This window comes from Oreochromis niloticus, linkage group LG23 (genome assembly GCF_001858045.2).
Source record: "Oreochromis niloticus isolate F11D_XX linkage group LG23, O_niloticus_UMD_NMBU, whole genome shotgun sequence".
NCBI lineage: Eukaryota > Metazoa > Chordata > Actinopteri > Cichliformes > Cichlidae > Oreochromis > Oreochromis niloticus.
In genome coordinates, this window is record NC_031986.2 from 13,249,062 (window position 1) to 13,354,014 (window position 104,953).

Here is a 104,953-nt window from a genome sequence, read left to right on the forward strand (position 1 = left end):
AGGTTCAGGCAATGTGCAGATGCCTGCTGTGATTAAAAAGTGCACGGGGAAGTAATAAGGCACATTTATAGTAGTAGAACATGTGGGCCGTCTCCCAGAACCTCTCCAGTGATTCCCTTTAAAAATGTCAAACTCCAGGTGTGATATAAGTTGTAAAATGTCACAACTGTATATTTCTGGATTTATAATTCATTCATTATTACAGAGAGCTCTGCTGTCAGCACAGTCTGACAATGTGTCCAATCAAAGGCTCCGGACCCTCATGAGGCTATATATGAATCTCCAGTAAGTTTTCCTCAACCTCACCAGTACCTCAGGCTCCTTCCTCATCAGAGAGGTGATGATCTGGGTATGTAAAGCCAGTGTTACCAGCCAGAGATTGGATCAGAGCCTCCACCCCAAACTGCACAGTCCACATCACACCAAACACCTACACAGCTCCTGTCAGTGATCGGTTCATCGGAGATTAATTTTAATAATAATTTCTAATTTTAACAGTCAGTTTATTGTTATGATACAAATTTTTGAATATGATGGTACATAAAGGTCTTTAAATGTGTGAAATGTGTGATGTATGTTTATAAATGAAAAAGTGACTTGTAGTTACTGACAGTGAGTGATTTTAAGACATTGGTTTTAATTTTAATTGTAATTTTAATGAAGTTAAATCATTGTTACTGCTTTAAACACAAGCAAAAGAATAATAAAACACATATTTAGATTTTTCTTTTTCATGCAAAAATTTGGATTTGGATAATTGTAATTACAAGTGTGCCTAATTTTGCTGTTTTTGTCTATTTTAAAATGTAAACTGTGACCTGTATATAAAAATGATTATATTTTAGTCTCATATTTAGTTTGAAATATGACACAGAAACAACCACACACTGGCCCAAAGTGACAACATGAGACTGAAGTTTCTCATTTACTTCAGTTCACATGCACCTCATTTACATAAACTGAAATTTTATTCAGTATTACAGTTAAATGATTATTTGTAGCAGCCTATTTCATTTCCTGCTATTGAAGTTAATACGACTGAAAATGGGTACACACAAAGCCCAAATAAGATTTTGAAATCCATAACAATAAATAACAAGTTCATGTTTCAACTCATAGTATGGTGTCCTTCTCTCTTGTACTCACATTTATTAGAACTGTTAGCACAGGACACATAGGACAGTCTTGACAGCCTCAAAAAGGCTGTTTCTTAGCAAACCACTTTCTTACGGTCATACCACCCTGAACACGCCTCATCGTATCTGATCTCAGAAGCTAAGCAGGGTCGGGCCTGCAGTACTTGGATGGGAGACCGCCTGGGAATACCAGGTGCTGTAAGCTTTTTCACTTCTACACACAGACTGCAAAGGGCGCTGCTGCTCACTCACTCTCTCAATAATAATCAATACTACTCAGTCAGTATTCTTTACAATAACATTGTCTGCATGAACATCCAAACAGGAGACTTACAATTTTCAGTGACAACATGATGCAGAGTTTGACTCAGGTTCAGCTTATATCAATAACCCATTAATCTTGCTTCATGGCACACCCCGATCTCCTTAAATTAAGAATACACAACTTTATTTGCCACATTACACTCACAGAAGTGTTTATTCTCACCTATGTAAAATAAAAAGCACTTTTAATTTTACAAAATAATAATGGGATATTCATTTTCTCATGCAATTTAACTTAATTTTCTTTCCTTTGACAGTGAAAGGAAAAACACCAACAAAAAGGAGACTGTAGCAGTAACAAGAAAAATCTGTTTGTATTATCAGATTTTAAGAGGAAGTCATTTCAGATAAGCATCCATGTATATTTTATGTCTAAATTACGAATTATCACCCAAATTAGGACAGTTTGTATTTGAGTTTTTGGTTACCTCTTCAACATCTCTTTAACTGGAGATCACAGATTATTTTTATATATATTTCATATATATTTGCTGAAGCAAGAAAACTAAAAAAGCACTTTGTTCTAAGTGTCACATTTGCTTGCTTTGTTTTTTATCTATGAAAGCAGACGAGGCCTCTTGGATCACTTCCCTTCAAAACCATACATGCGCACGCACATAAACATGTGATGATACCGTGCACTGACAGGAAATAACCTCTAAAATGAAAAGTGGCTGTTAGCTGAATGTGATGAGAACGGTGAAGAAGATGGCTTCTGCTGCCACCATCGCTGTGTTTCTGCTCTGCTGCTTCATCACTGCCTCCACAGGTACGCTACACTTCATCTCTTTATGCTGTCAGGTGTAGTTTGGTAGTTTTTGGTGCACTGTATGAGCAATTAGCTTTAAAATCCAAATTTAATGGCTTTGATTTCAAGTGTTAAATGTCAAAGTTCAAATGTTTTTTTGAAACACAAAATCATTTATAAGTGTGTAGCTGCAGACTGAATAATTGTTAACATATCACAGACACTTGATCTGCTGTTATGTGGCATGCAGTCCTCTTTTTCTGTATGAAGCTCCCACTAAAAAGCTCCCACGCAAAAACACCTTCCTTTAGTTGTAGTTGATGAACTAAAGCATAAATATGATCATTTTATTTAAAAACCTAGATTCCATTTAATCTCTCTAATCGTTTGTCTTTCTGTCCTGTCATTTAACTTCACTAACGGTTTGTTCCGTGCTTATAAACTGCAAATCTGGCTTTAATTCTCAATAGAAAACTCTGAAACTGAACACCGTTGGCTGAAAAAAAACTATATACATATAAAGAGAAGTTTTTCTTCACTGGACTGGACTTATCATATCACTGTCTTTACATAAAGACTTTCAAATTCATAAAAAATACATTTAACTGATGAGTAACAAAATCCACGTAGGTTAGAGTCAACCACACACAGAGTGGGGTGTAGCGTTGCGGCGCTTCACCTCCATCTGTGGAATCTATAAGTCACAAACTGCATCACTTCACTTCTTAGTTTTACTTTGAAGGTTTTGATTATTTCAGCACTATTTATAAACAGGAATAAGTGATCTTCACACGATGTCAGTGATGCCTTTTGACAGTTTTCTTTGCAGATCATGCATCATGTTGACTTGGTTGTTTGAATTTTTACATTTTTTTTTAAAAGAACATTCTCACATGACAGTTATAAAGATAAATGCCTTTCTGTCTTTTCTGCAGCTGTAAAGTTGTGAAAGGCATTTTTTAGGTAAGACTTTTACATGCAGGAGTCACAGGGAAGTGGTAACGGTCACGGGCAGACGTTCAGAGCTCTCTGTTAGAGTCTTGAGAACCGCTTGTGGTTAAGATGGAGAGAAACAGAAAACATATGGTTAAAATTTTAAAAGATAATGGGGTTTTTTCTTCCGTTTTTGCTACATGAAAGGTGTGGGGCAATTACCCACGAGTCAGTTTGTGAGTGCCTCTGAACAAAGGCACTCAACCAGCTTCGACTAGTGTCTCAAAAGTAGCGTCGACAAGAAGCTTTTTTTCTTGTTATCACTTTGGAAAATATTAATGTTTTGACTCTTGAGCAGATGACTGATATAACCTCTGATTTCCTGTGGGTTCCCTTAATAGAAAATGAAACTGTCAAGTTGTTCAGTGATTGCAAAATTCATGTTACTGAGTACGTGTTTGTAGATTTAGTCTAATTGTCTTCTCAGTGTCTCATAATCACGAAAAAAGGCCACTTGGTTTAAAAAAAACATTATGTTGTGCTCACAACTGATGACAAACTGAAGTTAGGTTTAGTTCACGTTTAACCCTTGTATGGTGTTCGGGTCTGTGAGACCCATGCCATTTAGAGGCCGTTGCCCCTTTAGGCAGTATATACCATCAAAACCTGCAAAATATGGTATAAGGATATGTACACTTGATTAGAACTGATTTTATTTTTTTTATAACATTTTATTGACAAAAAATGAGAAGCACATTAATTCATAAATGTGATTGAACAAAGGTAAAAGGAAAAAATTAACCATGTTTGCTGTTCACATGGCTCGTAATTGGGATAAAGTAAACATCTGTTGAGTAATTTAACATAAAATTGTTTGATAGTGTTAATTGGAAAGCCAAAACTCTAGCGGGTCCACCAGACCCATGAACACTGGCTGAGTAACAAAAATACGAACACCATACAAGGGTTAAATGTGCACAGTGGTCTGGAGAGAAACAACAGGATATAAGATAACAATCATTGAGCTCAGTGATCTGTCCCATCATAGACATTTGTCAGCTACACGGTGAGTGTATAAACTGGTTGTAGCGCACGCACAGATGTAGCAGATTAAAGGAACTCAGCCTACACAGAGTTCAATCTAAAAACGTAATCATCTTCTACAGTAGTCGACTTTTATTGAGAAGACCAAAAAGGTAAACCTTATTCTGAAATATCAGCTGATAGTCAATGATTTATCAAATTAAAACACTGTATCGAACATCTCCTGATGGATTTTAGTAATTTCTCACAAAAAAAGTCACCCAGAGACATTTGGACATGCAGGAAATGTGTTTAATGCTATTTACAAACTCATTAGTATTGCTCATGGTATATTTATGTTTACAGCCTGCTAACATCCCCCTGTATAACAGTTGCACACAGAATGTGAATGTTAGTACATTAAATTTTTTTATCTGCATCGTGATCTCTTTACAGCTACTTTGAAAATTTGTAATGTCCTTCAAATTTTATAAATTGACATGCAGTCGTGCAGAGCCTTTCTAACAAGGCTAATCTATTTCTTCATCTTTCTGTTTCAAAGGCTCTCAGGCTGATTGTGATGTGTACGCTGCAACAGGCTCAAGCTTTACTGTGCCACTTACACATGTGTTAAAAGACTCGGATAACCTGAGATGGTTCCAGGATGAAAACCTAATCTTTTATCGCAGACAGAAACAGGTGATCACAGGGAAAAATTATGATGTTGATTCAACTGGATCACTAAAGTTGACACAACTGACCAAAAACAAGTCAGGACGTTACAGCCCACAGATTCACAGAGCAGATGGAACCAGTGCAGGAGATTTACCAAGTGTGCGTTTGTGTGTATTAGGTAAGTAACAACACATTATACATATATTTCTGGTAATACAGTACGTTATAGCAAATGTTTTCATCTGTTTCTATTTTAGTCACACACTTTATGATAAATGGTAAATGGCCTGTATTTGTATAGCACTTTACATAGTCCCTAAGGACCCCAAAGCGCTTTACACGTTCAGTCATCTACCCATTCACACCCACATTCACACACTGGTGACGGTAAGCTACATTGTAGCCACAGCCACGCTGGGGCGCACTGACAGAGGCGAGGATGTCAGACACTGGCGCCTTTAAACCACAGAAAACTGCTAGCTCATTAATAAACTAAAGTTGCTGTCTAATTTTGTCATACAGCATTATCATTACTTTTTTATAATGTATTGTCAGCAGTACGTCATATAATTTTGATATAATCAATAAAATAATAAATTTCTTTACTCAGACCGTGTGCAGAAGCCCACTGTGATGATGAACTGTACAGGCGATAAGGCAAAAGTCAGTTTTACTTGCAACGTTGGTCAGGTGAGGACAATATTTCATGTTTTATCGATATTTCATTTAGAGAGTTCTTCAAATAACTACTGATAATAAAGCTGCTGAAGAATCTGTGAACAAAGGCCTCATTTCACATCCACTGAAAGCAAGCAGGAGTTGAACTCTGTTGACTGTAAGATGCTGCTAAAACAGCAAGGTTTGGGTTTGTGTGTATTCATTATTTTATTATGTAAGATGGGAAATATAGATTGAGTTGTAATTTTAGCTGCATTCGGTTTGTGTTGGGAATCATTCTCTTTGCCTCATGTTTTAAAGTTTGATTAATTAAGTCGATAATGAGATCTTTACAAAAGACTCAAAGACTAACTAAATAGCCTCGTCCCACTGATTAAAATATTGAAATGCATTTCAGAATTTGTCTGTCAAATTATTAATTGTGCAGTTAATTGCACAGGGTCACCTCTCTGAACCTCGCACTGAAAAAAACCCAAAACAAAGCAAAGAAATGCAACAAAAAAACTGCACACACACACACACACACACACACACACACACACACACACACACACACACACACACACACACACACACACACACACACACACGCACAAAAGCATTGGATAATTAAGCAATCAAACCCTGGGACAAGTGTTTGTTCTTTAGAGGGCTTTTGTTTAGATTTTTGATGTTGAACCCTAAGCCTTCAACTAATACATAAATTGTGTTTTCTTCTACAGAATGAGAAGGTCAAATGGTTTGTGGATGGTAAACAGGTGGCAGAAAAAGGGAAGACGCTGATGAGAGTAGCCAAAGACGTGGTAAACGCCCATTTCTCTTGCAATATTTCTAACCATGTCAGCTCTGAGATCAGTCTGCCTGTTAAACAAGACTGCTATAAGCCCGGTAAGTATTACTTACTTGCTATCAGCTGTACAAATGTTCAAATGTGCCTTTTTCCAAATGTTCATGAACTAAAGTAGTATTGAGCTCATGTCATAATAAGATTGTTTTCTTCTTTTCTTGTTTCATTCCTGAAGTTTTCCCTGAAACAATATTTGGAATTAGCATCTGGGTTTTAGTGAGTGGTGGAACAGGTATGTTGTGTCTTCTGTGTAAAATCTTTACAGTTTAATTGCTGAAATGGATAATAATTAAGCTTAACGCAATGAATCAAATACTTAACTCTTTACTTTTATATGTCTAATACAATTATTTTCATCCTTATCAGGTATTGTTTTGATGCTGATCCTTATTGTCATCATTTATATTATCAAGCTCAGACGAAAAAAGCATGTGCGACTAAACGGTGAGCATTTATTTGTTTATTTTTAGTTATTTTAAAACCACTGCATATAATCTGTTAGTTACTTAAAAAGCTTCAGTTAAGTTCAGTTCAGTTCATTTTTATTTCAAACATATACATTCACCAACATTTCATAAAATCTTTCCATGCAGTTGTTTGAAAAGGAGTAGGCAGAAGTATATAGTTATTTAGCCCTACCCCCTCAGGTTTACATCCTCATCATCTAAATTCGAACAACAAAAACGTATACAATGCCTTCAACTTAGAACATAACATCACAAAAAATATTTTCTCATGTTCATCTAAAACTATATTTAGATTTGTTAATTTGCAGGAGACAATAAACATCACTTTGACTGCTGTCTTGGGTTAATTGCATTTTCTTCATTCTTATATGTCTTATAAGTCTACAGTTCTTAAAGGTTACTTGTGGAGCTCCCCAAGGTGCAGTGCTAGGACCACTATATTTATATTTAGAGTTAAGTTACTTATAATGGTAGCGGGTTAATGACATTTCACACTGTTTTAAAATTGCAGATGATTCAAATATGTTTTGAAAATACTGATAATACTTGAAAATTATGGACGAGGCATCTTAACCTTATCTTTCAAAAAATCCATGCTGCAAATGCAAGCAATGCTCTTACTTATTTAAAATTATGGCACTTAACTGGAGCATTTTTTAAATTTTACTGACATAATGATTGAGCAGCCTAAAACTGCAGCCTATGTGACACCTCTGTGGCGTCACATAGGGTGGGTGGGATTGCCAGGGTCCCATTTCTGTTAGATATGAGTCACACTTACCTGATTTGCTGACTTCTTTCTGAACCATGTAAACTCCAGCACACCACAACATTGTTTTAGTTGTGTATGTTTACTGCAAAGGAGATCAAATTATTTTTATTTATCTTTTTTCATCCTTCCGTGTTTAGTTGACACAACCTCATCAAAGCCATTTTCTCAGTAATAGCAGGCTTTACCTTTTTTCTTACCAACACTTTAACAGATGATGGTGTTTCTCCAGGTCTGATTTGTCATCTATGCTTATTTTAACAGATGAGAGGGAGCTTTACTTGCAGTGGAGCAATCAAGAACAGGAACAGCCTGATTATTATGAGCACCGCTACCAGCAGGAGCTACCTGGCAACACCAGAAATATGGCTGAAAACAGCAACTCGCCGAGCAACATCCCGAAACCTGGCATCTGTACACACTGTGGTCTGAAGAAAGACGACTTGAAATAATATAAGCACCAGTGATAAAGTCATGTGATCTGTGCGGGATTCCCACATTTCATTTACATTAGGGTTTTCAGCTTTGTGCTAAATGGATAAAGTAGTTGCACACAAAAATGAGGGACATTAAAGGAAATGACCCCAAATAGACACTCAGTCTGAATAAATAATAATCAGCATGTGGTTGGCTTTAAGTGACTAGACCACATGTACAAACCTTACTCTGAAATACCAGCTGATTATCAATAAATTTTTTTAATCTACTTACAAAACTACAAAGTTACCCAGAGAAAGTGGGACAGACAGGAGGTCAGACTGTTTACGTCTTCTGTAGTAACTCAAGCTGTGCAGTGTGGTCACCTTTGTAAAGAATCATTGCTTAATCGTCATATCAATACATTTAGAGCTTTCTGCTGTCTTTGCTCTTTGCAGACGCTTGTAGTGATAAAAAAGTGCACAAGTCACATTTATAGTAGTAGAACATGTGGGCCGACTTCTAAAACCTCTCCAGTGATTCTCTTCACTGTAAAACATCAAACTCCAGGGGTTATGTGAATTGTAAAATGTCACAATTGTATATTTCTGGATTTATAATTCATTCATTATTACAGAGAGCTCTGCTGTTTGGAACACAGTCTGACATTGTGTCCAGTCAAAGACCTTCATGAGGCTATATATGAATCTCCAGTAAGGTTTCCTCAACCTGATGCTCTCGGTATTTAAATCCAGAAAATCTAAATTACTCAGCATTTTGTTCAATAATTGTGCCTATCGTAGGGATCAATTCTGCAGTTTCTATTTTAAAATGTAAACTGTGACCTGTATATAAATAAAATTAATTATTATGTTTCAGTCTCATATTTAGTTTGAAATATGACACCGAAACAACCACACACTGTACATGTGCATGTGTAATGTAATGATGCCACCTTGTGGACATCTGCATATACTGACACAGTATCACTGTTTATGTCTTGATGCATGTTCAATCATCTCGGTAAGGAAATCCCAAAAAGTTGATTCTGTTCATCTGGACGTAGCGTTGTCAGTGGGAGAAACGTTACGTCACTCATCCAAGAGACTTTTTAGGTTTCAAAACATCAGCATAACCAACCAATTGCCATAAATTAAAAATGCCGGGACTTTGAACAAGCAGTACACACAGAGTCCCACTTCTGTCTGATATCCATGCAGTTTGACTAAGATATGAGACAGAAAAACAAATTATGACTTTTAGCAAAGACTAAGTTTTACTTTTACTAAAACCTGTTTGTAAAGACATGCTGAGATTTTGCTGCACATAGAGAGAGGATGAGTGCTACGCTTAAAGGATGAAATGATGTGGATGGAGTAGGTGGTCAGTCAGGGAACAGAGTACAGTCACACTTATTAGATTTCAGTTAGAGCTGCAAGTCGAAGTGTTTAGGAAGCATCGGCACATAATGAGACTGACTTTCTGTCCTACAATACACAGGAAAATAAGTGCAAATGTCTCTTAGATTGCCAGGTCAAAATACATCATGCATCTGTATTTATTCTGAATACATCATGATTAAACACTACGTTTAATAGCATTCATACTTATTTAAATAGACAGTTGTACAAGCTGATATTTTGGGTTTTCAATACCAAAATATTAGAGTACATTATAGACAGACTCTGTGCCCTCGGCCTCTGTGACTCTGTCCTGTAATAAATTATAATCTGTTATTCATTATACATTTACTGTGTAAAAAATTACTTCATCACATCTAAGTGCTGAAACTACTAACTACTAAATAACTTTTCTTTTTGTACTTTCACACCAAACTTATATCAATAATATTAAAGACTAAATGATTATTTCAGATAACTTTATCATTTATGGTCTGACTTCTTTCCGTGGATATTGTTACCGATAAAATAACTATTTCACTGGTTTCTCTTGCCTTACACTAAAGCACTTAGACAAATGTTAGAAATTTGATTATTTATATTGTCAGACCGTTTATCATGAAGAATACAAATATAATAGCATTGAGTATTGTTGGTGAGTGAGTGAGCATCAGCGCCCTCTGCAGTTTGTGTGTCGAAGTGCAAAAGCTTACAGCACCTGGTATTCCCAGGCGGTCTCCCATCCAAGTACTGACCAGGCCCGACCCTGCTTAGCTTCCGAGATCAGACGAGATCGGGCGTGTTCAGGGTGGTATGGCCGTAAGCGACAGAACGCTGTGGGAACAGCCTTTTTATACATGCTGTAACGATACACACATGCTTACATTTTTATGTTCTGTATATAAGTGAAAGTCTCCAAACGACAAAAATGTTTGACCTACAAATCGGCCTAACACACTGTGTGTTCTCTGTCACTCATAAGCTGTCATGTGTTATCATGGAGATGTTACTACGGGAAAAGCATTTTTGCAGCTTAATGATGAAGCTGCAGTTCATAGCCAAGGTTTGCATGTTTATACCGTAACATATAAAGTTTAGAACAATAATATATATCAAACTGTGTGACATTTGCCAGCTATAAAATGTCTTTTACATAGCTGTTCTTTCGCTTACGGCCATACCACCCTGAACACGCCCGATCTCGTCTGATCTCGGAAGCTAAGCAGGGTCGGGCCTGGTCAGTACTTGGATGGGAGACCGCCTGGGAATACCAGGTGCTGTAAGCTTTTGCACTTCGACACACAAACTGCAGAGGGCGCTGCTGCGCACTCCCTCGACAATACTACTCACTTGGTATTCTTAATGATAAACGGTCTGATAATAAAAACGCTGATTGTTTAGTTTGAGCTCAAACAATGTTAAAGAAAGGCCTGTCAGCAGATTAGGGCTGTAATTGAAAAAACAAAAAACATTTTCTGCATCAACATCCAAACAGGAGTATTTACAAATTTCAGTGACAACATGATGCAGAGTCTGAGCTCTGACTCAGGTTCAGCTTATATCAATAACCCATTAATCTTGCTTCATGGCACACCCCGATCTCCTTAAATTAAGAATAAATAACTTTATTTGCCACATTACACTCACAGAAGTGTTTATTCTCACATATCTGAAATAAAATACACTTTTAATTTTATAAAATCATGAAGGGACATTCTAGTTCTTCTTCAGCTTCATTTCATTTACTTTCCCTAGAAAGCGATGAGTAAAAAAACAATGACAACAAGAAAACCTCAGCAATGTTTAATGTTGACTGTTAATTTAATGTTGAACAGTCAGGGAACAGAGGACAGGACGCTGTAGTATCAAGAATAATCAGTTTGTATTGTCAGGTTTTAATAGGAAATCCTTTCAGAAAAAACACACATTTATATTTTTTGTCTAAATTATTAGTAATCACCCAAATTAGGACAGTTTGTATTTGAGTTTTTGGTTACCTCTTTAACATCTCTAACTGGTGATCACATATTATATTTATATTTATTTGTGAAGTAAGAAAACTTAAAAAGCAAAGTCTTTGTTCTAAGTGTCACATTTGCTCTGTTCCTTATCTATGAAAGCAGACGAGGCCTCTTCTCTTCAAAACCGTACCTGCACACTGACATAAACATGTGATGATAATGTGCTCCGACAGGAAATAACCTCTAAAAGGAAAGCGGCTGTTAGCTGAATGTGATGAGAACGGTGAAGAAGAAGATGGCTTCTGCTGCCACCATCACTCTGCTGTTTCAAATGAGTGATCAGGTTGACATTTCAAAGTTCATGTAGATGTAGTAAATGAAATTAAACATCAAAAACTTCGCTTCTTTAAAAATAATAATAATTATATTTAAAAAAGTATCATTCACACTAAAGGGATCCAACAAATAAACAGTAATCCTGTACTATACAAAGAATGAAAGTCAGAGTTGTTGGACTAAATGAGTAATTCTACTTATTCAAAAGATCACACTGCCTTATCATAGTTCTTGTGATTACAGTCCCTCGTCTCCGTGTCAAGCGAAAACATTGATGAACGTTTATATGCGATCTTTACATGATGCAGTGTTGTCTGTCATCGCTGATGCTTTTTTGACTGTTTTCTTTGTTAGACCATGCATTACTTTGGCTTCAATAAATAAAGCACATTCCCGCATGACAGTTATGAGGATAAATACTTTAAATCTTTTCTGCAGATGTAAAGTTATGAAAGTGATTTTCAGAAAATAAAATTTCATGTTAAATGAAAGGTTTAGAGCAAGTGGCTCTGAAAAAGACACCCGACCAGTTTTGAGTAGTGTGTCAAAATGAACGTTGGCTAGAAGCTTAATTTCTTGTTATTACTGAGGAAAATAATCATAAGATGATTGATTTCCTGTTTCCTTGACAGAAAGTTAAACTGTAATAAAGCGGGTTAGTGATTACAAAATTCCTTTTACTGAGAAATGTTTTTGCACATTTGGTGTATTTGTTTTCTTAGCAATGTCATGATGATTATCGTGATCTGAAAAAGTTCCAGTCAATCTAAAAAAAGCAGTCAACTTCTACAGTAGTCGACATTTAGTGAGAAGGGCGAACTTTATTTTGAAATATCAGCTGATTGTCAATAATTTATAAAATTAAAACACTGTATATAACATCTCCATAGCGATTTTGAAAATTAAGATATTTGGACATGCAGGAAATGTGTTTACATGCTGTGGACTAACTCAAACTACTGTATTTAACAGGCTGTAAACATACTCTATACTTACTCTATAATAGACTAAATGTAAAAAATATTTTACAAGTTGCACACAGAATGTAAATGTTGGTGCCTGACACTTTTTATCTGCCTGATAAAAAATGGTTTCTTGGCAGCTACTTTAGAAATTTGTCTCTAACTGTAACAAAGTTTAGGTACAGCCCTGAATTTAGTATAAAAGTCTACTCTGCGTTTATTAAGGCTGTTGTGTTTTTAACATGTTTTAATGTGTTGTATCTTGTTCTATTTAATCTGAACAAGCCCCTAAACAAAGTGAGTGATCACTGTTGGCCTCCCTCTATTTTTTATTATCACTGTTCATCTTAAAACTCAGTTTTTAAAACCTTACCATGTAACTACAGCCCAGCCCATGCAGCAGTATAATAATGACCAGCCTCGTATGGTGGATGGATTATCTCAGTTGTTCTCCTGACTGAAGTTTGGTTCGTTTACAGCATCCTGCCATTAGATTCCATTTGTCCCTTACCATCGGGAACCCTCACATTAACTTTTATCGAGTGGAAAAAGGTTAGCAATGCAAAGCGTAAGGCAACTTTTCTTTTTTGCAAAGGGCAGAAGAGCAATATTATTTTTTTTGCAAGAGACTCATTCAGTAGAGGCGGATAAAATTTTTTGGAAAGATCAATGGGGAGATTATGTTTTCTTCAGCCATAGGACTTCACATTCAGCTGGACCAATGATCCTGTTCAACAGGTTTTTGGAAATTGTAATTAACCATAGTACTGACAATAATGGACACTTAATTTGGTCCCTGACCTCTTTATGGATCGCCTTCCTCCAAGAAGACATAGCCACTATTATGAGGAGATTATAGCTGAATTACTATTACTAAAGTAAATGTAATTGACTTTTGGAGAATAAGAAATCCCAATGCCAAACAATACACACGGTACAATTTGGCCAATAATGGTCAGTGTTCAAGGACAGACTTTTGGTTAATCACCTGATAAATGAGGTCCTTAAATGTGAAATATCAGCATAACCTCTGACTGACCAGGTGCAGTTAAGCATATCCCTGACTATTTATGGAAGTTTATTAGTAGCCTTCTAGACAATGAGAAGTTTTGTAATGAAACAAAAAATTAATTAATCTATTGGAAATGTCACCCTTGAGTAAATGGGAGTGGTTTAAATTTAAAATCAAAGAAGTTGCCATAAAAATAAGTAAAGACATCTCTAAAGTTAAAGAAAGAAACAACATGATATTATTAATGACATGAATAGATTATGTCAAAAAGCAGACCCATCTTTAGAAGAACAAGTAAAATTAAATAATCTTCAAAGTCAATTGGATAGCTTATATCTGGAAAGGAGCAAAAGGAGAGAAAGATGATTGGGAAGAAAAACAAAAGCAAACAAAAAAGAAAACTAATAAACTACTTCTTAATAATCTTAGCATTGACAGCCAAGAACAAATAAATGAGGAAATAGAACATTTCTATAACAAATTATATGAATCTAACTTTTCAATCGATGATTGTCAAACATTTTTGAAATAATTAGGCCATGTAGTACAATAATTGACGAGTCTTTTAGGCAAAACATGGAAGATAAGCTTAGAATTGAAGAGCTAGATATACCAATTGGGTGTATGTCAAAAGGAAAGTCACCAAGACTGAATGGATTAACAGTGGAATATTCATTTTTGGAATGATGTCAGAGTTCTGCTTTATAATGCCTTTTTGGAATGCATGTCATGTGGTCATCTTTCCCCTAAAGGGGTGTTATCACACTAAGGACAAACTATTGCTGCATAATTGAAGATCAATTACATTATTATGCAATGACTACAAGTTGCTAGCTCACAATCCAATAGATTGGATTTGGGGTTATCCAAAATAGTGGATGAGTGCCAGTCAGCCTTTGTGAAGGGTAGAAGCATACATAACCACACTAGACTGATTCTTGACCTGTTAGACTACAGAGAATTTATCACAACAGGCAGTTATGTGTTGTTTCTGGACTTTTTCAAGGCTTTTGGCACGATCAAACATCCCTTTTTGTTAAGAGCGTTTGAATTTTTGGGCTTTGAAAGTAAATTCTGAAACATGCTTTACACTGACATCAGTAGCACGGTCTCCTTGAATCCAGGAATGACTCCTGGTTTCAAGGTGCAACGAGGAATCCGACAAGGATGCCCTATTTCACCGAAGCTTTTTAAATTGGCAACTCAACTGTTAACACTATTAATCAAAAATTCTAACAACATACAAGGAATATCAATTTTTAATAAAGAGTTCAAAATAAGTCAATTCACAGATGATACATCTATCTTTTTGAAAGAGAAATCAATGGTAGAAAAAACTTTAAGTATAATCTCTACCTATCTCTAAGCATCTGGTTTATCTCTTAATATCAAAAAATGTGAACTACTCCCGATTCATACAAGCTGTGACTCCTCAATTGTTTCAATTAATTATTCAGCCGGAAGTCAAATATTTAGGCTGACGACATCTGAAAACTTAATTAGAAGAGAAGACATTAATATTTCTAACCGTTAATCTAGAAAAACAACAACAACAAAAAAAACCCTAATTTCCCAGAGGAACCCACCCGAGGGATTAATAAAGTTTTATTTAATCTAATCTAATCTAATCGTATCATGGATATGAAGAAATGACTTAGCCACTGGCTAACCAGAGACCTCACTATTTTTGGCAGAAACATCCTTTCTAAAGCTGAAGGCATCTCCAAACTGATTTATCCTTGTCACTCTATATATCTCCTCTAAAAAAATAATGCTAACATAGTTATTTTGCAATTCTTGTGGAGGAATAAAACCCACTGCATTAGAAGATCTCAGCTTGTGAAGGAATACAATAAAGGTGGTATCAAAGCTCCAGAATTCGAATTTATGGTTGACACCCTTAGAATTAAATGGTTAAAATCTCGTCTGTCACAGCCAGACTCTACGTGGCTCCAGATTCCAATATCATTGTTTAATAAAATAGGAGGATTAGATTTTATTTTGAAATGTGATTGTGAGGTAAATAAAATCCCAATCAAGATATCGAACTTTCACAAACAGATTTTATATTTGTAGAAGATGATATTTACCCATAACTTCTCTCCTCATAACTCAACCTTAACTTAACACTTAAAAACACTTAATCAAAAATCAATTTTCAAGAGCGACTGGTTTCACAAAAATATTATATTTATAACAGATTTGTTGGATGAAAACGGATTCATTCTAAGTTACACAAACTTCTCCGAAAAATATTGTCTAAACTGTTCTCAAAGTGAATATGACAGATTTCATAAACTGATCCCACCGCCTCTGCTTCGTTTGGTTAAAAACTTTATCATGTACAATAATTTATCATCAGTGCTTCCAAATTTATTGTTAGGACATTGTCATCTGTTTGATAAAAAATGCAATAATAAATGTATTAGTAGTTTCTTCAAAGACAAAATATTCCATAGTTATGACAGAATGGTTATTCGGCATGGTTCTAGTTTAGTTACTATAGCATATTATTTTTTATATGGACCATCTAGCTTTGGGTGTCGTCATCATACTATTGGGTAAATATCATATCCATTGTACTAAATGGCGGAACTCTAATCTTTCCTTGGTTTTATTAATGATTTTAAGTTATTTTTTTCTTTGCTTAAAAAGACTAAGAGCAAATATGCCAAAAAAAAAAAGAAAAAAAAAAGAATATTCCCGTCTCCTGCGATTCTAAATTTTGACTTATTTTATTATATTGTTTCACTGCTCTCCTTTATGCAAAATTTAAATGCCTGCCATATGTATTTTTTCTGGGTTTAATTGTATTTTTTTTTTTTTTTGTATTGTTATCACTGTTATCCTCTTTGAGAGTTTGTATTTTCAATTGCTCAATTTAAAAAAATACAAAAAATACAAAAAACGCCACTGGGTAGGAGACACCCACGTCATGTGACCACTACTTTTCTGTATTTTACGATAGTCACTTTGTGATTTTTATCTTGAAAGGTGCTATATAAATAAAGTTTTACTTACTTACTTAGTGTCGACAAGTGACTGCAGCTGCCTGGACTGAAACAAACCTGATGGCAAGCAAAATTTGCTGAAATCATCTATTCACAAGTCCAATCATGTGACTGTTATTCACTTACTTCCGTTTTTGTTCATTTTAACCAGCATGTTTTGTGCTTTTGTCTGAAGACGACATGTATGACATAACCTGCTGCCAGGTTAATGAACTGCAGTCAGTGGAAAACGAGGAATCCGCGGTGGAATATGTAATCAATGGTTACTAGGATCACACCGCTTCTTTCATAAGAAATATCCCAACTTTTATACAGCTGTTTTTTTTGGATACTTCAGCATGATTATGATTATTTTGAAAACACGCCACCATGATGATCCCAAACAGATCCAAGAAATGATACGTTCCGGGGGCGGATCGGGTCCGCAGTCGCTTCTGCTTTCATTATCACTCTTCCCAGGATCACACCACCTCTACCCTGAGTCAGAAGACACCATCAGATTGGTATGTATATATAACAATGTATATATGTTTATCATAATCATCTTTTTAATTTATGGCTTTTTATGGATCACATGGACTTTGTTAATCTTCAGCTGCTGTCTGATAGTCTTACTTTAGAACTCCCCCACATCCACACCGCTTTGGGTGGGTCTAAAATCACAGCGTTGTTGTTTTCAACACTTTATTTATTACGTGCGAGCACACGCGCGTGCAAGAAAACGATACCCATCAATCACCATTATGTGTGCTGTGGATCGTGAAGACGAACAAAGTCTGTATCTATTATTGCTGTCATATAGAGCCGATAAAGAGAAAAAGAGAGTGTGCTGGGTGAGCCAGGGTCGCTTATATCAGCAGAAAGAGAGAGAGCGAGAGAGCTGCGCAGTAAATTCCTCTGCTTTAAATAATAAATAAATAAATAATATTAAATAAAACAGACATTTCCAGTCTGGTCTATTGTTCTCTATGTTTTTTGGGTTTTTTTTTTACTTTTTTACTTTCACTTTCTATTTGCTGTATTTGGTGAGTACATTGATAATCAAAAGCAAAACCTAAGAATAAGCTACACACCAAAAAAATGCTGGTTTAAAAATGATCCAATTTGTAACCCAACGCTGGGTCAAATATGGACCAGCCCAAGGCTGGGTTGTTTCAACTTAACAGGGTTGGGTTATTGGTTTGACCCAGCACACTGCGTTAGGATAACTATCCAAAAATTGGGTTAAATCGACCAATGGTTAAAGTTGAGGTTACCAAAACTTGGGTCGAAACTCAGAACCCATCACAAGGGTTATATTACCATTAACATTTGGGTTAAGATTTCTACTTATTATAAAATTCAGCATATAAAAACTAGATTCAAAACATATTTTCTCAAAAAAATCTTTTTATTGCCATATGATACATAGAATATAGACAGCAAAATTCATAAAAAAATATATCAATGAAAGTAAAATGCAAGTAACAAAAAAGTATATAATTCATTATGTTATATCCATTACTTCAAATCGGTCTTTGGTTACAGCACATGTGCATGTTAACACACATGAAGACATGCTATGTAAAGTCATCTCTGTTTTTAGAACAGAGTACATGTAAAAACTCTTAACTTTAAAAAAAAATGATGAATTGATGATGATCTCAGTATTTAACATACATCACCACTTTGGAAAAGTGGCAAGAGGGAATCTCCCTCTCGGATCATTTCATGCACCTTTGTGAGCAACATTTTACGCTTCCATCATAGCTAAACGAGTCCTGGGATTCATCTATTCCTGGGATAGATGACAGTGTGAAGGAATTCCCGAACCCGGGCACATGACTTTGGGTAACTTGCATCAAAAACAAAAAATGCTTTGAAGCAGCCATCAACAGACCTTAGATTGCTGCAAAAAGCAGAAACAAATCTATCTTCTAGTACCAGGCAAGATGAACATTTTCTTGGGGTTCCTTTGGTGCTGAATTCTTCGTCCTCACAGAACGAAGCCTTTTCCTGATATTACGTAGACATTCCTTCAGAAATCCAGTTGCTGGCCTATGAGTTCTGCAAGGGCTAACCATGTGTCCTGTAATTTTTAAACAAAAGAAAAGGGTCAGTAAAGTAAGATTTAGAAGATTATTTGCAGTTGTTTGGTTAATGTCAAGTTGTCTGTAATCCTGGAGCGGTGAGCTCCAACACTATGCCTGACATTTGCTCAGAGAGGACAAAACAACAATGAAGCAGACCCGTCTGTGGTCGTGAATGCTTGCAATTAATGGTTAGGAGATGGACTAAGCCAAGATCAAGTATCATGTTTCACACACTTTATACTGTCACAAGGTTGTACAAACCTTTTTGCCAACTTCGTAATAGATTTAAACAAATATATAATGTGCATACATGTTTTAAAGATATGGAAATTGAGTACATACAAACTGTATATTTATTTTTATAATCACAATGACACTCAGTATACTGATTGAAAAACTGACCAGTATTCAGGTTTTTTAATTGTTGTTGTGTGTATCCATTGAAGTGTAGATACTTATATATCCTGTGCCACGGCACTCCTTTAAACATGGAAACTGATCCACTATTGATGATGCCAAAATTGACTTTATTCCTGAAGTTAGGCTGCAAGCAACAACAGTTTCATTTAATAAAATCGGATAAACAAAAATTTTACTTTTCAGTAGATTTCTTGTAAAATAAACAAATACAAAGAGCAGAAGCTTTGGAAAAAAAAGAAAGTCATTTTACTTGGGCCAGCACAGCGCAGTGTCCCTGATGTTCTGGCCAAGAAGCCCCAATGTACCCACAGTGAAAATGCCACACACTACCACCACCACCACCAACAACAAAAAAAATGTACAAGAAATACTCACTTTTCTCCATAGCGCTCCATTAAGTGTAAAATAAGTATCCAGACCCTCTACCTTTCATACCTTTGTATGGATATGTGCTGGTGTTCTTCAAGACTGGCAACCAAAGATCTCCCCCTCAGGTGAACCTCACGGATGTTCTAAAGTTAAAACATTTTTAATGTTAATTTCAGAATAATTGAATATACTTGTGCAGTTTAGAATTAGTGTACTTATACAATCACGTAATACTGTATTCTAAAATAAGTGTGCACATTTTAGTTTATTGTAGTTTACTGTAATTTATGTATGATTTAATCTTTCTTTGTTTTCTGAGTTACCTCAGTCGCCGCTGCTCCCAGTCCCTTGGTTGATGAGCTAAAAGGCGGAAAAAGGGCGGAGCAAGCCTATGTGGAGACCTGCAAATTGGGTCATACCACAATTCTGGATCATGGGGGAAATGGAATTTGTTATGTTAGTTTTAGTTGGGCTTGTGTGTTCTACGCCTTTCTGTGTGTTGTTTTTGTTTTTGTTGGCTGATCAGCCAAGTTTCCCCTTTGTCTCGTTTAGGTAGGTTAGTTTGTTTGAGTTAGTAGTAGGGTTTGTTGCCAGCTTTTCTGGCAACAAAGAGGTCTGTTACTTTGACCTCTGTTATGGGCCCAAGATTTTGAATTCTCTGTATTATTTAAGTTTGTTTTGGGGTCAAATAAAAAAACTTTTTTTGCACTTTAACCTGTGCCTGACGTTCCTTCACTGCTCGGTCCATCACAATACTCTAGCAAGGATAACATTTCTCATTTTTAATTTTCATTAAAGTGAATGTACATAGATATAAGTTAAAAAGAAATATAAGCAAGTGTGATTGCACAGCTTGTGTACCCAGGATTGATCAATCGGTCAATTAAGTCTGCGACTTTCGTCTGTGAAGTAATGACAGGCGGATTCACCCAGTGTTATAGAGTAGCTAGCACTGCCTCGGTCTAAGTGAAGAGCAGAGTAGCTGTATACTGAGCAGGGTCTGAATGCAGCCAACATTCTCAGCCCCGCCAGGTTAACCCTTTAACAACTTAGCCTTGTGTGTTGACTAAGAACCAAAAAGCTTAATACAAACGATATTTAGAAAGCAGTAAATTAGTGTTTTTTATTTTACTTTCATTATACATAAACTTTGGAGACCTTAAAGCTACCGAGGTCTTCGAGTGAGGATCGAAGATGGTGGCTAAATATTGGTGGTGGCAGTATAAATACTCACGTATGTTGCTGTTGCCATCACGTTATCATTAGTAGCAAGCGAGCTAAGTGCAGGGATGCGCGTGCCCTTTGTGCGGTCTATAGTGAACGAGGGAAAAAAGGGGGTGAGAGTATTGGTGCAATCTATCTTTAAAAAATATAATTTCCTTTAAATTTTAAAATAAAAAGATGTTGTTATCAACATAGAGGTAATTTAGGCTAAATTAAATAATTGAATTAAATAAAATAGTTTACTTACCATGGTTTATTTCATAGTAGTGGAGAAGTCCAGTGATATCTGATCAGGTCACAGTCTAGTTGAAAAATGCAGTTTGTGAACAATGATGTGGCTTCTTCTGAAGCTTATCTTCAACCCTAACAATTGGGTAAACTTTTGACCCAATATTTTATCAAAGCTGCCCAACCTGTGACCCAACAGAATTAGTCAAGCTGTGGAGGGAATTGAAGAACCCGGCACATTACAAACCCAACTCCTGAGTCATGACTTTTGAAACAATATTTGGTCACAATAACCCAACTTACGAACCTACAGCTTTTAACCAGAAGTTGAGTTATGAAAATAACCCAGCATTTTTAAGAGCATAGGCAGTCAGGATTGCATCAGTTGGCTGGATATTTGCCAGCAACATATCTGCTTTCTGCTTTTTTTGCAGCTGTTTTTGTTTGTGTTTCATATATTTTGTTCATTTTTGCTCACTTTTTTTTCCCACACCGTTGGAAGGTCTTTTGTGTGCTTTGGATATTCGTGGATCCCTGGTTTGGACTGAGTATCCGCTTGGACATGAATGTGACCTGAAGAGTAAGAAGATGGCTTTTTCTTCCATCATCATCGCTGTGCTTCTGCTCTGCCTCTTAGCCAGTGGCTCCATAGGTACAGCACAGTTGATCTCATTATAAATTCCGCAAGGTTTATTAAAGGAAAAGTTCATTTTAACTTGTCAACTAAATCATTCTTTAAGATACCACTTCTGATTGGCCAGATGTTATACTGATTGTGCAGTTTTATTTCTGCTTCTCTGCGTCTGTATGACGCTCTTGTTGGAAATGTGTTTTACCATCATAAAAATCTAGAATACCTTCATTTAGCTATAATTACTGAACTAAAACATCCCAAAAAGTATTACTGCTCCTTCACTGAGGGAAAAACGCCACAAAAATGTTGTAATTTACAGTGAATTTAAAGGCAGATTTTGGCAGTGGCACTAAAATGCAAGCAGCAAATGAACTCAAGGAGTGGGAATGATGCATGAAATATGGAGATATAAAAATATCAGTCATTTTTTCTGTTGTATTGTATTCTGTTATGATATATTGATATGTTAAATAATTTATTGTTAATAGTTATACTTGTGACATGCTCATATGTGCTGAATGGGGATAAGAGATTCATTCAAGTGTTTTGTTGTTTGTTACTGAGACTTGGTTGTTTCTATAATCTGTTTTTTATCCATGAAAATAATAACATGGTGTCTCAGTGTAGGATGAGTGATATAGGTGCTGACGTCCTTTGATTTCCCTTCCCAGAAAATGAAACTGTTAAAGTTGTTCAGCAACTGAAAAATAGTTTTGCAAATTTGTTTCTTCTTGACACCAGGTTGTTGTTCACCCTTTTAAAAATAATTTTAAAAAATCAAAAATAATAATTTCCTTCACATTTGATGAATTGACATATGATCGTTGAAAGCTTTTCTAGCATGACTATTATTATTTTTTCATGCAATTCCTCTTTATTTCTTTATCTTTCAGGCCCTCAGGCTGATTGTGATGTGTACGCTGCAACAGGCTCAAACTTTACTGTGCGACTTCAACATGTGTTAAAAGACTCGGATAGCCTGAGATGGTTCCAGGATGAAAACCAAATCTTTTATCGCAGAAGTAAACAGGTGATCAGAGGGAAAAATTATGATGTTGATTCAACTGGATCACTAAAGCTGACACAACTGACCAAAGACAAGTCAGGACGATACACCCCACAGGTTCACAGAGCAGATGGAACCAGTGCAGGAGATTTACCAAGTGTGCGTTTGTGTGTATTAGGTAAGTAACAACACATTATACATATATTTATTGTGCTTGTACTAAATATATCACAACAAGCAAGTGTGCTAATCCATCAGAAGCTGTTTTAGTCATACTTTGTAATTAAGATTAAAGTGTTTGGTTTTATTAAAGTCACTGCTGAGTTTTATCAATCAACAATCTTGGTAAATGCAGAAAATCATTATCAGCAGTAGTTTATATAACATTGATATAATTACATTTTCTTTCCTCAGACCCTGTGCAGAAGCCCAAAGTAACAGTGACGTGTGATAAGACAAAAGTCACTTTTACTTGCGATGCTGGTCAGGTGAGAACAATATTTATTTTCAGTTACAAATAAGTTAAAGTACAAATAACTGACTCATAATTAAGCTGTTGAAGAATCTGTAGACAAAGGCTTCATTTCTCCTCCACTGAAACTAAGAATGATTTGAAGTGTGCTGTCTATAAGCATTTACTCACAGATGTTGTTTCAGTGAGGCTTGGGTCTCTATGTATGTATTATTTAATTATATAGGCTGAGAAATTACTGAAAGTGTATGAAAAGATGAATATATTTCCAATTTTAGCCAGGTTGAGCTTTTTATTTTAGACTTAAAATCTAAACCTTCAACTAATTTATAAATTGTGTTTTCTCCTACAGGATGAGAAGATCGAATGGTTTATGGATGGTGAAACGGTGGCAGAAAAAGAGAAGACGCTGACAAGACCAGCCGAAGACGTGCTAAATGCTCGTTTCTCTTGCAATGTTTCTAACCCCGTCAGCTCTGAGATCAGTCAGCCTGTTCAACAAGACTGCATTAAGCCCTGTAAGTATTCAAGTCAATGCCAGTGGGTTGTGGAAAAGACTGATCATTGTGCAAAAAGTAAGTGGGTATATGAAGTTGTGTGTGTGTGTGTGTGTGTGTGTTATCATTTGTCCATTGTCCATTTTTATTCCATTCATCTCCAAATAAATACATTTCTACTCCTGTTGTTTTATTCTGAAGCTGATCACAGTGGGATCTGGATTGCTGTGGGTATGTTTCACATCTGATATGAAATACGGAGGAATTAAACTTCACACGATGAACTCATCATTTGTCTATTTCTAGTCTCACTTTAACATGTCAAACACAATTTGCTGTTATTCTTCACCATCAGGTATTTGTATTTGTTTGGTGGTAATCCTTGTCATCATTTGCTGTGTCCAGTCCAGATGGAAAAAGTGTACGTTTTCTTTTTAAAAAGGTCTTCTTTTTGTTTTTGTTGTTTTTTGGGTGGTGTTTGGTGGCAGGGCGTATACTTCACTAAAAGCTTTATAACTTTTCCTCCTTGATTATTGAGACAATAAGTTCAATCTTTTTTTTTTTTTAAGTTTAGCCACTGTATTGACTTTCACAGTGCAGTATTGACATTAGGGTTAAACAAACCAGGCTGAACACGTGATGCTAGATTAGGCTACAGACGACACATAAAATCACTCTATCAAAGAAGGAAATGAGGTTTCTAATATTTTGAGCAGTTTGTTTAAAATATATTACTTACAATATTAAAATGTATTTAAGTAAACAAAATTAAACAGCCTTAGAGCAGGGGCCAGCAACCTTCAACACCCAAAGAGCCATTTGGACCCGGTTTCCACGCAAAAGAAAACACTGGGAGCCGCTAATACTTTTTGACATCTAAAATGAAGATAACATTGTATATATTGTTTTTTACCTTTATGCTTTGTGTGAACAACTAAGGTGTGTTGCTTATGAAATCCACCAAGTGCTACAGAGAAAATTACATTTTATTTATGTAATTAACACATTTTGAACTCCTAAAGAAATACAGTGGCTTGCAAAAGTACTCAGCCCCCTTGAACTTTTCCACATTTTGTCACATTACAGCCACAAACATGAATCAATTTTATTGGAATTCCACGTGAAAGACCAACACAAAGTGGTGTACACGTGAGAAGTGGAACGAAAATCATACATGATTCCAAACATTTTTTACAAATAAATAACTGCAAAGTGGGGTGTGCGTAATTACGTGTGCGTAATTACGCCAAAGCCAGGTTCTTAGTATTAGCAGGTTTAGCCAGAAATGATGAGAGATGATTGTGATGTGAAGACACAGGATGTCTTTTGTCCTTTTTTTCTCACCTCACCCCAACCGGTCGCAGCAGATGGCTGCTTCTCCCTGAGCTGGAGGTTTCTTCTTGTTAAAAAGGGGCTTTTCCTTCCCACTATCGCCAAAGCTCTTACTCAAAGGGGATCACATGATTGTTGGGTTTTTCTCTGTTTCTTTGGATTGCTGTAGGGTCTTTAGAATAGGTAACTCTTGTTGTGATTTGGTGCTGTATTGATAAAACTGAATTGAGCTGATTCTCCAGGTCTGACACGTCATCTATGCTTATTTTAACAGAGGAGAAGGAGCTTCGTTTGCAGATCACTCAAGAACAGCAGCAGCTGTAGTGAGAGCCTGCAACACTCAAATAACTGAGCTAAACACCATTTTGGCCAGCAGCCTCCCAGAACCTCTGAGGGAGACAACAGGAAGAAATACAATCATTATCCAGCCTCAGTGATGAGGTGAAAGACTGTGTTTAGGACCCCTCATTTGTTTACACTGACTGTATAAACCGGGTTAAATATTTTTTGTAGGTTTTGGGTTTCCCTTGTATAAACATACTCCAATTTTATCTTTAAACAGTTGGAATTTTCTTTGTAGCATGGCCATCTCTGTAGTCCTCTCGGTTGTGGACTCTGGGATTTATATTACAAGCAAAAAGTATCTCAAAGCCATGCATTCATTTACTGTTTCTGTTTTAAACTGCTTGAAAGGGACTGACTTGTATTTTCAGACCCATGAATTTTCCTATAAACATCAGTTTGAAATGTTTTGTATACCTCTTCTTGTTTTCAAAGCTGATATTTTTGGCTTTTTATTTATATAGCACCTTTCTAGACAAAATATCACAAAGTGCTTGACACAAAATAACAAGGTATGAAACAAAAACAAACAAAAAGTTAACCAAATGCAACTTTAAAAAGATTAGTTTTTAGTTTTTGTTTGTTTGTTTGTCTTTTTTAAAGAGACTACTGAGTCCACAGATCCTAAGCTCAGAGGGAGAGAGTTCCACAGTCTGGGGGCGAATGCTCTGTCTCCCTTAGTTCTCAGCCTTATATGCTGAATAACAAGTAGGCCCTGATCATAGGGACCTTAGGGAGTTGCTAGGGACATAGGGCTGTAGAAGTTCAATGATGTAAGCTGGTGCTTGTCCATGAAGAGCTCTAAAGGTCAGAACCAGAATCTTAAAATGGACTCTGAGTTCAATGGGGAGCCAGTGCTGTATTAGCAACGGTGTCACATTTGAGTACTTAGATCATTTGGTTAGAAGCCAAATCATCATCATGGTCTGCAAACTACACATGAAAAGCGGATTATCAGCGTTTTGAACAACCTGGAGATGTTCCAGGTTTTTTTTTTACTTAGACATGTAAACAGTAAATTACAACAGCGAGTAAACAGTCAGGACTGGAGTTGGACACCCCTGCATTACAGCATCAACAAGAGGCCTGTTCCTTACAGCCACACTGACCTGAACACGCCTGTCAAACATTAGATAATAATTACAACTTCAAAATGACTTTTTTCATAGTAATTCAAATAAAATGATACATTTTTGTTTGTTTGTTTTTAACAGCTCAGTGTTGAATTAAGAGAGAGCAAACAGTCTGTTAAGATGATTTTCAGTAAAAAATCCATTCCATTTATAATCTTCAACTAACACATACAAGATACAAATACAAGACTACATATTTTGAGTGTAAATCTCCACATATCAGCAGATTTTCTTGTGTAACCTCCACTTTGTCCAGAAAGTAAAGTCAGGATTATTGGTGGTGTATTTTCGTCATCATGAAGCATTCAGACACATGACGTCACGCTGAGCTGAACCTCTGCTCTACAACAGAAACATGAGAGTGTTTACAGGGGGCTGCAGGGATGATTGTAGTTTTCATTTATTAACTCTGCACAAGCAAAGAATTACAAGCGTGGTTATGAGGTTTTTCCTGAAGCTTTATCTCCACTGAGTGAAAAGCAGCGCCCTCCGCAGTTTGCGTGTAGAAAGTGCAAAAGCTTACAGCACCTGCTATTTCCAGGCGGTCTCCCAGGCAAGTACTGACCAGGCCCGACCCTGCTTAAGCTGGGCATACACTGTGCGATTTTTTCAGTCGCGTTATTCAGCTTCAGCTCAAACTGCACGATTGACTCGCAGGGGTTAGAAGTTCGTAGGTCACGATGCTCTGATGCGACCTGAGTGCTCACACTGTGCGTTCATAAAAATGAAGGTTATAACAGAAAATCTGTCGCTCGCTCTCCCTCTCTGTCTCTCACTCACACAGACACGCACACCACCACCAACAACTTTGCTAAATTGCTAATGAAAAACATTGATCAGGCAGCTGTGATTGAGCAGCAGTGTAAATCCAACTATTTTCACGGTTGTTGTGGTCGTGATAATTTTGTGAGGCCACATCGAAAAGACTCAGATGAGCTTTCCAAAGTTCTACAAGTGCCTCCATCGCTTGTGTCCAGATCACACGCTGCACTGCTGTCCTACTCCGTCTTTTTCACCGACGTTTATGTGTTTGCGTGTGCGCAGTGTGAGCGGCTGCGGTGACACCCTCACGACGGTCGGGAGGATTTCAAACCAAGCGATTGATGATCAGGAGCTGGTCGTGAGGTGTTAATCGCTTCTCGTTACCCCATGTATACTACACGATGCACGACGCACGATGAAGGCCAAACTCGGGCCGATCAACAAAACGACTGAAAAATCGGCTCAAAATGGGCCAAAAATCGCACAGTGTAAGCCCAGCATTAGCTTCCGAGATCAGACGAGATCGGGCGTGTTCAGGGTGGTATGTATTGGCCGCAAGCGACAGAGAACTGTAGGAACAGCCTTTTTATACATGCTGTAACGACACATACATGCTTACATTTTTATCTTCTGTATATGAGTTAAAGTCTCCAAACGACAAAAATGTTTGAATTACAAAACACACTGTGTGCTCTCTGTCACTTTAACACTGTGCTTTAATAAACTAACATGTGTTCTTATCGTCATGTTACTGCGGGAAAAGCATTTTTGCAGCTCAATGTTGAAGCTGCAGTTAATAACGAATAGCTGCATGTTCATACTGTAACACATAAAGTTTAACACAATAATATATATCAAAGTGTGTGATATTTGCCAACTATAAAACGTCTTTTACATATCTGTCCTTTCGCTTACGGCCATACCACCCTGAACACGCCCGATCTCGTCTGATCTCGGAAGCTAAGCAGAGTCGAGCCTGGTCAGTACTTGGATGGGAGACCGCCTGGGAATACCAGGTGCTGTAAGCTTTTGCACTTCGACACACAAACTGCAGAGGGCGCTGCTGCTCATGTTTGTGGAGACCACGGTACAAATGGCATCAACCATTAAAACTGGTTCTCTTTTCTTCGTTGTTCTCATTGAGCGAACGTGTTGGCAGGTTTCCCTGCAGCTTATAGGCTGTTTGCCACATGATGCAGGGATTATTTTGACTACATCAATGATGCTGAAAGACCACTACCAAGACCACAGGGAAGATTATATAGAGATGCAGCGCCACAGCACTGTAATACACGAACATATTTTTTTTCAATAATGCCTCTGTTCAAATCTGTCCCCAAAGGTAAATTGTTGATGCATCACAAAAGTTCTTCCGTAATCAGTTTTTATTCAATTATCAGCAGTACCTATATAGTATTTACAGTGGCTTGCAAAAGTATTCGGCCCCCTTGAACTTTTCCACATTTTGTAACATCACAGCCACAAACATGAACCAATTTTACTGGAATTCCACATGAAAGACCAATACAAAGTGGTGTACACGTGAGAAGTGGAACGAAAATCATACATGATTCCAAACATTTTTTACAAATAAATAACTGCAAAGTGGGGTGTGCGTAATTATTCAGACCCCTTTGGTCTGAGTGCAGTCAGTTGCCCATAGACATTGCCTGATGAGTGCTAATGACTAAATAGAGTGCACCTGTGTGTAATCTAATGTCAGTACAAATACAGCTGCTCTGTGATGGCCTCAGAGGTTGTCTAAGAGAATATTGGGAGCAACAACACCATGAAGTCCAAAGAACACACCAGACAGGTCAGGGATAAAGTTATTGAGAAATTTAAAGCAGGCTTAGGCTACAAAAAGATTTCCCAAGCCTTGAACATCCCACGGAGCACTGTTCAAGCCATCATTCAGAAATGGAAGGAGTATGGCACAACTGTAAACCTACCAAGACAAGGCCGTCCACCTAAACTCACAGGCCAAACAAGGAGAGCGCTGATCAGAAATGCAGCCAAGAGGCCCATGGTGACTGTGGACGAGCTGCAGAGATCTACAGCTCAGGTGGGGGAATCTGTCCATAGGACAACTATTAGTCGTGCACTGCACAAAGTTGGCCTTTATGGAAGAGTGGCAAGAAGAAAGCCACTGTTAACAGAAAACCATAAGAAGTCCCGTTTGCAGTTTGCCACAAGCCATGTGGGGGACACAGCAAACATGTGGAAGAAGGTGCTCTGGTCAGATGAGACCAAAATGGAACTTTTTGGCCAAAATGCAAAACGCTATGTGTGGTGGAAAACTAACACTGCACATCACTCTGAACACACCATCCCCACTGTCAAATATGGTGGTGGCAGCATCATCCTCTGGGGGTGCTTCTCTTCAGCAGGGACAGGGAAGCTGGTCAGAGTTGATGGGAAGATGGATGGAGCCAAATACAGGGCAATCTTGGAAGAAAACCTCTTGGAGTCTGCAAAAGACTTGAGACTGGGGCGGAGGTTCACCTTCCAGCAGGACAACGACCCTAAACATAAAGCCAGGGCAACAATGCAATGGTTTAAAACAAAACATATCCATGTGTTAGAATGGCCCAGTCAAAGTCCAGATCTAAATCCAATCGAGAATCTGTGGCAAGATCTGAAAACTGCTTTTCACAAACGCTGTCCATCTAACCTGACTGAGCTGGAGCTGTTTTGCAAAGAAGAATGGGCAAGGATTTCAGTCTCTAGATGTGCAAAGCTGGTAGAGACATACCTTAAAAGACTGGCAGCTGTAATTGCAGCAAAAGGTGGTTCTACAAAGTATTGACTCAGGGGGCTGAATAATTACGCACACCCCACTTTGCAGTTATTTATTTGTAAAAAATGTTTGGAATGATGTATGATTTTCGTTCCATTTCTCACGTGTACACCACTTTGTATTGGTCTTTCACGTGGAATTCCAATAAAATTGATTCATGTTTGTGGCTGTAATGTGACATAATGTGGAAAAGTTCAAGGGGGCCGAATACTTTTGCAAGCCACTGTATGTAGCAGTGTGCTGATTGTTTTTTTGGGGGGATTTGAAATCAATAACAAAAGTATGTAGGTAAGTAAAAGGTGTGCTACTGTGTGTAACTGAATTGTTTTCTGGCTATAGCACCACCCCAGAAAATGTCAGTTCACGGCTATGGTCTGCAAACTACACATGAAAAGCGGCATATTATTGCCGAGATAAACCTTTTTTCTATAAATCAAACATCTACAGTACTCACACAGTCTTATGAAGCTTTTCTTGTTTTAGACATGCATAAAAAAGTGTCTGCATTCACAAATCTCCATTTTTTTCTCTGGTGCAATTCATGTAAATCAGACCTGTGTGGTGCCCCATTGTGACAATGGAGCAGCTCAAAGTATCTTTTGTAGGAAAAGATGAATTTCAGGAGCAGGACTACAGCTTGACACCTCCCCTTCCTGTTCTGTCTACATATGATCCCCCCAAAACAAGCTGTCCATGTTCTTTTGAGCATCATGAACAGCTTCCCTTCTTGACATAATCAATATCAAATGGCAACATCTTCTATGATCAGCTGTCCTGCTTGATGATATTCAGATCCACAGCTGCTAGTTTTGGAGGTTTTCATTGTGGAAGGTGATGCTCCTTTAAGTGCCCTTCTTAATTCAACCACTACCTCCAAACCTGATAATGTCGCCTTTATTCATTATGGAATCTACCCAGTAGTCACTGTACCTTATTTAAATGAAGCAAACTAGCCAGCCTGGTAATCCCTCTCCATCTTCCAGTTTAAGTTAAACTCAAGCCTTTAGCTGTCAGCAATTATCTCCAGCCTAAAAATTCCCAGCATGCTTTACCGCCAGAGCCTCTGTTCAGACTCCGACCATGTCGCTACCTGATTCAGGTTCCCTCACTCTTTCATCAACTTTTCTCATCAGTTGCAATTTCTCCTGATCTCTTCTCCTGCCATTCCTTTTTCATGTTTTCTGGCACATTCAATAATGCTGGTACTTCATTTAATAAAATCCCTGACAACCTGATTGAGGTCATGAGCCGCTCGTCATTGTAAGCCCGCCTACCAAATAGAGTCTTTGACCTTTTTAACGGACAGTCATCAGTGCTTCTTGGGGATGAGCCATCAGTCTCCTCTGAGGCCTTCTCCAAACTGCAGTCTCAGTTCCTGCTCAGGCATCTGCCATTACCAACTAGAAACGCTGTCAAACCTAAATGAGGATGTGGTGTCAGCTGGTGAATTCTAATGTTAGCCACATTGAGCTGCTGTGGGCAACAAGTCTCTTTTTCTCATATTTTTAATTCATAGAGTTGTGTTATCATGAGGAGGATGTAATAAAGTCAAAGTATGCTTTTTTTCCAGAGATGGTTGTCATAGTGCTGCAGCTGCACAAACCAGGATGTCAAATTGTCACTTACTGTCTCATTAATATGATTATAAACATTTTGGCTAAAAAAGGTTTGAATCCTGCATTTTGAGATGTCAATACAAACCAGATTGTTGATGTTTGTGTTCCCACACCACCATGCAAACAGGTATAGATGAAACCAATTTTAGGCACTGAAACAACAAAAAAGGAATACTGCTGTAAAACCATACAGAGGAGTTTTCTTTAGCACAAACAACTTCTGTTTATTTCCCCCTTCTTATCAGGCGTTCAGTATCTGCAGTGAGTGTCAAACCACATACGAGAAGTGGCATATTATAGATCATGTGAACTTTTTTAAATCTAACACCTGCAGGTACACACACAGTCCCAGAGAGCCTTTTTTTGTCTCAAATGCACATAGAACATTTGGTTGCACTCACACATATGTATATTTTACTCCAGTGAAATTCATTTACCGGTCTTAATCTCTTCATGTTCAACAGCAATTTTTCATCTTGGTCCTCTACCATCACTGCTTACAGCAGGACAAAACCGTTCTTTGCGCTTGTGTTTGTGTTGTGTTAGTTTTGGTATTTTTATCAGGTTTGAACTCCAACATCAGAGTGAAACCGAGATGCCGCCTATTAGGCAGAAAGTTCCATTACTGTTAGAGAGTGCGGTAAAATGTACAAACCAAAAGTGTTTTTTCCTGCCTTTCATCGTGCCAAACCTTGAGAGGGAAGATATATTTAAATCTTCTCATCATTAGAGTTTTGGCCTTTTTAACTGCAGGTGTTTTATTGTACAGAAATGCTGATGTAATAAAAATTACATAGCTTTTTCATGTAATACTCATAGAAGTTTTCATTCTTGCTCATTTCTTTTTAATATCTAAAGCCTCTAAGGTACAAAATCCAGTAGTGCTGGTCTGTTATCTGCTCCTTTGTGTAAAGAGTAACAGGATGAGCAGTGCCAGAGCTAATATGACCTCCAGCAGGACGCTGGTGTGAATGTCTGTGACCAAATGATCAGAAACAGACTTCATGAGGGGTGGTCTGAGGGTCTGCTGTCCTCTTGTGGGTCCTGTGGTCACTGCTCAACACCATTGACCTCAAATGGAATTTGGCATTGAATACCAGAGCAGCTTCAGAGCACATGTGATGGACGTGAAAGGGGTCTGGAGAAGCCGTGAAGAACGTTATGCTGCCTGTAACATCGTTCACCATGACCGGTTTGGTGGTGGGTCAAAGATGGTCTGGGGAGCCATATCCATAGAGAGACTGACCTCTACAGTTGCTGTGCATACAGTGGGTGGAATAAGTCTTAAACAAGTTACCAGTTTTCTAAGTAAATACATTTCTAACAGTGCTATTTATATGAAATCAACTAAAATATTTATTTAAAAAACTTATTACATTAAAATTGAATAAAATAACCATTTAAGATGGTTTTTAGTGACACCTACAAACCAAACTGTAAACAAGACATCACAGCGGTGTCCTGTTTCAATTGAAAACAATGAGGAAACAACAAATATTATTCTGTGGCAGCAACAAGAAAACATTCCAGTATGTAAAAAATAATTTAATTCAAAACAACATTAGTTTATATTTCATAGTAGTTTAGAATAGTTTGTTCCTTGTTGAATAGCTTTCGGTTATATTTATGTATGTTTTCTGAAGCAAAAAGCTAAAACAAGGTGCACAGTCTGTGTTCTGGGTGTGACATCTGCTAGCCTGGTTTATGAAAGCAGATGAGGCCTCTTGGGTCACTTCCTTTTAAAACCATTCATGCACATGCATCCACTTGTACGATGCCACAGACACATAAAACATTTAACATTGTTGTTGATCTTTTTGGCTCAAAGTGATGCGAATAGTGAAGAAGATGGCTTCTGCTGCCACCATCGCTGTGTTTTTGCTCTGCTGCTACTTCATTGTGTCCTCAGGTACGGTACAATTTACAATCTTATTCTTTTTGGTTTATATTTTAGCTTTAAATTCCAAACTAACTGATTATGATTTTTTTTAAGGGAAAATTAATTTTACATGTCATCTGCCGACTTAATAATTCTTCAAGACTTGACAGAGACAAGATCTGTTGCCATATTTCTAGATTTATATTCTGTATTTCCATGTTTCAGTATGTGATATGTATATATATTTATACATGTATATGTATATGTATCCTCTTCCCTCTTGTTCTAATTTTTTCATCTGATTTTTTACCTTCTTTTCTATTTCAAAGGCTCTCAGGCTGATTGTAATGTGTACGCTGCAACAGGCTCAAACTTTACTGTGCAACTTAAACATGTGTTAAAAGACTCGGATAGCCTGAGATGGTTCAAGAATAAAAAAGTAATCTTTCTTCGCAAAAGTAAACTGGTGATCAGAGGGAAAAATGATGATGTTGATTCAAATGGAAAACTAAAGCTGACACAACTGACCAAAGACAAGTCAGGACGATACAGACCAGAGGTTCACAGAGCAGATGGAACCAGTGCAGTAGATTTACCAAGTGTGCGTTTGTGTGTATTAGGTAAGTAACAACACATTATACATATATTTATTGTGTTTGTACTAAATATATCACAACAAGCAAGTGTGCTAATCCATCAGAAGCTGTTTTAGTCATACTTTGTAATTAAGATTAAAGTGTTTGGTTTTATTAAAGTCACTGCTGAGTTTTATCAATCAACAATCTTGGTAAATGCAGAAAATCATTATCAGCAGTAGTTTATATAACATTGATATAATTACATTTTCTTTCCTCAGACCCTGTGCAGAAGCCCAAAGTAACAGTGACGTGTGATAAGACAAAAGTCACTTTTACTTGCGATGCTGGTCAGGTGAGAACAATATTTATTTTCAGTTACAAATAAGTTAAAGTACAAATAACTGACTCATAATTAAGCTGTTGAAGAATCTGTAGACAAAGGCTTCATTTCTCCTCCACTGAAACTAAGCATGATTTGAAGTGTGCTGTGTATAAGCATTTACTCACAGATGTTGTTTCAGTGAGGCTTGGGTCTCTGTGTATGTATTATTTAATTATATAGGCTGAGAAATTACCGAAAATGTATGAAAAGATTATTATATTTCTAATTTTGGTGAGGTTGGACTTTTTATGTTAGACTTCAAATATGAACCTTCCACTAATCCACTAATTGTCTTTTTGTCTACAGAGTGAAAAGAATTTTCCTATCAAATGGTTTATGGACAATAAAAATGGGCCAGAAAACGAGACTGGCAAGGAGCTGAAAAGGCCAGTCAAAGACGTGCTAAATGCTCGTTTCTCTTGCAATGTTTCTAACCCCGTCAGCTCTGAAATCAGTCAGCCTGTTCAACAAGACTGCATTAAGTCCTGTACGTATTATGTGCTATCAAGTGTACAAATGTTCAAATGTCCCTTTTTCCAAATGTTCATGAACTGAAGTCGTCATTTTATTGAGTTCATATGCTAATGAGATACTTTTCTTCTCCTTTTATTTTAAAGCTTTTCCTGAAACACTATTTGGAGTTATAAAAATATCTGCTGATTGTCAATGTTTTTTTCAGTTTAGAAATTGTATCATATTGTACATTATATTTTTCTTTGGATAGAGAGTTTCAAGTACATTTTCACAAAATGGTCTCTCAGATAAACTGGGACACAAAAGTAAAAAACCAAACAAAAAATACCCAAAACAACTTACAAGTTTCAGGGAGATGTATGGTGGCCCTGAAAGGTCAAATCCACAGCAACTTAAGAAAATGCCAGCAAATAGGAAAAAATGCTTGAAAAGGACAAAAACAGAACAAAGGTTGAATAAAACACAATTTTCTACTTGTACTATACCTTTTCTATTTCCAGTGTGCTTTATTGAACTGTGATTGAACTCCTTTTTTTCTTAAGTTTTTGTAGCATTTTCTATTTAATCAGAATCAGAATACTTTATTAATCCTAAGGTAACTATGTGGTTACAATTGCTGCAAAACAATGAGAACAGTAAATTACTGAACTAAATTAAATAATACAATGTATTACAAAATTAAAAAATATAAAAAATAGCTCTAATACATACAAATGGCTCATTTATAAATATCCAGAATATAGCAGAGATTAAATATATATGACTGACATTTTACTTTTACCTGTAAAACTTTATTTTCACTGTACAACACATGTAAAAGAGTATAACTATTGCACTGTGTACTGTGTATTAGATGGAGGAGTTGTACAGGGAGATATCAGGAATGATTTCCTGTGTCGTTAAGCGGTGCATTCAGCTAATCTCAGTCTCTTTTTGAACGTGGCCTTGTGACTGGCCAGCAGGTAATGCAGTGCATCCAGCGTTGTCCTTATCTTGGACAACATCTGCCTCTCCGACACCACCTTAAGGGAGTCCAGCCAATGCCACAACAATACTGGGCTTCCAGATCAGTTTATTGAGTCATTTTGCATTTGCAACCCTCAACCTGCTGCCCCAGCCGGCAACAGCATAGAGGATTGCTTGATGGGGCAGCAGGTTGAGGGTTGCAAATGCAAAATGACTCAATAAACTGATTCACAAGCCCAGTAATGTTGTGGTTTACTGGTGTTTTCAGAAGTTGCAGTGTGTTTGACCCCTCAGGGCCACCATAGCAATAACTTCCTAAGGTCTAAGTAATTCGTTTTTATCCTGCATAGATAAAAATAAATTGTGCAGTTTTATTATTCTTTATTTTTAAATCAGAAATCAACACAAAACAATATCATTATATTACATCAAATCGTTATGTGAATACCCAAGGTACACTACCAAGGAAAGATAGATAAGATTAAAAAAAAATAATAATAATGATAATTTTAAAACTTTTTTTCCCATTTTAACTATAACATTTAAATTTAACTAAAATCTACTAAACTAACTAACTAAAAATATCAAAACATTTTTTCTGAGTCTCAGGTGGATAAGCATTAATCTGAACTCCTAAGCAGGTTTATACTGTCAGGGTAGGTGTGGAAAACAGGACTGGTATGCAGGACTCCTCTGAAGAAGACAGTGGATTTATTTACAGTGAGGCAAAGCTGCAACAGTTCAATATATATATACACACACACATATATATATACATATATATATATATATATATGTGTGTATATGTGTGTGTATATGTATAGATATATATCTATATATCTATTTATCTATAGATATATAGATAGATAGATATACCCTCTCCTGTCTGATCATTTCCTGATAACATTTAAATTTACAATAAATTTTCTAATAAATTTTCTAAATTTCTCTCAAATGTAGTTTTTCCCTTCATCTGCTATTTTCAACAAATTGCCATTTTATTCACATACAGCCTCCGAAAAACTTCTGTCCATCTGACAGAACATTCATCATCCAAATTAAGGGTTGGCTTATTCAATCAGTTTATTCTTGAGCATCTGTATCTTGGTCAAGAGTCTGCTGACATACAGATGAAGGAAGAGCTTCTGAAGTACTTCAAAGAAAGCTTTCAGTCTCGAGGTTAACTGAGATTCAGTGCATATATCCCACCCATTAAGAGTGCACATGCAGAGTCCATGTCTTCCAGGTCATGCAGAACACCCTCGATGGTTATACCCACATCAGCTGGAGGAGTGCTGGCATCAGCTCTTTCAATGGTAAAGATACCAAGGGTAATTTGGTCCAGCTCCCTCTGAACAGCTGTAGCATCAGAATCCTTAACAACGGAGAGTACAAAAACCAAACCCATTGGTCAATTAGACAGAAAAACAGAAAAATGGCGTCCAGTTAAAAAAAAAAAAAAAAAGAAGAGCCAAAGCTACCTTTTAATGAAGTAAACACAATATTGGGAACATGCACCCCAGTGCGCCACATTAGTTATTAAAGATTTGGTTTGATACAGATAAAAACTACACTCAAATTACCAACCAGGTATTCTTTGAAGAGGATGCTTGGGTCTTCATTTAGGTAAAGAGGTAGTGCACTGAGGACACACTCCCTCCCCTTTTCAATAGTTTGCTTCTGTAGAGAGTGGCAGAGATACAGGAAGACAAAACAGAAATACTTTAGGATGACACAAACTCACATTATATGCAAAATGAATGACATATTTACTGCAGAGATAGACATGTACACAAGACCAACTAATCATTACATGGACATGAATAGTTAACCTGTTGGGCAGGGTTTCCACCACATTATATATGTCCATAATAGAGGTAAAGAAAAAAAATTATATCATCTTTTTTTGCATTCAAAAATTGATCTTTAACTTAAAACCATTCACTTATGGTTTAACCCGTAATTGAGGGATAAAATTTTACTTATGATTAGGTAATTTTAATTTTCCAAAGTTTTGAGTACCAAACTTTGTCTTGCTTAATATAAATGTAACTACAATGAACACTGTGCAGCTACCATACACTAGCTGTTTAAATTTGAAAGTGATCTTATTAGCCATAATATTTTGCTACCAATACCAGAATAACGCACCTGTGTGGCTGGGGCCAAAGTTTGTCTAATCTTCCTCCCTGCAGCGCCTCCTTTTTTCTTGAAGGCTTTTATGAGCTGGTCATTGGTGTATTGGTCAAGTTGTGCAAAAAGCCTTGGAACAAGTGGAGCAGTAGTAATCCTCACAAATTCTGCTTCCACCTGAAAACATGTCAACAAACACAACATACTGTACTGTAAATATACATACTATATGTACACATATACATACTTTACAACTAAAACTAATGTAGAAAGACCTCATTAAAGCTATAATTTCACACAAACATTTACACAAAATGCTAATGGAGCCATCACAGCTTTTATTGTTATTTATCAAGATCCAAAAAATATTGATCACAGCTGATCTGAAAAGAATTTCATACCTCAGGCCCTTGAACTGCAACCTTTACAATGGTTCAGATCTGGAGAAGAAATAAAAGGGGCATGGGATGGGTCACTAAAGAAAAATTAACTTATAAAACAGTTTTCTTTGGAAAACTATAACCGTTCACATACCACATACAAGCTCAGCAGTACCACATACACCACATCAGTATAGGAGGGAGCAGGTAAAGGCAGGATCTGAAATTTATAAAGTAAAACAAGAAATTCATTATTTAATATCAAGAAGCAAATTATTGATTGAATAACAACTAGATAAAATACTACTCAGAAGAAAAGCAAGAGATCGACACTGCCATGTGCTAACTTTCTATAGTGTGTGATTTAACAAAATGTAATTTATAACTATGTTGATTTGTATAACTCCGCTAGGAAACATGCTGTATTTACAGACCATTTTTACATAATACAGATTACTGACAGAGCATAACAATGGTGTCAGAGTGGCTTTTGCCCTCGACTTTTTGGATTTTAAATGTCACAACTTCATGCTATCCTTTCTATCCTATTCGATATTTGTGACTCTCGGATTACAGTAAAGGAATTCCAAGAAAGTAAATGAAAAAATAACCCCTTGAACCCCTACAGCAAATCCCTTAATAAAACCAAAAACAATAAAAATGTCACATTCCACAAAATAAGCATGTTAACAGGTAAGCAGTTAATATAGTTGTTTGCAATAGCCTGAGATAAACAGGCACACTAAATGTCATCCCTTGTAATATTATATTTCATCTTAAGCCCAGGTTTGCTCTGTGAGGGGCATACTTCATCTGTTACCAAAAACCTTGCACACCATGTATACCTATACCCAACAAATGTCCAATGGTCTCACGGTTCCCGTGTTACGATGGCAGGGTTTGGCAGGATAAAAACAGACATATCTAACTTGTCCAGGACCCAGTAAAACTAATGTAGCACAGGCGTATACAAACTATATAACATGTCTTGTAAGACAAACGCAAAATATCATCATGCTCGACATGTAGATACTAAACAACATAGTCAAAGAAAAAAGTGGTCTTACCTCTCAAAAAAGAAACAGCAGCTTGGCGCCAAAAACAACGTTTCTAAGTTAAATTTGAAGTCTTGCACATGAGCAGGCCCAAGCCGTGAAACCTTGTTGTTCTTTGCGGTTTTATTACAACTGTTATGGCCACCTTGTGGATATACGAAGTATATCGATCCTAATTAACTTAACTTAAATGTTATGCCATCAAGTAACACATTAGTATTCTGTACAGACAATAATAGACACAATTATGTAGACTTTATTAGAAAAACATATTTTAACTTACCAAAAACATACATTTTAAGTAAAATGAAAATAAATAATTAATATACACTGAGCAATCCACCTCATTCACTTTTTTGAGTGTAGTTAGGGCTGGATCACGTCACCCTGAGTCCTCCCTTAGTTATGCTGTAGGTGTAGGCTGCTGGGGGATTCCCATGATGCATTGAGTATTTCCTTTTCAGTAAATGGCCTGTATTTGTATAGTGTTTTCCTTAGTCCCTAAGGGACCCAAAGCACTTTACACTACATTCACCCATTGGTGACGGCAAGCTACATTGTAGCCACAGCTGCCCTGGGGCGCACTGACAGAGGCGAGGCTGCCGGACACTGGTGCCACCGGGCCCTCTGACCACGCCCTCTAGGCAACGGGTGAAGTGCCTTGCCCAAGGACTCAATGACCGAGCCTGTCGGAGCCGGGGCTCGAACCGGCAACCTTCTGATTATAAGACAAACTGCAAACTCTTGAGCCACCATCGCCCACAGTCACCTTTCTCACTCACTATGTATTAAGAAACCTCTCTGCACTGAATCACACTTGTTATTAATCTCTGTCTCTCTTCCACAGCATGTCTTTTATCCTGTCTTCCTTCTCTCACCCCAACCAGTCGCAGCAGAGGTTTCTTCCTGTTAAAAGGGAGTTTTTCCTTCCCACTGTCGCCAAAGTGCTTGCTCATAGGGGGTCATATGACTGTTGTTTTTTTTTCTGTATGTATTATTGTAGGGTCTACCTTACAATATAAAGCACCTTGAGGCGACTGTTGTTGTGATTTGGTGCTATATAAATAAAATTTAATTCAATTCAAGCTACAAAAAAACCTAAACTTGTGAACTCTGCTTAACAAGGATGAAGAGTTGAAAGAAAATCTGAAGGACAAGACAACATAAAAGCTGAAGCTGTGGTAAACACGCCCATTGCTTCCAGTGTTTCTAACTCCATCAGCTCTGCAATCAGGCAGTTAATCACAAATGCTTCAAGCCTTATGAATATTATGTGCTATCAACTGCCTGTTGATGGCTGAAATGACCATTTTATTATACATATCTAATAAAATACATTTTTCTTCTTGTATTATTTTGAAGCTTTCCCTGATATATGTGGAATTGATGTCTGTATTCCAGTGCGCACTGGAGCAGGTATGTTATGTTACAGTTCCGCTGAAATAAAACTAACATTCACTATTTTTCACATGCATAATAAAATTTTGTTCTTATCTTTTACTATCAGGTATTCTTCTGTTGGTGATCCTCATTGTCATTGTTTGCTGTATCCAGAGAAAAGCAAACTTAATAAAGGGTATTATTATTATTATTATTATTATTATTATTATTATTATTATTATCACAAGAAAACTCCAGCTTGTGGCACTTATATGTCTGTGAAAACACAGACATATATGTCAGTTGATCGTGTTATTGTATACTCCATGATTACACTGCACATAGTGAGATGGCAAAAAAAAGGCTGTTTATAAACAACAAACAAATCACTAATAAAAACTTATTTATTGTTATTCTTCATGCCACTGCACAAAAATTGTTATTAACATTTATTTGCAAACAACAATGCTGACTTTAAGATTATACTCATAATCACAAAGCAGGTTGAACATTTGGTGTTAGATTTTACCAGCGGACGCTGTACCGGGCCATCGTGGTGAAGAGAGAGCTGAGCATAAAAGCTAAGCTCTCAATTTACCAGTTGATGTCCCTTAGTCCCTACCCTCACCTATGGTCACAAGCTTTGGGTAGTGACCGAAAGAATGAGATCTGGTGAGGAGTTTAGCCAGCCAGGAGGTGCTCTGAGTAGAGCCGCTACTCCTCCACATCAAAAGGAGCCAACTGAGATGGTTCGCGAATCTGTCCCAATATGTCCCAATACTATCAAACCGGGAGGAGGACAGGGGCAGATCCAGAACACGCTGGAGAGATCATATCTCTCCCCTGATCTGGGAATGCCTTGTTGTTCCCTTGGATAAGCAGGAGGAGGTGGCTGGGGAGAGGGAGGTCTGGGCTGCTTTGCTTAGGCTGCTGCCCCCCAGGATAAGCTAAGAAAGACAGATGAATGGATAATTTACTATGTGGAAATATATAAACACAACAATGAAGACAAAAACTATTAATGACCATTTAATCTAACATCTATTAAACAATTGTTTTATTTTAAACCCTCAGCTCTGTCTATCTTTGTTTTTGTCTATCTTTGTTTTTAAACAGTGACACTCATGTGAACTATTGAATGAATGAGTGTAAGCGTCTTTCTATTATCTAATTCAGATGACATGTTTTTGCATGTGTCCTTGTTTAGCTGACCCAATACTATCAAACCTATGATGCTATTCATAGCAGGCTTTGCTTTTTACCTAAAATAGTGAGAGATGGTTTTAATTCTGCAAGTCTGATGTGTAATTTTGTGTTAACAGATAAAGTTGAGCTTCCATTAAGGAAGCATCACCATCATCATCAGAAGCAGCTGGTTGGTAGCGTCCTGGAGCCTGACATCTGTGCAGACTGTGATCTGGAAGGAGACAACAGGATATAATATAATCATTATTCAGCATTCAGACTGTTTTGTTATTTTCCATCTTTCATTTTGAAAGAAAATATCTCAACTTTTTTCTTCTAGACAGATTCATTGTGGCTGTTAGAGCAACTGTTCAAGACTCATGTAGAGTGACTGATGTAATTTTTCCCTGATTTTTTTCTTTCTTTCTGATTCAAAGATTCCCAGGATATTTTTGACCTGTATGGTACAACAGGCAGCATCTTTATTGTTTCTCTGAAACCAAACTGGGCAAATAATTGACCTTAAAATGGAAATACAATGATGGGAAAGTTTTTTCACAAAGAAAAGTAAAGGACAAACCTAAAGACAAACAACTTGGGAAACTTTGCTTCAATGAATATGGAAAATTAGAAGAAAAAAAAAGATGACCATATGTTTATTTGTTGTGGGTAGCTAACAACAGAGTAGATTTATTGTAGTTTTATGACTACATTACATTTCTATTTGAATCGCTCTTCATGCCACTCTGGACCACAGATTAAAGTGTGCAGTCACCTAAACACTTTTCAACGTGTAACCTTATCAGCTTACTGTTTTCACATATATTGCATCGATGTGAACTATGTATATTAAGGTGATAAAAAGTGCAATTGATGATTACTATTACTAGAAAAAACCCAAAAACTATAATAATGTCTCGTTGGCGTGTATAAAAAGCCTATTTTTTAGCTAAACCTTCACTTATGGCCATACCACCCTGAACACGCCCGATCTTGTCTGATCTCAGAAGCTAAGCAGGGTTGGGCCTGGTCAGTACTTGGCTGGGAGACTGCCTGGGAATACCAGGTGCTGTAAGCTTTTTCACTTTTACACACAGACTACAGAGGGCGCTGCTGACCAGTTTTCGGGTTTGGGAGATAGGCGCTAAAATGTGTGAGATTACAAGTAAATAGTCGAACTCTCTTTTTGTTCTTAGTTTATGGCTTTAAAAAAATATCGAGATATATATCTTATATCGCCATCCAGCTAAAAAATATCGAGATATGAATTTTGGGTCATATCGCCCAGCTCTAGAACAAATCGTGGCAGGATCAGCCTGATATTATTTGTATCCCGCTGTAACTTTACTGCATAATGAGTTAACATGTCCAAAATTTCAGGAGTAGTTAGTTATTACAAGAAGTGTTTGTCAACTAAAAATCAACATTGTTGGATACTGTTTGGCCGTGATTTGGAGAGCCCAGCGCTGCTCCCGACGCAGGGAAAACTAATTTTGCAGGGGAGACCTACCTTGGCACTTGTGCAGGTGAAGCCAAAGGGAAGATATGCTTCACCATATTTTCTAGTCTTTGGCTTGGAAGGAAGTTGGTTTGGAAACATATTTGGCGATGCTTCATCTCCTGCTTTGTGTTTGTGTGGGAGCCCCGTCAAAAACCTGTCCATTATGCTAGCAGTGTCCAAGCATTCTTTTTTTTTTTTCTTTTCATACCGCGCCCCCCGTGCAATGGCTCTGCACCCCCCCTAGGGGGCGGGCCCCACACTTTGGGAACCTCTGGTCTAGATAGTCATAAAGCAAATAGCTACGTACAGTTAATTATTAATGGCCTTATGTACATAAGTCCGTTTTAACATATTAGAATTGTACATAATTGGGAATTATTCTGCACATTAAACACACCTAACAAAGAGTCAGCCCAATTAAATTACCGGAGATGAATCAACTGTATGGTTATTTTGGAGTTTATAGTTTGTGCTGCTGTTAAACTTTACAGTATTGACTTCAGTATTTCTGCTGTTGGTGTAGCTAGACTACTATGTTGATCAGTAATATGTCATGTGAAATTTGATATTGTTACCTTGCTGGGTTCACTGAGACACATGTCCAACAACCTTGGTTTATAAAGGAAATTACAGAAATTTGAGCTAACAAAACAGAGACTGGATACCTGTGTCCACGAAAAGCTCCTGTGCCAAATTTTAATATGGTCTAATCAGCTCTATTTCATAAATGACTTCTTACCAAGCATAATCAGCCTTGGGGTGCTTGGCAGGTTGCTCTCTGCTTCAAGGGACATCCTGGTAGATGTTTCCTGCCAGAAAAAAGACCAAGACATTTTATGTAACAAAAAACAAAACAAAAAAAGGACAGCAAGCAACAGCATTAAACATAGAGCTGTATGTAAGAGGCTTACATCTGCTAAGACAAAGAGGGAGTCTTCATCTTCCTTGTAATACTTCATCATGAGAAGTATGGTTGCTGTGCCAACCTTGTTGTTGGTCAAAACTCCCTCACTTTCTATCTGTTGGATGAGTGTCCTTATACCGAGTGTCCTTATTGAGCTTCTGGCTGGAGAAATAGTTAATAATCCTTCTGCCTTTGGTTATGAGGGCCTGAACTAAGCGCTCACTGATATCGATGCCTGTGAGTTTGTAAAAGTGGTTCGAAAGACCTTTCCGAGTAAACAAGAATGGCCACTGCTCCTGAATTTCAGCTACTGAAAGTGAGGGACAACTGTTGATAAGCTGCCGCTGAGAAATATATGTGAGGCACATGAAGTCATCCACATCAGGTCTCTCCACAGCTCCAGGTCCTTCTGAATTAAAAATTGTTAACAAGATGTGCTTCTTTTCCTCTAAAGAAGCTGGCGTTTCCCCCTCAGTAAGTTCAACTGGTTGCCAATTTATACAACCATAGCTATCAACAAGAGTAGTAATATACCTACAGCTTTTTTGCCCCCCCCCTCCCCCCCACACCCCCACCCCACCCACCCCCTCCCCTATCCCCCTCCGCGTTCAGGTGTGCGCGTGAACGGACCTTGCGCGTGAACGGACTTGTGAGTTCAGAGATCATATGTTTACATGTGTTTAATAGCGTTTTATCGCTGTTAATCCAGACCCCACCACCTCCTCCCCCCTCTCCTCAGCTGCTGCAGGATCCTACAGGATCAGGGCTGTTTGAGGAAACAGCCCTGATCCTACAGGATCAGGGCTGTTTGAGGAAACCATTATCGACATCAAGCTTGCAACCCACCATCTGCTGATGTTGGCGCTAAACGAGTTTCTACAGGATACATGCTACGGATGTCAAACAGCTCATCCCAGTCAGGTGCAACACAGCTGCTTGCTCGAATTGCCTGAGTATTTCTTTGACATCTACTATGACGATGTGATGATAAGGCTCAAGACAGACCGATTCATCCCCGCCATACGCCTGTTTGTGCGCTCGTACACAGTCGATGGGACTGGAACACAATTCAGCAGAATTGCAGAACACACCATGACCGAACTGAGATCATCAGAACATATAGTATGCGCAATTAACGACAACATTGTGCAGTTGCTAGAAGCAAGTCGTTATGACCGACGTGTTAAACCAGCCATGCTTCGCATGATTGGTAACTACTGGGCTGGGAGACATCTGGTTTAATGTATGCTGTTCAGTATTCATTGTCTGTGTGAATGAAATAAAAAGACATGTCAACACCGACATCTTTATCATTTGTGTCTTGCATGCATCATGGAAAACACCTTGTATAAAATTTATCATGATCCGGCCCATCCGGCTGGCTTGTCCAGTTTAAATAAGCTCCGTATAGCTACCGCTGAGGCAATAGGTGTAAAACCCTCATTATCACAGGTTAAACATTATTTAGAACGAGACGACACTTACACACTCCATAAACCAGCTAGGATCCGCTTTCCCAGAAATAGAGTATTGGTTAATGGAATCGACAAACAGTTTCAAGCCGATCTGGTTGATATGTCTGAATACATGACAGATAATGATAATGTTAGATACCTACTAACATGTATAGATGTACTCTCAAAATATGCGTGGGTTAGATGTCTCACAACCAAGACGGGCCCAGCCGTAGCAGCCGCTTTCGAGGATATACTTTCTGAGGGAAGGATCCCTATGAAACTACAAACAGATGAAGGCAAAGAGTTTTATAATACAACCTTTAAACAGTTAATGAAGCGATATAACATCAAACATTTCTCAACAGCTAGTGAGGTTAAATCTAGTATTGTTGAAAGATTCAACCGCAGCTTCAAGGGTAGAATGTGGAAGTACTTAACATCCGTCAACTCAAGGAGATATGTACACGTCATCCCCGAGCTCACACAGGCATATAACAATGCTTATCACAGATCTATCCAAATGGCTCCAGCAGAGGTAAATAAGGATAATGAGAAGCTGGTCTTTAACACTCTGTACAAAACCAAGCCTCAGAGGAAAGTGTGTTTTAAATTTAATGTTGGCGACACAGTACGAATATCAAAACTGAGAGGAGTGTTTCGAAAAGGATACGAACAAACCTACACCGATGAGATTTTCACAGTCAAAGAACGTATAGTGAGACAGCCCCCAGTGTACAGACTAGCCGATCTAGCAGGAGAGGTGTTGAAAGGCACATTTTATGAGCCTGAAATACAACGTGTGATTGTTGATAAAAACAAAACATTTAAAATTGAAAGCATATTGGCTAGAAAAAAGGTGGGCCGAAAAAAGATGGCTCTAGTAAAATGGTTAGGATGGCCAACAAGTTTTAATTCATGGATTCCAGAAAAAGACATCATCGAGGTGTGATTAACCCTGATGACACAGCTCTGCAGTCATTCATTCACCACCGTGCAGAGACAGAGTAAAGAAGGATGGATAAAAAGAACAACAAGGCAGGTTTTTATGTGACCCTCTTCTCAAATGCGTCAGCTCATGTTTACCCAGGCAATAAGATATCTAATTTTAGAACAAAGTTAGCAAAACCTATTGTTTTGAATCATCAGTATGAGGTAGCTGTTATAGAGATACAGTACCCGCGCACTTGGCTGTCTTTTCCACAAGCAGATTCGCGAGTAGAAATTTATAACCCTGTCAAAGATGACACCCTATCCGTAACAACGATTGAGCTGTCTGTGGGTCATTATACCTCTGTGGAGCAGATAATAAAAGAATTTAATTTGAAATGCCAACAGCAGCCAGGCACGGCGGACATTAAAACACAATACAACACCGTTAGTAACTATGTAGGTGTTATGGGGCCTAGAGGCAGCGTTCTCACATTTAGAGGGAGACTGGCAGAAATCCTAGGATTCAAAACAGAAGAACCATTTGTACTTCATTATAAAACCACATACGCACCGCATCCTGCTGACATATACGGGGGAAAATACAACATGTTTATTTATGCAGACATCGCCGATTATCAACTTGTGGGTGACGCCCACGCGCGGCTATTAAGGGCTATAAATATCACAGACGATGTCCGGCGCGTAGCCATTTTGCAATTTGACACTCCACACTACACACCTGTGTCAAAGACGTTAATCGACGACATAGAAATTGATTTGAAAGACGATCAGAATCAACATATACCCTTTTTATACGGTAAGGTGTTTGTCAAGCTACACTTCCGTCCGATAAGACAACAATTTTAAAAAAAGAAAGGATGGTTGTCTACAACACAGACGAGACAAGATATCTAAAATATTACATCGGGCAAGCTGGGGGTGATTTGGGAGGGTATATAGGGACCAGCACGCAATATGGCGCAGGTCTGGGCGGATTGTTCCGCAGCTTATTTAGATTTGCAGTACTGCTGTTTAAAAAAGGAGTCGGTATACTCAAACCCCACCTTAAAACCGCAGCGTCGGGAATAGTGTCTGATGTCATATCCAACATAACTAAGCCCACAACCACTAAGCAGGACGGTAACAGAGTGTATGTATATACGCCCAATACTTCAAAAACCCCACCCACAGCACGCACACCATCTAGAAAGCGTAAAACCACAAAATCAGCCAGAAGATCCAACAAACGGACACCGTCACGTGGAGTGAAAAGACCCAGAACCAAGCGTTCAAAAACTACAGCATTTGACATATTCTAAATGGCGCTGTTACACAGTCAATCTGGAGAATGTGTAAAAACAGAGCTGGACCTGTTTACTGTTCCCTACACACAGACCAGCATTGAGAAAAGTACGTTTATTGAAATACCTCCTGTTTCGGCAATCACTGATGGAGGCCCGATCGAGTTTTACATCTCATCGTCCGGCGAAGATTACCTGGATCTAAATGACACATATATCTACACACGTGTGAGAATCACAAACGCTGATGGCTCAAACCTGGCTAGAGATGCTAACGTGGGATTTATTAATTATCCCGGATGCAGCTTATTTAGTCAAGTCGATGTTAATTTGGGACACACGCTCATTAGTCAATCATCCAACACATATCCATACAGAGGTGTGATAGAATGTCTTATCAATTATAATAAGGACACTTTAGACACACAGTTCAGCACAGGGTTATTCTGTAAGGATACAGCGTCACACATGAATGACACATCCATAGAAGGGGACAACCAGGGCCTTGCGACCAGAGGCGAATATACAGCGAATAGCAGCATTGTTGAATTGATAGCTCCCGTACACGCAGATCTGTTTTTTCAAGAAAAACTGTTACTTAATGGAATCGACCTGTCACTGAAATTTGTGCGTTCTAAAGACGAATTTGCTCTCATGACAGCGGATGCCAATGCGTACAGAGTTAAAATTGTCTCAGCCAGTCTCTTTGTCAAGAAAGTTAGTATATCACCGAGCGTCAGACTTGCACACAGCAAGGCATTGCACCATGCAAACGCAAAATATGCTATAGACAGAGTATCTTTAAAGACTTTCTCCATACCAGCAGGGTCTCGAATATCAACTAATGACAATTTATTTATGGGCAGGATACCTAAATTTGTCATCATTGCATTCATTGATAATGAAGCTTTTACAGGAAGTCCCACCGGTAACCCATTTAATTTCGAAAACTGTGATGTAGAATTCATTTCTTTATACGCTGATGGTCAGGCTTATCCTGCTAAACCGTTCCAGCCAAATTTTCAGAGAAAACAGTATACCAGAGAATTCTATCAGCTGATACAAACCACTGGAAGACATTTAAAGGACAGGGCACTTGCCATATCGCGTAACGACTTTGGTAACGGGTATACATTATTCTGTTTCAATCTGGAAGCTGACGAAGGACATTCAGGCAATGTATCGTTAATTAAAACTAGGAACGTGAGGCTTGAAGCCCGTTTCAGAAACCCGCTACCCCGCACAATGAACATCTTGTGTTATTCGGTATTTGATTCAGTCATTGAAATATCTAATATGAGACAGGTGCTCTTGGATTACTATTGAGACAGCAAACACGGTCATGAACACTATAGAGCTAACATCTGTGATCGGCAGGATTATCAATAAAAACACACATTTTCTAGGGGTGTTAGCCAGCGATCAGCTACCCAATGCACAGCTTCAAAGACTGCCTGCTATGGCTATTGTAAACACTCACCCTTCTACAATGCCCGGGGAACACTGGCTTGCTGTTTATATTTCGAGAGACAAACGCTGTTATTTTTTTGATAGTTTTGGAAACTCACTAGACCGTTTTCCACCAGAGATAAAGGTGTTTGTTCTAAAAAACTGTTCCACTATTTTATATTCAGGAAAACAAGTGCAGAATGACTTCTCCATCACATGCGGTCAACATTGTGTATTTTTTTAATTTCATATACAAAATGGTGTATCTTATTCACGTCTGCTTAACATGTATTCTACTAATTTAACTTGTAACGATGCTATGGTGTGTCGCTTTGTCAACAACATAGAGCCTGTGGCAGGATGTAGTGATTATGTATGTGTGCAACAAGGATACTGATGTGTACTAGTGGTTATAATAAAAGACGATATGAGAGCATGATTTAATCGAGTCAATTGTATTTATTATCAAAAATGTTGCATATATTATACAGCCACAGCATACAGACTTCAAGAGTAATAAAAACAATGATAGAAAAAACTGTAATAAAAGAAAACAATGTAGTAATAAAGAAATCAAACATTATACAATAATAAAAACAATAATAGAAAAACTGTAATAAAAGAAAACAATCTAACAGTTAGTGAAAAATTACGGTAGAAAAAAACAAACAGTCAATATTTTAGGCAGAAAAAACAACAACAACATTACAGCTGTGATAAGAAATAGTCTGAATTCAAAAATCCAACCACTCGACAGGACCACCCTTTAATTTATTTTTTTTATTCTTTATTTTTTTCTTTAATGTACTATCACGCAGTGAGACGCCCGGGGTGTTCTTTCTAGGCGTATGTTTTAAAAAAACAGTGTCTTCAGGCAGTGTGTGATCTGTTTTATACAACGCAAGGGTCTTACGTACGCCGGCATTGGATATGGCTGATAACGGTATGTTTAAATCTGAAACAGCCTTTAAAAACTCTGTCCAGCCTATAGGTCTGAAACCTTCAGAAGGTGTGTGTGTGGATGTGACGGCTTTAATCAGATCATAAATGTGTGAGCCCGGTATAGTGTGTTTATCGACAACAATTTCGCCTTTGTCATTGTAAGAAATAGTGTTTGGCGAACGGTTCAGAGCTGATAGAATGAGTTCTGCATTCCTCCTACTCCTTTTAGCTATGTGTGTCAAAACATTCTCTGCAATAAAATCCTTCACACCTTCGGCGCCATAAGCAAGAGGGGTGTCCGCAGGAGGGGTTTGCACCTCTGTGTTATGCTGCTCCGGTAGGGATAAAGACAATACGCTCTTTTCACGGGCCCCTTGTCTCACAAGTGCTAGGTATCTTTGGAGAATATCGCTGTATTTTTTAGCTTTCTCATACACATCTATGTCTGATTCTTGCAACACCTGAAGCATTTCCTTGTCCAAGTCATTCTGAGCCTGTTGTCTGATGTTGCCTGTGTGCTGTGGCTGTTGCTTCAATAAGTCCAACTGATGTTGGGGCACCAAAAACATCTTTTGCACATGTTCCATTTTCACCTGTTTGCTATCAGACTGGTGATGAAAGGGATTGCAGCCCCTAATAACGGCAGTAAAAACCCTCCAGATTGGTTGATTGTCTTTCTCTTTTTCAAAGTTTTTATTTTTTTGTCGGCAATCAGTCTGATTAGAGATTTTTTCTTTTTTAGCTGTTTGTACTGTTGATTGGTCAGTGGAATGTTACCTTGCAATACGTTAAAGGCTATCTCACACAAAGCATTGATGAAATCCAAGTTTGCATTGCTAATAATAACTCTGCGTAGAGCCGGTGGAGACTTGTATATCAACTCCAACAGAGACAGATTCCTCCGCATGCGTGATGACGTCCTTTCACCTCTTCACAGTTTTTTGTTTTGGGATATAAACAACCGGACGGTCTGACAGTAAATTTGTTCTGAGTCTTAAATAGTCCGGGGTCTTGGCTTTATAGTCTATTAAAAGATACCCGTATGTTGCGGATGTAGCATCATTAAACGCTTCTAAAAAATATTTAGTATTGCCGGGAAACATTTGTCTACCTAAAAGCATGATTTGATATTTATCTCTAGGATTTTTAAACAATATTAGGTAGTTAGTGTTCAAGGAAATAGTTCTACTGGATTTTCCTTGAATAAACAAATTCTGAACCAGATATATACAATTCAAATTCCTATGATGCACATACTTTGTGAACACGTTTTGTACTTCTAAATTGTTAGCGGCATCGTTCATTACATCGTCTATAATTAACAAATTGTTCTTGTCTATAGGCAGAAGGGTGTCATCAGCCAGAGATTCGGGTATACCGTTAACAAAGTTTATGTCTCTTATCTTAAGAAGTTGGTCATATAAAGGCTGCCAGCATGAGTATATATACACAATGTTATCAATGTTGTGCGAAATAATCCCGGATGCATTTTCAATGACATTTTTGACAAAAAAAGTCTTGCCGCAGTTACTGGGACCACTGACCACCATGCTGAATGGGTGCTGCAACCTAGCGTCAAACCCCTGATCTAATTTAAAATCCATAAGGCAGGGTTGTGTAGTCTGGGAGCACGCGGCGCTTGTTGTAGACAACTTTAAGCTTCTTCACAACGGATACATTCTTCAAATGAAGCTTCTTTTTATCGCGTTTGATATTATCAGACACAGCCACTAGGTGTGTGTCTGAAACCTGATTGGATACAAACTTGCGGACTAAACCTTTCAAGGATTCGTGGGTGACAACTTTGGTGTTTTGTGCGTTCAGTGTTACACCTTTACATTTGACCTGGGTTTTGCCCAGCGATGTGTGATACGCGTAGCATTTTGGCCCTCCGGAAACAAATTCTACTATGTGATCCTCCACACCTCCCTGTCCAGAAGCTAATTCACTGGTGAGATCACCCAGAAAAGGGCCTAGAGGAGGCATCCAGTCGCCAGGGCGTGCTGTGAAAATGACGCTGTCTGTATCACAATACAGCACGCGCTGTTGCAAGTTGTTTAACAAGTCATACAACATGAGTCTGGCGTGTGCAGTGGTCATGGCACCCACAAAGACATTAATGACGCGGGATGCTCTACCATCGGCGTGGCGCCACTGCACCATGGCGACGTCGTCAGAAATGAAACAAAACTGCCGCACGTCGTACTGATCGCTGAACATTAGCTGACTAAACCTGGACGGGTCTGTGATGAGCTCAGACGACGCCATGTTTGACCTCATACTGAAACGACCCCATAACGAGTTTAGCAACAGCTTGTTGCAGTTTCGAACAGCTTTATTTACACATATTTTGGACGGATCCAGCATTATTCCCTCCTTTTCATAATACTCTGCTATGTACTTTTGCTGTTCGTCAGGGGTTTTCACATGTTCTGGATACCCCGAGGCCTCCTGTTTAAGCTTTAGGAAGGCTTTCACATAGTCTTTAAACAATGTGTCGGTCTTGTTGGGGAAATGCCACACCTCATCGATAGAAACAAGCTTGTATCCTAGCTCTACAGTCTCATTTGAGCTTTTTCAAGCTCAAATGAGACCCATGTACCTTTCAACAACCGTTCACTGTCACTGTGCCCGCATGCAGTGTGCTGGTTCTGGTCTTCAGCGCACATGCTGCAGAGTGGAAACATCAGTTTGCCGTGGCACCTGTAGGGAAGGACGGGGTGAAAAAGCCCTCTTGGTGGCAGTACTGTGCATTTAACAAAGCCGAAATAATTTTCTAGCTTGTCAAAGTTGCTGTAAATGATTTGAGGATGTCCTACAGGATAATCTTTTTTAGATTGCACCGTGGGATAGAGACTGGTGAAGTCGTAGTAAAATATTTTTTCATCACACGCTGCCTTGTGGTACAGTTTTATAGCGTTTGTGCGACCGCCAAAGAGGGCGTCTCGGGGGTTCAGGCGTTCTGGCTTTCTGTATGTATGCATGAAAGCCACAACTGCAGGGTCTGTCTGCTTCAAGGCAGCCCATTCGCACTCCCACATCACAACAACGCTCAAACTGTATTGTGATTTCAGTGCATCCACTTTGTCACAAAACATACGATGCAGCAGTCCGTAGGACGCTTTGCTGACAGGATTTACTTCACTCTCGGGATAGCATTTAACACAGCCGTGGTGAAAACGTCCTGCAAATTCGTAAGCCGTGTGAGCTGCGGGGTCAAAGCCATCCAGAGAATACGGCGCAACCCTCTGTTCACCTCCTCTGAGAGCGTGTTTTATCACTGTGCTGGTGGTGTGGGACACATATTGAAGCCATTCAATAGAGACGTTTGAAAACGTCTTATTCTGCTCAATGTATGCACCATCATACGTGAGAGCGAGCGTGTCTCTAGGCAGAAACAGTGTTTTATACACACCCATACTGAATGCAGCCAGGGTTGTGTGCATGAATGGATCAACTTGTGTACAACCCAACAGAGTGTCACGATATATGGTACATGCTTTACGCAGGACATCAACATCGTTAACACAGTAGCGCCTGAGTTCAGCCTGAAAATCAAAGGTGTTCTGTGAGGCAGTCTGGTACCATTCCATGAAGCTCGCCTTACCACTTTCAGACATGCGCTCATAACCATAGAAGGAGGGATCCGGGTATGGACCGACATAATACTCATTATCCCTAGTGTTGAATCTGTGTGGGAAATGGCCCTTCTGCAGGTCTTGAAAACCTAAAGCAGAGGGTATTTTGGCAAGACCCATGGGCAAAAAGCTGAACGAATCAATCCACCGCTGGTCATACTCCTTGTCATGCATCAAAATCACACGGCTCCCTCTCATTGTGACGGTAGGTGTTATACATTGCTTGACCATGTACTCCAAAAGTATATAGTTGTCAAAGCCGGAGGCATTATGGGCTATGAATGTGTACCCACGAAACCTCGGGCATCTGTAATGCTGCACAAACGCAGCCACACATTTTAATGTATTAAATGAGAACTTGTTGCCCTTCAGATCAGACGCACACACAAAGTTGGCCTCATGTTTACCGTTGTGATACCGTGTCTCAAAATCATATAAAATATATTTATCACAAGGCTTCTGTTGTTCAACAGGCTGTATGAAACACTGATGCTCAGAGTCCCCGGCTAATTTAGGCTCGCGGCAGTGCTCGCATTTAGGTTGGACACATCTGTGTGGTGATTTCTTTGATTCTTTATATGTGACACCACAACTCATGCAATGCTTCATATTGTCACACGGGACCATGTTGTGTTTTATTTCTGGTAATTTGTGTTGTTGGTAGCAGTGTTGTGATTTGCAGATGCGGTTACAGTCACTGCATTTCACGGTGGGACCTCTGTGGTGGTGACAGAGTGTGAAACATACGTTGCATCTATGTTTACAGCTGTGATAGAGCGGTGAATCATATGTATTGTAACAAAAATTACACACATAGCCTGCCCCTAGAAAAGCTGTGGGTTTTTCAATCAGGTGATAGTGTTCATTGTGTAGGTACAGCATTACAGTGTTTGGATTTGGCTCATCATGTGTGAAAAAAGTATGCAGACGTTTACGCCCTGCTGCGTGATAATAGATTACTATCTTAATATTTAGGTGTTTCTCAAATTTGCAGACATCAGAGAATGATACTGTCTGTGTGTCGCATAGACCAACTTGAGCATGTAACTGTTTAGCAGTAGCATATTTTTCATGCTCTGGGACTGTTGGGTTTAATGAATGTGCTATGCAAAGGGAGAAGCACAGATTGTTGTGCGTATTGTTTGGTGTATACAAATGTTTACCCTTCTTTGAGAGAATCTCATCATAAGGGATGTTTGCCAGTTTTAAGCGAGCACCTCCGCCACCGCTACTGTTTTGTGCAACTGTGACAATAAACTCTAATTCATCATCACTGATAGATTCGTCGTTACTTTGCATAACTTGTGCTATTTGGTCGAGAAACAGGTCAGGGTCATACTGATCATCAGGATTTAAAACAGCTTGAACATCAGAAGCCAGCGAGGGCCCACGCAGGACCACATTTAGAACACAACCCTGCTGAGATCCAGCCACTGCTCTATCTATCACATTAGCTAGGCAGCTTCTAACTCTTTCTGGCACTTGTTCTGGATCATCAAGACTTATGTCCCTAAAATCAAGGCGCTCGCGCAATTCTCGTGCGTTGAAATTAGGTATCTCTCTGATGCTAAGCTGACTGTGACTGCCAGACCCAGACTGAACAATGGGTTCAACTACTGCAGCATGTGTTTGTGTATGGTTAACACTTGAGGAATTTCCATTGTTTGAGGGGCTGTGTGGTGATGAGTCAGCAACAGCAGCAGCAACAGATACAGTAGCATCAGCCCCCTGATAAGCATGTGCTCTGGGTGCACCCACCCGTTCAGGGGTGAAAGAAGACTCAGTAATAAGACATTCATCGGTATCCTGAGTAACAATAGTCCCTACAACAGTAACATTCGTGGCTGCAGGAAAATCCGGCTGTGTTTCGGATGCATCATCAGCAATAGGTTCAGAATGAGTTGGACAAGGACGCTCATTAGACACACCGCTGCGTGCTGCAGCAAGACTACTAAGTGTTGCATGCAAAACTTGACAATTGCTTACTAATTGCGCAGCCGCGTGGTTAAAAGCCTCAAAGTTGAACCATTTAGCCTTAGCGGAGGTACCATCATTGTGCTTGAATAATTTACAGGGTGGGTCCATGATGTGGATTTTAAAAGTCACCTATTTAGAATGGTGGTATTAATGAGACGTAATAAACCTGAGGTCTCGTTTATTGCCTGCTGGCTACTTGTTACAACCCGTGCTATTTCTTGCAAGTTGCCCTGTGCTGCTTCTCGATCTTGGTTAACTTTAGCTACTATTTCTTGCAAGTTCAGCTGTATTGCTTGTTGTTGCTGGTTAAGTTTAGTCTCTATTTCTCGTTGATGTTGACTAAGTTTAGCATCGATCAAAGGTAATATATCATTTTTTGAAGCATAATGGCTCTGTTCAAAAGTAGAGGGTTTTGCTGCAATTAAGTATGCATCATATGCCTGCGATATTTGTGAGTCTGTTATGCAACCTTCTTCAAAACCTATGTCTGAATCACTGTTGTTACTGAGACATTCTGGAGTGGCGGGTATGTCATTTATGTTGAAATCTGATAGGCTGTACTCGAAAACATCGCTGAAATCACTAGGCAGACACTCACTCGCTGGTATGTGTGGTCCGGTGATGAAGAATTCTTCCGATTCTCCGATGTTGCCCAAAGGTTGTGGTTTTTCTTGTTGTTCTGGGAGTTCAATATCACGTAAATATTCCAAAAACGTCAAGGGGTCTTCAAGGGATCCGTAGTGGTAAGGGGTTGTGTGATCGCTGTGGAGATAGACGGGTGTTAGAAATATATATGATGTATCATTTCAAAAGCAGAATGTGTTTGACTCTTTTGATTTATTTATGCCTATACTCACACTTTGTTCTGTGTTATTCCGGATGGCCCCGCTTCTTGACACGCTGTGTACTCTGTCTCAGGCCTGGTGTATTAGAACATTTGTAAATATTTAAAACCTTTTTTCCTTTAAATTGAGTGTCATGTATAGAGACATGTATACATACCTAACGTAAGGCTTGGTCTTATTGCCCCCGCTTCTGTAGGTTTTTCTGGACAACTTATTGAACCTGTACCCGGGGGATAAGCACTGTTAATACAAGGTTTAAACAGTACACATACACACACACACACACACACACACGCGCACGCACACACACACTTAAAACATGTGTAACACTATATTTACCTTGTGTTTTTTAGAGGTGTTGTTTGCCCAATATAGCTTTGTGATCCTGTAGAAAGAATGAGAAATACCCATTTTAATGTTACTATGTGTGAACCAGGTAAGATTGCTTCTAAACAATGAGGCACAAGCTGTTTTGTGTGAGAAGAAGAAGCACAAAGCTTGTGTAAGTGACCCCTGGGGTGTCCCTGTGTGCCATGTTCCTAAAAATCAGGCTTTTGTTTAGAAGAGAAAGCAGTTTGAATATTTTTTGATATACAGTCGTATAAATTTAAGAATCCGTTATAGTCTTGTTTTACCTACCATATAGGCTGTCCATGTTGAAAAGAAGGCTCTTAGGTTTGTTGTCCGTGCTGTGAACAAAGTGTTATGCTCTCAAGGACCGATGTAAAGGGTTAGTGTGGCTGATTAGTGCATTTTTATATAGGTGGGGCTTGTTTCAGCTGGCCTCTGAGATGCAGAGAAAACACAACAATAACCTTTAACAGCAAATTAGACAAGAGGGGCAAAAGGAAAGACTTCTTAGTTGATTCAACTGGATCACTAAAGCTTACAAAACTGATGAAAGACAAGTCGGGACAATACACGCCTATAGTTTATGATGAAGAAGGAAGAAATGTAGCACATTTACTGAGCTTGAGTTTGTGTGCATTAGGTAGGTAACAACACATTGTAAATATGCTTCTTCTGGTAAAACAAATATACTTAGAAAAAGGCATTTATGTTTTTACTTGTTATCAAAATCATTTGTAACAGTGTTTGTTTGTTTTTAATAAATACATTATCAAGGCTACTTCATATAAAGTGAAGTGCAGACCCGTCTACATACCTCGCGACTTTACTGTTGTCATGGTAACGGCCGTGTATGTACCACCCGATGCTAATGCTAACTCGGCCATGGAGGAGCTGCACAAGACAATAAGCAACCAGCAGAACTCCCATCCAAACGCAGTGCACATTATAGCTGGGGACTTCAACCATGCTGATTTAAGGTCAGTATTCCCCAGATTTGAACAGCATATTAAATGTGCAACCAGGGGGAAAAACACATTGGATAAAGCCTACAGCAACATCCAAAAAGGCTACAGAGCAACCCCTCTACCACATCTAGGTTTGTCAGACCACATGTCCGTGCTGCTGATCCCTGCATACACTCCCATTAGGAGAAGAGCCCCCCCAGTCACAAAAACTGTGAAAACCTGGCCAGAAGGTGCATCACATCAGCTGCAGGACTGTTTTGAAAACACGGACTGGAGCGTGTTTGAACATCAGGACCTCGAAGAGCACACAACATCAGTGCTCTCATATATTAACTTCTGTGTCAACAGTGTCACTGTGGACAAACGTCTCCGGGTGTATTCCAACCAGAAACCCTGGATGACTAAAGAGGTCCAGGTCCTGCTGAAGCAACGTGACGCCGCTTTTAGATCCGGTGATGGTGTGCAGTACAGTGCAGCCAGATCTGAGTTGAAAAGAGGCATCAGAGAAGCCAAGGCAGCGTACAAGAGAAGGATCGAAGACCACTTCAGCACCAACAACTCACGACAGGTATGGCAAGGAGTTCAGCACTTAACCAACTACAAACCTTGCAGTACCACGTTGACTGAGGGCAATGCGGAGCTTGCGGAGGAGCTGAACCACTTCTTCGCACGCTTTGAGGTGAAGGGACCAGAGGCAGCAGCAGCAAAAACATCGGACAGCAGCAGCAGCCCAAGCCTCATAGTGCAGGAATATGAGGTGAGGCGCACACTGAGGGCAGTGAACCCCAGGAAGGCCGCCGGACCAGATGGGGTAACCGCAAAGGTCCTAAAAGAGTGTGCAGACCAGCTGGCTGGGGTCTTCACTAAGATCTTCAACACTTCACTGTCCCAGTCCTGCATCCCACCGTGCCTTAAGTCAGCCACAATTGTCCCACTGCCAAAGTGTACTAACATTAGCAGCCTCAACGACTACCGACCAGTTGCTCTAACACCTGTTATAATGAAGTGCTTTGAGAAACTGGTCCGACGTCACATCATGTCCTGCCTGCCACCCACACTCGACCCACTCCAGTTCGCATACAGAGCTAACAGATCAACTGAAGATGCCATTGCTACAACGCTCCACACCACCATATCTCACCTGGAAGTGCAGGGCCGTTACGCCAGGCTGCTCTTTGTTGACTTTAGCTCTGCTTTCAATACGATACTCCCGGACAGACTAATAGTTAAACTGCTGGAAATCGGACTTCCTTCTACCACCTGCCGCTGGATCAGAGACTTCCTGTCAGACCGTGTACAGAGAGTTAGAGTGGGGCCTCATCTTTCCTCAGCCCTCAGCCTCAACACCGGCTCTCCACAAGGCTGTGTACTGAGTCCCCTACTGTACACTCTGTACACACATGACTGTGTTAGTACCCACCCAGACAACGCAGTCATCAAGTTTGCAGATGATACCACCGTGGTGGGGCTCATCTCAGGGGGAGATGAGACAGCGTACAGAGCTGAAGTTCAGAGGCTGTCAGATTGGTGTGTAGATAACAACCTGGACCTCAATACCACCAAGACAAAAGAACTGGTAGTTGACTTCAGAAGGAGGAAGTCCGAGCTGCAGCCTGTCAGCATCAACGGGGAGTGCGTGGAAAGGGTCTCCAGTTTCAAGTTTCTGGGTGTGCACATAGACACAGACCTCCAATGGAGCTCTAACACCTCTGCGGTCTTAAAGAAGGCCCAACAGCGTCTCCACTTTCTGAGAATCCTCAGAAAAATGGACCTGAAGAAGGAGCTGCTGACCATCTTCTACCGCTGCTCCATTGAAAGTGTGCTGACATATTGCATCGGTGTATGGTTCTCCAGCTGCACCACAGCACACAGAAAGGCACTCCAGAGGGTCATCAATATGGCCCAAAAAATCATTGGACATCCTCTTCCCTCCCTGAAGGACCTGTACAGCACTCGCTGTCTCAAGAGGGCACGCAGCATCCTACGAGACTGTACACACCCAGGACACCGGGTGTTTAAGCTGCTGCCGTCTGGCAGGAGGTTCAGGCTGCTGAGGTCCCGAACAAACAGACTCAAGGACAGCTTTTACAACAGGGCAATAGCCCTAATCAATGCAAATAGCTGACCTGATTGGCTACCTGCCTGGACTTTTTTTTAGGGGGAGGTAACAATGTTTAAAACAATAACAATAATAATATTTATATTTATAACAAGGTGCAATAATAATTAATGTGCAATAATAACAGTGTGCAATACACATAACACTTATTCTTCTTTTTTATTTCTAAGTTAATATACTGTGTTGTGTTGTTTGTGTTGCGTTGTGATGTGTCATATCGTGTCGTGTTGTGTTATATGTAGTACCGACGTAGGACAGTTTTTCCAATTTCATTGTACTACTCTACTATGTATGACTGTGCAATGACAATAAAGAATTATCTTATCTCTATCTTATCTTATAAAGAATTATCTTATAATGCTGCTACATATATATATATATATATATATATATTTTTTTTTTTTTTTTTTTTTTTTTACTCAGACCGTGTGCAGAAGCCCAACATAACGATTAAATGCACAGGCTCTAAGACAAATGTCAGTTTCACTTGCAATGTTGATCAGGTGAGGACAACATTTGCTGACTACAATCATTCACTCACAGATGCTGCTGTATCAATGATGTTATGTTTTCAGAGACTTCCTGATCCTCCTAGATATCTAACTCCACCAAATGATACATACAAAGTGATGTGTTTTGACATGTCTTTCATCAGATAGGGAGAGATATTACTTTCTCAGGTTTTCTTTTTTTTTGTGATCAACATTTTATTGATTTACAGGGTTGGGGAAAGAGGGTGAGGGTACAGACATATTCAGCATCACTATAAACTGCAGTAGCATTGTCCACAAGGCAAAGAATAAAAAAATACAATAAATACAGTGGAAATACCAATAATAGTATGTACACAAAGTTACAATCAGTTATTGCCTCTTCCAACAGATAATGTTGGATGAGAAGATTTACCAAGCTTTGGCAGTTGTGGCACAAAGCAAGGTTGATAAAGATATGGATGAGTATGTCACAAACTGGCTGTGGGCAGGCAGGAATAGGACCCAAATGCAGACTGAAAGGGGGAATGTGAACTCAAAACACACAGCTTTATTTGCTGGAAAAAAGGAGATACAAAATTTAACTCGAAAACCTAAGAATCTAAATGCACAGAGAAACACAGGGAGTGACACACAGCCATGAGGGAAATCATGACACAGTCCTGTGTCGTGAGAAGATGCTGACATAAATACACAGAAGGATAACGAGGAACACAGCTGACACCAATAACCAAAAAGAGACAGGGGAAGCAAAACTAAATATAACACATGAGACGAGGTACCTTCAGAGTAAGAGGAGCAAAACAACACATGGCACACACAGACAGGAGACTACCAATGTAAAACAGGAAGTAATGGCAACACACCCATAGAGATGCAGACAGATACACAGAGAACATGACTGGGGAAATATGGATAAACATGGCAGGTAGTGGAAAACAGAATAACACACGAGGAGGAAACAAGACACCAGAACTCACATAACCTATAAACACAGACACAGAGAGAGACTCTGAGGGCAAAGACACAAAAATATTAAATAATCAAGGAACTAAACAGGGAATATAAGATACTCACAATAGAATAACTAAAGACTACTGATGAACCAGAACTTAACCCATAATACAAAATACCACAAGAACACAAGAAAACACAAAATGCTGGGCCAAAAGGACCCAGAACCATGACAGAGGGATTTTGGTGTGGAAGAACTTGACTGGCCTGCACAGAGTCCTGACCCTTCTGATGGATGTTGGGTGGTGCCTGGAGCCCTGAGGCCATGATTTCAACCCACACTGAGATAGATGGCCTCCACCTGAGGCTGCAAGATAGCAGTCTGGACTGTGGGGAAATAATTGAAGCAGAGACGTAAGTGAGTGAGAACTGCTGATCAGCAGTTGGTTGCTCATGTCACACCTGTCCCCTCATTTTTAATTGTACTCTACTTTTCACCCAAACAACGTTTTCACCTCATAAATGCAAATCTGCACCACACACAATACTTGCACCCAAAATAGCACTTCCAACACTGAATAGTGGGGGACACGAGTGGGAAGGTCTTCTTACTGGGTATGGGCACTGAATAACCATTAACAATGTGTCATGCATCCCATGGTGCGGGTTGATTCCCCAAAAACCTCCCAAATGACTCCTTGCATCGTAAAACCTCAAACTCTAGTGACGAAAACTGTGAAATGTCCCAAATTTTATCTCATTGGAAGATGTTTGCATGTGTATACGTACACATGTATTTTATGTCCACGTATGTGTGCTTGTGTGTGTGAATGTGTACATTTTTGTATATCTATGTGCATGTTTGCATGTACACATATTTTTTTACAGACATATATGGATGTCTCAGGGCGGCATGGTGGCACGGTGGTTACCACTGTCGCTACACAGCAAGGAGGTCCTGAGTTCAATTCCACCATCAGGCCGGGGTCTCCCCGTGTTTGCATAGGTTCTCTCCGGGTGCTCCGACTTCCTCCCACAGTCCAAAGACATGCAGTTTGTAGGGATAGGTTAATTGAGCAACGCTTGAGACAGACCAGATGAAATACATGACTGCAGCTATTTAAAGCGATTTGATATGATGATGGTGACCTGAAATACTCTGAATGGCTTTTGTTCAGTTACATTTGTTTGTAGCTGATACACAGATATGACAAAGGGCAGCCTTGGCAGAGACACCCACCGAGAGAAATCATTTAACATTACTATGTCATCTGTGTCTGTTCTGCTGCTGCCACAAACTCACTCCATCACAAGATCACATCAGGACTCAAAGAAGAAGCCAGTGTTGTTTGTTCAACACTAATCAATCAAATAACCCCATACTCAGATTGAATTCATTATACCCACCAGCTGTTTTCATCTAAACCGCTGTTCTTTTTTAACATAAATAAATTCTGTTTTCTAGCCTTGTAGATTAAAATCAACAACTTTACAGTCATGACTGATCACAAAAGAATGTCATTGAATAAACAAAATTTATCAAAAATATGTCTTACATATAATCTCATTATACTTGTTTCTCATTACAGGAGGTTAAGTCATTTTACTATAGTTCATCCAGCTGCTTACATACAGTATGTTTCTATAAATTAAGGGTTCATTCTGTTTGTATGTAATACAATGGCGCCACCCTGTGAACAAGTGTAAGTAGTGTAAGGTATCATTTTTATATCATTTTGTAGTTTTACTGAATGTAATTTTGAGCTTTTGAAGAAGCAAATTAAGTCGTTGTTTTGCAAAACATCAGCATTAACCAAACCATTTGCTCCAACTACTGGTTCTGAGAACACGTTTCTTTTTAATTCTGAAAGCTTCATACTTGTCTTCATACTGGTCACAATACACTACATGTAGAAACTCTACCACACAAAAGAGAGAGAGTCTTGCTGTCAGGGCAAGCAAAAAAGGGGAAGAGGGGAGGCTGGTAGTTTGAAAAAGACTGAAACTGTGGGTCAGAATCACTCAGCAGAGAGGACACAAGGATGTTCAGTTGGCACCATTTCTAATAGACAAGTAAGTAAAAAAAAAAAAAACCTCATTACTTTCAAAACTGAGGGGCGTGCACCTTTCGCTTTTCTGATATCAGATAATGTGCTGCTGCCTTCTGCGTTTTTTGCCGTCATCAGCGTAGGTGCTTGTGAAAAGTGACTCATCACGTTGGAGAATAACTGAATCGATAAAAATTAAAAAACTTACGTCAGAAACACAATCTGATAGCCCAAAATAGTTCAGTAACAGAGTGTCCATGACATATTAAGCACTAAACCTGTTATTAACTGTGACTCATTTACAATAATAGCTACACTAAATGTTGTCAGGTGACCACTTTGAAGATGAATTTGAATGAACAGTATGGCAATAGTGTACTGATGTACATGATAATACAGTTTACAGTATTAAAAAAAAAGGAAAACAATATTGTACAGTAAAGAACTGCAAAGTTATGTTCTTTAAAAGCCAGGCTGATAGGACGTTGCTCCACACTGAGTACAGCAGATCGTTTGATGAACTACAGACTTTTTAAAACTTTGTGAAGGACGTCAGCTTGAGCAACTTGACTTGAAGCTATTGAGAGAAAAGGCCTTTCCTCCTGAGGCTGCAACGCGGATTTAGTCTTTGGTTGTATATCTGCATGAATTCAGATATGAATTTTAAGGGTGTCTCCATTTTGCCATCCCTCAGTGGATGGAGACCTGCTTTCACAGACAATCATCATAGTGCTGCAACTTGGAAAGACCCGAGTTGTGTGGTGCAAGTCACTGGAAATGTTTCAGAGCACCATAGTGAGGTTGTCACATCCTGCCTAATGGGCATGCAAACACAGACAGAAGGAGGAACAAGTGTAAGGTACTAAAACCAAGGCGATAAGAAGACCGGAGCTGCTATATGATATGAAACCCCCCTTTTTTAAGGACACACAACTTCAGTGTGTTTCCTGCTTCTTCCTGTGTGATCAGTATCTGCAGAGAGGTGTTAAACCACACGACACAAGTGGTATCTCATTGCCCATTTGTGTATTTGTATCTTATTGTTAAACATCTACAGGTAGATAAACTCCTATAGCCTTAGAGAGTTTGTTTTTCTTAAAGGAACGTACAAAATATATTTGAACTCACAGATCTGCAGTTTGTTTCCGACAAAATTAGCTTACAAATTTTTACCGTCTGTTTTAATCACAGTTGTGTCTTATTGCATTTTTGCCTCAGAAACCTTCATTTGACTCGACTAGCATCACTGCACACACAACAGGAAAAAACATTTTTTTGTGCAAGATCAATACTTTTTTTTAATGCTTATCAGTTTTGAATTTAAAGTCAGACTGAAACTGAAGTTTTGCTTTGCACACATCAAAGAGGAAAGCGAGCTGGGTGAGGGATCTAGCGGTGGGACCCAACAAAAAAGCAGAGACTGTTGATGGGGACTGGAGATGTACTGAGCTTCAAGGCTTTTATTGTAAAACATCTGAGAAACAGGAAGTGAAAAGACTCCTTTATACTGATTTTAAAAATTTCGAGTAACCTTTTGAATTCATGTGAGCGCAGAGTGATTGATTGAATAATGAGTTCGCAATACTGGATACACTGTACTGTATAGCATTCAGCAGTGTTATAAAGTGTACTTCATCTGTGGCGACGGCAACTTGCACCTTTTATCTGAAAGGAGAAAAAAAGAAAGACAACTAATATTCTGTTATTAATCTGTTATTAAGCATTATTAATCTTTTCTCTTGTGTCATGTGATGTGTGAACAATGACCCTTTGGACAGAGTTCATAAACAAAAAAACAAAACTCTATTCAGGCTTTGCAGAGAAGTCCAAGGCTGATAAAGTCATAAATTCAAACCAGGAGACACCAGAGAAGACAAACCTGGAAAACAATCAACAGTAAAAAGCAAACAGAGGCTTTAAATACACACAAACTGAGACACAGCTGGGGAACTAAACACATCTAAAGTAAATCAGGGTAACGAGACAAGAGGAGCAAAATTAAACACACTACATGAGAGACAAAGAACTACCATGATAAAACTGGAAGTAACTAATGAGAAAAATCACATGACAAAGAAGAAAACTTGACAACAGGAGGGAACTGGAGAGATTGTAAATATAACTCTAACAGCTGACAGAAATAGAAATACACAAATGACCATAAGACTAAACACAGAAGTATTACTAAGATCAAAAATAAAGAGAAAACTTGAAAACTTAAAACCCAAAACTGTTACGATCAAAACTCAAACTACAATCTAAATAGTGACTATCGAACAATAAAAAGTAATTCCTGTCTAAAAACAGAATAGTCAGGATATAAAATCCAGCACAGCGATTGCCCTAATTTTAACTAATTAATATTTAGACATCGATGATGCTTACTCACTTTCAGAAAACCTGACAAATCATTTTTGAGAAAATGCAGATCAAGTCTTAGCTCTACAGAGTTACAGTTAGCTCAGGCTTATGTCAAGGAAGCATGAGCTGAACTTCTTCAAGCCACAAATGGAGGGTCACTTTCCCCTGTACAGCAGCACAAAAACAGCATGCACTCAAGCAAAAGCAGAGCTCTCATTCATGTGTACGTTCATGTGTATGTTAGACTGAGAGCTAAAACGCGTGCGGTGATGGTGGCTGTCTGACCTTTCATCATGTCAAACCTTCAGAGGTACGATGCTCAAACCTTGACATAATTAGAGTTTTGACCTTTTTAGCTGCAGGTGTTTAATTGGAAAGAAATATTGATGAAATATGTTCTTCTTAAATTCAAATCACATGGTGTTATTTCTCCTGTTAGATTCACAGTAGTTCATTCTTAATGTCTAAAGTCTAAAGAATACAAAAATATATGTTTAAGCTTATGAGTTCATGATGGAGTCTTTATTTTCTTCTTTAGTATCATTCATGTACTTTTGTTTGAAACATGCTAAAAACAGTTTAAATTGTGCCCTGTTTCAGTGGAAACCAGTGAAATAGATGGTGTGATGCTGTAGCAGCAACAAGCCAGGTTATATCTAATAAAAGAAGAAGTAATCACAAAACAAGATTTTACGTTCTAAAATATTTGTTACCACATAATTTCTAATATTTCAGCGTTTGAATTGTTGGTTACTTTATGAATATCTCTAACCGGAGATCATGCGTTATATTTGTGTATATTTGCAGAAGCAACCAAACTTAAACTTGACACATTTTCTGTTTTCTAACTGTGACATTTGCTTTGCTTACTTTGCTCTTTATCTGTGAGACTGTGAGACCTCTTGGATCACTTCCTTTCAAAGCTGTACATGCGCACACACAAACATGTACGGTGGCACTCACACATAAACTATGTGATGTTACTGTGCTCTGACAGGAAGTAACCTAAATACTGGAAAGCGGCTGTTCTTTGTAGCTGAATGTGATGAAGAAGATGCCTTCTGCTGCCACCATCGCTGTGTTTTTGCTCTCCTGCTTCTCCATCGCCTCCACAGGTACGGTACAAATCATCTCTTTATTCTACTCATGCTTATATTTTAAGCTTTCATTTCCAAACTGATTGGTTAACAAGTTTTTTTAAATTAATTTGAACTTGTCATCTGCTATTAATCATTCTTCCAGACTTCACATATACTGTCTGTAACACCTGTGAAATATATACATATATATATATATTGATTTTTGATAAACAATAGCTATACCACAACTATTCTAATCTTTTCCTCTGATTCTTCTTTCTTCATCTTTCTATTTCAAAGGCTCTCAGGCTGATTGTGATGTGTACGCTGCAACAGGCTCAAGCTTTACTGTGCGACTTAAACATGTGTTAAAAGACTCGGATAGCCTGAGATGGTTCAAGAATGAAAACCTAATCTTTCATCGCAGAAGTAAAAAGGTGATCATAGGGAAAAATGATGATGTTGATTCAACTGGATCACTAAAGCTGACACAACTGACCAAAAACAACACAGGACGATACGCCCCACAGATTCACAGAGCAGATGGAACCAGTGCAGGAGATTTACCAAGTGTGCGTTTGTGTGTATTAGGTAAGTAAGAACACATTGTTTAACCAGAACAAATGCATGTACAAACACATTAATATATTAATGTTAATATACTGAAGCCACTCCTCAGCTTCGTCATGCAGCGATATTTGTTGTTGGTTTTTAATAAATGTATTATCAGCCTTGCCTAATACAATGTTGATATAATCTAATTTTCTTTACTCAGACCGTGTGCAGAAGCCCAATGTGACGATGACGTGTACAGATAAGGGACATGTCAATTTTACTTGCAGTGTTGGTCAGGTAAGTACAATATTTATTAAATTTTTAAACTTAACTTTAACTTATTCTTCTAACTCATAATTGAATTTTAAAAGAACCTGTAGACAAAGAGATTCAGTAACCTCACTTGCTCTCCTCTGAAACTCAGCATGTATGAACTGCAGACATTTGACAACAAACATCTACACACATTACCACAGTGCAGGTTAAGTTAAATCATGGTGACAGGCTGCTGTGGATAACTGTGCTCTTTTTCTCAGGTCATAACTTTAGATGAGAGGCACAAAATCCACTAAACAGCTTTTCTAGAGATTTCCTGATCTTCTGTAAATTTAAGCTCACTTACTGAGACTCTGTTAAACTATCAGCTCCGTGATCAGTAATATTTTCTTTTTTTTCTCCTGAGTTCAATAATTACACACTCCGTGAAAATAACATTGTCTTCCACAGAATGAGAAGATCACATGGTTTATGGATGATGAAGCGTTGGAAGAAAAAGAGAAGACGCTGACAAGAGAAATCAAAGATGTGCTAAAAGCTCGTTTCTCTTGCAATGTTTCCAACTCGGTCAGCTCTGAGATCAGTCTGCCTGTTCAACAAAACTGCTATGCAACCTGTAAGTATTATATTACAACAAAAGAAAAGAATGTTTTGCTCATAATTGATGAAAAACTTGCATCACTTTTTATGCATGTGCAGATGTGCATGCCTTCTCTGCACACTGTGGTCTGAAGATAGAAAACAGGATATAATATAATCATGCAGCATCAGTGAGGAGGTGAAGCACTCTGTGCAGGACACCTACAGAGTTTCATTTTATAGACATTTATCAGCTTCAGACTGAACGTCCAAACTGGGTTGAGTTGACAAAAATGTAAAAAAGTAAAGAAAATCAATTTAAAATTAATCTGAACAATTAAAAACCACCACCTGATCTGCATTATGTGACTAGAGACAAAGAAGGGCAAACTTTATTATGAAATATCAGCTGATTGTCATTGAGTTGCCAATTGAATTCACAGTATCAGAAACTGTATCTGAAGAGAAGCACATTTCCTCACAGATTTTATAGTTTTGCAGTAGATTCTCACAAAGGTCACTGAAAGTAACTGGGACATGCAGGAAGTCAGACACTCAAGTCAGACAGTTTACGTGCTCTATTGTCACTCAAACACTTTTGCAAAGAAGCATTATTTATGCTGTGGTGCCCAGTGTTGTCTGTCTGCTGTAGACAGTGTGAAATAGAAAAGAAAAGAAAAATGAAACGTTTTAGGTTAAAGATTCAAAGGATGTTTGTGCCTTGTTTGGTGCAATAGATGATAACTTTGTTGCGTAATCAATGTTCATTTAATGCATTATCAGCACTATTTCATACAATAATGATGCAACCAAATCTTCTATGCTCAGTGCAGAAACCTCACGTGACGGTGAACTGTACGGGCGACTCCGAAGTTACATTTACTTGCGCTGTTAGTCAGGTGAGAACAATGTTGAATACATTTCATTTGATTTCATAATATGTTTCATTTAGATTTAGATTTTATTATTTTCCTTTACACCTACGAGGACCGTCTGACCATGGACTTTTTTTTAATGACTGTATGAATTAGGCTCATATTTGCAAGTCAATATATATGATAATAACGGCAGAGTGTAAGGAAAGCAAAACTGATCTCTATGTTCTAACCTGTGGGCAACAATTGTCTTTCAGTCATGTTTTTAGTTGACAGTGAGGTCACTGTATTAGCTAATCATAAGGAACTCAAAGTCCTTTAAACCACTTTTCCCACAGATTTTGTTTTACAGAAATTACAGAAAAAAGATACTTCGATGTGGTTAAGAATTTCTCTGTCAAACTACCAGCTCTATAGTAATGACTGTTCTCAGTCATCTTTTTCTTTTGTTTTGTTTTTCTCTAAGTTTAATTACAAACAGTCAACAAAATGACATCACAAAATACAGTTTTAATGTAAAGCTGTAATTTTACAATATCAAGGAAAAGATTGTTGGAAGCTGTTTTCTCATCCACGCACAGACAAACTGGACAACAAAATCAAACTTCAGAAATATTTATAGTATGCTTGCTCTTATACTTGGAGGTTTAAATCTTTAACGAATCCATTAATCATATTTTCTTCAACAGAAAGACAATTATGTGGAATTTAAATGGTTTAACAAGGAAAACAAGCAGCAGGAATCAGGGGAGACACTTACAAAGAAAACTAAAGATGTGGTAAACACCCGCTTCTTTTGCAATGTTTCGAACCCCATCAGCTATCACATCAGTGACCCTGCTGTACAAAACTGCTTTAAACCCTGTAAGTATTATTTCTATCGACTGTCCATTAAAATAGTTATGACACTGAAATGGCAATTTTACACTTATGTCATGATAAAATATATTTCTTCTTCTCTTGTTTTATTCCTGAAGCTTTTCCTACTGAATTACTTGGAATTAGCATCTGGGTTTTCATAGGAGGCGGAGCAGGTATGTTTCATGTTCTGTGCAGTCGTCAGATTATATGCAGTTATTCTGAAAAGCACACCAAAACCATGAATTCTCTATTTTTTTCCATGTATAATACAATTTGCTGTTATTCTCCATCAGGTCTTCTTATTTTGGTGATTGTCACTGCCACTGTTTGTTGTGTCCGGGCCAGAAGAAAAAGACGCATATGATAAACGGTAAATTTATTTACTCATATACTTTTATTATTTTAGTTCTTGTTAAAAATATGAGCCACTGCACTAAGACAGAACCTTTTAAAAACGATTTTTCTTACATAAATGGCTTACTTAGCCCATATACAGCCCATTCATTCACCATTCATTGTGCATGTAGTTTATTTAAGGAGCTCCCCAAAGGCTCAGTCTTAGGTCCAATAGATTTATAGTATTTATACTTTTATTTTTAAGGGGTTCTTGATTAACATTATGGATTCAGTTCAAAATATTTCCATACAGCAGATAATGATTCACTTCAAAGGACAGTTTTACTCATCCAGACTAGTCCAGGAAACTTCAAGTTGCACAGATTTCAATAAGGAGCGATCACTTGGAAGAACTGAACATGATTTATTGAGATTATGAAATAAATGAATTTGGGGATTAGACTCGAAAGACAGAACGGAGCCCCAGCAGTGATTGGATTTAGGACAGGACCCCCCAGTGTCTAGATGCTGGGGGTGGTAAAGACTGAGCCTTTGATGGAGCTCTGACTGTGAGATGGAGATGGGGAGGAGGTGGGTTGCACGGATTGCAGTCTGAAATGGAGAATGACAGAGAGCACAGATTTAAACCACACAGACTGGGGGCTGATTGGCCCAAAGAAGGCGGGCAAGAAGAAGATTGCACTAGAGTAAAGATGACAGTATTGAAATTGACAGTGTGGGAAAGAGGTAGTGATGAAGAGAACAGAAAAGACCGAGCACCCAGGAAACTGATTATAGATGTTCCTTATTGAACTTATGCATAAACTTCATGTCCACTATTCATGTTCCGGCACATTGTTTAAAAGAACATGAAAGTACCAGGATCTGTGCAGTGTATGGGGCACAGAGATGCAACACTAGCTGAGAGGCGTGTTTCTTAACACACAAAGTAAATACTGTGTATAGCCACTCTAAACAATTGCGGATGATCATAAAATGTAAGGCAATCATAGCATCATTTTTTAAGAAGTTGCTGGATTGTTCTGACACAATGGGTTGGTATACTTTCTTGTAAGTAAGCCAACTTGATTAGATAATGGAGATAATGTTTAATAATGTAACATTATTAAACAAATAAACAAAGTTGTGGTTTCTAATATTTTATGCGATTTGTTTACACTGTATTAGTTACTTTGTTCAAACATGAGGAAGCACCAAACTAATTTTTATTAACATTAGCATTTATTAGTTAACATTAAATGCACTTAGAGCTGTGAGATTCTTCAGTTCTGGGATCCAGGGGCCATTGCCAGCTCTGATTGATGAGTTAAATTCTACATGAACCATGTAAACTCCAGCTCACCACAACTTTGGTCATTATTAGTAGTATGGCTGCAAAGGAAATCAGATTCTTTCTATTTATTCTTTTGTTAAGATGACACAACCCCATCAAATCTATATTCTTACATATGGCACAGTTTGTGCTTTTCTTGTGGAAAACATTGAAAGATGATTCTGCAGGTCTGACCTGCCACCTATGCTTATTTCAACAGATGGCAGGTCAGAGAACTTTGTTTGCAGTGGACGAATCAAGAACAGCAACAGCATCACCTTCAGCAGAACCACTTGACAAAACCACTATAAACAACAGCATGTTCAGCAGAGTCCCAGAGCCATACTTCTATGCAGCCTGTGGTCTGAAGACAGACAACAGGAAACAGGATATGATATAAACACCATTCAGTCTGAGTGCTGAGGTGACGTGATGTTTGCAGGACGCCCACAGAGTTTCATTTTGATGTTTGTCAGGTTCATTGTGAATGTACAAAGAAAATTATAGATTACAGGAATTTAAACCCAAATCTGTGAGTAATTTAAAGATTATTAAGAAATGCAAACCCTATTATGATTGTCAGTGATATGTAAAACTAATATATTGTATTACAACATCTCTTGATTGATTTTGTAGTTTTGTAAGCAGACCTTCACAAAGAAATATTTTTATGCTATATGTGTTATGCTTTTGTTTAGGTCTTTAATTTTCCAGGAAGTACGCTTTAGTCGTTTTTGCTAGACAGGTTTATGTTGTATATTGTTAATGAAGCGACAATTCAGGATTTTATTAGTATCTGTTGTGCATTTTTCTTTGTTCTGATGTGAACGGTGATAACTGGTGTGCATCTGAACCACATACTGTGACAAGGAATTAACCTTTAAATTAAACTTAAATGATAAAAATATATTTTTCTCAAAGAAAATGATGGGCATGGTGCGTCTAAAAGGATCCCTAAAGTTAACAGATCTGGGGAAAAATACTTGGTTAAACTACATCACTGTGGTTTTCAATGAAGACAGACCTGTAGAAAAGAATTAAGAATTAAAAAATAAGAACAGAAGTGTGTGTTTTGCAGAATAGAGCAGAATAGATTTATTCTGGTCATGTGAATGTGAATATTTCTCTTAGTGTCCCTCTTTATGCATCACCAAAAATAAAAGTAATAAAAGTGTATTCACTTAGACACCTTTCAACATATTAACTTATCAGCTGAATGTTTTAAATATATTATACTGATATGTATATGAACATGTTTTTTAATCAATTTTTATAATGTTCTTAATATATTTACAAAAATAAAGTGTGTTGATGCATCACAAGTCCCTGTGTAATCAGTCAGACCAACTGTATATGCTCATATATATGAGTTCTAAGTGTCAAAGAAGTGTATAGGCAGATCAAAAGTCATTTTTATAGTAGTAAAAAGTGTGGGCTGAGTCTCCAAATCTCCCCTGCGACTCCATGCACTGTTAAACCTCACACTCCAGGTGTGATGTGAATTGTAAAATGTTATGACTCAATTTTACTAAAAGGGACTACCTAAAAGCCTACGTATTACAGTTTAAATGTTCTTTAGTTTTAAGACAGACCGTCTATCACAGTCCCCATACAATTTAAGAGTGAGGACCAGTTGCTTTCAAGCAGACTACATATAATACAACCCCAATTCTAAAATGTTAGGATGATCTCAAATCTCATAGATCTATGTTTGAATAACAGTAGCAAACAGGAAACATATCAAATCTTTCAAATGATATCTTTAAACTTTTAATCTTTAAACTGAATTCATAATTTATAGAAATAGGCAACAAAAGGCTGGAGAAGTAAATGGTACTAACATTAAGCAACTGGAATAAAATTTTGCCGCTAATTACCGTATTTTTCGGACCATAAGGCGCACCTAAGGCGCATTAAGCAAAACAAAACAGATAAGTCAAACTTTATTCAACTCATTCTTCTTGCTTCCTCCACTTCCGTACCATTGATTCATTAATGTTGAATTCTCTCACAGCTGCTCTATTCCCATGTTGTTGCAGTATATTAATGACTAACCTCGTATATTGGGTGGATTATCTCAGTTGTTCTCCTGACTGAAGTTTGGTCCATTTACAGCATCCTGCCATGCGACTGCATTTGTCCCTAACCATCGGGAACCCTCAAGTTAACTTTTATCGAGTGGAAAAAAGTTAGCGTTCATCCTCCAGCTTCACTGTGTTTATGTTATGCTAACATAGCTGTGTCGCTAGCAATCACGTAACACAGCGGTCGCCCACTCTCGGGCCGGTCCGAGAGTTGTTTGGTACTGGGCCGTGAGAGTTGAGGCTCGGTTGTGATTGAGGCTCGGTTTATGGTTTTCAGGGTTTTTATCGTTAACCCAGTTGGGTCTTTTCCAGTATTGTAGGTGTGTGTCTTATTTTAAAGAAATATCTAAGTGTTACCATAGCGACCACAGGGCATTAAGGGGCGTGAGGAGGATGTTACTCTCAATGTTGTCGGTGCATTTCAGGACACTGCTAATAAAGTTACACAATTACACAGTGAATTCGTCTTCATTATTATATTTACAAAATACCTGTTTTTGTCTTAGTCGTATCATTTTATTTTGTTGTATTTATCCGCGACACCTTAAAGGCCTGTCCGTGAAAATATTGTCTGACATTAAACCGGTCCATGGCACAAAAAAAGGTTGGGGATCACTGATGTAGTACATCATTATATACCAGCTAGTCCAACTTCAGTAACCCTACAAGAGTCACTACTGTTCAGTTTTCTGTCTTCATTTATGTTAGAAGTGATGGCAGAGCTGTACGTTTTAATTTTTACAGAGTTAGCGAGCTAACTTCATGCTAATTTATAACGCCGTTAAATTTAATAAATTCTGTTTTCATAGATCTCTGGATGATAAACCTAATTGTTACACCTGGTAAAGCAGCAACGTTGATAATTTTATTAAAGATGGAAGAATTTAGACAGTTTTTAACTCGCAGTGTTCTTTTGACTTTGGGACCTGAAGCAGACGGAGTTTTGGACACAGATTACTCCGCAAAGGCTCCTGACTACAGCAGCCGTAATGCTCCAACAATCCATCCAGCAGTGTGGCTTCATAACTTACCAAAGTCATACTAAAACATTTTTTGACAGATTTTTGAGCGCCGTGTACCACATAAAATCAGTTCGAGGTCAGTAAGCACAACCAGAATTCATACATAAAGCACACTGTCGATTTTTGAGAAAATTAAAGGATTTTAAGTCGCCCGTAGAGTCCAAAAAATACAGTAAGTTCATTGCAACAGATCAGTAACATGATTGGGCATAAAAAGAGAGTATATAATAAGAGAGGCAGACTTTGCTAAGGGGCAAACAAAAAATCATCATTGGATGCCCGTGACCTTTGGGCCCTCAGGTCGCACTTAATTAAATACAGACATGATTCTCAAACAGGAAAAGCCTGGTCACCAGTGTTTACTAGCTGTGACCTTGGAATAACCAGCTCCCACTGGCATATTCAAATGCTCAATTCATGGTCAGAGTCAGAAATCATTCACAGGTTACAAAGACTATTAGACATTTTTGTTTAAAAAGCCACGTTAACTGCCAGTTAGAGATGTCCAAAGCAGCTGGTATTTGTATTTGTTGAGAGGGGAAAAGTATTTGTATTTGTATTCGAGTAAATTTCAAAATCGGTGTAACAATCCAGGTTTTTTTGCGTTACACTTCTAACTGACAATTAGGGATGGGTATCGTTTAGGTTTTATCCGATACCAGTACCAAACCAGTACTTTTGAAACGGTGCTGGTGCTTAAACGGTGCTCGAACCGGTGCTTAAAGAATGGAGAACACAAAATTGGTCCAAAAACCTCTCATGTTCAGCTGTTTTTTGTAAAAAGATAACAATGTTAGCCTTTTCTGCAGCTATAGGGCATATATGGTATCACTCTTGGCTGGAAGCAGTGCTTAAACAATGGAAAAAACACAAACTTTGTCCAAAAACCTCTCATGTTTAACTGTTTTCCACTTTTTCTTTGGTCATTTTGGCCTTTTTGGCCAGGGTGAAGGGAGTATCTGCCATCAAACAAGAAGACAGCCGCATGTAACTATAACGGTGTTTGCTAGTTCACCTTACATGCATTAATTTAATAATGTGGTTAGCGTACTCAATGTTAATTACACACGAACAACATGAAGCTACTCACACAGAGGAGAACGGCTGCTGCTGCCATCATCATCCGTCATCATTTCTGCTACACTGGCAGGGCCAGGACTCTCCTCTTCGGGTTTTTGGGGGATGTTGCTAACTCCGGGTCCGATAACAGGCACCACACCCGCAGTAGATGTGCACGGTGTGAGGTCTCGCAGCAAGCTATCAAACACGGCGCATTTCTCAGCTTTAAAAAAAAAACGCTATGCGTCGCCAGGTGTTTCATCAGATTCGAGGAGTTACCGCCTTTGCACAGTATCACCTTAAAGCACTTGTTGCAGGCTGCTGAGTTTGCATCTTTTGCTGTGAAGTACAGCCAGACTTTGACCGCTTCGCCTTGGGCATTTTTAATTTGTAGCTCTGCTCTAAAAGAACGTACGTACCTGGCCCCGCCTACTATCCTCGGAAACGTAAAATGATTGGCTAGAATCCAAAGTGTATGACATCTCAGGAAAAAAAGCACCGAAATGTGCGCTGCTTTTCGGTCTGGTTACTACCGTTTATGTCAGAACCGACAGATACCGGTACCCATCCCTACTGACAATATAGTGTAAATATTCTTTAGTTATATCCATTATAATAATTATCGATATGCAATATTAGTTGCAACATTATTGATGCTTTTCCATAAATAAACATGTAAGAAGGAACGTCATTGAAAAGAAAATAACATAACAGTCATTGCCTCATCCATGGTTAAAACCAACAACTAATAAAATACCGTTATGAACATCATGAACCCCACCACCACCTGTCCTTGTTGGAGGATGCTGAACAGACAGTGAAACTTACTTGCAGGAGGCAGAACATGGCTGTGATGATGATTTGGTGCTTGTGGGGGGTTGGCATACAGTACCAGGAGAGGATGCTTTAAGTGCATGTGATTATGCATACCAGAAGTTGACATATGTTTGATATCTCTGCTGATTTGACTTTTGCACACATTACATATCACTTTGGTTTCATCTGCAGCACTGACTTTAAATTGCTTCCACACAGAACTTCAGCAAGTTTTTTGGCTGGTGGAAATCAAGAGGTGGCTCAGGAGCAGCAACACTTTTGTATTTGGTTGCCCATATCCATGTGGGGAGTTTCAGCTAAGTTAATGAATGACGGGAAGCTATGCTAAGGTTAACTGGCCTATAGCCTACCTACATCTTGCTGTCTGCAAAAGATAGAGTAACTTAAACGTACCATATAACTCCCACAAGTGCATACATTTCGATACAACTACACAACTACACATTGTTTTAACCTTTTAAACCAAACGTTAACGTTACTCTGTCAACAGCCTATTGTTTAAATTGCCGAGCTATGTAAACAGAACGAACATGAGAGCACCCGACTGCAGACGTCAATAATGCAATGGAATGGTCTCCCGATCTTCGTAAAAGTTATAAGCTGCATCCAGAACCCTGTTAAGGTACAAAAAAATCCATTCAACAAAAATATTGATGCAGTTCAGTCTTTTTTTCGGTCAGCCAAGCCTTCTCTGTTGCTGTGTGGAGCAGCCTGTATCAGTCACCTCTTTCACACTTTACTCACTCACTCATCCAGTCATGCGCTGCGGTCTCATGAGGAAACTCAGCTTTTCTATATACAGTTTTTCCTTGTTCCCAAATACAAATATTTTTTAAAGTACTTATTTGAAATAACTATTTGTAAAAAAACACGTATTTTGTGCCTTTCCGAATACCACATTTGGGTTCGGCTCCACCCCTACTGCCAGTGGAATTTTTTGGACCAATAACTATTACATCAGATTGATAACTGAGTTTTAGAAATCTATGAAATAGTGAGTGTTTGATATCACTAGGTAGATGAACAAATAATCAAGACTGTTGGGGCTGTTTGACAGCAGAAGGACACATAACTCTCACAGTTGGCGGAAGCAGACTGTGTCGAGTGAGGAGAAGGACCCAAATGCAAACACGTGAAATGAAGACTTGATTCTTAATAGAAAATGATCTGTTTATTGTGGCTGATTAAAAAGTACAAAACAAAAGGCAAAATCGATTCAACACTAAACAAAAACCTAAACTGGGAAAACTAGAAAGAAAAAAATGAACCATCCTAAACGTGAAAACCGGATTCATAAAAACCTAGAAACCATATTGCATGACCATAGCAGACGACTGGAAACTCAACAGAGGGAGACACAAATACACAGCAAGGTAATACGGGAAGTGGAAACACCTGGGGAAACACAGCTGACACAAATGAACATGACGCCACAGGGGAAGCAAAACTAAACACACTGAACAACACCAGACTCTTCAAAATAAAATGGGAAACATAATGGCACGTAAACATGACAACACAAGCTTGACAATAGAACACGGAACACGCAGACGTGAACCACATAACACAGTGGAGGAGCAACACATGGAAACAAAAGGTTAAGAATAGAGTAGTGGTCCCCAACGCCCGGGCCACAGACAGGTTGTTTGGTATCAGGCCACGAGAGTTGAGGCTCGGGGGTGAAATTTATGTTTTTCAGGGTTTTTATCGTTAACTCTGTTTCCCTGGGTCTTTTCCGGTGTTGTAGTTGTGTGTCTTATTTTGAAAGAAATATCTATGCATTACCATAGCAACCGGAGAGCATTAAGGGGCAGAGAGGAGGATGTTGCTCTCAGTGTTGTTGGAGCATTTCAGGAGGATGCTCCTAATAAAATAATACAATTACTAGAGATGGCACAATACCACTTTTTTATGTCCGATACCGATATCATGAATTTGGATATGTGCCAATACCGATATGAATCCAAAATAGTGTAGCTTGCTGCATTTTGTATAACTTCATACTCAAGTTTTAAAAAACAAAACACTAAAGCTATTCTGTTATACCTGTATGCAAAAAATACACTGCACGCAAAATATTTCATAGTTCAGCAACACTGATCAATCTAATAAACTTAAACCTACTCCATCCTCCCTATTCTGGTATTACTCTAAACAGTACTTAGCAAAAATATTAAACAACCTAACTAATAGGGTTGACAACTCCCAGCAAAAAAACACCAAAAACCAAAATAGCGAACCACCCCCCACCCTCCCGCTCATTATGCTTAATCGACATAATCAACTTTAATTTAATGCACGTGTAAAACAAATGGACAGAACCCAATTTATTTTAGACAATAATTCAAAAGATTCAACATCTTTTTTCAACAGAATTGCAGACTGCACAGATGGTACATTCCCAAAGGAAAAAGTACCGTAGCTTACTAGGGTGTATATTAGACTTAATATTTACTATATACAATAATGGAGTCGTATACATTTTACATCAGATGAAAACTTTGGTTGTAAGATTCAGATAATTATTTAATAAATTTTAAATGAGAATAAGAATGAAAAGTATTTCTTTGTGCCCCCTTTTCCCTGTTAATGCCCTACCTGGCCCCCTGGCAAAACTTTGCTAGATCCGCCCCTGCACAGTTAGCAGCTGTCAGCTACATAGAAAAGGATCCTGGTGTTATTTGTCTCTCAGAAACAGTTCATAACTTCAACTCATTCATGTCACCTAAAAGGTAAACCTGTTTCTCCATCAGCTGTTCAGCTCTGATGATTCAGTAAGGACATCTCCTGGTTTCATCTGCATGTTTCCCTCTCACCAGATATACAAACCGGTATCATGACCAGCAGCTTTTACGGCTGTGGCTCCAGCAAACATCAGCTGATACTGCAAAGTAATATTAAATAAATTCTACAGCTTATCAAACTTAAACGTGCTGCTGTTGTCTATCCGCTGGTTTCCTCTTTCTGGCGCAAAGTGGGTGTTAAATAAACAAGAGAGGAAAGCCAATCAGCTGATCATTGATCAGTTTCTTGATTGAAGTAGCAACAGGAGAGGGAGGGGGAGAGAATAGAATAGAATAATCCTTTAATGGTCCCACAAGGGGAAATTTGGTTGTAACAGCACCAAAATGAACACATGGCCTGTATTTATATAGCGCTTTAACACATGTACAAACAGAACAGGACACAGGACATAGAACAGAAACACGCACAATTTTTACATATTTACATCATGGACAATAGTTACCAAAGCAGAGTCCTGTTCAGTTATTGAAATTAAAGTACAGATAAGCAGTGTTGGGACTAACGCGTTATTAAGTAACGCGTTACAGTAACTACGTTATTATTGTGGTAACGAGCACGGTAACTAGTTATTATGCCAAAACCAGGAACGCGTTACTCGTTACTGGGATTTAGATAGGCTCGTTACTCGTTACTTCGTGTGGTGGCATCGCGGAGCTTCCACAGATTCAATAACATTAGCAAGTGGTGGAGGCCAGCGGGTGGATGAAGGAAAAGGGAGGCAAGAGGAGAGACCCGAAGCGGCCGCCGGTCCGAGTGTCAGGTGAACTGAACTTCAGGTAAGAAGTTATGACCTGCAGTCTATCTGGGTCAGATATAAACCAAGTTTAGGTGGAGTTTATTTTCGTTGTGCTGACTTTTTCGTACTGCGTGCTAGCTAGCATGACGGAGTTTCTATACAGCTGGGTGGGTGCTATGTTACTGATGTTGAACTTTATTTTGTTCATACGGTTAATTATTAGAGTTGCCAACCATCCCCTAAAAAACAGAATCGTCTGGTATTCAGAGAAAATATTACGCGTTTCGTACTGAGGTGAAAAGGAACACAGTTTGTCCCGGACTTCAGCTACAATGAAAAAGACACAAAGCTGGAGCTGCACAGCTGCCTCTTCTTCTCTCATTCTCTCCTGTTTCTACTTCAATCACGAAACTGATCAATGATCAGCTGATCGGCTTTTCTCTCTTGTTTATTCATCGCCCACTTTGCGCCAGAAAAAAGAAACCAGCGGATGTCGCGTTAAACAACAGCAGCACGTTTAAGCTTGATCAGCTGTTGTTAGAATTTATTTAATATTAATTTCTACTATCAGCTGATGTTTGCTGGAGCCACAGCTGTAAAGCTGCTGGTCATGATATCGGTTTGGTTATCTGGTGAGAGTGAAACATGCAGATGAAACCAGGAGATGTCCTTACTGAATCATCAGAGCTGAACAGGTGATGGAGAAACAGGTTTACCTTTTAGGTGACATGAATGAGTTGAAGGGAAGTTATGAACTGTTTCTGAGAGACAAATAACACCAGCATCCTTTTCTAAGTAGCTGACAGCTGGTAACTGTGCAGGGGCGGATCTAGCAAAGTGTTGCCAGGGGGCCAGGTAGGGCATTAACAGGGAAAGGGGGGGACAAGGAAATACTTTTCTTTATTATTCTCATTTAAAATGTCTAGCTTTTATTAAATAATTATCTGAGTCTTACAACAAACAATTGATAGATTGATACATATATACCATCAGAACAGTGTACATCACTGTCACAACAGTGTTTGTTTTCATTCAAAGGCTTTATGATTTTTCCTATAATGGTGGGCCGGTCTCTAGTCAAAATGCCCGGGACGATTTTTTTGTCCCAGTCCAGCCCTGGATGCAGCTCATCTGCAGTCTGGTGTTACCTACATCTTCCTATTCAGAAGGCAGAATTTCCAAGTTCTGAGTACAATCAAAAGCACCACGACTGCAGTTTTTGTGTTGGATGTAAAAAGCAGGCTAGAATCATGGCGGCGGTCAACGACGGTCCAGGCGTGGGATTTCTCTCGTGGAAATGTGCACATTATTTTTTCCTTTCTATTGGTAGGTGGCACAGTGCACTTGTGGCAAGTAAGCAAGCTAGAAGACTGGCAATCTGGCTGGGTATCCAGTTACAGAAGCAACACATTAACAAGAGAATTCTGAGTAAAACCAAAGTTACTTTCCCTAGTAACTAGTTACTTTGAAAGTAACGAGTAACTTGAAGTAACTGAGTTACTTTTTTAGAGAAGTAACTAGTAATGTAACTAAGTTACTAATTTAAAGTAACTTACCCAACACTGCAGATAAGTGGCAAACCCAGGTTGTAGTGGGCAAACAGAGCAGGATACTGAAAGATGTTTAAATAGTTAAGAATATTTAGAATAATTATAAAAGTACAGATTGTGTATTGTACCTGTGCATTGAAAAGTAGACATGTAACATTCCAATAAGTTAGTATATATAAACTGAGAAAAGTAATGTGCAAGTTATAACAATAATAGTTGTTCAGTTGATTAGTGCAAGTTACAGCGCTGATGTAAACATCTGACAGTCTGACAGCTGCAGGGAGGAAGGACCTGCGGAAACACTCCTTCATGCATCTAGGATGCAGCAGTCTGTCGCTGAAGGAGCTCTGCAGTTAAGCAACATTTACATGCATGGGGTGGGAGACTCTGTCCATCACAGATGTTATTCTGGTCAGAGTCCTTCTGTCTCCCACCACCTGCACTGGATCCAGGGTGCATCCCAGAACAGAGCTGGCCTTCCTAATGTGTTTATCCAACCTCTTCCTCTCAGCTGCCGATAAACTGCTGCTCCAACATACAACACTGTAAAAAATGACAGATGCCACCACAGAGTCATACAATGTCTTTAGAAGCTCTCCCTGAACTCCAAATGACCTCAGCCGCCTCAGCAGGTAGAGTCTGCTCTGACCCTTCCTGTAATAGTCTATAAGAGTCCACTATCTCAGTGTCCACTCCCTGGATGTTCACCGGTGTCAGTGTAGTGGGGTCTGCATCTCCGGAAGTTCACCACCAACTCCTTGGTTTTCCCAGCGTTGATCAGCAGGTGGTTCTGCTGGTACCAGTCCACGAAGTCCAGAGTCCACTGTCTGTACTCTGAGTCGTCCTCACCTGTGATGAGGCCGACTATGGCAAAGTCGTCAGAGAACTGTAGGTGGCAGCGTGGGGAGTTGATGGAGAAGTCTGCAGTGTAGAGGGTGAAGAGGAACTGTGTCAGCACAGTTCCCTGTGGGGCCCCCGTAATGAAGACCAGCGTAGACACAGTTCTGTGTCCTCACATATTGTGGGCGTCCAGTCTCCACTGGGACATGTGGTGGTCCACTCCCGATAGCTCCAGCTTGTCCCTCAGAAGTTGTGGCTGGATGGTATTGAAAGCACTGGAGAAATCAAAGAACTTGATCCTCACAGTGCTTCCAGGTTCTCCAGGTGAGTCAGAGCTCGGTGCAGGAGGTAGATGATGGCATCCTCCACCTCGATGCCAGGCTGGTAAGCAAACTGCAGCGGATCCAAAAATAACTCCAGCTGTGTGTCTTTTTTTCATACTAGCTTAGGTACGGGACAAATCGCGTTCCTTTTCACCTCAATACAGAACTCTTCAGCTGTAATTGTAAAAATCACAGCTGATAGCCAGTCCAGCTGTGGCTCCATATATCGGTTGTTAAGGTTAACGTGGAAATGCTTTACAAACATTCAGAGATGTACTTACACACTTCCCTTACTTCTCTGGGATAGCTTTTTCTGGGATGAAAATCCAGTTTGGAAGCACGTAGCAAGGCTCCAAATGCTCAACCAGACCACCGACCGGTATCGCACGCCACACACGCTCTATCGCGTGATGCATACTGCTCCGACGTGATAAGGTCATGAGCTGGGTTACGCCATTTCGCAACTTTTGTAAGGTGTTTTTGTGATACTTAATGGATTGGATTACACTTTTTATTCCTCTCCGATAACCAATGCAGTAATTTAGGTCAGTATCGGACCGATACGTAATATCGAATCGGCCCATCCCTAACAATTACATAGTAAATTAGCGTTTTTATTAAATTTGCAAAATACCAGTTTTTTCCTTTGGTCATATCATTTTATTTTGTTGTATTTATCCGTGACACCTTAAAAGCCTGTCCGTGAAAATATTGTCTGACATTAAACCGTCCATGGTGCAAAAAAGGTTGGGGACCGCTGCCATAGAAGCAGGGGCGGATCTAGAAGGGTGGCATGGGGTGGCAAGAGCCACCCTAAAATGATCCCTTGCCACCCCAAGTGCCACCCCAGTTTTGCATATGACAGTGTTGTTTATTAAAATAAGATAGCATTAACAGTTTGAGCGTAGTTACAGTCAACAGTGAATATAAATGCTAAAACTGAATATATTGCATAGTGTTCCCCCCCTCCACCATTAACAAATGGTTCAGCCCATAGCAGGACCGGCTTTTTTCTTGTTTTCAGTAGCAAGCGATGCTTATGATTGTGCCAGAGCACATTTTGAACAACACCATGGGAATTTCGCTTTTTACACAGGTGGTTGGATGTTACACTCTGGAAATGGAAGGAAGGTGAGTGTTATTAACCCTCTGTGGTCCACAGACACGCTGCACCTCCAAATCACATGACTGATGTAAGCTGACATAGCAACAAGCTGCAGCTACGCTGAGTCTCTATTTCAGCCCACATTGAAAGTTCGGACTTCAAAGTTTTTAAATTTTAATTACAGGCCAGTAAATCCACAGTTATGATAATATATATAAGCCATGCTTTTTTCTAAATACTGTCGTCACGTTTTTGTGTGTGTGTGTGTGTTTTAAGCGTTTTCTAATGACAGCGCGAAAACAGTAAAGAAAGGAAAGAAAGCCACCTCTTTCCTATCGGTGGAAAAATGCACGATGTCGACCAATTAAAAAAAAAAAGTCAACAAGTGGGATTTGGTTGTTTAGGAAGAGGGAAAAGTTTTGGGAGTGACGGTAACGGCAGCGAGACAGAGCGAGCGAGTGAGAGAGAGAGAGAGAGAGAGCGAGAGAGTTTTTAGATGTGGGAGATTTGTGACGTTTAGTGTGGAGTGTATACTTAGTGTGTTGTGTTGTCTTGTGTAGTTGTTCTGTTGTGTAGTCGTTTTGTTTTGTGTGTCAGTGAGGGCACTAATGAATGTCACAGAGGCACATTTGCAACATAAACACTGTCACTAAGTAGAAAACCAGCGGAGTGATACACCTCCTGTTGTCAGGCCTGCAGGTTTATCCCTGTGCTGTTCTGTCTTTTGGTGGAAAAACTTTTTTTTACTGGCACACACCATTTGTGGGGCATCTTATTGCGAAACCTGATTGTTCTCTCATTTTAGTTTTAGTAATATTTTTAAATGGTTGTACAAAATGAAGAAAACGGCAGGTGTATTGGCTGCATTTTTAGATAAATAGTTGTATATGTTTACAAAATGTACATTTTATATTTGCATTTCAAGTTATAAAAATTTACTCAACATGTCTGTGGTTTTTTTTACAGTAAAAAAATACTACTAGGCTTTTAAGTTCTTTGTGTGATTTCAGATCAGTAACACTAATGCAGTATGTCAGTGAAAAAAACAACTAAATTCAGTTGAGCTGTAAAGAATGATACCAAACAAGGCAAGGGGGAAAAATAAAATGAAACAATTTGAGGGTGAAATACAAACGTAAACTCAAAAGGAGTCAAAAATGGCCGGTTGTATTTTGGACCTCAGTGGGTTAATCCAACAAATCATGGAAAATTGGGTTTAAATGTTTGTTCATGACAGTGCAGATTTCTGACATTTCGTGTAATTTAAGCTGTAACAATGTGACTGTTTTCTAACAAAAAACAGAGTGAAACTTAAGTTAGACTTGTGTTTGTAAATGAACCGCCCCATGTTGTGTAGCTTTCTGGATTTTATACTTATTGGGCTCCATATTTATTTATCATACAGGCTATACAGTACATAAAATCAAAACTCACATGTTTTATGTAACTAAAGTGTGTAATTATGTGGGCTAGAGACAATAATTAAGTTATAGACTATATTTATATGAAAAACGTGTATACTTACTGCATTTGAATTATTTTAACCATATGTAACCCCCTGCATATGTGTTTGAAAAAAAAAGGCTTTGATTTTGCCACCCTCATGCCACCCTAAGAAAATTTCTCTAGATCCGCCCCTGCATAGAAGACCAGACAAATTTACACAGAGGACAGAAAAAGACCCAAACAACAAGGCAGACTAAAATTCAACTAAACCCTAACTGATAATAACACAAGAGCTTAACATTACTAAAACATCTTGATGCATGCTCAATCATCCAGGTAAGTATATCTCCAAAAGTTGATTCTGTTCATCTGGACGTAGCGTTTTGTGGGAGAAACGTTTTTGTCACTCATCCAAGATTACTAAAACATATCGTAAAAAATCAAAAATATGACATAAACTTAAAATGCTGTGTCAAAGACCCAGCCCCCTGACAATAACTGTGTCATCTGCAAAGCTGTGGGGGGTGATATTATGGTTACGAATGATTGGTTAAAAGAAAGTATATGTGCAGTAAAATGGGACGGGACTTTACTATAGAGCCCATAGATCTTCAGGTCTTTGCTTAGTGTTTTGATCCTTTACTTAGTTCTACCTTCTATTTGTAATTGAGATTCCTCAGAGTTTCTCTTTATCTCTGTCTCCTGTATTAAGTTAACTTAAGTTCAGTATTACTATATATTCCCTCTTTTATTTTGTTGTCCCAGCATTTTCTTTAGTTTTACCTCCTACCTGTCATTAATCGTTTTTGTGTGTTTAGTTTTCCCTCCTGTTTCCACGTCCTTCATGATCCCATATGTGTATTTGTAGCCTTAAGACAAGTAAAATTTTTACAAATATTTTGTGGGTTAAAAATATTTTTCAGACTCACCTATTTTTATGTAGTCATACTAGAGCTGGGCAATAAAACGATAACGATATGTATTGCGAAATAACTTTTTCTTGATAGAAAAATTAAACTATTGCGATAGGCCTCATCTCTCTTGTCCTCTTAAAAAACAAAAAAAGAACAGCCAATCCAAATTAAGTAGCGCAGAGCCGAACCAATCACAGCCGCAGCGTCACGTCACGTGACTTGTTACGTACAGCACGAGCGCCAAGGCGCACATGTGTATTTGTTTTTGCAGCCGTGCAGCCCGGGTAATGAAGGAAAGGAGTTTGCCGACTAGAGAAAAATCAACCAAGAGCGTGAGCGAAGGTTACCGAAGAAAAAACAGATGATGGTTCCAATGCCGGAGAGCTTGTCGAACGGAAGGGCCACAGAAGTTCCGTAGTGTGAAGGTATTTCAGCTATTTCAAGTCTGACCAAAAACAGAGTAGCGCGCACTGTAAATTGTGCCGAAAGCAAGTCTGGAAATACAATAAAGCGGTGCATGCTCAATCTCTGACTGAAAGCGCTAATTCGTCATTCGGCTTTTGTCAGACTAAAGTAACTGTTAAAACTGTTTGAAAAGCTAAGCTATACAACAAGGAGAGATTGAGAATTTCCTTTTAGTTCTCAGTTTATTTGATATTGACAAAAGTTAGTTAATTTTGTCTGTTCTTCTGTAAAACGACCTAAGATTTATTTTTAGAATTAATATTTTGTTTCTAAGTGGAATTGACAATTTAGTAGTCTGTTTTGTTTGTTCTATTTTGAAACTTAAACGCTTTAGCGGCTGCCTTTTGTGTAGTTTGCAATATTTGCCTTTATTTATCTGAAACTGAAGTCTCATGTTCCTTAAGTACATCTACCCTGTTGAACTTATTATGGGAAATAAATATTTAAATCAAAACAAGCTGCTAATTATTTCACATTTTACTTGTGAGTAACGTCACATTTAAATCTTACAAATATAGTTATTTGGCTTATATCGTGATATATATCGTTATCGCCTGAAATGAAAAAAACATATCGTGATATGAAAAAATCTTATATCGCCCAGCTCTAAGTCATACACAACACGTAATTTCTGTTGGAGTTAATTTTTTTCATTTTATTTTTTTTAACATACAGTACCTCAAAGGCTCAACTTTTGTTCTTCCAAGTTTGTCTCATAAGTCTGCATTTGGGCCTTCTACTTCTTCACACTCTCACCTTCATGACAGAATGACGCAATGAACAACAGAGCAGCTGGTCATCCACATCCTGCAATGGCTACCACCTGCTTACCAGAGCACACTTCCACCAACTCTTCTGCAAAAAGGAAGTGTGGTTTTTGTGATACTGTTGCTGTTTGTCGCTACAGCCATCTCATAAGCCAACACCAGCTGATTCAGTATTTATCTACAGTAATGGGACAAACAACCACAGTGGATAAGTAACTGAGAAGGACTATTGGTAGGCACATGTACAGTTACCCAGCTCAAGTCCACCGGGTCAACATCAGGCAAAATGCTGCACAAAACAGTGTCAGGCAAAGGAACATCTGGCAAGACAAGTCTTGAGGCCACAAATGTAATGGCCACTGTGGGTTATACAACCTTGGCTATGTGTAACCAAAAGGCAAAAGACATCAACACTGGCCACTGACTGAAGCATAGCCACGACAGCAAGTAAAAACCCACAGATGAAATGTTGCCATTAGTGCAGATGTAACAATTTGTTTAAAGTACAAGGTACAAAATGCCTCTAAATTCAGCATAAATGGCGACAATGACATCGGCCACTTACATAGGTTACATCGTAGGCTCTACAAAGACTAGTCCTCCTCACAGAAGTCTAAATCATGCCTTATTCAGTGTGTGAATGAGTGGATGACTGAATGTAGTGTAAAGCGCTTTGGGGTCCGTAGGGACTGAGTAAAGCGCTATACAAATACAGGCCATTTATTTAAATTGTCTTTGAATTGAATGTAACATTGTCACACTCATATACAGTGAATAAACTGTCATATGATCTAAGGATGTAATCAAACTGTTTATCTGGGTGAAAGTGTGATTTGTAGGACCCTCAAGTCTAACATTAGCTAAGATAACCTCAGTCAATGTATTCAAGATTGATGTAGGGTTGATGTGATGGCTTCTAAAAACTGGCGACCACGCTTATGTATTAATAATAGATTAATTCCACGTTTATTAGACTGCATAAATATCTTGTATCCAAAAGCAAGGCCTTAAGTTGTATTTAAGCCCAGACTAGACCATGTCTAATATTAATATGTGTTTGATGATCTGACACATGAAAGTGTGAAGGAAAAAAAAATATTACAAAGAGGGCATTGTAGCCTCTCAGCCTCACACGCTAGCTCCGCTGCCTTCCCCAACAGACAAACACGGCTGGACTACCTGAACAGTAAAACCAGCAACAACTAGTAACGAGGCCTCACAGTCACAGCTGGTGCTAGCAGTAACAGCTGTGGATAAAATGAGGAATACTCACTGTATTCCTCATTTTATCCAGGTAGGTGAAATTCAAACGGTATGAAAACAGGTGAATGGAAATAATTAGGAAGGGAGAGACTGATGGATTCAGGTAAAATGAATGGCTTACCGTTGGCCATGAGACAATGCTAATACCTAAAGTGTAGCTTTTAATTCCTGTCACATGCTGCCGTCCAACTAAGAAGTAACCCGACAAACAAGTGAACATCCATTCTCTTTCGCTTATACTTGTCAGGGTGGAGGGGGACTGGAGCCTATCCCAGCTACCATAGGTTGAGAGGCAGGGTACACCCTGGACAGGTCACCAGTCTGTCACAGGGCCAACACACAGAGACAGGCAACCATTCACACCCACATTCACACCTATGGGCAATTTAGTGAACAGTCAATTCTATCAGGACTGGCTGTTTATTGCTTGCCAAGATCCATCATTAGCTGCCAATCCTATGGGGTGCAATGTAGGCCTGGAGCGGCTGTGGATTGTTGTTTAAGCTGCTCCCCTGCCGTGATGAAGGTTACCTGCTTTCTAGCAGGGCCATAAGACTGGTTTAGGTAGTTGCTAAGAGTATGAGACCATACTCTTAGCAACTACCTTCAGCACCTGGTTGTGTCAAAAAACAAAACAAAACACAAACACAAAGGGAGAGCATGAGACAAAAGCTTATAAGTCTGATTAATATAATCTAGACCTACTCATTTCTCATCGGGATTTCTAATCTAGTTAATGTGTAAATTCATATGGTATCCACTATTACAAATACAATACCATAAAGGTTCTTCATGTTTGTAGCAGCTTTTGTACTACATTCATCTCTAATATAATGGTGCCACCCTGTGGTCAACTTCAATCAAATATATTTCTTTTTATATCTTTTAAATGAAGTGTTGACATGTTTATGTCATATTTTTGATTTCTTATGATATGTTTTAGTAATGTTAAGCTCTTGTGTTATTATTAGTTAAGGTTTAGTTGAATTTTAGTCTAGTTTATGTTATGATTCCTTGTTGTTTGAGTCTTTTTCTGTTGAAGGGTTCATTTTTCATATATATATATTAACAGTAACACAGTGGAACAGATGTGGACAAGTGTCCTGTTGTTGGAGGATGTTTAAAAAAAAGAAGAAGAAATTTAATTAAACAAGATTGAAACAGTCGCAATGTCCTCAGCACAAGGGCCCAAGCACGGTCAGTTGACAAGAAATCCTCAGGGCTTGTGTGATGTGTAATATTGAAAAGGGGGAAAGTAATATTTTCCGCCAGAAAAAGTTTGAGATCTGACATAAATAAAGTAAACGGCCAGTTTTTCCATGACCTCATCATCTGTGGGGTTTTTTGGGGTTTTTAACGACACCGCCATCTGTGTAGGTGTTTATGGTTGGTGACCCACCAAGCTGACACCACATTATGTGAATGTGTGTTAGTTTGATAAATATTCAATGGGATAAATTGGTTAAATATGTCCCTGCTGCATATTAGGCACTAACATTGGTGTCATTTCCTTGCTGTCAGTGACTCATTTGCAATAATAGCTACACCTGAAGTCATCAGTTGACCGCTGTAGTTTGATTGTCACGGAAAAAATAAAAATACTCTTAAAGAGTTTTGGTCTCCACTTTTCTGTATGAAAGCTCTCTTTTTCCTCATCACAATAAAATCTGTCAAATCTAACTGTCTAATGTCTAATCTAAGCTGTTCTGACATACTGTGTGTTTCAACAACCTTAAGTGGAACGAGCCACTGGAAACGATGGCTTTGACAGGTTGTGTGATGTGTGTAAAGTTAAAAGATTATAAACCCTTCATAATGTGTGCAAACCAGAATTTTTTATTTTTGTGTATCTGTATGCAAACAGAGACAGAAAAAGGAACAAGATTAAGGTACTAAAACCAAAACCAAAAGAAGTTTAGCATTGCTGAATGATATGATACCCAACAGAAGAGTTTAGACTGGACCAGAGTGTTTTACAGAAAACCATACAAAGAGTTTCCTCCTGTTTCATATACGACCAGGACCTGCACTGAGGCGTCAAACCACATGTGAGAAGTGAGCTTTAGTTGCACTCTTAGACTTTCTTTTTTAATCAGACATCTACAGGTAGGACTCACACGTTACACACAGTTAGTGGTCTGAAAGAGCTTTTTTTGTGTGTTAAATCCACAAAAGATTTAATCATTAAATTGGAAAGAGTCCAAAAAAAAAAACGAGGCTGGAAATGACAAAATGACCATCTTTGACTGGCAGATCTCAGAAAGCCTCATGTATTTTCTCTCCTGTCAAATTCATGCACACATCCTCGCCCATAGATACCTGCGTGTGCGATATCTTCTTTACTCAGCAGCTTCAAGTATAAAAGTCAAAGTTAGACGATGTTGCTATGTCTGCTATGTCTGCTATGTTCATGGCATGAACTTAGGCATGTTATCTAAAAAGAACAGTATATTTAAGAACATAAGTCTGCAAATGATCTATATTTTCTTTAACACATTAGTATTTTGTGTTTTAACACAGAATAGCTAAACGTGTGTGTTTCTTGATTGAGGGTTTATGGATGTGTGGGGTGTTTGTGATTTACTTTTTATGTGGCGCTTTTGTGATCTTTTGCATGTAACCTGCAAAGGGACTGCACATGCAAATTACTTTTAAGATCATTTCGATACAACGTATCAAATGACAACATTTAGGTCAATACTATATATTGTGTTAATATTGTACATGTTCACTTTTAAATAAAACTAGTGAGAAAACAAATAAATAGAAAAAGGGAGGAAAAGAGAACACTGTGTGTGTTTTATAAGATTTTAGCTGCTACGTTTGTCTCTTATGGGAATCGGGCAGAGATGGTTAAACAAAAGCGGTCGTTGAGTTCCATGGCATCATGGGAAACGTAGGATGAAGTATTTTTAAAGCCTTACCCACAGTCTGAAGTAAAAATAAACATATATTGGTATGGATGGTGGGTGATTGTTTTTTTCCTATCATAAAAAAACCCCTAAAATGTGATGTTAGGTTCCCAAAAGTGGACAACAAAAAAGATTTACATGAAAACAAGGCTTACTAAAATCCAACAAGGACTTAACATTATGAGGGGAAAAAGTGCCTTGACGAAGATGAATCAAATCAGCATCTTGAACTTTTTCGCTGTGACAGGGCAGTGGTGCAAAGGCAACATTGTCTTTTCTCATTTACATGTGTGTGCAGGAGCATCTGCAGGTAAAACGTGTGCAGTGACGGTGGCTCTCTGACCTTTCACCATGGCAAACCCTCAGAGCTAAGAGGTTTAAACCTCGACATGATTACAGTTTCGACCTTTCAGCTGCAGGTGTTTAACTGGAAACAAATGCAGATAAAATGTGTTCTTACATAACTTTAACTGTCATATTACATACTCATGAAAGCTCATGGTTTTATGAGCTTTTATATTTCTTACTTGCTTTTATTTTAAGGTTGACAAATTCCCCTGCTACCCAGATTTTAACAGTTTGGTGTTTGAACTTCTGGTTACCTTCTGAACATCTCTAATAGGAGATCACAGATATATTTATACTGCTGAACTAAAACTAAAAAAAGATGCACTCTCTGTCTTCTAAGTGTGACATTTGCTTGGCTTGCTTTGTTCTTTATCTGTGAGAGCAGATGAGGCCTCTTGGATCACTTCCTTTCAAAACCATATATGCGCACACACGTGCGTGTACGGTGGCACACGCGCATAAAATATGTGAAGTTACTGCGCTCTGACAGGAAATAACCTCGATAATGGAAAGAGGCTGTTCTTTTTAGCTGAATGTGATGAGAACAGTGAAGAAGATGGCTTCTGCTGTCACCATCGCTGCGTTTCTGCTCTGCTGCTCCTTCGTTTCCTCCAAAGGTATGTTTCAATTAACCTGTTTATTCTCTCAGGTGTAGTTTTTATTGTTAAAATCCAAACTTATTGGTTCACGTTTATACCATTTTTTGTCAAGGAAATACTCAATTGAACCTCTCAGCCATAGGCGCTATAAAGATACTTATCCTTTTAAAATACCCACAGAATGCAGTAAAAGTCTATATTTCTATGTTTCTGTATGAGTCTCTCAGTTGAAATCTATTTTGTGACTGTAAATAATATAAAAAGCTATTAAAAAGTCCTTCTTTTATTTGTAGTAAACTAAACCATCCCAAATAATTTTACCAGTCTTTTAAATGTGATTATTTTATTGAGGAAAAACTCTATAAAACTAAAGAGGAACTAACAAATGACCTGTAGTAATACTGTGGGGTAGGGCGGCTGACATGGGCGAGGGTGAAGGTTTAGTTCCTGCTGAGGTTGTGAGTGTGCAGTTTTTTTTTATTATTATCATTATTATCATTATTATTATTATTATTTAAAAACTGGACTCTGTTTTTCTTTTTCTATATTTGCTTCAAGCTTACTTTCCTTTTAGGTTGTGCTTTCATACACATATAAAAAAAGAGGCATGTCTTTGATTTTTGGGGGTGAACTCAAACCCTGGCCAGAAATACATCAGTGTCAGACAAAAGAAACAGTCCAGAACGTTCTGCAGACGAAACACACCACTGCTGATGTGGTAACTTTGGTCTGAGATGGGGATGAACAGGAAGCGATGCAAAGGTGCAAAAGTAGAGGTGACCATAGAAGCAGCGAGCGCTCAGTGCAGAAAAGGAGCTGTGAGAGCTGAACAATGGAAAGGATGAAGAATTAAAGCCATGAAAAGAGCAAAAAAGAACTTAACACTCAAAAATGTTTTAGTAAACTGAGTTATATGAAAATGCATTTATGAATTTTTATATGAATATATATAAACTAATGGGTTATAAGAACATTAAAAACATAGTTTTAAAATTTAGTTACATCCATCAAATATTGTAATTCTTAATTTACAGTCACAAAACAAACTAATGAAAGTTGTTTCTGATGTAATTAAATTATAAATATTCCTTTCCGTTCCCCCTGTTTCCTTTGAGCCGTTTACGTTTAAATTATTTCATGTTTATGTGAATAGATCTGACAAATGCTCAACTCAACAGAAGGTGAATTACAAAAAGCAGTTTCTGATGAACATACTGTGCATCTTATAGTTGCTGGTTTTTAAATGTCACCTTCTGTGGAGGCGTGATGATGGCGTTGGTGTCTGGTATATGCAGGCTTCACACATTCCTCTATTGTTTGTCAGCATGACAGTTTGAAACGGGGTTATGAACTGCAAAAGTGACTTTGCTCATCGATACAGAACAATTCTGTGAATTTTTGTAGAGGAAACAGCTTCATCAGAGACCAAGTGACTCATTCTACTCATGTTACTGCCTTAAAAATGCTTGTGATTGCAGTTCATTGTCAAATTTTAATCCAATACTTTATATCACAGTTTATTTCAGTTAACATGTATTCTCGTAGGTGGAAGCTGTTACACCTCTGCTCTTCTGCAGGATTTATATGTCAGGAATTACATCATTTCACTTCTTCTTGGTTCGCTGTGTGAGGTTTTGATGATTTCAGCAGATTTGCTAACAGCTATGTCCGATCTTAATACAGTGTGGTGCTGTCTGTTTTTAGTCCTTATGTCCTTTTTTTAATGTTTTCTTAAGTACACATAAAAGAAAAAACTACATTTCTGGTGCTGAGCTCTTGTAGTTGACAGGAAGTGGAAGGTATTCAAAGGTTGACAGTATTGAGTCTAACTTGTGGTTTTCTGATTTAGAGCAGAAAAACACTTTTGTTTAAAGTTAAAGAAAACTGTGGTTTTGCTGAAATATTATTTATTTTTTCATTTGTGATAACAAAGGTGTAGGGTAATTACTAATGAGCCACTTTATGTCTTCCTCTGAGAAAAGACTCACGCAGCCGTGATTAGTGACTCAAAACGAGGTTTGACTAGAAGCTAATTTTTTATAATCATCCTGGAAAATAATAATGTTGTGCTTCATGAGAAGATGACTTATATAACCACTCATTTCCTGTGGGTTCCCTTCACAGAAATTGAAACTGTGTCAAAGTTGTTCACTGATTGCAAAATCTATTTTACTGAGAACTGTTTTTGCACATTTGGTGTGTTTTGTCTGCTCAGCACCTCGTGATCTCTGATAGATTCCAGTCACCCCTTCAAACATTTACAAATAAAATATATTGATGGCAAACTTTTCACATTCAGTGCATGTTAAGATGAGCATGCCGTCTCTGCACACTGTGGTCTGAAGAGAGGCAACAGGATGAAATGTAACCATCATCCAGCCTCAGTGATGGAGTAAAGTGATGTGTGCAGGACGCCCACAGAATTTCATGTTACAGATGTTTGTCAGCTCAATCAGTCAAAACCAACAATACTCAGCTTCTTACTGACATTATGTGACTAAACTACAACTGCTAACTTTATTCTGAAATACCAGCTGTATTTTGATGACTTGACAACTTATACATTGTATCTGAATGACATTTGACAGATTTGTATGTTCATGAGTAGAGTCTCACAAAAAGTTGAGTCTCACTCAGAAAAACTGGGACATACAGGAAGTCAGAAAAAATGTGTTTACAAGCTTGGTACCAACTCAAGCAAGTAGTAGACACCTTTGCAAAGAAGCAACTTGGAGAAATAAGCATTATTAGTACACAAGTTTTTGATGTGTACTGGTTGCGAGAGTGGTGAGAAAAAGTAATTAAAACTTGATCAAAACCCATCACAAAATTTAAGAGCAGTCCATGTTAGTTCCAAAAAATGCATAGTAGATGATGTTGGTTGGCAATGTCAATAACTACTAAACACACTGTTAATGCCTAATACTTCAATTAGTCACCATCATGATGTCATGAAAACTAGTTCTGATATGAAATTTGTGATAGAGCTGTAGATGTAATGACATTTAGATTTTCACTATTTAAAACTAGTAAAAACTTAAACTTGCTCTTATGTAAAAAAAAAAAAAAATCATAATTTACCTCAGCTTTTAGAAATTGATATATGACTGTTCAGAGCTTTTGTAACATGACTAATTTATTTTTTTTCATTTGATTTTTCTTTCTTTCTTCACTTTCCTTTCTTTTTCAAAGGCTCTCAGGATGATTGTGTGTACGCTGCAACGGGCTCAAGCTATACTGTCCCACTTGGCCACAAGTTAAAGGAATCAGAGAGCCTGAAATGGCTCAAGGACGCAAGTGTAGTCTTTCATCGCAGACAGAAACAGGTGATCACAGGGAAAAATGATGATGTTGATTCAACTGGATCACTAAAGCTGACACAACTGACCAAAGAGAAGTCAGGACGGTACAAACCTGAGGTTTTTAATGCAGAAGGAAAAATTGTGGGGGGAAACTTACAGAGTACGCATTTGTGTGTAATAGGTAAGTAACAACACATTATGCACACATTTATTGTGTTTGTACTAAATAAACTAAAAAAAAAAAGAGTTTGTCATACTTTGTAATTAAGAGTAAAGTGTTCGGTTTTATTATACAGTCACTGTTCAGTTTTATCAATCAACAGTACTTGTTATTGCAGAAAAGCATTATCAGCATTAGTTTATATAATGTTGATATAATGAAATTTTCTTTATTCAGACTCCGTGAAGAAGCCCAAAGTGACGATGAAGTGTATTGGGGCACAAAAAAATGTCAGTTTTAGTTGCAATATTGGTCAGGTCAGTACAATATTTAATGTTTTATTTACATTTCATTTGGAGTATTAAGTTGCTTACTAATAATTAAACTGTTGAAGATTCTGTAGACAAAGGCCTCATTTCTCCTCTACTGAAACTAATCCAAGATTTTACCTGTGCTGTCAATAAGCGCTCACTCACAGATGCTGTTTCAGCACAGTTTGAGTCTCTATGTATGTATTATTTAGTTATATAGGCTGGGGAATTAACAAGACTTAAGGAAAAGATGAATATATTTCTAATTTTAGCCAAGTTTGGCTTTTTAGACTAGTTAGATTTAGCCTTCAACTAATCCACAAATTGTGTTTTCTTCTACAGAATGAGAAGATCAAATGGTTAATGAACGATAAACCGTTGGCAGAAAAAGGGAATACGCTTACAAAAGTAGCCAAAGACGTGGCAAACGCCCATTTCTCTTGCAATATTTCTAACACCGTCAGCTTTGAGATCAGTCTGCCTGTTAAACAAGACTGTTATAAGTCTGGTAAGTATTATGTGCTATCAAGTGTACAAATGTTCAAATGTGCCTTTTTCCAAATGTTCATGAACTGAAGTGGTCATTTTATTTAACTCATATGTTAACAAGATACTTTTCTTCTCCTTTTATTTTAAAGTTTTTCCTGACACACTATTTGGAATCAGCATCTGGGTTTTTGTGGGGGGTGGAGCAGGTATGTTTTGTTTTCTACTTAAAGTCTTGACATCATATTTGTGGTTATGGTGTAAAACTTCATAGGAAAGCCTGAAGCAATGAACACATGAAATTAAATTATATTTTTTCACTTTCACAATTCTAATTTAATATGCTGTTATTACTCACCATCAGGTATTGTTCTGGTGCTGATCCTAATTGTCATCATTTGTTGCATCCAGACCAAACGGAAGAGGCGTTTGCGACTAAAGGGTAAGAATGTGCTTATTTAGAATATAAGCTGCTGTGCTCCAGCAAAACCTCTAAAAGTCCATTTTAGTTAGCCCCTATGAAGCCTCCCATTCAACCTTCATTGTGCACTGATTGAATTGTCATTTGCAGAGCTCTCCAAGCCTCTTAATATATTATTTACATTTAAATGACTTATATTTTTACTTGCATAAACAAATCTCCAAATTCTTTAATTAACTTATTTGTTTACATAACTTGCCAAATCTTCCCTGCCTGTGCTAAACAGCTTATTCTGCTACATACTTGTTTTGAGCTTTTGTTTTTTTTCTGGTGCAAGTGCTGATGGTGGTACTCAGGCACCTGACTGTCAGCACCTGTGGTCCCTGCTACAAAGGCCAGTTGGTGCCTGAACATGTGTAGAGACCAGAGACGTTATGTACAGTGATGAGATGAGATTCTTGCTACAGCAGTTGAATTGCAGGGTTAAGGTGTGGAGAAGACACAGAGAATGATATACTGATTGCTGCACCAATAGGGTAACAACTTCTGGTTGAGGCAGCATGATTTTTTGAGGCTGTCTCAACTTCAGTGCAGAGAGATATTGAGATGAGATCCTTCAGTAGTGGCAGTCTCTTATCTCTGCTGTCTGGGACCAGACTCTTTCCTCCAAGATGCTCACCCCGACAGAGCGCAGTTTGTCAGAGACTAACTCCAGTGTTTCAGAGTGGAGAGGATGGAATACCTTGCCTGTAGTCCTGTGCTCAAGTGACTAACACAACCACACCGGCTGACTTAGTTGAAGAATAGGATGGCATCCCACAGCAGTGTATGACCGAGCTGGTGACCAGGATGAGGAGCAGATGCCAGGCTGCCATGGCTGTGTATGCTTTTTCCATGTGCTACTGATGCTAATGAGGCCAGTGTTTGTTAAATGAACAAACACTGGCCTTTAAAGTGGTTAAATTGCCAATATGTCTTGTTTCTTCAGACTTCAGTAATCCAAACTACAAACTACTCTTCCATGACATTAGCAATAAATTAACTGACACTAAATACACCTGGAAGTTCTGGGATTCAGAGGTTATTGGAGGCTCTTCCTGACTGATGATCCATTCCTGGCTGTGGTTAGTTTAGCTTACACAGCCCTGTCACAGCCATGTTATTAGTCTTAGCAGGCTTTGCCTCATCAGTGAAAGTGATTATGATTCTGCAGGTCTGATCTGTCACCTATATTTATTGTAACAGATGAGAGGGAGCTTCGCTTGCAGTGGGCCAGTCAGGAACAACAACATCAGCATCATCGTCATCATCATCAACATCAACATCCAAATCAAAATAATTCTGATCAGCATCAGCATCATCACCCCCACCACCATCAACAACAGCCGGCAGGCAACACCGGCCCTCGACAAAATCGCACTAAACAGCCACGCACCCAGCAGCGTCCCAGAGCGCCTGAGCCCGCCAACGGCCAACCTCAGCCCAGCCCCAGACGGGCTACGCAGGTAGGACACAGAAGTAGCCAAGTTTTCTAGACCAAAAATGATTTGTTTTTGTAGTTTTTTGCTACTATTTACACAAATTAGAATGAAAATTCAAAACAGCAACAGTGAGTCATGTGGAAATACAAAATTTAAGTCTGATACACTAATTTTTACTCTCCTTCAGGCTTCAGCTCCAGCTGGTAACGGCGGCGAAGAGCAGCCTCCTCCTCTTCCTCAGCCCAGGAAGAAAACTCCAAAAGCACCAAAAGAGTGAAAAAACTTGAGCTTAGTATGTGGAAATAATATTTAACAAACTTAAGCTTGTCTCAAACTATAAATCTATCTGATAATGTGATGCTCAAACTTGGACTGCCTTGAGAATAATGTAGGTTATCTATCTATATATATAAACACACACATCACAAATATTACATAGTTTTCGGATCCTCTTAGATCAGAAAGTGAGTCTACATGAGGAAACAGACTTCTGGAAGATGTGAGATATTTTATATGAACAATCAGACTTTCACTTCATAGTTTTAAACTGTAAAAGAATTATTTTTATTTTTTCATTATACTTGAGTAAATTATATGTTAAATACAAAGTAACTGTTTAATGAATACATGGACATTTCTGTTTAATGCAACATTATATAGAATATTGCTATTAGTTGTTAGTTGTTGCTACTTATTCCATATTTACATCCTAGAAACAGTTTTACATTTTGGGAAATACTCTTATTTTCACGTTTACTGTCTTTTAGCTGGACTGCTGTCAATATTTGTACGTTGAATACAGAGCTAAGACCAGCAGCTGGTTAGTTTAGTTTAACTTGGCTTAGAATAGCTTAGATTACATAGCTTAATAACTTAGATTCAAATACAGTGGCTGATATGAGAATGGTAGATTTTTGTTTTGCCTCTTGACATTTGAGGCTTCCTACAAACATTTTGCCAGGTTAATCAAAATCTGGCAGACTGTATATAAAAGATGTCAGCTACTGGTTTCTAAAGTTTCTAAAGACTATATACTCCAAAATATATTCTTGGCCCTCACAGCCCAGCAAAGCCTGGACGATGCAATAATTACCAGAAATGTTTCATTTTATTCAAACTGCAGTGGTAACTGAAAAACAATATATATCAGTTTGCATACTACATTTGGCATTTTTGTTCAGTTTTTGTGTAAAAAAAGAAACTGATGATTTAAAGATCTCAAAAACTCATAAAAACTCATGTATCTTAATTGCTTAAAGTCACCATTTTGGGGTTTTTTTGTTTTTTTTGTTTTTTTGAGTGTAGCTTTTTGAAACCAGGCATCATGTACAAGGTGAGCATCATACTGAGAAAACAAGAGCCACGCCCTAAAGCATACCCTGCTTTATCACCCTGTTTGAATCAAATGGGGACCATGTTTTACAAACTAAGTGTCATGTTATGGTCATGTGACTTGAAACTCAGAAAAAAACTGTTTCTACTGAGGACATTGATCGAATGAACAGGTCGTTTTCCTTTACATCGCTATAGAACCAGACTTCTTTTTTAAAGAGTCGCCCCCTGTTGGCAATTAGATAGAACTGCAGGTTCAAAGCACCTCTGCATTGGCTCCGCAGTGCAGATATCAAACTATAAAATATCAAACTATATAATATCAAACTTTAACGTCTTTTTCTTCAACAGTGTTTTGCTTACGAAGAGCAAAATTGCATATTGTGTACTTGCATATACATTATGTTAGAATGGCTTCACTGCCACTACAGAAACCTTTTCACACAACATAGTATTCAATATGCAATTAACTTTCAATCTAGCAGCTTCTTCTTTCTGGAATGACTACAAGAATGTCATTGCAGATTCTTTCATTATGCGAATAGCCTTTGGTGTAGATGTTACAAGAAGCAAACAATTCATCATTTATGTTTTTATTTTATAAGTTTGCTCACCTCCTTATGACTGCTGTCTGCTGTAGTTAACTAAATTTTACTACAAAGTTAACTATTCACATTGTTTGCATTGAAGTGTGCATTTGTATGTACGTATTTGTGTATGTGTCAGTATAAACTGTGCACAGTGGTCTTTTTTAAATAAATGGTGTTGTTATGATTTGCAGTATAAGTTTGGGGGTGAATGTTTCAAACTGCGTCATTTTCACCTCTGAACTTTTCTGAGTGCACAGAGCGATGCAAGCAGCCCATTGTTGTTTGTGTGTGTGATTCATATATCCTGTCTTTTTGCTGAAAATGTGTTTGTGGCTTTCTACATGCAGGCTTATTGTGTGTGTGTGTGTGTGTGTGTGTGTGTGTGTGTGTGTGTGTGTGTGTGTGTGTGTGTGGTGGACAATTTCCTGTACTTGTCGGTTTATAGCAACAGAAAATTGCCAAATTTAGTGACAGATTCTGTTCTTTCTTCACTAAAGTGATATTATGTTACTGTAAAAGTTTTAGTTTATTGTCTGCCTTAACATGCTTCATTGTGTGCGAACAACAATGACTGAACAATGGGGACGCCCACACAGTGCTGCTGTTCGCTTATTTTCACACCTTCCAGTGCATCTTTACATATTTTCCTCTTGTCATATCTCGAGACATCTAGAGCTGCTGTGAAAAATGTGGTGCGTGCTGTGCTGTGGTGTGATCTATGTGGTGCAAAACTAAAAAGAGGAGGCATTTTGATAGCTTTGCATTTTGATAGCTTTGCATTTTGATAGCTTTGCATTTTGATAATAATTATACAGTCTAAGTTCAAAAGATCCAAGTTTTAGTTCAGTATTATTTGTTAACACAAACAGACCACATTCCTAGGCACATTTTTTCAGCTGCTCATTAACACAGATATCCGGTCTGTTAATCATATGGCACCAGCTCAATGAGACAAATGTGCTGAGGTTCAAATTGAGCATCAGAAAGGAGGGAAAAGTACATTTAAGTGACTTTGAACATGCCATGGTTGTTGGCGGCAGATGAGCTGGTCTGACTATTTCAGAATCTGCTGATCTACTGAGATTTTTCCACACAGCCATCTCTCAGGTTTACACAGAATAGACTGAAAAAGAGAAAATATACAGTGAGCTGCAGCTCACTGTATAAAAATTCCTTGTTGATGCCAGAGGTGAGAGGAGAATGGTTGCTTCAACTGAACTTCTTCAAGGCAACAATTACTCAATTAGCCACTCATTACAACCAGAGAAGGGCAGTAACGCGTAATCCAATTGCGTTTTTTGAGTAACAAGTAAATGATTACTATTTCAAAAAAGTAATTAGATTACTGTTACTTTCTCGTAAGCATGTTGGATTGCTGTGTTACTAAACCATGATGTACGAGCATGCGACATCTGTGGCAGCAACAGACGTGTGTAGATCAACAATGGATAATATGGAGTGCAAGAGAGAGTATGACCATGGAGCATTTAAAGCTTGGAAGTACTGACATTACTTTGAGTTTGATTCTGTAAAAAGTGACAAAAACATTAGCCTCTGCTGTACACTCTGTGGAAAGAAAACTTCTTTCTACAGCAAAAAATAAAACTTCAAATCTGAGCAAAACAAATTTCTTTAAGTCAAAGACAGTTGCATATAATTTAATTTTTGCTTGATGCAATGTGCATAAAATTAAAAGATTCAAACTAATAAAAAATGTTTTTAAAAAGGGACTTTTTCATTTGATTCAATTTTATATGATGGATTATACAGAAATAATAGAATTGGTCTGCAAGGTCTACTGCTTTATTACGTATTCAGGTTGTGTATCATGTTTTTAAAAAGTTACTAAGTAACTAAGTAATAAAGTAACTAATTACTTTTGAAAATAGATAATCGGTAAAGTAACGGGATTACTTTCTTGGAGAAGTCATCAGTAATTAGTAACTTACATTTTTTCAAGTAACTTGACCAACACTGATTACATCCAAAGTTTGCAGAACAGCATCTCTGAATGCACAACATCTCAAACCTTGAAGCAGTTGGTCTACAGCAGCAGAAGACCACACCAGGTGCCACTCCGGTCAGCTAAGAACAGGAGACTGAGGCTACCCAAATGGGATAAAATGATACTGGAGAAATGCTGACAACAGTCTACCCATCTTGTGATAGTGGCTTCCAGCAGAATAACACACTGTGACGTATGCGACACGCACACACACACCGTTTTTGCTCACGAAAACATTTTTATTTATGATAACAATGCGCTGTGACAGTTCGTCCCGGTCCAGCACACCTCCCGCTCGACTCTGCCGTCACTATATAAACACACAGAAGGAAAAACACTCATCACACAACCACCACCTGTGGCTCACCTGCCTCCCGGTACCGCCCCCCTGAGCTCACCGCTCCACCCCTCCCCTGCAGCTACGCCAGGGACCACACCTCCGCCACACACACCATGTCACAAAGCACAAGAGATTCTCATTGTGCATCTAGATCCAACATCTAGATTTCATTTTTCGATTTTAGCTTCAGTTTACAGTGGCTCCGTGCAGCTCTGGCTCAGTGTTGTCAAAACCACATTAGTTTGCAGCAAACTGATATCACAGTGGCTATATTAGTAAGATATGCATCGCTGTTATTAATCTATGGTGTGGTGATATTGTTTGTGTTTCTCTGACTGAAAAGCATCAGCAGCATGGACTGACTGGGTTATGATGGTGATGAAAATGAATAGATCAGTAACATAATAAAAACTGAACCCAACAGTGAAGGAGATTGTCTATTATTTTGTGAGCTTTGTTTTACTCGCATGGTTTGAATACAGTGATAAGTGATCATCTTCGATTCATTTCAGTTTTATTTATATATTGTCAAATAAAAACAACAGTCGCCTGCAGGTGCTTTATATTGCAAGGTAAAGAGAATCAGACGATCCCCACTTGGCGAGAGTGGGACGGAAAAACTCCCTTTTAACAGAACGAAACCTCCAGTAGAACCAAGCTGAGGGAGGAGCGGCCATCTGCTACAAGTGGTTGAGGTTGTTAAGGTTCTGGGACTGGTCTCACTCAAGATGACAGACCATAGGACATTACTGCAGGATTTACTGATGTGTTGTGTTTTATGGCTTTCATGGATCTCAGATCTTACCCAGCACTTTCCGTCATCATGTCCAAAACACTAAATGAGGGAATATTTTATAGAAGAGTGGTTGTTCATCCCTTCGTGCCACTTTTGGAGTCAATGTCAAGGTTTGGCAGTGTGGCAGGGAGGTGTGTGTTGTGGCTCAGCTGCAGAGGGAGAGGTGAAGTGGATGGTTGAAGGGGCAGCGCCAGGAGAAGCTGGAGAGGTGTCGGGAACAAAGAGGAGCAGTATGGTGAGCAGCCAGCACGCTGCAGCAACAATGCCTGGAAAATTTACATTGTACATTGAAAAGTAATAAACATGAAACCCAGAGCACGGTGTGTGAGAGTGTGTGTGCTGTGGCCTGGAAGTGTTTCATGCATCTTTATACGGATACTTGCATTTACACAGCAGAAAGATTATGAAGTTAACATAACAAGCAGCACTTTGACAGATTGCACAATTATAATTCACTATTTTGGTTTCCTTTCTTAACCTACCCCGCTTCCTTTTTCTCATTTCCTTTC

The 104,953-nt window shown here is 38.5% G+C and overlaps 3 protein-coding genes, 4 long non-coding RNA genes, 4 other non-coding genes and 1 pseudogene across 16 annotated transcripts; 7 read left to right on the forward strand and 5 right to left on the reverse strand.

Annotated features, from left to right (window-relative positions):
- Nucleotides 1–1,224: 1,224 nt before the first annotated feature.
- LOC112843983 (uncharacterized) lies at nt 1,225–1,341 on the forward strand (annotated as a pseudogene).
- A 674-nt stretch (nt 1,342–2,015) lies between these two features.
- On the forward strand, nt 2,016–8,938 carry LOC100707126 (uncharacterized). Its single transcript, XM_013264497.3, has 7 exons — nt 2,016–2,229; nt 4,727–5,017; nt 5,450–5,529; nt 6,240–6,405; nt 6,540–6,596; nt 6,731–6,808; nt 7,865–8,938. The coding sequence occupies exons 1-7, from the start codon at nt 2,151–2,153 to the stop codon at nt 8,050–8,052; spliced, it is 939 nt and encodes a 312-aa protein (XP_013119951.1). The 5' UTR covers nt 2,016–2,150; the 3' UTR covers nt 8,053–8,938.
- A 1,185-nt stretch (nt 8,939–10,123) lies between these two features.
- LOC112844029 (5S ribosomal RNA) lies at nt 10,124–10,242 on the reverse strand. Its single transcript, XR_003216584.1, has one exon. It is a non-coding gene; the product is annotated as a 5S ribosomal RNA (ribosomal RNA).
- Nucleotides 10,243–10,584: 342 nt separating this feature from the next.
- Nucleotides 10,585–10,703, forward strand: LOC112844040 (5S ribosomal RNA). The gene has a single exon (XR_003216595.1). It is a non-coding gene; the product is annotated as a 5S ribosomal RNA (ribosomal RNA).
- A 6,156-nt stretch (nt 10,704–16,859) lies between these two features.
- On the forward strand, nt 16,860–73,467 carry LOC102077500 (T-cell surface antigen CD2). Of its 6 annotated transcripts, none has more exons than XM_025903149.1 (10): nt 16,860–17,202; nt 21,515–21,664; nt 22,540–22,830; nt 68,106–68,182; nt 68,612–68,777; nt 69,569–69,639; nt 70,305–70,479; nt 70,593–70,649; nt 70,770–70,846; nt 72,366–73,467. In XM_025903149.1, exons 2-9 carry the CDS (start codon nt 21,601–21,603, stop codon nt 70,838–70,840), a joined length of 972 nt encoding a protein of 323 aa, XP_025758934.1. In that variant the 5' UTR covers nt 16,860–17,202; nt 21,515–21,600; the 3' UTR covers nt 70,841–70,846; nt 72,366–73,467. The 6 variants fall into 6 exon arrangements, with proteins under 6 accessions (XP_025758934.1, XP_005460716.1, XP_025758935.1 ...); XM_005460658.4 differs by lacking the exons at nt 16,860–17,202; nt 21,515–21,664; nt 22,540–22,830 and adding exons at nt 63,785–63,915; nt 67,249–67,366; nt 67,631–67,921; XM_005460657.4 differs by lacking the exons at nt 16,860–17,202; nt 21,515–21,664; nt 22,540–22,830 and adding exons at nt 33,367–33,515; nt 67,631–67,921.
- Nucleotides 17,820–20,941, reverse strand: LOC102077711 (uncharacterized). Its single transcript, XR_267299.4, has 3 exons — nt 19,884–20,941; nt 19,567–19,703; nt 17,820–18,767 (listed from the first exon to the last, which is right to left on the reverse strand). It is a non-coding gene; the product is annotated as an uncharacterized LOC102077711 (long non-coding RNA).
- Nucleotides 28,100–28,218, forward strand: LOC112843964 (5S ribosomal RNA). Its single transcript, XR_003216531.1, has one exon. It is a non-coding gene; the product is annotated as a 5S ribosomal RNA (ribosomal RNA).
- LOC102077659 (uncharacterized) lies at nt 36,725–39,859 on the reverse strand. Its single transcript, XR_267298.4, has 5 exons — nt 38,553–39,859; nt 38,420–38,458; nt 38,037–38,195; nt 37,473–37,565; nt 36,725–37,260 (listed from the first exon to the last, which is right to left on the reverse strand). It is a non-coding gene; the product is annotated as an uncharacterized LOC102077659 (long non-coding RNA).
- LOC112843977 (5S ribosomal RNA) lies at nt 42,978–43,096 on the forward strand. The gene has a single exon (XR_003216544.1). It is a non-coding gene; the product is annotated as a 5S ribosomal RNA (ribosomal RNA).
- Nucleotides 43,800–44,535, reverse strand: LOC112843885 (uncharacterized). Its single transcript, XR_003216421.1, has 3 exons — nt 44,431–44,535; nt 44,259–44,328; nt 43,800–44,128 (listed from the first exon to the last, which is right to left on the reverse strand). It is a non-coding gene; the product is annotated as an uncharacterized LOC112843885 (long non-coding RNA).
- Nucleotides 56,679–57,753, reverse strand: LOC109197039 (uncharacterized). The gene is made up of 4 exons (XR_002058355.2): nt 57,302–57,753; nt 57,120–57,182; nt 56,975–57,037; nt 56,679–56,879 (listed from the first exon to the last, which is right to left on the reverse strand). It is a non-coding gene; the product is annotated as an uncharacterized LOC109197039 (long non-coding RNA).
- Nucleotides 73,468–93,057: 19,590 nt separating the features above from the next.
- Nucleotides 93,058–101,493, forward strand: LOC102077929 (T-cell surface antigen CD2). The gene is made up of 8 exons (XM_005460661.4): nt 93,058–93,238; nt 96,413–96,703; nt 96,920–96,999; nt 97,336–97,501; nt 97,632–97,688; nt 97,844–97,921; nt 99,146–99,405; nt 99,569–101,493. Exons 1-8 carry the CDS (start codon nt 93,160–93,162, stop codon nt 99,656–99,658), a joined length of 1,101 nt encoding a protein of 366 aa, XP_005460718.1. The 5' UTR covers nt 93,058–93,159; the 3' UTR covers nt 99,659–101,493.
- Nucleotides 101,494–104,953: the final 3,460 nt, after the last annotated feature.

Bases quoted from the DNA above. Each gene is read 5' to 3' on its own strand.
- LOC102077500 (XM_005460657.4), top strand. From the start codon at position 33,437: ATGCGAATAGTGAAGAAGATGGCTTCTGCTGCCACCATCGCTGTGTTT. The intron at 68,183-68,611 runs GTAAGTACAATA...TGTCTTCCACAG, and splicing joins TTACTTGCAGTGTTGGTCAG to AATGAGAAGATCACATGGTT. The intron at 70,650-70,769 runs GTATGTTTCATG...ATTCTCCATCAG, and splicing joins TTTCATAGGAGGCGGAGCAG to GTCTTCTTATTTTGGTGATT.
- LOC102077929 (XM_005460661.4), top strand. From the start codon at position 93,160: ATGAGAACAGTGAAGAAGATGGCTTCTGCTGTCACCATCGCTGCGTTT. The intron at 96,704-96,919 runs GTAAGTAACAAC...TTCTTTATTCAG, and splicing joins TACGCATTTGTGTGTAATAG to ACTCCGTGAAGAAGCCCAAA. The intron at 97,502-97,631 runs GTAAGTATTATG...TTTATTTTAAAG, and splicing joins ACAAGACTGTTATAAGTCTG to TTTTTCCTGACACACTATTT.
- LOC100707126 (XM_013264497.3), top strand. From the start codon at position 2,151: ATGAGAACGGTGAAGAAGATGGCTTCTGCTGCCACCATCGCTGTGTTT. The intron at 6,597-6,730 runs GTATGTTGTGTC...CATCCTTATCAG, and splicing joins TTTAGTGAGTGGTGGAACAG to GTATTGTTTTGATGCTGATC. The intron at 6,809-7,864 runs GTGAGCATTTAT...TTATTTTAACAG, and splicing joins AAAGCATGTGCGACTAAACG to ATGAGAGGGAGCTTTACTTG.